This window comes from Triplophysa rosa, linkage group LG1 (assembly GCF_024868665.1).
Source record: "Triplophysa rosa linkage group LG1, Trosa_1v2, whole genome shotgun sequence".
In the NCBI taxonomy this organism is placed as follows: Eukaryota; Metazoa; Chordata; class Actinopteri; order Cypriniformes; family Nemacheilidae; genus Triplophysa; species Triplophysa rosa.
Window position 1 is genome coordinate 5,070,420 of NC_079890.1, and position 113,012 is coordinate 5,183,431.

A 113,012-nucleotide genomic window follows, 5' to 3' on the forward strand; every position below is an offset into this window, starting at 1 on the left:
TCTTCTGCCTTCGTCTGCCAGCTGTCCAGCTCTGGAGGTGTTGACAGCTGGAAATCCCTCAGCTCACCCTCAGCATGTCAGTGCCGTTGGGTCGGTTGAGCCTCTGGATCTCCAGCTGTCAACTACACCTGAAGATCCCATGTCTCCTCCCCTGGCCTCCCAGACTCCACCTCGGTCCTCCGACCCAATGGATACACCTCGGCTCATACCTCCCTTGTCGTCACCGTGGCCTGTCCTCCCTTTAGCTCCACCAGGCTCCCTCGTCCCTCCTGTTCCGCCTTGGTCAGTCGTCGACCATCCGCCGCCTCGGGGCTCCTCTCCTCCGACTACGCTCTATCCATCCGCCCCCTTCGTCAGGCTCCTCCTTCCCTCCTGGTCCACCTACATCCTCACTCGCTCTGGCTCCGCTGCGGTCTGCCTTGGCCACGCCTTCTCCTCGGTCGCCTGAGCCATCGGTGTAGCCTCAGCCCTCCGGACCGTCGGTGTCGCCCGGGCTCTTCATCTGCGTGGCTCCACCCTGGACTCCTCCCTCATCGTCTCCATCGCTCGTCCCCAGGGTTACATCTGTCTGCTCTCCACCATGGTTCCTCCCTCCTTTGACTCCTCCCTGGGACCTCCTCCTCCTGGCTGGTCTCTGGGTCATCACCCTGCTCCTCCTGCACTGGACTCCCCCCTTGCACCTGCACCTCATCAACCGGGCACTATATGTTCTCCCTTCACCCAGTGTTTTGTGTCTGGTCTAGTTGTATTTTGTGATACTAGTTCCGTACCCCTTGTTCCGTGTAAGTTTATTACCCATTGGATTATTGTATTGTTCCCGTGGATGTTTGTGGATTGTACTGCTTTTCCCTGGGATGTTTCCCTATTTTTGTTCATGAGTTCACCTTTTTGAAACTTTTCACTTTACCCCTGTGGCATCGTCTATCATCTGTGAACGGTTGTGGAAACTCCACAAGAACAGCATCTGTTAACAAAGTAAAAGAGGTAAGGTCAGAGGGCATGTTCATACAACTTTTTGTTTTCCACTACATCAGACAGTAAACATCATGTATTAAACCCAAACTACTTAATTAAAGTACATCATGAATAGCAGTAGAGGAAATGTATCAGTATGTCATTTCAATATTGCTTCCAGTGTATTCATCAAGTATAGAGTATACAAGAGAGGTAACATCACAATATAAATCAAATGATACAACACCATTCAAGTTGTATAGTAAGTATAGTATAGTAAGTTGGAAAGTATAGTATTTATATTACAGATCAGGCTAAATTGTGAAAGAAACATGTACATTTTTTATAAAGCTGCTTTGAAACGGTGTGTATTGTGAAAAACACTATACAACATAATTTGAATATTTTATTTTATGAATAGTAAAAAAAAGAGAGGTTAGAAAGTCTATTGGAAACACAGTCCCTGAAGTAAAAGAAATGACAGAAAATACATCTGCAAGAAGTACAAAAGGGGTCTCCATGGGGATGACATTTATAGATGGATGTCTTTGGATACTCCAAATACTGGCTGACATGATAACTACCAGTCTGCCGACAGATGGGGTTTGACTTGAGAACCTATCATCTTCTGACTATTTAGAAAAGGCCAATGAAATTGGCGAATGAAATTTGCATGCCAGACTCCACCCCGGATATCCGGGTATAAAAGGAAGACGGCGTGCTGCATTCATTCACCTTTTGTTCTTCGGAGCCTTCGATCTGATGATCGCTACATTGATCTGCATTGATCTTCAATTCTGCTGGATTCTGTATGACGTGGTGCAGCGGACTGTCCCTTCTTGCAGCGACTTCCCCTGGGCGTCTCGGCAGTTCCGGAGGTGTTCGACTTAATTTCTTTTTTTCTTCTAAAAGAGCAAATTTCTCCAGCGTGGCATGGCCCGCTGTTCTTGTGGGTGCAACACACTCATCGAGGAGGGGGACGGACACTCAACTCAACTCAACTTTATTTATATAGCGCTTTTTACAATTTTCATTGTTACATAGCAGCTGTACATAAGACATATTGACTATAAGCAAACCAATTAAAGTTGTACCTGCAAAAACAAGAAAAAGGTGAAAACAAAGAAGACAGACATACCCACATACAAAACACTCCACACACACAATATGCACACGTACTAACACACATACACACACACACACACACACAGACGCGCACGCGCACACACACACGTACACAGACAAGTACACGCACACACAAAGACACGCACACGCACACACACGCACACACACACACACACACACAACACACACACACACGTACGCTACACGACACACACACAAACACGCACAGTGAGAGCACACATTTAAGATAAAGGAGAGAGAAGCACAGGTCAAATATAACAACTATAAATTTCTATATGCAATATTAATTAAGTAAAACTTTAAAATTCTAAAGCAGCCCCCCGGCCAGGCAGATGCAAAACAGTATGCAAACGGTGGCGAGGAACCCAAAACTCTAATCGAGAAAAAAAACCTCAGGAGAACCCAGGCCCAACCAGGGGATTCCAGTTCCCCTCTGGCAAAAGCTGCTGCCTCTGCACAAGCTCCAGAGAGCTTGCACAAGGCTAAATAAAATAAATAAATTTACTAATAAGGTAAATTATAGTTTAAGATTATCATTAATAATCTAATAGCATTTGAAATTTTGTGGTGAGGACGTGTCAGGTGACGCGTCCTTCTTTATCCAGCTCTATCACTCAGCTCTTGTCAGGTCGCCGCTTCCCATTCTCCGCTCTACCATCAGGTCAGGCCATGAAGACGTGTCAGGTGACCGCTCCTTCTTTATCCAGTCTATCATCTCAGCTTTTGTCAGGTCGCCGCTTCCCATTCTCCGCTCTACCATCAGGTAGGCCATGAACTGCATCCTGCTCCTGTGGTAACCTTGGAACAATGAGACAAGACTGGCTGAGAGTAGAGTACTGTTCTGACTCTTTGATGCAACAAGTACATCAGTGGTTCCGGTTGATCTAACTAATGCAGCCTAAACCCTCAGAAGATTTATATTATGGAAGTAGTGTATGCAAGATTAAAAAGATGCGTCTTTAGTCTAGATTTAAACTGACAGAGTGTGTCTGCCTCCCGGACAGTGCAGGGAAGACTATTCCAAAGTTTAGGCGCTAGATAGGAAAAGGATCTACCACCTGCACTTGATTTTGAAATTCTAGGTATTACCAACTGACAGGACGCCTGAGAGCGTAATGCACGTGAAGGACTGTAATACAAAAGGAGTTCATTCAAGTACTGAGGAGCTAAACCATGTAAGGCTTTATAGGTAATAAGCAAGATTTTAAAGTTAACGCGATGCTTTATAGGTAACCAGTGCAAGGTTGACAGAACCGGGCTAATATGTTCATACTTTTTTGTACGTGTAAGAACTCGAGCTGCCGCGTTTTGGACCAATTGGAGTTTTTGTAATAAGCCTGCAGGGCAACCACCTAACAGTGCATTACAGTATTCTAGTCTTGATGTCATGAATGCATGAATTAACTTCTCTGCATCTGACATTGACACCATATGACGTAGTTTAGATATATTCTTAAGATGGAAAAACGCCATTTTACAGGTGTTGGCGACGTGGCTCTCAAATGACAGATTACTATCGAATAGAACGCCAAGATTCTTTGCTGACAATTAGGGTTTTATGGAACACCCGTCAATAGTTAAGCAGTATTCTTGGTTGTTACTTATAGCAGTTTTCAGTGCAATAAGTAACACTTCTGTTTTGGCCGAGTTCAGTTATAAAAAGTTGTTACTCATCCAGTTTTTTATATCGACTATGCATTCCATTATTCGATGGAACTGCTGTGTTTCATGAGGCTTCGAGGAAATATAAAGTTGAGTATCATCAGCATAACAGTAAAAGCTAACTCTGTGTCGCTTTATTATATCTCCTATAGGTAGCATGTATAATGCGAAGAGCAGAGGCCCTAAGACTGAGCCCTGTGGTACACCGTACTGGACTTGCGATTTGCTTGACATCTCATTGTTTATTGCTACAAATTGAAAACGGTCGGATAAATAAGATTTAAACCATTTCAAAGCTATTCCTTTAATGCCGACGTAATTTTCGAGTCTATTTAGGAGTGTGCTGTGGTCAATGGTATCGAATGTAGCACTAAGGTCTAGCAGCACCAATAACGAGATACAACCTCGGTCAGACGCCAATAGCAGATCATTTGTAACTCTGATCAAAGCAGTCTCTGTACTGTGTGCTGTACATGCTCTAAATCCAGACTGGAATTCTTCATTGATGTCATTCCTTTGGAGGAAGGAGCATAATTGAGTTGAAACTACTTTTTCCAGAACTTTAGATAGGAAAGGTAGATTCGATATAGGCCTGTAGTTCCCTAGTTCTCTAGGGTCGAGTTGGGGTTTTTTGACAAGGGGCCTTATAACTGCCACCTTATATGCTTTAGGCACATGTCCTAATGTCAGAGATGAGTTAATAATACCAAGAATAGGATCTATAATTTCTGGGAACATCTCTTTCAGTAGACACGATGTCTGCCTCAGGTGTTTGGGTCTCCGGCACGCTGAGGCAGCCTTTGTGGATATGTCCTGCCCGCACTGCGGGTGGATGGCGATCCAGACGTTGCGGTCACGGGTAGCTGTGTTCTTCATGGACACAGCCGCCACCTCGTCAACTACCCGTTCCAGGACCGCAGTGGCTACGGCCCTGCTGTCCGCTACGGCGAGCAGGGGGGGTGATATGGGGATTACCGTGAGCGTTAATCCGTCAGCCACAGGCTCGCGGATCGTTCACGCCCCGTCTCGCTCGTCTGACCATCCCCCAGGAGACGGTCCTACCCCATCTTGTTCCTCGGCCACGTACTCGGGAGTGCGTGACAAAGATGAGATGTTGCTTGCAGCATCGGAGGGCGACCTACTGGCATCCGACAATGACGATTCCTCGGAGCTCCCTCCCTCGGGGGGTCGAGCCCAGGAAGAGGCAAATATCGAGATGTCAACCATGCTTTCCCGGGCCGCCGCGGATACGTGGTACCTCGGGTCCGAGCGCGACTCCAAGCCGCGCCTGGCCCCGGTCCCGTTTTTTCCGGAAGTGCATGAGGAGCTTAGTAAGATGTGGAACGCCCCCTTTCGGCTCGTTTCCGTCAGACCAGCTCTGTCGCCCTTACTTTCCTCGATGGTGGGGCACCCAGGGGCTATGTCGATGTTCCCCAGGTGGAGCGTGCTGTCGCGGTACACCTGTGCCCGCAGACGGCGGCCACCTGGAGAGCTCGACCTGGACTCCCGTCCAAGGTGTGTACATTTTCAGCATCCCTGGTGTCAAAGGCTTACGCTGCTGCGGGCCAGGCTGCCTCCTCCCTCCACGCCATGGCCATCCTGCAGGTCCATCAGGCCAAGGCATTGAAGGAGCTCCACGAGGGTAAGACCGAGCCAGGGTTAATGCAGGAACTCCGCACCGCCACCGACCTCGCCCTACGGGCGACCAAGGTGACGGCGCGGGCCCTGGGTCAGACGATGTCCACTTTGGTGGTCCAGGAGAGACACCTCTGGCTTAACCTTGCGCAGATGCGTGACGCTGAGAAAGTTCGCTTTCTCGACGCACCCATCTCGCAAGGTGGGCTGTTTGGTGACACCATCGAGGACTTCTCCCAGCAGTTCTCGGCGGTGAAGAAGCAGTTGGATGGCATCAAACACATCCTGCCCCGCCACGACTCGGCCGCCTTTCCGGCCGTCGAGATCCCGTGCGGCGTCTGCTTCCCAGCAGCCCAAAAGAGTTTACTCACCAAAAGAGTTTCCTCTCTCTCTGGGTTGTCATCACAGCCGCTCCCACCCTCTGCACGACGGTGGCCGGCAACCCGACGTTGCGTCACAGAGAGACGCAACGTTGAGTATACTCACCAGCCCTCAGCACTCTCAGTCAGACGGTGCGTTGAGCTGTGTAATCGCCAGGCAGGTAAGTCAGCAAAGCCGATCTCCTCCCCGGGGGCCTCTCCACGGCGAGGGATCCGTACTGCTAGCCATCGAACCACCCCCCAGGGGGACGATGAAGCAGATCGAACCCCTAGTCCCCCTGTCTCGGTTCCTGGGAGCCTGGCTACGGCTTCCCAGGCCGTCACGGTGGCTAGGGAAGACGATCCGTCTCGGCTACGCGATCCAGTTTGCCAGATGCCCGCCCAAGTTTCGGGGCATCCTCTCAACTTCAGTCAGAGGCAGGGATGCGCCCGTGCTTCGGGCCGAGGTCGCCACCCATCTGGCGAAGGAAGCGATCGAGCCCGTCCCTGCAGCCGAGATGTTCAGCGGGTTCTACAGCCCGTACTTCATTGTCCCAAAGAAAGCCGGGGGGTTGCACCCCATCCTAGATCTGCATGCCTACAAGCACCTACACAAGCTGCCTTTCAAGATGATCACGCAGAGGCGCATCCTGACGTCTGTCAGATGTCAGGATTGGTTCATGGCAATTGACCTGAAGGACGCGTACTTTCATGTCTCGATCCTCTCTCGACATCGACCGTTCCTACGGTTTGCTTTCGAGGGGCGGGCATGTCAGTACAGGGTCCTCCCCTTCGGTCTTTCCCTGTCTCCACGAGTCTTCACGAAGATCATGGAAGCCGCCCTCCTTCCCCTCAGGGAAAGAGGTGTGCGGGTACTAAACTATCTCAACGACTGGCTCATCTTGGCACACTTGCGAGATCTGTTGTGTACACACAGGGACCTGGTGCTCCGGCATCTAGATCGTTTGGGGCTACAGGTCAACTGGGAAAAGAGTAAGCTCTCTCCCGTGCAGAGCATCCTCTTTCTCGGTATGGAACTCGACTCTGTCTCCATGACAGCACGGTTAACTACCGAGCGTGCACAGTCAGTGCTGAACTGCCTGAATCTCTTCAACTATTTCAGAGGCTCCTGGGGCACATGGCATCCTTGGAGGGGGTGGTCCCCCTCGGGTTGATGCACATGTGACCGCTCCAACACTGGCTACAGAGTCGGGTTCCCTGGAGAGCGTGGCACACCGGCAGCAGGCGTATGGACATCACGCCTCTCTGCCAACGCACCCTAACCTCGTGGTCTTCAATGACCTTTTTGCGGACAGGGGTCCCCCTAGGGCAGGTCTCAAGGCATGTCGTGGTGACGATGGATGCCTCCCTGCAGGGTTGGGGTTCCGTATGCAACGGGCACGCAGTGTCGGGGCGGTGGACGGGCCCCGGCCTTAGTTGGCATATCAACTGCCTAGAGTTGTTGGCTGTGCTACTTGCACTGAAGAGGCTGCAACCATTTCGTGCAGGGCAAGCACGTGCTGGTCCAGTCGGACAGCACAACTGCCATGGTGTATATCAATAGACAGGGTGGCATTCGGTCACGGCAGTTAACACGAATCGCCCGACGCAGCAGGTGATCAGCTCCCTGCGAGCCACACACATCCCGGGCGACCTGAACCAGACAGCCGACACGCTCGCTCGTCAGTCGACGCCTCGCGGAGAGTGGTGACTCCACCCCCGCGCAGTCTGGCTCATATGGGAGCGGTTCGGCCAGGCGCAGGTGGACCTGTTTGTCTCCCCGGACTCCACCCATTGCCCGCTTTGGTACTCCCTGACCGAGGGACCCCTTGGCACGGATGCCCTAGCGCACAGCTGGCCGCGGGACAAGCGGAAGTACGCCTTCCCCCCAGTGAGCCTCATTGCACAGGTCTTGTGCAAGGTCAGGGAAGAGGAGCATCAAGTGTTACTAGTTGTGCCCTATTGGCCCAACCGGACTTGGTTCTCGGAGCAAATGCTCTTGACGACAACTCCCCCCTGGCCGATTCCCCTGACAAAGGACCTTCTTTCGCAGGGGAAGGGCACGTTGTGGCATCCCAGGCCAGACCTCTGGAACCTCCATGTCTGGCCCCTGGATGGGACGAGGAGATCCTGAGTGGCCTACCCCCGGCAGTGTTGGAGACCATCACCCAGGCTAGGTCCCCCGCCACTAGGCGGCTGTACACCTATAAGTGGCGCCTCTTCTCGTCCTGGTGTTCTTCTCGAGGAGAAGACCCACAGAGATGCTCGATTGGGAACGTGCTGTCCTTCCTACAAGAGAGACTTGAGAGTAGGGCTGAAACGATTCCTCGAGTAACTCGAGTTATTCGAATACAAAAAATCATCGAGGCAATTTTTGTTGCCTCGAAGCCTCGTTTAATCCATTTAACTACAGTGGGCCTACACACGGAGCACTGCGTTTCCCCACGGACCGTTATTAGTGATGCACAGCCTGCTAAACTCTATTCATGTTACAGGGCTCTCAAGTCTCATGCGTTCACCGTGAGACACACGCATTTTAGTCTGTTCACACGCTCACACTTATTTCTCATGCTGATAAATAACTGATAGCTTATAGGGCTGTGACGGTTGCCGTAACAACTAACAACCGCACCACCGCGATGGTAAAGTGCCGTTCGCCACCGTCACGTCACTCTGACAAATATAGGTGTAATAAATATGAGAGTTGCGATAACGATTGCTAGTTGTAGCCTTTCAGTTGTGGGTGGTTTTATTTAAAAGATTTTACATTAACAGAAATTATTGGCATACGTTTCCGTTGGTGCGTTCGAGCGCAGGCCTGCACGGCAAAACCCAGGTTATTCTGCGGGTTCTGCAATGGATCTTGTTGTGAAATGAACAGATACGTAAAATCAAAACTGGCTATGACCCGCTTGCTTAGTGTCGGAGCGCGCGCAGGTTTTGCCGCGGTTGCGGAGAGACATCTCTTCATTTGCGCTCCTGTGCACATCTTCTGAACGCGCATTTAGTGCAGCTGTACACATTTTAATCTGGACAATGTCAACAAGTAAGTTTCACATCAACGAGTCGGAAAAAGTAAAGTTTTTATGGCAATCTGAATAGGAAAGCCAATGTAGGTTTAAACAGTTTGTTTCAAATGGAATTGTTAAGGACTGTAAGGGTTAATACGCCACTGACTGAAGTTACTGCAACAAGAGCTTTTTTATTTAGTATTTAGCTTTCTTATATCATTTAAGTTTTCATTATTTACTGATGTTTATTTAAATGTTTTATGTGCTGTAGTGTGCCGTTTCACTGATGGATTTGCGCGTTAAACATTGACGGATGTTTCATCCTCATTTATTTCAGATATCATATTTCAATTATTTAACAATTTCAAGTATTTAAATAAGGTCTATATTTCTCTTCCACTCGTCATGTGGTTGCTACACGCAAATATAATAATATAAATATTATTTATATAAATAATATATATTTCTCAACCACCGCACCACCGCGGTCGATTTGTCTATTACCACCGCGGTGGTAAAAAACTGCCACCGTCACAGCCCTAATAGCTTATTGAAATGGTGAACTGATATTTTACTTAGTTTTAGTCTATTTTACGAGTGAAACTTGTTTTCCGGCTGCATTGAGTCCATCAAACTAGATGCGGACTAGTGGACGCCGAATCCTGTTATTTACACATTTCATCTGTCTGGTCTGCGTGAATGAACTGCACAGTTTAACGTGCTACACGCGTGATGCTCATGAATTTGTCTGCGTCTGCGCTGAATGAGGACATGAACTTCACCTCCAGAGTTGCGCTGAGAGTTTATTTCACAAACATGTTATTGTTTGAGTGAAGAAACAGACATACTAAAAAATAAGCGTCTTCTGACAACCTGCCAAAATAAAAGTCATAGGCTATTGTTTGAAATTATTAGTTCCATTTTTATTCATGTTTCTTATTTATATATTTGTATTATATTGCATTTTGAATTTAATATGGCAATGGAATGTACTAAATGGGTTTAGTTTTCACAGATATTAATGTATGCTATTTCAGCAATAAAAACTAATTGTTCTAAAAAGGAAACAAATTAGTTGTTTTACTCATTTTAAGAGACCTGTCTTATTTTCTCTTGTATATTTAGTATTGCTTTTTAATAAAGAAAAAGTACTTATTATCCGAATACCCGATTAATCGATGGAAAATCAGTAGAATACTCGATTAGTAAAAGAATCGATAGCTGCAGCCCTACTTGAGAGAAACCTCTCCCCTTCCACACTGAAAGTGTATGAAGCCGCCATCGCCGCACATCACGAACCAGTTTCTGGCAAGTCTCTAGGACAGCACGACCTGGTCATTAGGTTCCTTAGGGGCGCGAGAAGGCTGAATCCGTCTCGTCCAGAACATATTACACCGATCCTCATCCAACTTCACTGGCTCCCAATATCCCAAAGAATTCAATATAAACTCCTTCTCCTATCCTTTAAGGCACTTCGTAACCTTGCTCCCACATATCTGTCTGATTTACTCCACCCTTTCACTCCCTCCCGTGTCCTCCGTTCCTCCTCTTCTGGTCTTCTGTTCATTCCTTCTGTTAAAATGGTCACAATGGGGGCCAGGGCCTTTAGTCACGCTGCCCCTAAACTTTGGAACTCACTACCCATCCATATCCGTCAGCTGGACTCCATCAACATTTTTAAATCACAACTCAAAACCTACCTCTTTAAATCTGCTTATTCATTGTAATCCTTTGTGTTTTTATTTTTAAGTATTGGTGTTTTATTTGCTTGTGTTTCTGTTGTAAGGTGTCCTTGGGTGTCCTGAAAGGCGCCATTAAATAAAATGTATTATTATTATTATTATTATTGTCCCTCTTGGGACCTTGAAGTGGTCCTGACGGGCCTCCAGAGGCCCCCCTTCGAGCCCCTTGGAGAGGCCGCTCTTTCTCATCTTACGATGAAGACGGCCCTCCTGGTGGCACTCGCCTCCATCAAGAGGGTAGGGGACCTACAAGCATTCTCTGTGTCCACGGATTGCCTAGAATTCGAGCCTGGAGACTCTCACGTGATCCTGAGACCACGGCCTGGCTACGTGCCCAAGGTTCCCACCACTCCCTTCCGGGACCAGGTGGTGAACTTGCAGGCGCTCCCCACTGGGGAGGAAGACCCAACCCCATCCGTGTTGTGTCAAGTATGCGCGCTGCGCCTCTACTTGGACCGCACGCAGAGCTTCAGAAGCTCTGAGCAGCTCTTTGTCTGTTTTGGAGGTCAGCAGAAGGGGAGGGCTGTCTCCAAACAGAGACTGGCACACTGGATCGTGGACGCTGTCGCTACGGCATACCGATCTCAAGATCGCCCCTGCCCATTAGGAGTGAGGGCACACTCCACTCGGGGTGTAGCCTCCTCGTGGGCACTGGCTCAGGGCGCCTCTCTGGCAGACATCTGCAGAGCTGCGGGTTGGGCTATGCCCAACACCTTCGCGAGGTTCAACAACCTCCGTGTAGAACCGGTGTCAGCCCGTGTCTTGCATGGTAACAGGTAGGACCGGCGACCGGTAGGGCGTACGCCTGCAAAACGCCTTAGGCCGGGGACCAGCTGAGTTATCTACCGCATAGCTCTAACCGGACCTAGTGCGCCGGATGTGGTAACCCCCCCCCCCACTGGGTGGTTCCGTCTGATGTTTTCGTCATGGTTGGTTCCCCACCTCGGGAACACATGACCTCCCCTAGGTGGACTTCCACCTTGCGGTACTCCCAGTCCGCACATTTTCCCATGAGTTCTCCCCTGCCGGCGGGTGTCTCCACTAATTCCTCCCCATGGTAGGTAGTGGTCTCTGTAGCATTTTTCCCCCAGGGGGGAATAATGCTTACCCAGTGGCCCTTACGGTGTCTAAGAAACTAAGTCTTTTTTTCTTAATTTCCAGTAAAAATGTCGAAACATTCTTGAATCAAGAAGCATTTTCTTGATGAGCAAACTGACCCAAGAAAATAAGTCTTGTTTTTAGTAAAATAAATATGAAATTTCAGTGAATTTGTGCTTAAAACAAGCAAAAAAACCTGCCAATGGGGTAAGAAAAATAATCTTGAATTGAGTGACTAAGAAAAAGGTCAACCTTAATTCAAGATTATTTTTCTTACCCCGTTGGCAGATTTTTTTGCTTGTTTTAAGCACAAATTCACTGAAATTTCATATTTTCTTATTTTCTTAGGTCATTTTGCTCATCAAGAAAATGCATCTTGATTCAAGAATTTGTAGACATTTTTACTGGAAAACAAGAAAAAAAGACTAAGTAAGAAAGTCATTTTTTGCAGTGAAGAATTAATGATGCTCAAATTTAAATTCCACTCTAAAACAGCTGCAGGCCTTAATGCTAAGAAAAAATCACTGGTCACTGGCCAAAATCAAAGTAATGACATAAAGCAAAAAAGCCAAGGGAGCACAAACCCCATCAGGTGACAGAAATGTCATTGGCCTGAAACAAAAAAAATATTAATGATGTGTGAAAATCAATAGAGAAACAATTTGTGTACAGGAGAGTACATAGATAACAGCTAAGAAAAAAATATGACTCACCATTTCAGGACTCCCTATGTTTGTAGCATCATCAGAACTGGTGTTTCGGAGTGGGCTCGCTATATTTGTGACCTCATCAGAACTGATATGATGATCGGAAGTGAATGCCAGGGGTCTGGGAACCTTCTTATTCTTTGCTTGCTTTACCTGGAAAAACATAAAGAAATTTTTAAGGAAAAAATAAAGAAAAACATTTTAAAAAATTGTTTAACAGGATGCTAGGTTCACAAGTGGTGGTTGGGGAGAGACTCCTGATGATTGTAAAGCACTTTGGGTGTAATTTAGTACATCTTAAACTGCTATGCTATATAAATGCTTATTCTGATTGAATTATTTTTTTTAGTGCGGTCCAGTTTATAAAACATTCAAGCCAAAAAAAATTAGCCAAATACTCAATAAAACAGTATGCATACATTATGAAGACATTGTGGAACTTCATCCTCAGAGCTGGTGCTTTGATCTTGTGTGTCTACGGCCCTGCTCTGAGAAAGGGAACTCTTCAGTTTTTGTAACACCTGGTCTCTGGCTGTCTCTTTAATCTTGGTTTGCTTTGCCTGAAAAAAATGTAGGGGGTAATAAATAAAAAAAATGTTAACACCTTCACAATGTCACATTCATGCTGATATACTGAAATTTGATGCAGGTTTTTTTCTGATTAGAAAATATTTTGACAGCAGTCACAATGAATCTTTGCTTTGCATCTAAAGCTTTATTTGACCAATTTTTGTTATATCTGAGATTACTGCTTTGCTGGAGATGGCAGCATGACACACTTTATTTATAAGCTTAATGTGATTAGAACAGTGTGCTGCATGTCTTTTAAGAAACTAATAACTTCATATTCTTTGGCTTTTTATGAAATGGCCTTCCAGTGAAAAAGTACTGTATTTTTAATGCTGTAATTTTTTTCCCTTTAGTTGTAGAAGTCTTACTTGTGGACTTCCTGCATGAAAGAGGTCTCTATAGCTCCGACTATGAATTAAACATATATAGTGTTTATTTATGAAGGTATTTCAGTAGCAAAACTTGAGAGCATGTAGATTTTAATTTGTGAACTTGTAAAGTAAGTATTTGTACATGTACACTAAAATGTACACTCACAACCCCAATGTGAAAACTTGTAAAATAAAAAACTGAAGTTGAATGTTGAGATTTGCACTCGTGGACAAAACTCACAAATCTGTCTTCTGCATTTGAAGTTGCAGAAAAGTAGTCACAAATGTGTAAACTGGCATTTACAAAATACATTGGCAGATACAAATGCATAGCACATATTTACACGTTTTCCTAGATTCAGATTTGAATTGCAACCACAAATAGGCATCTACAACCTCTCAAACCTTTCCCTGCAGTTTCAAATGTTCCCACCTTGACTTTTGCTACTACTTTCGCGATAAACCCGTTGAAAAACTAACTTGTGCACTTGAAAGCTCAGAGGCGAGAGAAAGAACGACATTTGATGACGTCACGCGGCTGAGCCCCACTGCCCCCTAATGGCAGGACAAAAAGTTTTTTTACAGTATTTAATTTAAGGTGAAACTCTAAATCAATAAATACATTTTCCTTTTCAAAAATACTACTTACTGCAACTTTTTTAGTTGCAGTAAGTTTGCTCCATATTTAGTTTGTTAGCTCCATATAGTTTGCTCCATATTTATTGCTCCATAATGCGTACAATTCCCCAATTTAAGTACAAACAGAGAAAAACTAAGTACTACTCTTCTGGAAAGAATTAAAAAAATTAACATGATCATTCATCCGTTTTTTCCAAGTGCGCACAGTCGTGAACTACCTGAGGTAACGTTAGTTAGAGACTCTGATGACAAGAGTATAGGAGATTTTTCCTCAATAGATGTTTAGATCACTAAACATCACTATTACTATCAAATTGTCAATATTACATACTTATCCATATCCACTCACCAGCCTGGCTTTTTTAGCCTCCATCTTGTTGTTGGTGTCCAACATTTTCTTTTTGACATGAACACCCCTGCTTTCATCCTTTTTCCATATGTCCTTTCCCCAAATAAGTAAGTTTTCCTTCACGACGAGGTCTTTGAACGGATCTGTTATAATAGGTGCAAATAAAGTTTAGCTTACACCTGCTAACGTTACCAAAAAAAGCGACACAATAGCGCAATAAAACACTTGAAAGTGTATAGAAGAAATAAAAAACAGACAGACCTCCAAACAGCATGACTTTTGCAGGCACAGTCTTCTCTGGTTCTTTACGTGTAGGCCACTTTATTTCTAGCCAATTGTCATCTCTATCAAGGTCAGGTTTTGACGTAACTTGACTAAGCTGATCTATATTAGCTAGAAGGATCGATGTACTCTCCACTTTTAATGACTTATCATGTAAGTAATAAATTGCAAACTGGAACGGCATTGTGTCATAGTAACGTATCCTGCTGCAAAAGACGTCGCGTAGTGCGGGAGCATCCAGCGAAGTGAGTACCATCTGCTGCTCTGATTGGCTGAAGGCAACACTAAGACACTTGATTGGTCACATACTCAAAATAAAAGCTGTAGAATCCAGTAGAGAATACCCTGAAATCATCATGGCATCAAAACGACAGTATAAGACACTTTTAAAATCCGATGGGACCCAACCAGATACGCCAAGAACCTCAAAATACAGAAAACTTCAACAGAAAAATGTAAACGAAAAACATATTTTTTTCTCCTTTATTCATATGTTATGTTATGCTTACTGTATGTTTTAATCATTTACATTTATGCATTTGGCAAACGCTAAAAGTGACTTATATTGCATTATGCTATACATTTGTAAGTTAGTACAATCCTAGAATCGAACCAATGACCTTGGTGTTGCTAGCGCCATGCTCTAGCCACTGAGCTACAGGAAAGCTATGATCATCTATCACAATGTTGTATAACAGTAATCATTATCCATGTTGTGAAAGCTAATGGAATGAATTAATATACTATAATTTATGCAATATGTGGGCAAAATGGCTATAAATGGGCAGACCCATTCAATACAATGTATCTATAAACTGTATCTAATTTGCATATTATTGTGTTCTTGGGTCAACAGTAATGAAAAATGTAGTGTAATAATAGGAGTAATAATTTACAATGTTTTCATAGTAATATGTAATATTTCATAGGAATATTGATATATAATTACTTTCCCTATTCACTTGTGTCCTCCCAAACTGCCTGGTAAACATGATTTACTTCCTGCATAAACTGCTAAGACTAGTAAGACTAGTTAGTTATCACATTTTTTTCTAAGTATGTTCATTCATTGGTCTAAATAAATACTATGAGATTAAACTGATTGCCCTTTGATTAACCGCTAATTGGTCATACTATTGTCAGGGTTCTGGTAGACGGAGAGCACACCACTGAGGTAGATAAGGAAAAACAGGCAAGTATCCAAAAACAGGCAAGTATCCAAAAACAGGCAAGTATCCAAAAACAGGCAAGTATCCAAAAACAGGCAAGTATCCAAAAACAGGAAAATACTTATCGGGGTTGAGAATTGCTTTGAAGACAACACGACTGAACCGTGAAGAACAAAAAGGTGCAAACTTAAATAGAGTCCTGATGATGTGATGCAGGTGTGGACTAATCAAAAATGGTGGATGTGTGGTGCATGCTGGGAAATTGAGTTCAAAACTCCGGGGAGAGGGAACGGGTGAAGCGAGCTGGCGGTGATGACATGGGGGGCGTGGCCGGTGGTGCTGAAACCGTTACAGTACGCCCCCTCCCGAAAAGGCGTGACCTCACGCCGTAACATATCCAACAGAGGAGGACAGGTGGGGGTTCAGGAGGAGGACGGAGTTTGGTAGAAGACAGATGAGGACGGGCAGACAACCAGAAGAACCAAGAGGGTGTAGATGGGAGAAGGAGCCAGGGCAGAGATAGAAGGGGACCGGAGCAGGAGGAACCAGCGAGAATCCTGACCACTACCCTGATGGTGACCGCCGAAGGAGCCGATGGAGGACGGCGCCGTGGAGGAGGAGGAGAGGCTGACGACGTCAAGGAACCGACTGATAGAGGCGACCCAGGTGGAGGTGGAGTCCGAGTCGGAGACAGAAAGCCGATAAGCCAGGGTGACACCGAGGATCCAGCGGAATCAAAGTCGCACTCGACCGAGGCGGAGGCAGAGACCTGGGAGTCCGCGGCGAGACCGGAGCGACTGATGACCAAGGAGTAGTCGACGGGAGGGAGAAGGCCAACAGAGCTGACGGGACGGAGCGACGAGGCGTAGCAGGAGGAGCAGAGTCCTTAGGCGAAGGCGGCTCGCCGACCGACCCAGACGGATCCGGAGAGAGGAGGGAGCCAGGCCGAGCCAGTGGACGACCGGACAATGATGCAGACGAGGGAGGATGAGGCTGAGGGGACGTCACAGGGTCGATGGGCCGAGGTGGAGTCTGGGGTTCAGTCTACTGTCAGGGTTCTGGTAGACGGAGGGCACACCACTGAGGTAGATAAGGAAAAGGAGTTTATTTCAAAAACAGGTAAGTATCCAAAAACAGGTAAGTATCCAAAAACAGGTAAGTATCCAAAAACAGGTAAGAATGCAAAAACAGGAATATCCAAAAAACAGGTAAGTATTCAAAAAACAGGTAAGTATTCAAAAAACAGGTAAGTATTCAAAAAATAGGTAAGTATTCAAAAAACAGGTAAGTATTCAAAAAACAGGTAAGTATTCAAAAAAACAGGTAAGTATTCAAAAACAGGTAAGTATTCAAAAACAGGAAACTACTTATCGGGGTTGAGAATTGCTTTGAAGACAACACGACTGAACCGTGAAGAACAAAAAAGGTGCAAACTTAAATAGAGTCCTGATGATGTGATGCAGGTGTGGACTAATCAAAAATGGTGGATGTGTGGTGCATGCTGGGAAATTGAGTTCAAAACTCCGGGGAGAGGGAACGGGTGAAGCGAGCTGGCGGTGACGACATGGGGGGCGTGGCCGGTGGTGCTGAAACCGTTACAACTATCACTTAAGACACTGTCTTAAGTTAACATAACGGCTTTGTTTATGCAACTGGCCCCTGATGTCCTCTACGGTGGCCCTGTTTTGTAACAGAAAGTCATATTTGTTATATTTCTGCAAAAGTGCTTCATTTAATCTTTATATTAATTCAGTCATTTTTAAAGACTAAGAAGTTTTTGTCATGGTAAAAACTTCAAACATTTGGTCTCTTTGAAAGTAATGTGCTCTTGACAGGGAATCTACTTATCCTGTACAACTGTTACATGTGTGGTGTCAGAGAAATTCACTCAGATATAATGTCTACTACAGTGGTCAAAGTCTATTCCTGGGTCCCAGGAGGATATTATTATTTCATATTTTTTTATTTTTTGTGTACAAAAATACACTTTTGCCTAAACAAAAGTTGCATGGACTTAAAATGTTTACTCTATAGAGTGCCTAATTTGTTCTCAACAGCTTTACAACAACACACCCTCAATGCTGAGACATTTTAGAGCTAAACATGAGAGCACATCTACTGCAAATGGACCATGTACTATCAACCAAGGTATAACGCTTCTGATCAGTCATTAATTTGTTTGTGAATTTCTGTCTTTACAATGAGATATCTTAAGTAGTGCATAGTTATGTATTACTTGATTTACTGTATTTTAAATACTTTTCTGTTTTTCAGGGATCAGAAAACAAATGATTGATGGGGCCTTGGTCAATATGATAGTTAAATATTACCAGCCATTTTCAATTGTTGGAAGATTCTGGTTTTAAGGAATTTGCATTTCATTAAAGAAAATGGTGGATGAAAAATACAAGGAGGCCAAAGAGAAGGCAAAAGAAGAGGTGAAAAAGGCCAGAGCTGTAAGCCTCACATCCGATATGTGGACATCTCTTCATACGGATGCCTATTTGGCAGTGACATGCCATTTTATAAATGAAAATGATCAGATGTCCACAGTTTTACTGGGGGTGGGAAAGTTTTCAAATGCTCGCACTTCTGCAAATATAGCTGAAGTGAAAGCTTTGATTGAGGAGTGGGGCATTCAAAACAAAGTTAGATGTCTGGTAACTGATGCTGCTGCCAACATGACAGCATGTGCCAGCATCCTGAATCTGCGCTGCACAAACTGCATAGCACATGCTCTAAACCTGGTTGTGAAGAAGGCAATAGAACAAACACCAGGATTAGTGGATATTACACTAAAGGCAAGAAAAATTGTTGCTCATTTCAGGTCCAGCACAACAGCAAGAGAAAGATTATTGGTGTTACAAAATCAGATGGGCAAACCAAATCATAAGTTGATCCAGGAGGTGGATACGCGTTGGAACAGCACATATGCCATGTTAGAGCGTGTCTTTGCTCAGAGGGAGCCAGTAGGTGCTGCTTTGGTAACTTTGAAGACAAACCTCACACCTTTGACTTCAGAAGAGTACCAGATAGTAAATGAATGTCTTGGTGTAATGTGTCACTTCAATGACGCTTCCGGTGTAATGTGTCACTTCAATGAGGCTTCCACTGAATTGTCAGAGGAGAAGAGAGTGTCAGGGTCAAAGGTTATTCCACTAACACGAATGCTGAGGCATGCAATTACCTCAAAGACCTCACAGGTTCAAGATGAGACAGCTTTGCAATTGTGCAACAACCTCATAAGACTTCTTTCTGAGCGGATGTCTACATATGAGACTATGAGTGTCATGATTCTGCCAATTTTGCTTGATCCACGCTTTAAATCTTTAGGTTTCTGCAGCCAGTCAACTGCACAGACTGCTGTCGTTAGTGTGCGCAGTGTTAAAAAGCTTCGAGTAACGAACATTTTAATGATACACTTGAGGGAAAAGGTTTGGTGCTTCGGAAAGCTTAATTTCACCATCACTACTATTTTCTTGTCCAAATAGTGTACAGCAGGGATGACCGACGAAGGTAGGAGTAATGTCCAATATACTTTTTAATAGACACACACGGCGGTAGGATACACTAGTAACAATTATCATTACATTTATGACGAGACAAGGAAACATTACACAGGCAGAGTATATAGTGTCCTTGTGATGGGGCTGATGACTGTCAGGTGCAGGGATTGCAGAGGAGACACAGGTGCGGGAGCGTGAAGGATCATGGGAAGTGAAGTTCTTGGGGAAAACACGGGGAGAAACAGAGGGAAACCGTGACAAATAGAAGGTTATCTTGGTTTATATGTCTTACCCACGTTAACTCACCTATGGCCAGACATACAGTCCACCAATAATATTAAAGCAACAGTTGTAGCAACACCAACAAGCAACTTCACACACAGATGTATGGCATAAAGTGATAAAGTCTACCAAATACCTTTTGGTAACATAAAAATAACTTGATAACCGAAACATTTAATGTTAAATGGTCAAACGTGTAGGGTCACTTGAATGACAGGTTTGCAATGCATTGACTTAAAAAAGCTTATGTTTTAAAATGAGTTTTGTAAACAACAAAATTGTGCCAACTTATTTTCTTCTCTTCTTATTACAAAACAACAATATTATTTCAAAAAAGGTTGTGACATATTTGACTTCTAAATGAAAAATGGAACCAGTAAGAGGCCAACAGATTGGAACCTTTTCAGTACTGTTTAAAAAGCATCTCAGCCTATAACAGGTTGATAAAATAGCTACTTCAAGGTTGGCTAAGATGCTCAAATATATTAAAATATTTGTTGTTGTGGATTATTTGGAGCAATTTTCATGCCTTTTTTTTGCTCTTATTCTGTTGTCCTGGGTGTACTATTATTCTGAAATGTAGAAATAAATTATTATAATAAAAAATGAGTAAATGACCTTAAACTTTTGAGGATCCTTAATGTATGTTGTGTTCACATAACTTCCTTCATTTTTTCCTGTAGTATATTTCAAAGTCGCTGTTGTAAAGTTTGCCTTGGCTTTACTGTGATTATAAACCACCAGGGCCAATTATTCTGAAAAGCCAGTCATCATCATCAGATTGTATACTTTTTCAATCACAAATCCTGAAATTTTACAAACCGTTGTTTAGTTTAAGGCAGATATCCTCTTTCGAAAGTCTAAAAAGGCAGTCTTACGGTACGATCACACAGAACGCGCTTTTCATGTTCGAAAACGCGAGGCGCGCCGCGCTGCTCTTTTGGTGACTCTTTGAAAAGAGCAGCACGCAGCGTTTTTTGTATGTTGCTAGGTAACCCGAAACAGCCACAACAAGTTTCTCCTCCATGTCTCCATGCGTTCCGAGCATTGCCACAAGGGAAGCCCCGCCTCTCCACTCATTCGATTGGACAATGGAAAAAAGCGCACATGACGTCAAGCGCTTTTCTGCTCAGATTTGAGTTTTTTCAACTTCGGGCGCTCAGAGCGCTCCGCCAAAAACGCGAGGCGCAGCAGGCGGCAGAAACGCGAGGCGCCCGGCGCATAAGCAGCGCGCAAAACGCTCCCTGCCAACTGAAAACAATTCAAATGAGGCGCGTCTCACAGCAAAAGACGCGTTCTGTCTGATCAGGCCCTTAGTCCTTATCCAGTGACGTATGTGTAGGATGTTTTTTGTTAGTCATGGTCTTTCTCCCATTGTCTGGACATTAGTCTCCTAACTCCACAATAGTTTATGCTGTTTCTAGATGTGCTATCATGAGCCATCTTTCACAAAAGTACAAGTTGTCCTTTTAAACCACGTTAGAGCATTGTTCAGTCTAACCTACATACATTCAGTAACTTATACAAATGTATGTAACACACTGATAGAACGCAAAGCAGAAGCTGGTTCAACGCTGTCAATGTACGTAAAATTTTCCCACCAATAGCCCACAGCAAGGTCATGCCGTGTTCTCACTTTCCATTTTTAAGTGGGACAACTTTAATACTCATGTTCGCATTAGCACTGATGGTGGAATCTGGGTCCTTGTCTTTCAAATTCTCTTTTTCATCCGTCTCTTTCTCTCGATCTCGACTGTTCTGATTGCTCCGCCTGATCTTCAATGTTGACTCCAACCCCGTGCCCTCAAACAGCCGTGCCATGAAGGCAAGACCCTCACGTCGGATATATGACTTTCCAGCAAAGGTGTAAAGAACAGGGTTTATGCAGCTACTGACAAATGCCACAGTAGAGGTTAGGGCCCGGAATGATGTCCAAATTTTATCCAGTCTGTCAGAGGATAAAGAAAAATAATTTTCTTAATAAGACAAGAACAACATGTTCACATAGTCACAGTTTAATATGTCCAAATAATAAGTCAGAATAAACACATCTCTGGTGAAAATTTAGGAGACCAATCCAAAAGCACACCCCAGGAAGGCTATACACATTATGTTGTCTAAAAATGAATAAGATTTTTTTGTGCAAATCCTCTTTTTTTTCAGTTTTCATTTTCCGTCAATAAAAGTATTTTATTTATAAGTGGTCTTGAGTTTTTTTTTTTTTAGAATGAAGCCATACATAAACTAGTAATGAAACACATTTAACAAGTCCAAGAAGTGCATCAAAACGGTAATGTGATTTTGCCTCAAGATATTGAGCCCTGTATCATTAAGGGTAATACAATTTTGCTGGAAACATTAATATTGATTTTAAATGCTTTCCCCACTCGTTTATAATTTGGGTGAGTATTTTCATATTAAAAGTGATAGTTCACCCACAAATGAAAATTCTGCCATAATTTCTCACCTTCTTGTCATTTACACCTGTCAGGTTTTCCTAAAGTAAAAATTAGCCCTGAAAAGGTGTTTTTGCGACTGGCCCTACTGCATATGCATTTGTAGGAATGTACTTTTCAGACGCAAACTTTATGGGAGGAGAGTATTTAAATAAATTATGCAAAGCCATTTACTAACATTGCCTCTCGTCTGTTTAGTGGTATTTGCACCGTAATTTAACACCTAAATAAAGCATATCTTAAACCCTGCGCTTATTTTTTGTGTTCTTGGTAGATTTCGTTGGTCATTTTGTTGTATGTGTCTGAGAGTGTGTTTGTTTACCTCACTTTTGTCAGCGAATCTTTTGGATATAAAGCAGCAGTGACCTGCGCAAATAAAACATTATTCCCTTGAATGGGATTACAGCGATATCTTGATGAATAGTATAAAATATACATTCATGTCTGATAATTAAGAAAATTGTATCAGTTTTGTGGTCACGTAATGTGGCCAATCATATCAATCATAGTGTGGCATAACCCATAGTGTAAAGGTCCCTTATACTCTTTAACCCCTGTTTGTTATATTCGGTTTATTTCTTAATAGATGATGACACACACACACCTGCACCATATTTATGACGTGGTAAGGTAGCCAGAAAAGACCGAAGGAGACGACAATGACTAGAATGAGTTTCTCACTGCGGATGCGTCTACGAAACCTGGTCTTGCGAATTCTTCGCAGGATACACACATAACTACTTATGATCACCCCGTATGGCAACAAGAAGCCGAGCACAGTTTCCGAACAGTACTGCAACACCGCCTGAAATAAATGACACAGATGATAAAATACATAAGACATACTGCATGATGTAGCCTATTAATACACAAGGGATGTTGTAAATTATATGTGATGCATTATAAATGCATATTACACTTAAATGTTATTGTTGTAGTGACGGTTGTTATTATTTTCAATGAGTAATTTGTCTTTAAACTCACATATTGTGGTTTTGAGTGTTTACAGTCGCACACTTTCTGACTTTCTGAACCACTTTCAATCCTGAAAAACAAAGTGGGCACAGAGAGTCCCAGAGCAAGAATCCACAATACAATTAGCAACCTAAGGACTGTCCTGCGGTTGCTTAAGGCACCAACACGCTTTGGCCACACTATAGCAACCAGCCTGTGCAGACTCATTAGCATTATCAAAAATATTGAAGCGTACATGTTGGCGCAACAGAGGTAGAACAGAATTTTACACAGTGCAAGGCCAAAAATCCAGCTGCGTTTAATTAAGTAAACAAGGAAAAATGGCGTCAGCAGCATGAGGAATCCATCGGCTAAGGCTAGGTTTAGGATCAGGAGTGTGGTGATGGAACGCAGACGAGCTCGAGCCAGGATACTCCAGACGATGAAGATGTTTCCAGGGACACCGAGGAGACACACAAGGCCGAGGATCGCAGCGCCGGCGACTGCTCCACCGCTGTTGCTCATAATCGAGTCGATAACTCTTCCCTTTCCATTGGTGGTATTGGAGAAAAGTTGGTTTGACATGTTAAAGGACAGAGGAGGAGAGGAAACATGGAGGTCGGTGTGGTTGTAGGCCATCTGAAAGAAAAGGAAATAGAAAGGACATTGTCAGAAAGATAAAAGTAAACGTCACAGAACATCTCAAACAATACCCTAGCCCCTAGCAGCAATTATTTCCACAGAGCCACTAATTGTGCATTAGTAAATGCATTAGCATAGCAAAAAATGTCTCTCGGATAAATTACAGAATATTTTTTTTCACTAAAGCAATATTGGAAGTCTTTCTAACGTGACTGTTATCTCATCATACTACCTTGTCAACCAGACCTTCCTATCAGGTCAACCAAGTTAAACCCATAAAGTACTTGTACGTGGCCTGAAAATAAACTCCTTAAAACTCTGTGGGAAAGGAACCAGAGTGACAGAGAGATACTGTATATGCAGAAAAGGAGGCAAAAGTCAAAGAAAAGAACATACTAGAGAACGTAAAAAGCAGAAGCTTAGGGTTGTATGCAACCCGGACAACTGTGGTGCCGCATAGTTTTGTGTTTACAGTGAATGTGCGATTAATACACCCCGTTGTTTCTGTTTTTGTGTTAATTTTATGTAAACACTGTGAAATTGTGTTTTTTAGGGGGAGGGGGCGACTACTTTTTTGGCTTTTTGCAGAGGGCTGTTGTCTAACAACAACACTTCATGGGGACAAACAAGAAATGTGCGTCAACGATTCGAGCCTCTGGCTGGGCAAAAACACAGCATTTGGCCGACATACCCAAGGAATTACAAAGATCGCAATCTAAACCATGGAGGTATCGATGGCAAGACGGCCAGCCCGAAAATGTGGACAGGCTGCAGAGACAACACCAAAGAGGCAGACGATGGGGGTAAGACAGAGGTAATGAAGAAGAGGAAACAGACCACCTCTGCCATCGTTGTTCTGTAATGTGCGCACCCTGAGGAATAAGATGGATTAACTCAAATTTATACCAGAATTTGTACCTTGAGTCATTTGCCATGGTTTTACTTAATATTTTAATTATTTTTAGCATAAAAGAAAAATCTATCATTTTGACCCATACAATGTTTGGCTGTTGCTACAAATATACCCATGTATATACCTACACTGTAAAAAAATTCCCTGTTAAATTACAGTAAACAACTGGCAGCTATATTTGCCAGCACATAGCTATAATTTTACAGCATACCTACTGTAATCTGCAACAACAGTTTATTACTGTAAAAGACATTATAATTTTCACAGTATAATACTGTTATTTTAGTGTTCCTGCTGTGATTTCCATTAATTGTTTATTACCAGAGGTGGGACCAAGTCATTGTTTTCAAGTCCCAATCAAGTCCCAAGTCAAGAGAGGCGAGTCCAAGTCAGGTTGCAAGTCCTGAATGTTAATGGAACTGAATCAATATCACTTTTGTGCCCACAAAAATCACCATTATTGTGATCAGTGTTTGCTTTAGTTGGGCTCCTGATCCTTGTCTTCAGCGAAGTTACTTATTCAGTGTTGTAATAGTGTTTCAGAAAGAACGTTTGTGCACTAAGACAGAAATGCTAAAAAACAAGTTACATGACATTTAAACATATGACATTTAACATAAAAAAGTAATAATACTGATTAATTGATGACTAGTACGAGTGCTCTGAATTGTAAATGCACATGAACTTCGACAAAATAAACCGGAACATATTACTGACACACTTAGACATCAACACTCATCACACAAACCTCAACAATGGTGACCATTATCAAAGTAATTCAGATAAACAGATCAACTGCAATGCATGCTGGGAGTCATGAATGAGTTTTGTACTATGATGTTACCCAGCATGCATTGCAGCATGAAGTTTTCTTTTGTTGATTGTCACCATTGTTGAGATTCATACACTGATTCTTCATGTGTCTGTGTGTCTGTGTAGTTAAGCTGTTTAAACAGGTTGTGATTATATTTGTTATTTCCTAAATAAATTCACAGTGTTTTATAAGCTCATACTCCAGTAGCAAAGAACTGATATTGACAGTGAACAAGAGAAGACAAACTTTAAAATGAATTCATCATTAAACAGAAGTGAGTCTCTGTCTAAGCTTGCTTTGACCCAATGATTGTATTTTAATACAGCTACAACAGCCAAAGAAAACTAATTTAACATTAAAAGAAAAAAGTCAAAAGCCCAACTTAAGCAAACACTGATCACAATAATGGTGATTTTTGTGGGCACAAAAGTGATATTGATTCAGTTCCATTAACATTCAGGACTTGCAACCTGACTTGGACTCGCCTCTCTTGACTTGGGACTTGAAAACAATGACTTGGTCCCACCTCTGGTAATAAACAATTAATGGAAATCACAGCAGGAACACTAAAATTACAGTATTATATTGTGCAAATTATAATGTCTTTTACAGTAATAAACTGTTGTTGCAGATTACAGTAGGTATGCTGTAAAATTACAGCTATGTGCTGGCAAATATAGCTGCCAGTTGTTTACTGTAATTTAACAGGGAATTTTTTTACAGTGCACTGGTTTTGTGGTCCACGGTCACATATTACTAAGGATGTCAAGGACTGTATCAGGAGGCTTGCCTTTAGGAACAAGGATCAAGTGCAACTAAGATCTGCACAGAGCCATGAAAGTGATGGGGGTGAGTTTCCCCTCCTCCAATATCTGTTTGAGAACCATGATGTCTTTTGGGTTTTTCTATGCACTACAAATGCATTTTAGGTATGACAAATACATAAGAAAAGAAAATCTAATACAACTTCAGTCATAACAAACTTGTGGTCTCATAAAAACTACAAATAGGGTAGGCCAGAGTCTGCTAGATGCTGATGTTCTAGTTCTTTTTCATTCAAGTTTTTCCATCAAGTTTTTTTTGTATCATACATACAGTGTAGATTTGTGTTGTTATAATTTATGTTGACTGTTTGCTCAAAAAGATGGTCTATACAGATTTAAATGAGAAGTATATCAACTAGAAAGAGCAAACTCCTTTACCTCTTGACCTAAGAAAAACCTTTTGGTAACCGGAAGTTTCATCTGTGAAATTACTCATCATTCAGTGATGAGGTATAGATAGCCAGGGCTGGAGGAGAGACAGGATGATGATTATCACACATTACTAAACTAAAAGACAATGTTCTGTCAACATTTACACACCCTCGTCTCATTCAAAACCAGAATGGATGTCATTTCTGTGCAACACAAAAAAATGTTTTGATGAAAGGTTATGCTTTACACCCAACCGGCTAAAGAAAGTTGACTGTTTAATTAGCTGCTGCATTATTCATATTTTTTCTTGTGTTTGTTTTAAAGTGATCATTTTTTCTGTAATGAAATAATGTGTACACTGTAAAAAAATTCCCTGTTAAATTACAGTAAACAACTGGCAGCTATATTTGCCAGCACATAGCTGTAATTTTAATCTGCAACAACAGTTTATTACTGTAAAAGACATTATAATTTGCACAATATAATACTGTTATTTAACATTTACGCATTTAGCAGACGCTTTTATCCAAAGCGACTTACATTGCATTATCCTGTTCATTTAAACATAGGTATGTGCAATCCCCTGGGATCGAACCCACAACCTTGCGTCGCTAATGCAATGCTCTTACCACTGAGCGAGTCCAAGTCAGGTTGCAAGTCCTGAATGTTACTGGAACTGAATCAATATCACTTTTGTGCCCACAAAAATCACCATTATTGTGATCAGTGTTTGCTTTAGTTGGGCTTTTGACTCTTTTATTTTAATGTTAAATTAGTTTTCTTTGGCTGTTGTAGCTGCATTAAAATACAATCATTGGGTCAAAGCAAGCTTAGACAGAGGCTCACTTCTGTTTAATGATGAATTCATTTTAAAGTTTGTCTTCTCTTGTTCACTGTCAATCTCAGTTCTTTGCTACTGGAGTATGAGCTTATAAAACACTGTGAATTTATTTAGGAATGAACAAATATAATCACAAACTGTTAAAACGGCTTAACTACTCAGACACACAAACACATGAAGAATCAGTGTAAAATTCATGCTGCAATGCATGCTGGGTAACATCACATTACAAAACTCATTCATGACTCCCAGCATGCATTGCAGTTGATCTGTTTATCTGAATTACTTTGATAATGGTCACCATTGTTGAGGTTTGTGTGATGAGTGTTGATGTCTAAGTGTGTCAGTAATATGTTCAGGTTTATTTTGTCGAAGTTCATGTGCATTTACAATTCAGAGCACTCAAACTAGTTATCAATTAATCAGTATTATTACTTTTTTTTATGATAAACGTCATATATTTAAATGTCATGTAACTTGTTTTTTAGCATTTCTGTCTTAGTCTACAAGCGGTCTTTCTGAAACACTATTACACCACTGAATAAGTAACTTTACTGAAGCCGAGCATCAGGAGCCCAACTAAAGCAAACACTGATCACAATAATGGTGATTTTTGTGGGCACAAAAGTGATATTGATTCAGTTCCATTAACATTCAGGACTTGCAACCTGACTTGGACTCGCCTCTCTTGACTTGGGACTTGATTGGGACTTGAAAACAATGACTTGGTCCCACCTCTGGTAATAAACAATTAATGGAAATCACAGCAGGAACACTAAAATAACAGTATTATATTGTGCAAATTATAATGTCTTTTACAGTAATAAACTGTTGTTGCAGATTACAGTAGGTATGCTGTAAAATTACAGCTATGTGCTGGCAAATATAGCTGCCAGTTGTTTACTGTAATTTAACAGGGAATTTTTTTACAGTGTAGCCTGATCAGTGCCATTAAAGGCATTCTGTAGATACTGCTATATGGTAGAGCATGGCTTGGGGGCGTCTTGGGAAAGAAAGACAGAATGAGTGCAATAAGACATTTTTCAACTGTAGCAAGTTTTTCCACCTAGAACTCCCTCCCTCATTGCGAGATCAGACATGAACTGCTTCAACAGAGTTAAATCTTTCACAGTCCTTCCCTTATCCAAACAAACCATTACAAATATAGGCTAAGAAACTGTGAATGGCTGGACTGTCATCAGATTTACTTTTTAAATGTTCAACATGCTTGGATTGACATTCCGACATTCCAACATGGCCAGTGTTTGGACTGCATTAAGCCTTTGTCTGGTGCAAGTCTGACATAAGCTGACACAAATGCCTCAGACACACACAAAAACCGGTTCACACCCACCAACAAATGCAAACATGCCCTGGGTGACAACACAACAGAGAAATACATTCATCATCACACCCCAGTCCCCAGACTTTGAATTCAAACAGAGATTTACAATTTGAATGAAAATGATTTGTGCTATCAAAGCAGTCGCACATTTCATTCAGTGTTTGAAAACCGCAGACACCCAAGCTAAAATTCAACAAATGTAACTATAGTGTATTAAACATTGTTTTCTTCCCACCTAATCTACCATTTGAGTCAAATTTACGTGCTTTTTTTCAGCAGACTGTTGTATCACACAGGCTTGAGACAGCAGCGTGTTTTAGCATGCTTTACACAGATGATAATATTCAAGTGATGTGCACAGACATAAGGAAATGTGGAGATAACATGAACATAAGTCAAACATGCATTCGATTTTTTCACCTTCATTTGATTTTTTTCACTTTTTTTCATATCACTTTTTAGAGCTATTTTGTTATTTATTATTTGTAAAAGTGTTATAAAACATAAACTAGACTTGAGTACAGAATACTATTTTAAGCTAATCCTCACATAAACCTGCTGACATAAGATGTAAAAAGTGATGAGCTTTATTTGACTAGTAAGGATCACCTGGAATGTACTGTATACATAAGTTAGCTTTTAACATGTTGGTAAAGATATTATAGTGACACAGTCATAAGAGACTTAAATGGTCTTCTCTGTTTTATTTTTGCTTTATCAAATGACAATGAAATACCCACAGACAAGATTTACATCCTTATTACCCTCCGTGTTCAATAGTCAAACATATAATAACTGTTAATAATTAATCATAAACGTCACATTACACGCTACTTTGAACCATGCACTCTCATATGACTGGAATGTACAGTATACTAGAGGAAACAATTCTTACCTTCTGAGATTTTCAAGCTCCCACTTTCAACCTAGGAACGTTCTCTTTAATTTCTTACAGTTGCTTTAGTTCCTCCGCTGACCGCAGGTGATTCCTTCCTGGTGGCGTAAATGTAATTGTCGCTGTCTTTTCATTTTAGGTTCTGCCTTCTTTCGAAAGAGCTGTCGTGTCTTCTGTCCAGCCTCATGTCACAGCGTGTTATCAATTGCTCTGACTTTCTCTAAAGGCTCACCTTAAGAGGTGGAGTTTCTCTTTCCTGTCCTTGCCTTTCTTGTACTTTATCATTCATTCTTAAGGGTAGTTTCGAAATAGCTGTCGATGACACATGTCAAATAACTTTTCTGCGCACTCCAACACAGCCGTATGTATGTACAATTCCTGTAAGGCAAACAAATCTGGGTAAAACAGCTTCCAACCCTTTCCAAAATCTGAATCATCGACCTGATTTACAGTGATGCCTGAACAAACGTGTACTGTATGTACAGAGAGAGGGGGGGGGATATTATGCTCATGGGATGTTTTCTTTTTCCATTTCATCATTTTAATGATTCTGGTCAAAAAAGCAAGGCCCATATGGAAATTGTTTCAGATCACCTAGAGGTTAAATGGGATATCAGGTGCCATCCATTAACTGGGATAATGTCATTTCTAGTCAGGCATTTTTTTTTTTTAGGATTTGTTTACACCAGTGTAAAGTGGCTTATGATGTTGTGGGTATGGGGGGAAACTGTTTTGAAGTGTATTGTGGTGATATAAGTGGGCCTGAGTGCAGTAAATGGATCCTGTATTCAAATACTGTATGACCAAAATCAATGAGAAAAGGTTGTATTCGGGTTTTCTAGATCACTTCTGAGGAAATTAATATTTAATTACTCATTTTCCCAAACCAATATAACCTATAGGTAAAAATGCATACAATAAATCCAGATGCATGCACAGTAATACACAAATGGACGCAACAGATCCATATACACACATCAATTAACAAATGCATGCCGGACAGCCACATGTGCGCATGAGAATTGACAAATGCACATAGGAGATTCTCATTCACAGCAATGCATACACACTCTTCAAAAATGCCTTCCCAAATTTATTGATGATTCCATGATGAATGGGTGGATGGATGCACTTTTTGTCAAGAATGTGGAGTGGAGGAACCCAAGCGCAGGCAGCAGCGGTGGTGAAGGGGTTAACAGAGAATTTATTAAATACAAGGACAAAACAAAACACCCACGATGGGGGAAAAACAGGCACGAGAACAAAACAAGAACTCAACGAAACACTTCCCTCGATGGGGCAAAACGAAAAACAAGAACAGCAAAACTAAACTAAAAAACACGACCAAACGTCTTACAATTAAACACGGCAGGGTAAAACACAAAACTCACAGTTCATTGACAAGGCACGGGACAGGAACACGGGAACATTACAAACACACCAAACGCAATGACTGAGCAACAAGTCAATGAAACATGAGGGTATTATATAGGGCAAGACAAACGAGGGATAACGACACAGGGCAGGTGAGAAACATTAGACACGGCAGGGAAGCAATACATGAAACGAGAGGGGCGGATCCAATGACAAGACACGAGAAAACACACGAGAAGTAAAAAACATAAACAACTCATGGCTTTCTCACATAAAACCTAAGGGCTCTGTCCCGATCCTGCCACACGACTAGGAATTCATAAACAAGAAGGTAGGACCGTGACACTTTTTTGAGCCTCAATAAAACTCCACAATCCAGTGGCATACCAAAGCTGTGAAGAGAACTCTTTTTATGTTCTATGGCTTGAAGGTGAGTCAATTTTTGTTTCTTTTAGGCTACTCTGGCAATTCTTAAGGGGAAAAAACAATTTAAAGAAACGTTACCTTACGTAATTCTTTAGCTGAGACTACAGCTTCTTGTCTACAGCTATATGCATTTTTATGTATGTAGTATAAAAAATAAATCATTAACACTTGTATCTGTTAACATTTATTAATTGATAAATGCTGAAAAACTATATTGCTTTTTGTTAGTGTGCATGTAATGCATTTACTAATGTTAACAAATACAACATTATTGTAAAGTGTTGCCAGTAAGCAAAATCTAACATTTAAAATGTGTTTTTTGCCTTATTTCAAGAATCTGTAACTTAACATCACGTTACTTGTGGAACTTTAATTAGAATGAAATATTATGTGGATTTAAGTGATCAAATGTAACAGTAAAACTTGTATTCATTACTCCATCCATAAACATGATTTCTGAGTCCCATTGGATTGATTTCCATTCCAAAGAATCCACGCTCATTCATGTTCTCTAGCGGAAAATCTTCTATAACTGTTTTTGTGACTACTCATTTTATGGAACCTATCAATGTTTGATGAGGTACACTTAAAAAAAACTTAGTTAGATTCTTTTGAAAAGAATTAAACACAAACAGCATAGGTGGAAAAACATTTAACTTTAGTGTGACTAAGTGAACATATAATTGGAAAACAGTGAGAACAAATTCCATTATGTAGAAAAATAAGTGTAGAGTACAGTTCAGTTTACAGAAATGTTTGATAAATTCTATATACAGTACGTACAGTATGCATTTAATTTACTATTCAACTTAATTTGAATATCAGGTTTTATTTAGTTCTACTTCTTTTTAAAGAGTTTGTGTTGGTGTTTTTCTGCCTTTTTGACCACAGCTTTTGCATTCTCATAGTTAAGCTTGGCTGCATTCCTTATTGCATCTGAAACTGAATCACCATCTTCAGCTGCTCTGTATCCAGTGACTCCTCCTCCGATCGCTCCCGCTAGCGCCGCCGCTCCGAAAATGACACCTACAGCAACACCCGATCCTGCCGCTCCAGCACCAACCCCTGCAATACCTGCTGCAATTCCTGAGCCTGCTGCTCCAACGCCAGCTCCTGTGACGCCAGCAGCAATTCCTGAACCTGCTACTCCTGTGATGATCCCTGCCTCCGCAACTGCTGTTCCTGCTGCTAGTCCTGTGGCTCCCGCAGCCGCTGCTGCTCCCGGAATGCTTGCCGCTTTAAGTAAAGCCACGACGGACGCCACTGCCACACCAACGCCCAGGAAAGCACCAGTTAATGTCCCTGTTGTCACTCCTGCAAGTCTTACCAAAAGTTTTTTGTGAACAATCTTCTTTGCTACTTCTCGTTTTTCTTCAGGAGCCATATTTTCCTCCTTGATATTCCTCATCTCCTCTTGAATTTCTTCCTCCACGGTTTGTAAGAGCTCGTTGGTGTAGCAGCTGTTCTCATTGTCTTTCAGATTCTGCTCTATGGCTTTAAGAAGATTTTTAACCTGGACCCTGTTGCTCTTGTATCCCACATGACGTTTCGTCCAGTATTTACTGTCAATGACATGACAGTGTCCTCCACATTTATCCACCAGCTCTTGTAGTTTTGGACTTAGCTTCACAAATTCCTCGATGGTCTGACCCTCGAGTTGTTCACCGTGAGTGAATAAAACTACTGAATGTTTAAATGTGTCTTCTCCACAATATTCCACAACTTTATCCACAATCTCCATTTCATGAGCCGTGTACCTTCCGACCTTCAGAACAATGGTAAAGACATCAGGTCCTGGAGCACATTCGATCACAGATCTGATGATCTCGGACTTGATGATCTCCTCGTCGAGACCCGTGTCCATGATTCCCGGTGTGTCAATTACTGTGATCTTTTTTCCATAGACTTTCCTATCACCGCTCACACATTCAGCTGTCACAGATTCAGGTGAAGCTTTACTCACAAATACTTGTTGCTTAAGAATGGTATTCCCAGCACTGCTCTTCCCATCTCCTGTTTTCCCAAGAAGTACAATCCTTTTGTTTGGTTGAGACTCGTTGGCTATTTGAAGAATATTGTTATTAAAGAACTTTTCTTTTAAATAATAAAAAGGTTTATTATAGTCTTATAAACTACATAAAGGTTATTAAAAAATTAGCCTAAGCCAGGACTAGTCCTTAGTTAAATTAATACATTTAAGTAGTTTTTACAAACACGCCTTACAAAAAACATTACTAGTGTGCATCTAAAGAGAAAACAATGGCACTGATATATTTTGTCAATGCAGGCTGTTTTCAGTTAAGACAGCTCAAATATGCATTTTAGTCTGGGATTGAACTGTTCTGTCCGGGAAACTGCCCCATAGTCATAATAGCATAAAAACAAAAATCTATTGTTAATAATACAATAAATTTTCGTTTATTTTCTTACCTCCCATATTCTTGTTTTCTCTCGTACGAAGGCACTGTAATATACAATTTCTTTTTATACAATTACTGATAATAAGTATTTTACTACAATCACATCAAGCATGCCTCGCATTAGATTTATTAACAAAAAGTTACTGTATACTCCTCAGTTGTTATTTATGTCTGTTAGCAAAGAGCTAATGTGCTACACCCTTACAATGAATCACTTCCTACTACTGATGAGTTTTACCAGAATTACTAGAAATGCAAGTCCTCTGAACATATTTCTGCCCCTCCTACTTCAGATCATTCACACCCTCTTGTTCACAGAATGTTCCATGGGAGCCACAAGAAGAAACAATCCCTGATTTTTACCCTAAAACATTTTGATTAAAAATGGCAGTATATTGTTTATTTTGTCTTCTTGAAAATAATTAAAAATTACATGTAACATTTTGCAAATTGTAATAAAAACTGTGTGCTTGCTTCCAAGATTTAAAACAGAATTGTTGTAGACCAGTAGGATAATTTCTTTTTCAATTTATGTCAGACTTGAATGTCTATTTCTTGTCATGAATGTGGTTATAAAAGTATCTTGGCATTGAAAACACAATAATAAACATAAATATTAAATTTCATGACTTGTCTATGGGTTTTATGTATTGTATTACTGTTTTATGTACATTCCATAATCTAACCAACCAGCTTGCAGGGTTTTGCAAACATTTTCTTTCCTGATTATCGCACCCATTTTACAGCCTATAAACTAAAATAAATTACTTAGTTACCAAGACAGTTAATATAAAAAAAAAGAAAATTTGTTGCATTAAAATCAGATACATAAAGTAACAAAAACATATACAAGTATAAAAGAATATAAGAATATGACATTGAAATAAGAGTTTCGTATCTGAATATTTACATCATAAGGTAAATCATTTTGCCCAGTTGTTCATTTTCCATGCATCATGGAAGTTAAATAAAAATAGAAAGAAAGAAAAAAACAGTGACACCACACCGAACTAGAATTTGGTTTAACATCTTAAACTGATAATCAAACTGGACTGGCAAATCTGTTGCTTCCTACAGTATACTGATTTATGCTAAGTTATACTTTACCAGATCTACCACTAGATGTCAGTGTAATATAACTTGCAGTGTAATCTTGAGGAATTGGTGGACGTTTGTTCAGTAATGATTATCCTTAAAGTTGGCATGAAATAAAAAATGACAATTCTAATTGTTTTACACAGTGTTGCAGTATTTATTATAAATTATTTATCCGTGCACATCATTATTTTTTCATTCATTTGCACTTTTAATCTTTAATCAAAAAAGTTAACCACCTTCCCCCCTCGATACGACCTCTCTTCACTTCCGGTCACAATAATGTCGGGGCTCCAATGACTGACTGATTGCAAGCTGGCATTCAAATCTGCCTCCATTTTTTTGGAAACGGCAACGCCCATCTTCCAATGATCCAATCAGTTCTTAATAGACTAAATCAAGTCCCGCTCTACTTTTCCTCTCAATTCAGAGGCGTTTCACTCCCCATATATGCCACCATACGGAAAAAAATATACTTTGGCTCCATCCAAATATCGTCTCGGCCACTTGAAAGCGCGTGCACGCGACAGGAAGTAAGAGTGCAAGTCTGTCCCATGTCTTAAAAATGCCAAAGTGCAGTACCTTTAAAGGAACACTCCACTTTTTTTTGGAAATAGGCTCATTCTCCAACTCCCCCAGAGTTAATAAGTTGAGCTTTACCGTTTTGGAATCTATTCAGCCGATCTCCGGGGCTGGCAATAGCACTTTTAGCATAGCTTAGCATAGATCATTGAATCAAATTAGACCAGTAGCATTTTGGGTTTTGACTGCCTGGTGACTTGTGACCAGGCCAAGAGGAAATTCAAATTCAAGGTATTGCATTTTGCACATATGAATACCCATGGCACTTCATTGTAGTAGACACACTCTGTCAGTTTAAATCTAGACTAAAGATGCATCTTTTTAATCTTGCATACACTAGACTTCCATAATATAAATCTTCTGAGGGTTTAGGCTGCATTAGTTAGATCAACCGGAACCAAAAACACAACTGATGTACTTGTTGCATCAAAGAGTGCAGAACAGTACTCTACTCTCAGCCAGTCTTGTCTCATTGTTCCAAGGTTACCACAGTGAGCAGGATGCAGTTCATGGCCTGACCTGATGGTAGAGCGGAGAATGGGAAGCAGTGACCTGACAAGAGCTGAGATGATAGAGCTTGATAAAGAAGGACGCGGTCACCTGACACGTCTTCACCACAAAATTTCAAATGCTATTAGATTATTAATGATAATCTTAAAACTATAATTTACCTTATTAGTAAGTTTATTTATTTTTATTTAGCCTTGTTGTGCAAGCTCAGTGGAGCTTGTGCAGAGGCAGCAGCTTTTGCCAGAGCGGAACTGGAATCCCCTGGTTGGGCCTGGGTTCTCCTGAGGGTTTTTTTTCTCGATTAGAGTTTTGGGTTCCTCGCCACTGTTTGCCACTTGTTCTTTGGCACTATTTGCTTGGCCGGGAGGGCTGCTTTAGAATTAGAATTTTAAAGTTTTACTTAATTAATATTGCATATAGGAATTTATAGTCTGTTATATTTGACCCGTGCTTCTCTCTCCATTATCTTAAATGTGTGCTCTCACTGTGTGTGTGTGTGTGTCTGTGTGTGTGCGAGTACTTGTCTGTGTACATGTGTGTGTGTGTGCGTGTGCGTGCGCGTCCGTGCGTATGTGGGTATGTCTGTCTTCTGTATTTTCACCTTTTTCTTGTTTTTACAGGTACAACTTTAATTGTTTTGCTTATAGTCAATATGTCTTATGTACAGCTGCTTTGTAACAATGAAAATTGTAAAAAGCGCTATATAAATAAAGTTGAGTTGAAATTTCATATTTTTTTACTAAAAACAACACTTATTTTCTTAGGTCATTTTGCGCATCAAGAAAATGCAACTTGATTTAAGAATTTGTAGACATTTTTACTGGAAAACAAGAAAAAAAGTAGAAAGTCATTTTTTGCAGTGTACAACATGTGCTGGTCGTTTTATCGGGCCAGTATATTAAAAAATAGTCATTTTATTCAGTTGAGTAAGTGATATCTATACACTTTAGAATTATTATGCATGCTTCTTAATTGTTGTCCTTAAATTGTAACTTGGTATATCTCTTAATTGTTTGAAAGGAGGTGTTCACTGTAAACTTTATGTGAATTGTGAATCATGAGCTGCAACAGAATATGACAAGTGTTACATGGATTTAACAGCATTTCAATCTTTATTTGTGTTCTTTGTGTTCAATGCTAATATACAAAGAAAACCTTACCAGTTTTTGGATGAAAAACCTTTTGAAATATTTTCTATTATTTTTTTACTATGAGGTCATGTGTCAACAGTAAAGCATGTGACAAATTTGAAGCTTCAAGTTACATAATACAGAAAGAAATGTACAGTAGTTTAACACAAGTCATAAGGCTTCATGATAAGAAATGACACATAAGTTTATGACATAAATCACATTAAATTCTCATTAACTTTGGCTTTCAAAATATGTCAATCTCAGTGAAAAGATGACAATGGTTGTTCTTCAGACATCTGTCTCTCATGCGGTGACAAACACCAGTCGGGCAGAATATGCCAGATCCGCCAGGTAGATCAGGAAGTTGAGAGCCGTGAGAACAGCCACGGCGACCCATTTATCCCAGTAGCACAGCCCCGGTCCGCCACGGCAAAAGTCTGGTCGGCTAGAACTTCCAGAATGACTGTTGTCAAACTTAAACACTGGCCAGATAATAGTGGCAGTGAGATACATGGCAACAGCCAATAGAGCATAGGCAGAAAGAAAACGTGCAAACGGAAAAGGGAGGCACCCTGTGCATTCCCCAACACACAATACCACAATGGCAGCTGATATCACGAAACAAATGCAGTACACAGCCATGCACCACTTCAGAGCAGCGTGACTGTTATATGAAACGGGGTCACTGATAAACACAAATATGACACTGGCCACAAAGGTTTCACACACTTTCAGCAGGCCTGGTACTGTTGCCATGTACCCAGCCACCTCGCCTGGTCGTGCCCGTGCCAGGCTCACCTCCACCAGGTAAGCCAAGGTGGCTAGACAAGAAAACACAGTCGAGGCGATTCTGTGGTCCCGCATCTCTTGATTCCGACTGCCTTTGACGAAGTAGAGGGGGAAGATGATGGAGGCAGACAGGCAAAGGAGTGCCGCATAGCAAGCAAAGGTAATAGGGAAATTGGTCCAGGATACAGGGGCACGAGACTGTAGACCCAAAAGCTCCACAAGCAACACGAGAACGGTGCCAGCGAAACTGAAAGCCCAGCAGAATACACACCAGTCGCCCATGCCGTCAGGGAGACTGCCTCCGTGGGAGGCCACGCTAAACGCCACGCATGTGAACACTAAAGCCGCCAGACGTGTCCACATGAGACGGGAAGGCTGCAAGACCACCAGCGGCATGATGCGAATGTATACGATCGTTGTTCTTCAGCTTCAGGTGAATCTGCCAAGACAAAAGATTGTAAATATAAAGATATAAATCTAAATCAACAAAGCTAAACCGAAGAGCAAAACGATTTGGGAAGCATACCATTGGCTAACAGATTTGACATTCTCCAGTCATGTTGAAAACACCATGCTCTAAGAAAGTACTTAAGCACTTATTTGTGAACAGGGTTCATGGCAGAAGGAGAACTCTTCTGTGTGGAGCTTGAACTTTTCAACTCCTTGCAAGGCAGTTGTGATGGTCAGTTCTTCTTTTTCTCAAATGCATTATTTTAATACTGTCATTTGTATTGCGTTTACCAGCATTTGGACAGATTTACAGTACCTATAAAGTGTACATGCAGGCTGCTCTACCAAACAGAAATGCTCTCACTGCTTATAGCAAAAATAACATGCTTAGGCAAACAACACAAGATATATACACATTTTAAATAAAAAAATTGTCATCATTAACACACCCTTATATTCCAAACTTGTATGACTTTATTCTGTGCAACCTAAAGTGAAATATTTTGCAGAAGAAAAACAAAATCCAGAGGAACTGACAGATGTTTACCAATTCAATATGCTAAATAATCTCCATATGTGTTCTAGGTGTTACAAAATCTGGTATTGTGACAGCCCTATTGTGTTTCACAAAGGAAAGAAAATATTTTTTATGGCTCAGTGTTTAACACGCATATCAAATTATACCACAAGTTAAACTACTGGAGAGGTTTAACTGAAAATAAAGATATTACACATATCTAACACAAACCATACGCCTGGTCACTTTAAACTATCAAAACAAAACATGAAGACGTGAAGAAAATCTCTTTGAACGGGTTTTAAAGCGTTGGGGTTTGCAGTTTTTCTGCGTAATGCTAGTAGACATCTTCGATTGCCGTCAAGTAAGTTGGCTTGGCTAACGGATGCGGTGAGGGTGTGGTTGTTGTTGGGGTTCAGGGTTTGATGGTTCAGAATGAAGTTATGGTCGCAGTGATGATTGTATGATAATCGTCTTTTGCGAGGCGATGTTTGATCTTAAAACGCATAACCAGACTTATTTCAGTACATATAATGCATCAACGCTGTAAATTGAGATATTGTTACAAAACAACTAACGGTATGACGCGCATTCCACAGGCTAAAGTGTCTTTGAAAATAACTCCTCTTTAATTATATTACATATACAGATCATATACAGATCAGTAGCCTACGACCCAACATGAAATAAGAAAACATCCGATGCAGACATACCTTATACAGAATTTCACTTTATTCTAGGTTTTCTTTTCAACAAAAGACGAAAACGTGCTTTTTTCCTCTGACGCTGTCCAGATGTTCTCTTCCTTAACGGGACCCACTTCAATCCTCCACGCCCATTTACGTCCAAATAAGGTATATCCTTCTCTTACAATTTGTCCTCACGGTCTACATGTTTGAGTAGCCCCAGAGTGCAGGCTTGACGATGGGGCGGGACAACACATTTCGAAGGAGTGATCTGAAGGAGCTTATTGGCATAGAGAAGAGCACTGTCATGTAGGGTTGCACAGTGTACCGGTGCTACGGTAGCATCGCGATGCTAAAACTTCAAAATACCCGCGATGCCTCTCTGTTTTTGAAACGGTAGTATCGTAGTACCGTAGTTAATGTTGCATATGAGCATTAATATTCATTTGAACACTTACATCTGCCTTTTTGCGGTGTTTATCTCCTAAATGAATGTGTGTTTTGAATGTCTCGGACGAATGATTCTAATTAGCGTTTTGAACGAGTTGGTTAAATGATTCACTAACTCAGTGGAAAATTGACGCCACCTACTGGCTGTCTTAGTTCTGCATTTAAAGTAAGCCTAATATTTCCCTTTATAAAGACTGCTGTATCAATTAAATTTGTCCAACATTTGAATTAGTTCCCACGTGAAAAATGATCTAGTGTACTTTAGTATTTACTACAGTAAACTACTATAACTCATAGATACTAGTGTTTTTGAGTCTTACCATAGTAAACATAAGTAAACTACAGTATTTGCTACAATTTAACCAATTAGTACAATTAATACAACAAAATATTATAGTGCAAAGTATAATACAGTTTACTATAGTAAATACAAAATGTTTCATCTAAATCTGTGTTTTTTGTATAGATTTGAATTATATGGCACAGCATCGTGATACTACTTGGTATCGAGATACTTCAGCTGGTATAGTATCGTAAGACATGTTTATGGTACCGTGACAACCCTATTGTCATGTAGTCCCTGGTGGTCTAGTGGTTAGGATTCGGCGCTCTCACCGCCGCGGCCCGGGTTCGATTCCCGGTCAGGGAACTAAGTCTTTTCGTAAATGAAATCAATGCTTGCACAGAACACGTACTCGCGTTAAATTGTATTATACAAACATGTATGTTTAATGGTCAACAGAATAATACAGACACTCACACGCCTTTCTTCTCTAACTACTGGACAAATGGCACCAAAGGGAGAATGTCTCAGAATCCAACCGATAGAGGGCGATCGAGAGTCTGTTTGCCTTTCTAGTTCCCAAACATTAAACCAAGGATGATGGTTTTATTCCTGAATGGCGAAAGCTTGAACATCAGCTTGGAATATCACTACCAGTCAAAGACCAGCAGATCATCTAACTTTTGGAAGCAATAGGGCAACATCAACTTTAAAGGTCCATATAGCAGGAATCCAAAAAGACGCATCCAAAAGACGGGACAGGCCGGGATTCAAGCCGTTGCGGACCTATTCAAGGATCAAATGAATCTCGCTAGCCACCGAATTAGCGCGTGAAACCGCAAAAAATCGACTTGTAATTGAGTCCCAAAACAAAGGCATCCCGTTGGAGTTTGATTGCGTCTTAGGAGCGTCAGGATCTTGTGAATTGTTCGGCGCTCCGGCGTTGTTTCGCACGCGCGTGAAGGTGAAAGCCCGCAGCCGCCGGAGTCAAGCTAGCGTGCGGCGCCAGTCCGTACGCGGCGGCGGTGATGTGCGCCCTGCGGCCTCTCGTACACAGGAAACATCGCGTTTCTAATGTTAATTTTCGGCCAGCAGTGTGTCATTGGTGATTGTCGCTAAAACACTGAAATCTATGTTGCAGGTGTTTAGTTGTGGACATGTGTAAGCAGCTGCATTATCTGACTGTCACCACTGTGATTTGCTGTTAATTGATGTGGTTTATTGGAGATAATGCACTTTATTTCCTCTAACACTGTGTTAGTTTGTGTGTGTGCCTGCTTGTATGCATCCTGCTATTCAGCCTATGGTTTGATTTTTAATAATTTCACTGCAGCGCAAGCAGACTTTATTTGCCCCCAAAGACTAGACACACCGTGTTAGCAAGAACTGTATGACCAACTGTGACTCATACACGCAGTATCTAATTGACACACTGTAGTGGTCATGTAAGCCACACAATAATGGGAGAAAAGCTTTTAAAAATCCATCATTATTTTGTGTTGAAGAATTATTTTGAAGCAAATTGTTGACACCTCTGCAGGCTGGTTAGATGTGTTGGTCTGAAGTGCAGGAAGATTGTTAAATTCTCCATAATCGTTGTTCAGTAAACTTGAAGCACCAGGGTAATACAGAAAGGTTTACTGCAAGAGAATGCTTAGTTGACACTAGGACAATACAAGCAACTGAGAAGACTTACAGTGGTTAACTGACCTTATGTGGACATTACATGTTTGTTGATCAAACGGGACGATGATGAGGATGACCACTTTGTTCCACCGAATGAGACTTTAACCACTGCAGTGGTGAAATGATAAAACCCAACTAAAGGAGTCCAAAAAGATACAACTGACCTTCCATTACTGACATGATCTCAAACTGACACTGTACTACAAAAGTCAATTGGACAAACCTCTGACGGTTTGCAGCCATGAGTCTTCGACATCCAACCTCTACTCTGGACAGGTGAGTTTATTTTCTTTTATAGTAAGTGTATACTAATTGTTTTAATGCTAAAGTGCCCAGTAACAAATTCCATAGGTATTTTCTTATGAGTTTATAAATACGGTATTCTATTGTTTCAGTGACAACTTTCGTTTGTTTACACTTTAATAGTGATAGAATGTATACTTTTTGCTAGAGGTCGACCGATACGGGTTTTCTCTGGCCAGTGGCCAATGCCGATTTTTATAAATCAGGCCAGCCGATGGCCTGATTTATAAAAAGACAGCCATCTTCATCTCATTTAATCTAATTAAGTAATAAGAAGTGATACAGAATATTGCTTAAATTAAACATTTATTGAAGACATGTCTCTTCAAATCAGTGCACTTGATTGAGAAAGATTGAGTAAGTGTTTATTGCAGGGCACAAGATAGCAGTCTAATTCATAGTAATAATACATTGCTCAAAACTTTTAAGCACATTCTCAAACTGTTCTGAAGCATGCTTTTTGTTTATGTTTGTTGGCAGACACTGCTATTAGTCAAATGGTCATAATCTAAGTTAAAAAAAAATACTCATATAACACAGCTCATAACCTGCTGCTCATAACTGCGTTTTAGTTATATTTAGCTTTTAGCCTTTTTCTAGCCTGACAGGAAAGTAGACGCTGTTGTGCTCGAACGCGTTTAAACGGCCGCAAAAGACCGCATTCGGACATAATCCGTAAACGAGGGGAAACAACAAGTCAGGATTTCAATTTTGGCTGAAGACTTAAACGTTTGGATTAATGACGAAAAACCAAGCAAGCAGAATGTTTTCTCGCCATTTCAGATTTCAAACACACACTTACAGTGTTCAGCGTGTCTTGTGGCTGTCAGAGCAGAAAAAAACTGCTTTTCTCTGTATGTTTATCTGCCACGGTTGCGTTCACATGTAAATTGTGTGCACTTCTTTCGTGCATTTGAAAGATCGACCAAAACGCATCTTAATACCAAGTATAAACAGAGTCCGACCCACAGACAATTTAGCCGCTGGGCTCGTCACCAGGTTGTGGTACCCGTGCATTCATGTAGCCTAAACTATGTGGTTGAAGGCTCGCTAACAATAGAGTTCCAAAAAGTTACTTGCATTCTCAAGTAGCATCATATTTAATCAATGAAATATATACAGCTAGATTAAGAACGAAGGATAAAAACAATTTAAGTCTTGCCGTTTTCTTGTGAAGTTAGTTATCAGGTAGTTAAAAAGTTAGCAGGCAGAGGGGGACATCACAGTGTTATGCCGCAAGAGGCAGCGTCGCATGTTCCACAGTAACTCTTAGCTGCTCACAGATGCACCTGCCTGTTAATCGGCCTAGTTTGCGCCTATTAATAAAAAACCCCAAAATCCGATCAATCGGTCGACTTCTAGTTTTTGCACACTCAAAAGTACACTCGACTCTAAGATCAGTTAGATCTTGTGTAACAACACAGATTTTCTGTACGTGAAATGTGCTTTTAAGTTTCCTTGTTTCCATTTTAATCTATCCACTATTAAAGCAGTGTTTGTGGTTGCTTGAGGAATTATGGCACATTTACAGACCAAGGAGCCTTGATTTTTAATTCTGTCTATCATAGGATGTTTCACTCCACTTTTTTTATGACGCAGAGTCTAATGGTAGGTCCGACTTGGAAGTAAAAAAAAGCCTTAAGAGACACTGCCAAATGTGCTTGTTTTACTTAGTTTCATAAGTCCTACTTAGTTTAGTGGCAGAGTGATACAAACAGTGAAGCGGTTTCCGTGGTGATAATGGTGGAATATCACATGGCTCTCAGCCAATCAGGTTCGAGAACCAGAAAGAACTGTTGTATAAAAATGTATAGTAATAGCGTCAGTAACAGTCTTTCACTATAGATTGTCTGTTTCTATGATGTCGTCCCCATGTTAAATGTTTTCCTCAATTTTCATTCTTTGTCTTTAGTTTTCTCTCTTTCTCATAGTTATTCCTTGCTTCTCTTTTTCATGCTTCCTCTTAGTCCTTTTGCTGCTTGGTGAGTTTTCATTATGTTTTTTTTTGTCTGTTCTTGTGTAATTGGTGATTAACTAAGATGTATTGGCAAGTCTGGTAAATTTACAAATAATTGCCATGATTTGATAACCATACCCACTTGACCATTGTCAATCTTAAATAATGTTCAATATAAGATAATGGTACATATGCACCTTGAATATTTTGTTAGACTGCCTTTAGCTTTGTCCGAAATTACATTAATTTTGGGCCAAGATCTTGTATAGTTGACTGGAGAGTCATACCAAGTCCACCAGGTCCTCTCCAGTACATTCCCAAGGTGTTTCAGGAGAGTAAAGCCCATTGCACCTTGAGTCTGAAATTTGCGTCCGAAATTTCCGTACGTTAAAAAATAAATATGACCTGACATTGCACTGCCTCCGATATCTTCGTCCGTCATAAAAAAATTCGGACCGGGTTCGATTTTCTGCGTTTTTCGCATCCGTCAAGCATTTTGAGTGGCCTTTTTTAACAATTCAGAGACACCGTACAAACGAGAGCCAAATACGAAAAAACGCATACGGATTGCGTATATGCGCAATTTCGGACTGTATGTGCAAAGACCTTTAGACCTCTGAAAAATGTCCACATTAAATCAAAATTGACCCATTAATTAAACAAAAGTGAATTCATCCAAGATGTCTTAGTAATCAAAATCTGAAAATGTCCCCCTGGAATTGTTGGCTCTTTGATGACATCAGTTTGATACAGTGCCCTCCACTATTATTGGCTCCCTTGGTAAATATGAGCAAAGAAGGCTGTAAAAATAAATCTGCATTGTTTCTCGTTTTGATCTTTTATTTCAAAAATCTACAAAATTCCAACAATTCATTGAAGGAAAACAATTTGAAGTAGGGAGAATATCACATTGTAAAAAAAATGTTTTTCTTCCATACATGTTGGCAACACTTATTGGCACCCTTGTATTTAATACACTCCGCAACCTTCAATTTTTCAGTCTGTTGAGGTTTGAAATTACATTGAGAGTCATCCGAGTCCATTCCTCCGTAAAGAATTTCTCCAGATCCTTCAAATGTTGGTGCTCCCTCTTCTTCAGTTCATCCCACTCATTTTCTATAGGGTTCAGGTCAGGGAACTGGGATGGCTATGGCCCATTTTTTGTTGATTTGGATGTTTGTTTTCAACCAATGTGCTGATGGAAGATCTAACCACGACCCTTCGAATATTTCTATAAGAGCAAGTCAGGTTTTGATTTTTATATCTGCTGGTATTTGATTTAATACATGATGCCATGTATCTGTTCAAGATGTCCACAACCTCTGGTGTAAAAGTAGGTCCACAACAATGAAGATCTGGTGGTATATTTGAAGATCTGGTGGTATATTTAACTGTGGACATGGGGAATTTTTTATCCAAACCTATCTTGTGTTATTGCTGTCAAAAATTAATTTCATATGGCCTTAGACCCCAGTCCTGTTTGAAGTTCCAGTATGGCAGATTAAAATGGTGGAGTTTATTTTTGCATGAGAGCAGAAGATTTGTTTCTTGAACAGTGTCCCAAGCAACTTGTGGTGATGGAGGTGCAGTTTTCCTTTATTATTTTTTTTTTTTTCTGACACTAAAATTGAACAAATTTCTGCAATTCTCCATCTGTGCTCTTTGAAAAGTCTTTGGCCACTCAACATATTCTCTTTGCTGTGCATTAAGACAATATAGACACTCTTTCAGGCAGATTTGCAACATCTCCAGTCCATTAAAGGGAACCAAGGGTATAGAGAGATGTATGGCTTATAGGGGTGTAACGATACAACAATGCCACGGTTCGGTTCATACGACGGTTTTGGGACCACGGTTCGGTTCGATGTGAGGGCAGGGTTCATGCCATGGCACAAGCAATGCTACAGAACACAAGAATCGTTTTAACTTAATAATCATAACAACAACAATTTAACTTGTTTATTGAACTTTATTGACTTTAGTTTATATATTTTTTAGAGCAGTAAGCCTCAGTAAACAAAAATTAAATAAATAACACTAATGTAAACTTAAACTTGTCAGAACAGGGCTCTGGACTAACACTTGAGAGAGGTGGCACCAGCCATTAATTTAATAGCACCAGAGTCGTGAGGTGAGGTATAAAAAAGAATCACTAAAACTTCATTGAAATGTATTTAATACATTAATAAATCAATTAGATATTAATACAAATCATTGTTTATGATAGAATTATTTTATTGTATATGTAAACTCTCTATCAACACTTTACCATATTTAAAGCACATCTTTCTTAAAGCTACTTTCGTTTCCGTTATTTGTTGTGAAAAACTCCTATTAGAGAACACAATTCCTTTAATATCAGTGAGTGTTTTTGGGCCCGTCCTTTGTTGTTTGATGAACATTATAAACAGAGATCTTTATTATGCTGCTGGCCCTTTAAGAGCTCGTGCAATATACTGGAACACACGTTTTGTTTCCCAACTGTTTGGTCACGAAATACAAGGTTTCTTTTTAATATGGGAATTTTTACGTTATTTTGTGTTTATATGTCCGTTCCAGAGTAAAAAGGTGTAAAAGAGAACTCTGTTTAGTATTTTGTGCTCTGACTCTCTGGGCGCGTATCTCAAACAACCCGCGAGACCTGAAGGCTTTTAGTGATTATTCTTCATGAAAGCTGCATTGATACACGTTTGGCTTCTATCAATAGCGACTTACAAATAAATAGTATTAAGCATGATGTATAACGTTTTGTATGCTTTGCAGTATTGTTAGAGATCTTTATACAATAGTTCAGTGCTTAAAGTTTAAACACATGTTTCCTGCATTAGTTTCACATGCATACAATACTCGCAAACACATTTAATATGTTTGCTGTTTTGTACCTTAGCCGGGGAAATTCTTGTATTCTGCATATTTATTTCAGTTGCAAGATGCTCTTTCGGTCCTTCGCCTCTTACCTGCGAATTACGTTTTTGGGGGCGGGGGCACTGATGGATAAATGAAGGAGACCGCAGCGTATTTTTGGAAAGTCGCGTGACTGTTTAAAACACAGATATCACTTAGACGCTTTTAGGGAGAATTAGTTACTGAATATGTCTTTGTTGTTTCTGTCAATCTATCTGCATTCTGGGCATTAACAATGCACTGTCATCACATTATTGAGCGTGATCAAAAGTTGCTGCACTGCTGCTTCAGCTTGCGAAGTGATATGCTCTAACCTGCGCTAGGAAAAGTCACAGCTGACGCATGTGATCGATGCGGCCGGGGGTTCGTGGTACACCATGGGAGTTTCGCGGTTCGTATCGAGGGAGGTGTATCGCGGATCATTCGGTTCGGTTCGAAAATCGTTACACCCCTAATGGCTTAATACGTTGTAATAGCCTTACACTACTAGCATTTGTCGTTAGAAATGCTTGATGATGTAAAATGGTTGCACGCACAGGCAGCCAAACTGAACACAGACACGCTAATCAGTTCTTCAGTAAATATAAGGTGCTGTAGGATAAAAAAATATATAAAAATAATAAAGAAAATAAAGACGCTATTTTGTGTATTTTCATACATTTTAATGTTGTTGATCAGAAACAATACAAACATGCATATTAATAACCAAAATCATTGCGAATTTAATATATACACAATGTTTTTAGCCAATATAAAATGCATTTTATCCAGATTTTGACCTTTGATGTTGATTTATCAACATCAGTAGCTAGGGATGCACCGATACCATTTTTTTAAAGACAGAGTACGAGTACCGATAAAAAATTTTCTGGTACTCGCCGATACCTGTACCCATGCTTGTACCTTTTCACAACACAGTGAGACTAACAAAAATAGAATAGCTCCATAATTACAAACAACTCCACCTTAAACACATTATGAAAAATAAAATAAAATGTACGAGTACATGTGCATAGTATCAGGCCCGATACCGATACTGGTATCTGTGCATCCCTATTAGTAGCCTATTGTCTTCTCTCTCTCGGTCATTAGCTGACGGGGGCTAATATTCACGTGTGCTCTCATACAGAATAAATAACTAACCCGCAAGCATCTTATAATTGTGTTTATCAGTATATTGTCATAATGTATAAAGTATACAATAATGGTGGATGATGATCAAGGCCGGACTTACCATTGGGCTTGACTGGGCCCCAGCCCAGGGGCCCCACCCTTCAGGGGGCCCGCCTGCTCTCGTTCATTTGATTAGTTTAGTTATATGCCAGTCATTTTATTTTTCATTTAAACTTTGTTCATTGGCCTACCAAGGTTCAATAGCACTGCCTTATGTAAGGAATGATGTTGTTTAATTGGCTAAACGTTCCGTCAGTCATGTTGGCGTTTCCTGATTGGTTATTTGTGGATTCTATCCATCACATTTACCACAGTTGAAACCTGTCTGCTCATTAAGATGCTTGTTCTAATGGCTGACAAGCGCAAAACGTGTAAACTAATGAACAAGTGTCATTGTTAGTCATTGGAGAAAAAAACATTTACTAATGCTAACTAACACATGATTTTAAATAGTACGGGGGCCCTGAAAACAACTCAAGCCCAAGGGCCCCAATCCTCCTAAGTCCGGCCCTGATGATGATGTCTTAAATAGTCTTAACTTTCTTAAAGACGGTAGTTTAAAGCTAAGATTTAATGCACGTTCACCTTGAACAGATGCTTACTGTACGCATTCTTCTTTTATGGCAGGCAGGCTGGCTTGTGTCAATAGAACATACCGCCATCTACTGTCCCTGTGTATTTATATATCTGATCTTATTTTTGACGTCTCATATTTTATTGTTATATATGGAAAACGTGTGTGCTTCGTAGTAGAGCTGAAGATCTTTGCCCGAACCCGACGGACCCGATGTGACCCAACAGGTTCGGTCGGGTTCGGGCTTAATTTCTATCATTTTACACGGGCTCGGGCCGGGCTCGGGCTTGCGCGGTAAATGAGCGGTCATGTGATGCGTTCCGATTAGCGCGAGAAAGATGCGAAAATGGATGCTGAGGAGGTGAAACGGAGGCTTGCCTCTGGCCATTACGTTTTGGTTGCACCAGCAACTAAAGCAAAGTCTGAGGTGAGGAAAAGTTTTGACCATGTGCATAATGAGAATAATGAGCCAGTGGGATATGTGAGATGTTACGATGTTACAGAGGACTTATTTTATTTCTTTGTTCCAACTTCCAAGTGGCCTATAGCCTACGTTAGTCATTAATAAATTACGTTAAAACATGTATAAATGACTCATTCTTGACAAAAGCTGTGTGCGTGCGTACATTTGAATAGCCTAATGTCGGGCTGTAAACGGGTTCGGGCTTTTAAAAAGCTGTCAATCAAAATGTACTTGTCGGGCTCGGGCCGAATTCTGTCGGGCCTAACTTTTAAAGCCCGATTACAGCTCTACTTCGTAGGGCTGGGCGATGTGACGATGTTATCGTATATAGCCGATGTCTTGCAAATATCCCGATGTCGATTACGTCAGAGCAGACGATAATCGATAATAATGGAAAATACGTGTTATAACATTATCATGCGATGTAGGCTTTAGCGTGAACGTTCATGTTCATATGCCCAGGCAGTCAGTAACAGTGACATAATTTTGGAAACGCTGATTTATTTTTACAGCCTTCTTACCAAGGGTGCCAATATTAGTGAAGGGCACTGTAATGGGCAATGTGCTGCAAGCTTGACTTTTGAATAAAAAAAAATCTCACTCAATATTATGTTTTTAACCAGGATATACTTCAAAATACTGAAGTCTCTTGCAATTTTTGACTCACAGTGCAAGGTTCTGGGATGGCCAGCTCACGTGTGAAAACATACAATGTTGTTAGAAGTTGTCTTTGCCTGTTGCTGGCCATTCATTTTGCTTATTTAAATCCAAATGGCGATTTTGTTCCTTGAGCCAGGCTGTGTAGTTTCAGTGTTCGAATATGTAACTCCTATACTAAAGGTATCCGAACTGTGTCCCAAAAATATTTAAGCTATAGCCTATATGTTGATTTAGTGTGTTAGCAGAATAGAGATCAATCAAGATATGCTCTTTGTCAACCTCTCGCTACGTTTGCTTGGGCTCTGTCAGTCACTTCAGAGACTAAATAAATCCTGTCTGGCTCACTGTCAAATAATTGATTTTCGAGGTATTTTGTATATTTTCAGGTTGAAGATTAATGCAGGAAACTCCCAGAACATCTGGTAGAGATGGGATGACTTTTCTTTTTTGCTACATTACTACAGTACTTTTCTTAGATAGCAGTATCAAAAATGTCCTAAGCAATGATAATGACCGGTCCTGATGTGAAACTCTACAGTGCACTGGCAGTTTGAAACTCCAAATTCTATTTCTTTTTTTTTTTTGCGTTTTTGCTTGGTGGTGTTTTCCCATGAGTCCCACGATTTTAATATTGCATTTTACTTCCCTATCCATTGCCCAATTTACTTGTATTTTTTCTAACTCGTATATCACTCTGTTTCTGTCTTCTCCCATTTGTTTTGACATCATTGTTCATTTCTTGTCAAGGTTGAGCAGTTTGACATTGGGGGATTCCGAACGCCGGTCCTCCCTTGGCCAGCAGAGAGAGGCACTGTCAGATTTTTCCACGGATAACACAGGTAAAACAAATATATATCATTTATTATGTGTCTTCTTATGGAATTGTATTACAGAATAATATGCTTTAATGCCAGGGACAGGTCTAGTCCAAAGATGTGTGGTTGTTCAACGGGACAATCTGGGGTTTGGCTTCACTGTGTGTGGGGAGAGGATCAAACTAGTGCAGAATGTTCGACCCGGTAACTGCACTCACACATGCACTTTAAAGCATTAAGTAATTCATTACCATCTAAATTCTATTTACTAAGTAGGCAATTTTAACTTACTTTAAAGGTGGAGCAGCGGTCAAGGCTGGGGTCCAGGAAGGGGACAGAATTATAAAGGTTTTGACATTTTCCACTTTAAAGTTCTTGGTTGAATGTTTCAACTGATTCAGTTCACTCTCCGAAGGTCACCTTTTCACATTATAATTTACAATTCATGTTTGAATGCCAGCAGGATTTATTGAACAGATTGGTAAACCAGTTTACTATGATTGAACAAAAGGCAAAACTTAAAAAATTGAAAAAAAAAACTTTGTTCCAGAAGTGTAGCCATCTCTTCCTTATTTTGTTTTTGCCTCTCAGGTCAATGGCTCGTTGGTTTCATCCATGTCTCATCAGGAAGTAGTAAAAATTATCAAATGTGAGTATCATAGTTAGACACCTTCTTGTAAATTTGCGACGACAGAGTGGATCAGTACATCTAATAGATAAATCTTCTCCTTTCATGATAGCTGGGACGTATGTGGCGTTGACTCTGCAGGGCCCCCCACCTTCAGCTACGTCTGTCCCCCTTCAACCCCTTTCTACTGACCTGTTGCCCAATCACAAGACAGCATTGGTGGGTGAAGCCGTGTCCTCCCCACTTCCCCCAACGCCACCTACAGGAAGCAGCACCCCAACCCAAAGAATCACAGGACCCAAACCATTACAGGTAGGCCTACCCACCATTGTTTTAAGATGGAGCGGGTCCAAATATTCCATTGTGTTGAACCGCAAACATCTTCAAAAACATCCAACACTGTTGTCATTTGAATCATTATTGTATTTCATTTATAGGATCCTGAGGTGCAAAAGCATGCAACAGAAATCCTCAGAAAGATGTTAGAGCAAGAGGAGGCAGAACTTCAGGTATCAGCTTAACTATTCTGTGTTCTGAGTCGGAAAAACGTCTCTCTTCTTGTGGCTTATGTAGACAATAGATAAGGAAGTTTCTCAATAAAGTTTGAAACGGGGCCAATTCCACCCATGACTTCTGCAGAACCTGTTGGAGGAGCAGTCTCGTAACCCCTCCCCTTCCCTAGAGGAGCGAATAGAAAGTGCCAAACGAAGAGCGAATCAAGTCAGAGTGAAGATTCAGCGAGATGTGGTATCATATTTCTTACATTTCAGTGCATACTTTTGCATTGAGAATTTCCTGTTTGTAGCGTTATAAATGACTGTCTTTGTTTCAGGATGGAACGCGATCGGAGGTTATTGCCAGTTATCTTATGGCTGGCGAAGGTCAGTGGGTGATTAGTAGTTTAATAAAAAACATTAAGATCAGGCCTTGACAAAGCATATTTTACTGCTCTGATAAAAGTGATTCATTACCATTAATCTCATTTTATTGATTTGGTTGCGCTCATTGTTCCTGGACAGGCCGGTTATCAATGGACTCCAGTGAAGGAGATGTTGAGGTGAGTTTAAACTGTTTTAAAGGCCTAACAACGTTTAACCCACTTTTCTTTCCTTTGTATAAATGTATAAAAGCTTGTTGCAAGTCTTTAGGAAAATAAAACAAGCCCATGTGCCCAATTGTTGCCCTTCATCTTCCTCCCCGATTAGGCATGTGAGAGTCCCTTCTCCTCCCCTTCCACCTTTCTCCGGCATCCCCTGCACCAAAGACAGTCTGACACAAACACCACTGACTCGGTGAGACGGACATTTCTATCATGACTTGCTTTATCAATAAATGGAGTCCAGATTGTAATCGTCTTCTATATTACAGGGAGGAAAGACCCAGATCATTGGACCAGAGGAAGAAGATGAGGATGAAGATGAATACATGATAAATGAGGTAGAGCAGTACCTGTGTTTAGAAAGGAATACTGAGAAATAACATTTAGGTTCATGTCTATACTAAAATGTATCTTTATTTCTCTCCTTCTTTAAAAGATCGATGGACCTTTCCAGGACATAGAGCTGCTGAAAAGTCGTCCGGCACACATGACTGTATTTATGAGATATGTTTTTAGTCAACTTCTGGATCCCAACCCACTGGTAAATGCTAGTAGCTTAACCCTTTTTTGTTATGTCTATGTATTTTAGAAAGATTTTGTGTGAGATTCATGTTGAACATGAAAAAGTGGATACATTGACTTGATGTGTCACAATAAAGCTTAAAAGGTGGATTTATATTTCTGTGTCAAACCAGCTACAACTGTCATTATTGGGTTCAATTCATAACCAGACACCAAAGCCGCTTCTGGGAAGTGAAAGTGAGACTCAACCTGCAGATTTGTTCTTTCATTTGTGCAGTTTCCGGCTAGCTAAACCTGTCTTAATTTATTCTAATGCTGATTTCTGGTAATAAAAAAAATCCACACAGGTTTATTCTAAACTAGCCTGAAATTACATTGATGTAGCCATTTGTATTTAAAACACACTGGTTATTAAATATGATAAGAAATTATTCCTGATTCTCTCTCTCATTAGTCAAAATGTGCTAATAGTTGAAGTGAAATTTAAAGGGATATTTCAGAGGCAAAACAAAATTTCCCCATGTTTTACTCACCCTCAAGGCACCCTGACTTTGTCCCTGACCAAGACTTTGTTCTTGAAGAATAATGCAGTCGAAGTTATAATACCACGTATCATTTTACTTCCAAGCGCTAGAATGGGAGTGAATAGGCGTTGACTTTTTGAAGCTCCAAAAAGTGCATCCATCGATGAAAGAACTGCTCGACACGGCTCTGTGGTCTTACCAAAGGTCTTCTGAAGCGAATCGATGCGTTTGTTTAAGAGAAATACCTATATTGACAGCGAAGTCGACATATTTGCCAGAAATAATGGGGAAACGGGGAAAAATTTGGTTTTGCCTCTGAAATATCCCTTTAAGTTACTGTGTTTGAATAAATGGGAAAATAAACATGTTTCTATGTTTATGATCCTGCTAGCTGTTTTACTTGTCTGTGGAGGCATATCTGGGTTCGAGCCCAAAAGACGCCCGCTCCCTCGCTCCTCAGATTTGCTCCCATTTCCTGGACCATGATGCTGTGAGTATCTCCTCTCCATAACCTCCATAACCATGTTTCTGCCAGATCCCACAGATGCAAATCCCAAAAATAAAATTATATTAAAATTCTTTGCAGACTTCTTTTGTGGATGTCTTTAAATTTTCCTAACCTGTTTATTTGTTAAAACAATTTATATTGTATTGGGTCAAAATGAAAGTGTTTTATTAAAGAGCTAGATTTGTCATCCACCTCTCTGAGAATGTTACTGAACTAACGGACATCTTTTTGATTTCCTTCAGCCTCTGAAGATTAAAGTCAGAGAGGAGTTCCTTACAGATATAGGTGAGATTCTGCAATGTTGCAAAAGTGTGCACTGTGTTGTTCAAAATTGGGCTTTTCACATTTTATGTAGTTAACCCTGGGTCATTCTAAACCCCGGGTAAACAGAATCCTTTATTTCTCTGTTTTCTGTCCTCATTTGACATTTACATTTTTTTTACACAATGTGCCATCATATAAAGCTGATGACTGGGGGGGGTCAATAAGCATAAACCAAGGTTTCATATACTGTAGTGTTGAAAGCCCTGTACAATCTGCATATAGTGTTTACTGTACAATCTCCTGACCGGAAGTGAGGTTATGAAGTTTTATTAAAAAAACAAACTTTTTTGTCCAGAGAGTCGTCTTCATGCACAGGAGGACATTCGAGGGCCTCTTTCTGAACTACAACAGCAGGTGTTTCCAGATATTCAAGACCAGCTTCAAGACTACAGGTACATCATGTTGTCCATTTTAATTCAGATTCTTTTTTAAAGTGTTACTCCATTCTGTCATGAATTACTCATCTTCAAGTTGTTCCAAACCTGTATACATTTCTTTGTTCTGTTTTGATGGATGTTAGCAACTGAGATTTCTTAGGCACCACTGACTACCATGGTAGAAAAAAAATAGTTTTTTGTTCTGTTAATCACAAAAAAGTTTGTTTGGGTCATTCCGTGTCAAATGAACCAAATTTTGAATATTTCCCCGCTTCAAATTTTATTTGTTCTATTTTCACAGAAGCAAGACCAACATCTGGAGTGATGTTAAAAAAAAATATGAAAAGTCACTGATGAATAGTAATTAATTAATCCATTAATTTGTAAATGGAGTTAAAACGACCATTTTCTCCTGAAATTTGGAGCCATATTAGAGGGGGTAGTAAAAATGACATGGGAAATATGCCAACATCATAATTTTATTTTACCACAGAGATTGGCATATCTGTTAGTAAAATCTGTTCATTTTAGCAATCCTTGATGCATTTTATGCCAATGGGGACAACTCAAAAATGTAGAAAGGGCATTTTTTGGTGTACTTTTTACAAAATCCGCATGCCTGTAACTCCAGAACCGTTTGAGAAACCTTAATGTCGTTTTAGATTCTTGTACTTGACCAACTTGTCTTTTAGGAACTACATTATTAAAGCCCTATATTGTTCAGTCCTAGAGATATGAGGATCTAAATGTGGCTTCATGAGAAAAATGCACACATTTTCCATCATCAAAAACCAAATACGGGTCATTATTAAAAAATCTGGTACTTCATTTCTTTTAAAGAGGAGTGTCTGAAGGACAAATAATGTTGAATCTTTTTTCCTTGTATCAGAACAACTGCACAAAACATAACTAATTTAGCGTCCTTTTGGCACTGAGTTACTGTTAAAAATTATTGGGCTGAGGCACATTATAAATTGAAGGGTACAATAAAATAATGCAACATTGTCAGCGTCTGATCCACAATTGCCAGCACATCTAACCTGAGAGCAACAGGATATTTTACTTTTTATTTTTTTTGTAGCACGCATTAGTGCCATCTATAGGGTGAAATGTATATTCAATTATAAATATTGTAGATATATTTTACAAAGTTCATATTGTAAATGAAATATATATGTAACACGTGTTTTGCAGGAATAAGCAGATGATGGGTTTGGGATCTCTGTTTGGAGAGACCGACCTGCAGCAGTTAGATGGAGACCCTGTGAAAGAGAGACAGGTGGTGGAGAAACAGGTTGTTGGGCTGTGGGAAATCTTGTGAGTTTCTAAGTTTCTTTAATCAACAGTTTCTTAAATCATTTTTTTGTATATGTATTTTTATTGGATAAAGTCAGCATGAAATACAAACACTTTCTATTAGTCATTATATTACACATTCCTGGTCTTGTTTTGAACAGTTTATGTCCATGTTTTTTTTTAAGTAATGTAATAACTTGCTATTTTCATTTGATTTATTTTCGGCTGATGTCTAGCCATTTTATTTTTTAACCCCTTCCTCCCCTGTTCTCATATACGTTTTTTTCTCCAATTTATGAAATAATGTCCCGCCCTGCATTTTTTTCTTGTTGAATGTCTTGTTTTACTCGGATAACATCATTACTCAGATATTATTACCACATTACAGCATCAGCATCAGTAAATATTGTCATCGTTAATAGTTCATTTACAAACAGCAACGATTATAAACACGCTCACACCTTAACAATAGTGCGTAATCTGTGAGCAATTTGCAACTGTTCAATAAGGAAATACAATACAAAAATGGTCTATAAAGAGTTACAAAGGTCCGGTCTTGAGTGACACACCCCAGCGGGTCGACCTGCTCACATGACCTAGACTGTCGCAGTGCAATATGTCACATGACAGCTGTACACACAGCATGAGGTGTCCCTCAAAGACGTGTTACAGGACCCTCACAACATTTAACAACAATTAACCGTAAGATGCATAAATGTTGTTTTTGACATTGTGACTAACTTTAGATGTGTGTGTATTGTTAATTTACTTTTTGTTTTATATCTTTACAGGTCAAAACATGAAGAAGAGAGAAGGTAGTGAGCTCTCAGCTTTGTCTTTATTAAAGGGACAGTTTACCCAAAAATTCTGTCATCATTTACTCGCCCTCAGGCTGTTCCAAATCTATATACATTTCTTTGTTCTGATAAATATAAATGAGAGGAAGATATTTGGAAGAGTGTCAGTAAGAAAACAGATCTCATCCCCCATTGACTGCCATAGTAGGGAAAATAAATACTATGGGAGTCAATGTGGGTGGGATCTGTTTGGTTACTGACATTCTTCCAAATATCTTCCTCTGTGTTGAGCAGAACAAAGAAATTCATACAGGTTTGGAACAATCTGAGAATGAGTAAATGATGATAGAATTTTCATTTTTGGGTGAACTGTCCCTTTAACAAATAGTGTATTGCTTTATATAAGAATATTTAAATGGTTTATTTATATTCACAATTTTTTAAGTTGAGTTTCTCAATCTCTCTCTCTCTCTCTCTCAGTTCTCCGTTAGCATCTGCTGTTCACTTGTATCTAAGACACTCGGGCATTAAGCTAAGAGACTCTAAAGTGTTTCCCGGCTTGATCTCGGAGAAGGAGAAGTGGCTTCCATTCTTTCCCAAAACTAAAAAGGTCAGAAAAGATCATATTGTTGATCTGGTTAGCTCCCTTCAAGGTCATAATAAATAAAATTGTAATACTGAGTGCACCTGATAATCATCTGCAATATTATAATCAAATCTGATTATTTCCCTTATGTTGAATGGCTGTCATTAAATTTGTATAGCCTTTATTGTATTTATTGGATGTAGTTCTTAATCTGTTCACTTGAAGAGATTCAATGAATTTGAACTTTTTGCCAAGTATTGAAAGTTATTTTCTATACTTTGAAGATTTTCTTTGCACAAATATAGCACTTTGAGGTACATTATGTGTGCTTATATAGGTCTTCAGTATATTCTGGAATATTTTCCAGTCTACAGTGACAGTAGTGTTTTTCTGTTTCTTTGACACAATCTCATTTTTTACCTCCTCACAGCTGAGCAGCGCAAAAAGGGAGAAGGATGGAGAAGATAAGAAACGAAATCCTATATTGAAGTACATAGGGAAGCCCAGGATTACATCTCAGTCGAGTAAATACACAGTTGTTTTTAGACCTCACTGTTGGGCCAAATGTTGTTTTACCTCTTGCTTAAACCCATAGCATTCATTTTTATCATATTACTTTTTGACATTTTAGTTTAAAATATTGTTTATTTTCTCTGAAATATGATTGTTTTTATCTCATATTTTTGTTCATATTATTTCTCCAGCATTCCATGTTCCGTTGTCCCCCTCCGAAGGTACACGTCCCTGTCATTTCCACCTTTTTAATTAAGTGTGTGGTTGTTTTTAAGACCCCATGAAATCCAAATTAGATTGTAGTAGCTATGTGTCAATGTCTTTGAGTTTCGAGGTGACAGGAAAGACATATCCAATGTGTGTAAAGTCATTTTATGGGCTCTTTAAAGCAGCGTGTATTATGTTAGCTTTGGAAAGTTTGGTTTACAACTTCCCTCTCTTGTAGTTCGTCCAGGCAATGTGCAAAACATCATCCAGCAGTTTGAGAGTCATTCAGACTCTGTTGAAGACGGCGAAAGTGACGGACAGAGGTTGTCTTCCAGCAGCTTTGGGGAGGACAGCATGGAAAGGTATGCACTTTTTGCTTTTTTTATTGAATCAATTTGAACCTAGACGTGTATATTTTAGGTCAGGGTTCCTCAATTAGCTTTCACGGAGAGCCAAATTCTGTCAACAGTATGAAGCCAAGGGCTGCAGTGTTATGTCACACTGTATGTTCTGCTACTTTTACTATTATTGGTTGCGCGTGGTATTTTCCTGTACAAATGTTGTGTTCTGAGTAATAGCAAATAAAAGCTTACAAGGTTCCACCGATTGTTTTACCTCATCTTTGTTTGGAGCTCTTTGCAGTTGTGCATGCCTATAGACTGAACAAGTAATATGCATGACATCAGCGTTTTCGCAGAGTTGTGCTTTTGACGTTTACACTACAAAATACGACAAGAATGTCGTTTTCACGAACTTGAACTTAGAGACCCATTTTTATGAAGTTTGCGTTTTCAGTCCCCCATAACGTTTTGCAAACAAACAGCCAAAATGTATTTTAAAATGTCGTTGTGTAAATGGCTTCTAAGTTCTAACAGATCCCCACAGTCTGCATGCAGAAACATCTTGGCTTTTCATTGTGGTAGTCAGTGTTGGGTGTAACTAGTTACTAAGTAATTAGTTACTGTAATTTAATTACTTTTCCCTTGAAAAGTAAAGTAAGGGATTACTCTTGTTTTTTCTGTAATTTAATTACAGTTACTTCTGATGTAATTAAACTAAATACTTTGTGTAATATTTGTGTGTGCAATAGTGGAATTAACATCAAAATTCAGAGTCTAACTATAGAATCCGTGCTTTAATGTATAATTCTCAGATTTGTAATACTTTGGTCAGTTAATAAGAGTACTTAATGTAGTTTATATGATTTATTTGAATGAATTAAATAAGCCATTTCATGTCTATCCTTGAATCACTTAACTAATCAAGGTTGATATAGAAAGTAATTAGTAATAAGTAACTAAATACTTTTTGGAGAGTGTAATTTGTACAGTAATCTAATTACACTATTGAATATGTAATTAGTAACTAGTAATTAATTACTTTTTCAGAGTAACATACCCAACACTGGTGGTAGTAAGGCAAAAGTTTTATTCCACTTTTTCTACTTTTCCACACTGTTTTCAAGACTAAGTTGGCAGTGATGCTGGTTTGGAATATTTAGCGTTTTCACTAAAAATAAATACTATGACGACATTACTTGGACAACAGCATGGGCATTCTCGCATTTTCATGTCTCTTGCAGCTGTCTATTGAGGAAGCCTGTTTTAGGTTGTGTAACTGGTTGGCATTTCTTTTTGTCTTTCTTAACATTAAAGGGATACTTCACCCAAAACTGAAAATTCTGTCATCATTTACTCACCTTCGAGTCTTTCCAAATCTGTATAAATGTCTTTGTTCTGATGAACACAGAGAAAGATATTTGGAAGAATACTTCTCTTGCCCCCCATTGACTCCCATAGTAGGAAAAATTAATTTATCATTTTTTTGGTTCTGTTGAACACACAAGAAGACATTTTGAAGAATGTAGGACAGCAAACAGTTCTGGGGCATTTTAACTACCATTGTATTTTTTTTATGGGGGCAAGATCTGTCAGGTTATAAGCATTCTTCCAAATATCTTTCTCCGTGTTCATCAGAACAAAGAACTTGAAGGTGAGTAAATGATGACAGAATTTTCGGTTTTGGGTGTATCCCTTTAAGCACTTTTTTAATTTACAGGTTTGAGTCTGTCTATAACCCGCACATAAATAAGCATACATTTATATGTGTTTTTTATTCTCAGTTTAACCACATCGGTGCGTTTGGCTCGTAGCGAGTCATTAAAAGCTCAGGGGGAGGGGCGTCGACGAGGAGGTGGAGCGGGGGCAGAATCTGTTCCTCGCTCCCGTAGTGATGTTGATATGGAGGACTGCGAGGAGAGGGAAGGGCCGGGTCTGAGGCCGTTACATCACAGCGCCTCGTCTTCAGTGTCCAGCAGCTCCGCTCGGTACGAAACACGCAGACATGTATACATTGAAGGATTTGTAGATGGTGCGCACAACAGAAACAAGGACGTTATAAACTTGGGCTTGCCATTATAGCTAAATGTCGTGATGCTTACATACGTGCTTTGAAATGGCAAAGGGTGATTGACAGGCAGGTGTGTTTAAGTGATAAATGCCAGAAGAAAAATGCAGTTGAAATGTGGGGACAATCGCAGAATATTTTCTACACTGTTACACGCATCTTTTTTGCACAAGAAGGAATATTCGCTAATTTATATTTATAGTCACAAATCATTTTTACATCATTACAGTACTTGTATTTAATCGTTTTACTTAAAATCATACTGAAAATATGAATGATACATCACCCAACCCATCTTTTTCAGATCCCTGGAGAATCCAACACCACCTTACACCCCTCGCTCCCGCCGCAGGTGACTTAATGCAGCATTTGCTTGGCCACAACATGTTCTGATTCCATTTCTCACCCTTATTGTCAAACATCTCTGTGTCTGTAGGAGCGTAGACTCTCCTGTGGCTCTGCTACCCGATGCCCCTGCTCTGGAAGAGGACGTGATCGACTCTCATAACTGGCAGGAGACCGTGGAGCCACACGTGATGGCATCTCTAACTTCACGTGAAATAGACAGACAAGCTGTCATCTACGGTACAAAACTGTTGTGCTCTTGTTTACGGCTATACACACAAAATATCCAATCAGTGCATGTGCATTTTGCAGCACACTCGGCATCACCATGAAAACTGTTACTGAAGCTGAACTGGTTGAGCGTTGTATTAGCAGCAAAGATTAAAGGGTATCATAGGGTTTGATTCCCAGGGAACAAGCTGGACTGTTATAGATGTGACAATTCCGTTATGGAGGTGACGATTTACTTCATGCTTTAAAAACAACAACAACAAAGAGATTTCACATTGGTACATAAACCATGTACATAAACGTTAGGTTGACATTTGCATGGAATTTACCCTGACCATTTATTAGTGATGCTTTGAAAAAGCATAACTATTGTTATTCGAACATACATACTTATAATTATTCTTGTTCCGCCAAAAGTTTGGCACGCTACTTGTCCCGCAGCTTTTGACGTAGACCCATGAATGAATACATCACATCGACGGGCCTATTCGGGAATGGTGTGCTATGACTTTTATAAGCGATCGGGTGGGGGGGGGCGAAAAACCACCCGAAAAATCCCTTTGACTTAACATTGCGCCCAACTTTGAGGGATCGTAGCTCCGAGCGAGGATATCGTAGAAACATGAAAATAATACACGATTTGAAGGGGTTATCAGGCTCTATAAGAACATCACTCACAATGGGGTGTAAGTTGCACCCCTGGGGTGTGAGAGCCTCCCAAAATTTCCGTATACCTATAATGGCGCCCATAGACTCCCATTCAAAACCTAGATACCTATATATTCACGCGATATTTTTTCGCTTTGGACCCATGAATGACTACATCAAATCGAGCGGCCCATTGAGGAATGGTGTGTGATGACTTTTGGAAGCGATCGGGTGGAGGGGTGCGATAGGGGGGCGAATAAAAACCCGAAAAATCCCATTGACTTAACATTGCGCCCAACTTTGACGGAGTAGCTCCGAGTGAGGATATCGTAGAAACATGAAAATAATACACGATTTGAAGAGGCTATCAGGCTCTGTAAGAACATCACTCACAATGGGGTGTAAGTTGTACCCCTGGGGTGTAAGAGCCTTCCAAAATTTCCCAATCACAGGAAGCATGCCCATATAAGGCGTAAAACGTCCCGTGTTGAATATCTTAGCAGTACAACCACTTAGAGACAAGGGGGTGGGCTCATTTTACTCAGGCTACCAATCAGTGTGACATGATCATTATGAAGTTATTAAGCCACGCCCATAGCAACCATTTACAGCAACCTAGCAACCGATCCCATAGACTCCCATTATAAAAAGTCCATGTGGATATCTTTGCAACACAGTGTGGTAGAGACAAAGGGGTGGGCTCATTTTACTCAGGCAACCAATCAGTGTCCCAGGATCATCATGAAGCTTCGAAGCCACGCCCATAGCAACAAAACATGTCAGCCTAGCAACCGTTTAGCAATACCTACTGTATATCTCTGCATCGGAACATCGTAGAGAGACGGGGGTTGGTTCTTTACACTCATAGCTTAGAGCATCATCAATTGGCAGATGCTAAGCCACGCCCATAGCAACCAAACAGGTTAGCCTAGCAACCATTTAGCAAAACCTATATCTCTGCATAGGAACTTCGTAGAGACACGGGGGGTGGTTCGATTCACTCATAGGTTAGAGTATTATCAATTGCAGATGCCAAGCCACGCCCATAGCAACCAAACAGGTTAGCCTAGCAACCATTTAGCAACATGTATATCTCTGCATCAGAACATCGTAGAGACATGGGGATTGGTTAGATTCATTCGTGGCTTAATGTGTTATCACTCTAGTGCCCAGTTCCGCGGTTTGCCACAAAGCATCACTCACATTTTCTTCAGAAAATGTACCTATCTAGTTTGAATTGTTTTCTTTTCTGTGTCATAGAGCTGTTCACCACTGAGGTGTCTCATCTGCGGACTCTTAGGGTTTTAGATCAGGTGTTCTTCCAGAAGATGCAGAGTGTTCTCAGTCAAGAGGAGCTCTCCTGCATCTTCCTGAACCTGCATCAGGTCTATCAACTACATGGTGAGCGCGGGACTCATTTTAGAATTCATGCTGTTCAGTGATCATTTCAGACACGTTGACTTACGGTGTCATTTCTCCATCTTAGCAAGCTTATGCGAGTCCATGAAGAATCGCAGGGAATCTGTCATCGTTCAGGGCATCGGAGACCTCATGCTGGCCAGAGTAAGTTTCTGTTGTGAAATCAAGAACCAGCATCTGTTTGTCCTCACTCAGATGGGTTTGACTTTTAGATCGCTTTTATAATTAGACGAGAAATGTGAGGTCTGAGATCGTGCTGTTAATTGTTCATATTGTGTTTGTTTGTGTGCTAGTTTGAGGGGGAGGCAGGGGACCAGTTTCAGGAGCAGGTGTCTCATCTGTGCAGTCAACAGAGTCAAGCGCTGGAATTGATCAAAAACAAACAGCGCAAAGACCCCCGGTTCGCCCACCTAATACAGGTAATACATTTCATTGTATTGATGAGACCTTGTTCAACAGATATTCAAGTGCAATAGAATTGGGAATCTTTAGGCACCATGCTGGTTAGAGCCACCTTAAAGGGGTCATATGACACGAATATTATCGATTGTTTTAGATGTAATGCAATGTGTATACACGATTTAAGGTTCAAAAACGCTGTATTTTAAACATACCGTGCATGTTTGCATCTCCTCTTTGCCCCGCCTCTCTGAAACGCGCAGATTTTTTACGAAGCTCATCGCTCTGAAAAGCGAGGTGTGCTATGATTGGCCAGTTAACCAGTGCGTAGTGATTGGTCGAATACTGCAAGCGTGTGACGGAAATGTAACGCCTCTTACCATATTTGGAACATCAGGTTCCAAAGCAATTGTACTGACAGGTACGCCCACCTTACTTGCGTATACATTTGGGCGGTCTTAGTCAAATCATACCACGAACTGACGTAGTTTTGTGGGGGTGTGGTTACACGAGGCGTTTCAGGCAGGTCTGGGTGAGCATTCGCTTTTAGATAGAAGGCATGTTTTGTTCCGACACTTCAATTTTTGCAATTTACGTGTCTAATATATGCATGGGCAACTTATAACACACAGAAAAACACGTATTCGCGCCATATGACCCCTTTAAACATTCATACAAAAATTGATATTTAGAGGTAGATTTCTACAAGAAATGTATAGCGATGTTAAACGTGTTCAAATAATCACTTATACACACACAAATATGTTACGGTCACAGGAATGCGAGGCCAGTCCACACTGCCGTAGGTTACAGCTGAAAGATCTCCTGGTTTCTGAAATGCAGAGATTGACTAAATATCCACTGCTGCTGGATAACATTATCAAGCACACAGAGGGTAAGTGCACTGCACACATAACTAAAGTCATACACACACTACCTACCAACCTATTGACATTAGTATCATTGTTATCATCGTTTCAAGTAAAGCTGCTTTTTTATGTTTTCCACTTTAAATATTAGCAAAATTTTAAATCCGAAAACAGTATAATCTAGAAGCAATATTCTATCCTGGTTTTGACTTTTTGAAAGTCACTGTTGTGATACAGTAGGTGTATGTAAATGCCCACTGCCATGTATGGCAAACAGTTTTGCATATTAAAGTGTTTTTTTAGTTACTTTGAAAACAATAAGTAAACATATTATAGGGCAAACATAACATAGTAACATATTGGTAAATGTATAAATAACCACTACAATAATGGTGGGGTATAATATGTTAAACGTCATGACAATCGGATTCAGTATAGTCGACAGTCTCTATGAAAAGTCTGTGTCTAACTGTGTTGTGTTTAAAAACAAATCAACAGTGACTGATTTAATGACACATCTGACACAAACTTTGATAAAAAGAAAAGTTCATCCACACTCCTGTTGTTAGGATCACAAGGAAGGCAATGTAAACACACTGCACAATTCTATATCTTTCGAGATTTAATAAATGCTATCAGTTAAATTCATCTTTCATTTTGATTGTTTTGTTTTCTCTTTTATTTTTCAAGTTTTTTGTTAAAGGTGTCCTGATCTGGCCATTTTTATTGTTTTATACTGTTGTATGTACATTATACTTATGACGTTTGTGTGGTTAAAAACATCAAAATCAATAAGTAATAGGCTATTTTCTACCCGAGTTTTGAGGCCGGCTCGACAAATGCTCGGTTTTAATGGGCGTGCCGCATTGAAGACTTGGAAGTAAACGCCCACTGCTATGATTGGATAGCAGTTTGCGTAGTAAACTTATTTGGAGCCTTCTGTGAATTTGGTTAGACACGTAACGTTAGGTTACACATTATCAGGACATATCACGCGATCTCTAACAAAGCAATAGTGACGCATAGTAAAAATATGTTTTACTCACATTCACTACTCCTATAGTGTGCACTATAGTGCCTTATTATATGTACATTTTATTTATACATGAATATAACACTACCTCTACTTACTACATTATCCATTTGCACAAGTGTACATACAATCTGTTAATATGTATATTCTACTATATACTACCCTGTACAATGTCTCTTATATGTTATTATCCCCAATTTTCTGTACAATAGTCTTTATTTTATATATGCATATTTTAGAATCTTTTAGACTGTAAATCTTATTATATTGCATTGTCATTGTGTTGAATGTCTGTACTAGAAGCTTCCAACACCAAAGAAAATTCCTGGTGTGTGCAAGCACACTTGGCAATAAAGCTCTTCTCATTCTGATTCTGATAAGATTGCTGCGCCATTCCTGTCGGATCCAATATTGACGGCACAGCACTGCTTTTTAATTTTAGTCTCCGCAAATCCAGTGTCGACCTGGGCCTTGTTCACAAAGGAATCCGCGGTTAAATGTCGCGAACAAACGCTCAACGTTTTACCCACGTGAGCTGGAACGTCTTTAAAAATAAACTTCAACCACGCATTACTAATGTTCTTCCACAACCAGGCACTGACTGCACAATATTTTGCGATCTTTAACGGCATGTTTATTGCTTGCTCGCTCTATCTGGTTCCGCGCAACTTGTGTTACTTCAGTACTGTCATGCGCCAACCAGTGGGCGGGACTAGAGAAGTAGTCATTGATTTTCTTCTGTGGAGGCGGTGTTCAACCTATATGACATAGATATGTGCATTCCAGGACCTGGCGTTCCCTGGGCCTGGTGTCAATAAAAGTTGTAATTTCAGTAGCAAGGGCGTTTTCAGTTCTGACGCTTGAATACGATTACCTCTTATATAACAAAAGCTCGGGTTCAAATTGAGGTCTTAATTCATGACACCTTTAAAGCTGGTATTTCGCAATATCCTTAATACTGAAACAGAATCTGACATGACCAGTTTTGGCAACTTGGTTTCAATAAAAGCGGTTTATAGTATCTCATGGCATCTTTTATAGCACAATGCCCACTTAGATTTCAAAGTTTTGCTCTTCCTAGTGTCGATTCAAACCCATAGAACTTCCTTTCTTGAATTGATTTTTTGATAAATCTGTATCTGCAGCGAGTTCTCCTGACCTGCAGCTGCTGCAGAGAGCCCAGGCGTGCTGCCGTGGGATACTACAGGCCGTCAACGAGGTCGTCAGGGAGACCGAGCACAGGCACCGGCTCAGCCAATACCAGCGCAGGCTTGATCTCACACCCCTAGAAAGACAGGCTAATCCTGTTGCAACACAATTTAAGGTATACGCTTTGTCTACACAAATCACCCATACTTAAAATTGTATGTCTTTTCATTAAAGATGGTCACATTGTTCTTATTGCCTCTCTTCAATGTCTCCAACCCTTTTCATGTTTTCCCTTTTCTCTTCATCTTAACCCTCTGTAGAATCTGGACCTCACCACTAAGAGAATGATCCATGAGGGTCCTCTCACATGGAAAGTCAGCAAAGACAAAACAATTGGTAAAAACCAAGTGCAGTCAGTGATGAACTTAACATATTAGGGCATAAAAAATGCATGCAATGTTTAAATGATCTATGACCATTTTTAATATAATTGTAAGACTTTATTACTACAGATAACATAACAGAATACATACAGTGCCCTCCACTATTATTGGCACCCTTGGTAAATATGAGCAAATAAGGCTGTAAAAATAAATCTGCATTGTTTCTCCTTTTGATCTTTTATGTAAAAAAAAGAAAACATTCAACTGATTACTGCAAACTCCATCTGTGCTGTTAGAAGAGTCTTTGTCCACTTAAATTCTTCTCCTCGCTGTGCATTGAGACAATATAGACACACATCCTGTTTCAAGCAGATTTTCAACATATCCAGTGCATTAAAACTTCTTGATCATTGCCCTGATGTTGGAACTTAGATTTTTTTATTGTTTTAACTATTTCCTTAAAGCCAATTTATATTTTGTGTAGCTCAACAGAACTATATTCTTTGGTTTTATTCATTGTGATGAATGATTAAGGGGGCTTGGGCTTTGTGTTATTAATATTTATTCTCCTGTGCAACAAGAAGTCTTATATTAGTTATATTTTTCTTAAATATATGCATGTATGTGTTTATAAATCCAAAATGAATAGTGCACAGATATGTATTATGTAAACACAAACTTTTGTTCTGGATGCGATTAATCGCTATTAATCGTTAGTAGGGATGTAACGATTCACCGTGAGCCGGTTGAAAATCGGTTATAATGAGCGACGATTCAAATCGGTTGAGGCTTGAACTGAATCGCAATACATTTTTTGAACAGCAGGGGCCGCTATTTTCACTGCAAACCTAAACGTGGATGCTGATATTTCTTAAATGCAAAAAAATCCAAGAAAAGCACAGACAGTATTAGTTTGTTTATATTAAAGAGACTTTTTCTATTATTAATTTGTTATAAAATTGCAGTTTAGTTTTGTTATTTGAAATAAAACATTATTTTATCATACAAAGAAACGTGAAGCATTTAAGAAATAATGCAAGGGACGTTGTTCATTTCTAATTTGTTTCAACTCATTTTTTCAAAATAAATCGCGAGTAAATCGTGAATAAATCGCATCGTGAGATCAGAATCGTGAATCGCATCGCATCGTGAGCTGAGTGAATCGTTACATCCCTAATCGTTAGACAGCCCTGTAGTATATGCACGCATATACTACAAGCCCTAATATCTATATATATCTGCTATCTACGTCTGCTTGTTTGTGTGTGTGTATTAATGTCACAGAGATCCAGGCATTGTTACTGTCAGATCTCTTGGTGCTGCTTCAGAGGGGTCCAGATGACCGGCTCATCCTGCGCTGTCCATCACGATCGGTGGGTGGGGTTGGTGCTACAGACCCCAAAACTCCATTCTGCCCTGTCGTCCGTCTTGACTCCTCCCTTGTCAGACCAGTCGCGACAGGTGAGATTTAAGAAGTCACACGTTAATAAGTCATTTCATGTGATCAGTTGAAAATGCAGTCATATGATTCTCTTTGTATCGTTGAGGGCTTGTTATTGGGCTTTAGGTATTTTGTGCGTTTGTTTGAAGTTTCAGATTCTAGCTTTAACTTTTTGTCACCTACAACTGATCCAGCTGTAAATGTGTTCAAACGTCGATGTGTAAATTTAGCACGACACGCTGAAATTTCTTTCACTTGTTTGTTGCCACTATGGCTTTTTATATTAAATGCTGGTTCCAGACACACACACACAAAATATGGCACTTCGTATGACATATTTACTGTCTTAGCTGTTGAACGATTTACAATAAATATAAATATCAAAAAAGTGAATGTATCTCCGTTAAAAAAAGTCATAAAGTATCAACACAAAAGAAACACTTTACATAAAAAACAAATAAAAAATATATTTAGTCATTTACTGGTCCTCATGTCATTTCAAACCTGTATGACTTTTTCTTTTGCAGAACACAAAAGAAGGTATTTTTTTATACTTGGGCTTTGTATGGACACAAAACCACTCAGTAATTTTTCAAAATATCTTCTTTTTGTTTTCCACAAAAGAGTCATGTATAGGTTTTGAATTACATGAGGGTACATAAATGATGACAGAATTTTATGTATACCATCCCTTAGAAATACGTACATTAGATCCGGACAAACTTGCACATACATAGTTTATTAACTTTTTGTTGTCCACAGACAATAAGGCTCTGTATGTAATTAGCACGTCAGAGAGCCAGATCTACGAGCTGGTGGCCGGTACGTCTTCCGAGAAAAACATGTAAGTCAAACAGATTCTATTATTTCAGTGGTAGCAAGTGCCGCATATTACAGCCTTTGAAAGGCAGACTATTTTATTAACAACAGAACATTTGTTTTATTTGTAAATACATTTGCATGAATTAATTGTGGATTAAAAGGAATTATTTGATCATGTCAGAATTTCCTGTGTATTACTTTGTGTCACAGCTGGAAAAACTTGCTTGAAAAGACAATCGCTTCAGCCACTCAAGGAGCGAACGCGACCAAACAGCCATCTCCAGCACTGTAAGTCAGCACTGCTATGATCGATTCATACCTGTCAAAACACACCATCGGATGACATTTGTCTCCTTCTACTCCATTTTAGGTCCTCGGGTGTGCCTTCATCTGCCAGTCCATTAGGTAAGAGCAACTTTGATATGATTTGGGTGTTATCTGAAATCACAATAAACACAGTTTGCTTCTTTGATTCATCAGTGTCATGATGAATAAAAAATAAAAAATGAAGAATTTAAATCAAAACGTTCTGTAACACTTGTAACATGGACTGGAAAAAGTAAAATGATACAATGATGTCAGCCTAGCATGTACCAACTCAAACAAATTTGTTAGTATTTGATATAGCTACAATAGCCAGGTGTGTTCGGTAGAATGGGATATACTTTTTTCCATTTGGTGTTTATTACATTAGAAGATAAATGTGTTTTGAATGTTATTACGTTGCTTTAATGATTGAAAAAGTAACATTTTTCTTGAACTCCTGTTAGACATTTCACTATCCGAGGGGTCTGTGTCTCTGGAACCGGACTCGGTTAGTGATGATGAATGTTCTGTCACACCAATCGACAAGTCTGAGGCATGTCATCACGAGGATGGGGAGAGTTATCTCGACACAAAAGCTGGTGTTGCAGAAGCTGCTCTTCAAGATGGTAAGGGATTACTGTGTAGAATTTGTTGATGATCTCACTCACAAGTCCACTTTTAGTAGCTTTCTTTGGCAACGAGTCACCCACCGCATAAATGATTTTGATAATACCCTAAACATGTTAGGCTAATGACAATGTTAACATTTTTTTTTCTTTATCAAGAGTCAGGCGACAGAAACAGCAGAAATAGAAACTTGATATAATGCAATCGTCTTGGATTTCTCGGTTAATGGCTCTTGCTTGGTTTTCCTTCATTCCTCATTTTCTTTAGTGGAAACCCTGCGACAGCTCATCTTCAGGGATCTTGAGGATGGGTGGAGTCAGGATTCAGATGACACACCCACTAATGAAACGGCCACAAATATAAGTCCTTTTGCAGATAGGCTAAGGCCAGATATTTCTGACTCGGACCTTAAGGAGAGCCCTAGCAAATGGCTGGAGGATCATATAGATGCTCCCCTGTTACCTACTGTTCAGGTTGTAAGAAAAGGTAAATACGTTTAAGGATGTAACACAAAAGGAGAACATTAATCTTTACATTTTGAATGTTGATCAGTAGAGATGAATGATATATTGGTGATCGTATCAGTATCGACAATCCCAATCGATTTAGCTCAATGTTAATGACAGAAATTACATTTTCTAAATTGTGCTTTAAATTGCATTTGAATTTGATAAAGAAATGAATATTTGATCTTTTCCCCTCTTTCTGTCTCTTTGCATGTGCTCAGAACTTGCTGTGATTAAGCTTGTGTGATTTTTAACACACTTTTCTCATTTTTCTTTGCTTTACTTTTTCACACCACACGTGCAAACAATCCTCTCTCATACACGGACACTTAATTTATCTGCTGATAAATACATGCACGACTACAAATACTCTACGTGCATTTGTTTGCAAAAACATTTCTACTCACGGTCTCATTGCACAAGACCTACTTTCACTTCGACACACATCTTTTCCCTTTCTTTCATAAACAGTTGTGGGTGTGGGCTCTTCTATTCCTGATGACATCTCTGATGATGTCACCTCCAACCAATCCTCTGAAGAAAGAGGTGGGGCTTATATACAGTATTATATATTACTCTGGGACATTCATTCTGGGCCAGTTTTCTGCAACCAATTGTAACTTGTCTCAAACTTCGTAGGTTTGTTTTCGGTCTCCTTTGACTGAAACTAAATCTCGTCCCGGATTATATTACGCCGTTTTGAAAACCGGCCCTGAATGATATGAATACCGTCACTCTTTCTTTTTCTGTTTGCATGTTTTTTGTAAAAGGAGAATGTGCTGAAATGGTACATTTTTGAAAGGTGTGACTGTACTTTTAAGACATGAAATCATTTGCATATGAAAATAATTATAAAAAAATATTAAAACAGTGTGTTTTAAGTAGTGAGGAATTCAAAAACATAAACAAGAATTCAAGAATATTTTATTTATATATACATTACATAGTACAGGTTCACAATTAAAATGCAAAAATACAACTGATGATATTGCCTGTGTAATTCTTAAAAAATATTTTACAATTTAATTACCAAAATATAATATGCATATGCTGAACCATCTCCACACGTTCACCAGTCTCCGAGGTGTTATTGATTTTTAGTACAGGCATGCTAATACTGTGTGTTAATGCTGCGATTTATGGGATTACGTATCTGAACTTCTCATTCCAGGGAACATGTTTTATCTGGTAATGCCCAAAGACCAAGCCGGTGCTCTCACAGATGAAAGCAGCACAGATGAGATCAAAGACTCTGACATATCTGAGAACCATGAGATTCAGAACTTGTCCTCAACATCCTTTTTGGACGAAGAAGAGCAAGAGACTCATTGCCTCTCTCCAACAGACCAATCACTGCCTGACAACCTTGGTCACGGAGAAGGGCTTAGCCAATCACAAGTTAGCACCCAGCGCCACGTGATCAAGAACGTGGATGAGATCTTCCACACGATTGAAGAGCTCATGAGAAAATTAAACCATCTTAGGGTAAAACACACTAAAACATGGACACATCATAAAGCAAGTACATAAATACTCATGTTTTTCCTGATTTGGTGCTTTTGATTTGTAGAACATTGAAGCAGACCATTACAAACTCCTGAAGAAATTAAGCCAGCCAGTTCCTGATGATAAAGCGTCAGGTGACCTTGTCCACACGTCTCCCGCAGCAGTCAGAAAATCATCACTAGACCATGGAGCCGGCAACGGTGAGGTCATTTCTGTCTCTAAAACAGTATCTTTGCTACTTTGCATCACACCTAGCATGGTGCCATGCTTTAAGTAATTTGTCTCTCCTTGGTGAAAATAAAAGTGCTGCACATAAAAGTGTAGCAGGATTTTGACCAGGGGATATGAATACCCCGCACAATGTAACAGCAATAGAAATGCAAACTTCTGTCTGGGCGTATCCATGTGATGTATTTCAGCATATATGATTTGCTTGTGCTTCATTTGTTCATAAATTCAGGTAAAGAGGGCATCTCCGCAGAATCGGCTCAGCCTGAAATCCAGTCTACTGGGTTCTGACGTTTTATCGTTGGATCATTTGAGGATCTTCATCTTACATGCACAGACACGTGTGCCCTGCACTCCATCCTGTAGTCCCCTTCCCAGCATGCCTTGCACCTTGATGCACAACCAGGTTGAATTGTGTGTTTATCAGAAATTCAGGACTTAAGACAGATGACCTCTGGCCTGCATTCAGAAAGAGAGGGTCAAGACTGGAGGAAAGTGAGGGTTCTGTGAATGCACTGAAGCAAGAAAATGGAATTGAAGTAGTTGCAAATGGATGGTTGAGGAACAGAAAGTGAAATGAAGGTGGGACATAATATAAAGCAGGGCTGAAGACAGGAGTGTGAAGACATTGAAGGAACCCACAGCACTTTACCTGCTGAATCGATTTCTCCTCTGTTTAGACAAAAACCTCAAATTCAGACAAGCACCAGATTTGGCTCATTACGAGCCATTTCATTTTTCATCAAAATAGCAACACTGGCTGTTGGTCATTGTGTGTGGATAGATGCTTTGACATTCATTGTTATTTTGCACCGGGACCCCTTTGTAAATGATAAGGTGCAAATAAGGATGTCGCCTGTAATTCATAGAGTAACAATACGAAAGAAGGAATAAACAGAAAAGATGAAGGCTTTGTTGTGTGGAAGAAATAAAAAAGTGAAATATTTGTCTGTTTCTACACACATTTTTTCAGGAGGTTAACCGTTATCACACAGCCCATGACTGGAACAGGACTTGACTCCTGTTATCAGCAAATATTTATGAAATCTAAAATATGACCTGCAAGCTGACACGTATCCTGTGTACTACTGCGATTTTTTTCCACGCACTTTCCATAGTAGTAGTAGCTCAATGGGTGCTTGGAACAAATGAAGGGATCGGGGACTTTAAACTACGTTCGGAAACGAACATATTTGTAAGTATTTAACATGTAAACCTAACCTGTTAAAGTTTTGTTTTTATTGTTTCTTGGTTTTATCGTTTGTTTGTTTGTTTTTCGTGACTGGAGAGACCTTCTAACATGGATTGAATTCGAGGATGGTTGCTTGTGTGGCTAACTATTCTGTAACTCAGGTGGAGAAATAGACATTTTATACTCCCTTCCCTACTGTTTTCATGCTTTTTATTTCTTGTAATATTCACGTTCCATGTTTATTCATACTTTGTAACGTTTTGTGAAAGTATGCTGCACAATGAAACGAATCACTCGTGCAAACTACTGTATGTACATTCACTCATGTAATATAGCGTTCGCAGCCTGTTTATTTGCTGTAAAGCTCTAGTCGTTTCTTGAATTTTTATTTTTGTAGATAAGACGAACGACAAAAGATGTGTAAATTATTTTCTCTTTCTTTTTAAAATGACGAGGTTGTTAGATGCACAGAAGGACAACAAAAACGCATGTTAAAAGACTCGGTTGTTTTGTGATATTAAAGATGTTTAAAAAATGTGTGTGCTTTGGAGTGTGCTTTTGGTGGCTTTCTCTTGTACAAAATTGAAAATTATATCTCCTTCAATTGATGTTCTACGTAATGCATTGACATTCTGAAATGTTAAGTCCATTTCTTGGCTCTAGTGTAGTTAGGGGTTGGTGGGGGGTGAGATTGGAGATATATCCTGCGGGCCTATTACTATTGTGAGATTCAGGAGAGGCGGAGCAGGAACGTGGGGGAGGTCGGGTCGACTCGGGCGGCCATTCGGGGCGTGTATCAGCTCAGGTTTGAATGGAAACGGAAATATGCGAGTTTCTGTGAAGAAAAAAAACAGACGAGAATTAGAGCCCGCAGGACAGAAAACATCACATATTCATCCATCCGGAGCTCTCAAAACAAGAGGAGAAGGATTTTGCTCGTCTGCATACTGTAAGTTTATAATGAAACGAGGGATTCTTTAACCTTTATTGCACCGAATGGATTATTGTTCTGAATGGAATGCCGAAGTGGAGGGCATCGTGGAGATGCAGCAAGTATCAAAAACGTAATTTGGTTCACGTTTTTCTTCAATATCCAATTCGGATGTGTTTGTAAATGATATAATCGGTCTGGAGTCGAATTACAAATTTAAAGTTCAGGAGAGTGGGTTATGGACATGCAATGTGTCTTTTGGGAAATTCTCCTCTAGGATTTGCTTGACTTTTATAACTGTAAACCGAGCAGCTGATGAAGGTTTGATGAACCTGGTTTGTTTCAGAGCTTCCCACGAACTCTCCTTTGTGTCCAGCCTCAAAACACCCAGTTGAAAGAAATGGTACGCCTCGTCGTCCCCCAGACGGCTTTTAATCTCTTATTTGTTCATTGCCATACATATTTGTGGATGCTTCACATGCGTTTCGTTTTTAGTGTTTGACTATGTTTCTGTTCGGTGATATATTCACCTTAGGAAGTCAGATTCATTTTAGTGAATCGATTCGACACTGTTCATTTCAAGGAATCGTTCGAGTCATCGTTTTAATGTGGAGCCTAGCGGCTCTCACTAAATCCTGAGTCGCGCGCGACATTTTCAGTTTTGTAGTAAAATAGAATCCGGTTAATACGGTTTAATAAAGTCATTCGTTCGTGATATTTATACACCAGCTGTTTAATAATGGATGATTATTGGACAACGCCAGAGGTGCAGGTAGATAATGTGAAAATGATATGGCAATTGCTTCATTCCACACCTAAAAGCATTGTTTATTTGTAACTTTCTGAACGTTTATTGGGGTTTACAAAAAAATTGGTCCTAGTATAGATCCACAATTTCTACCTTTTAATGTGGTTTGTATTTCGTTGTGTAAACCGCAGCACAATCTTGTAGGAACTCTCGCTCTCCTTGTTGCTTTAATGCAAACTGCGGGTGTAGTTCTTGCTCTATTAAAGCAACTTTTTCTTAGTCAGTAAGTACATTTATTCTTAAACGTGCAACACGGACACGTTGACTTAAACATGTTTTATCTTGTGTATACGATGTATTTGGGTTACTTTGTAACTGTTACTGTAACATTGGGTGTCGTCGTACTGAGGCCCAAAAGCCTGGAACTGCCGTAGGTGAGGTGGCGGAAGTGTTGCGCGTGTCAGCCGGGGGTGATTGACGCTGCCAGTCCGAGGCTCCGAGGCCCAGCTGGGTTAGCTCAGATGTCCCCCGTGCCGTCTCCTAGGAGACCGTAACCCGAGTGTGGGTTGGAAATACGCAATGGACGCGTATTTTACAAATCCTTTCAACTTTTATAATGTATTTTTTTCTCAAACGGAATAATCTTTTAATTTTTACTTTGCGTGCAATGTGTCATTATGGTCTGAGAGACTGAGCATGTGTGTTTAGTCAACTGTGTTGTTGTTTAAATAGGTCAGATGAGAATTAAATAAAGGGTAACTGTATATTCTAGACAGAATACACACCTGGGACTGGTGTCTTAGTTCATAAATCACAGATGCCACGCCTAGACTTTACACCCAGCTTTACAGCTGACGCATATCTGTAGTTTTAAAGAGAAAAAAATAGCCAAACTTTTCCTAGGTTTATTTGAATGGCGATACTTGCTTTGAAATAGCAGACAATGAAATCGGATATAACGTAAAAAGTGACATAATTGCCAAAATGTATGTTTGTTATTCTTTATTGTTGGGAGTACATCACACCTGTACTTGACGCGTTTATGAGCAGTTTCCTCGTAAATAGGACACAGCTGGAGATACTTGTAAGCATCTCTTGATATTTGCAATCTTTAAATGATGACGAATTGATTCTACAGATTGAAACAGTAAGAAATTAAATAATTCAGATTTGCTTTGGTTTACATTTATAATTCTTGAAGTGATTTTGATAAAGAATCTAAACCAAAATACTATTCCTCACAAGTTTATATCGAGTTTGAATTGAAGGACTGTGGCAGAAGGAACATCTAGCGTTCATCATCGGACTGATGGGTGACACGTGTTCCAAATCTTTCCTGGACAAATGGTGTCACTGATGGTCTTATCAGCTCTGTAAACAACTCCCGACAGCCCACACACACACTGAGACAGCGTGTGTGTGTGTTTGTTTGTTTGTCCTTAAACACTGTCTGTCTCTCTGCGTCTCACATGATTCTTGTTAAGACAGGAGTCTGAGAGAGCGATGGGCAAAAATAGAGTGGTGGCGCTTCATTGGGATGATCAAATTGAGCAGTTATTTAGGAATGAGCAAAAACAAAATAGTCTAGAATTAGAGGCATAATGTAAATTATCAATAAGTTAACATCAGCTTTCATAGGTGGTTTGACGTGTAAAGGTTAGGTTTAGTCTTGGAAACGGAGAACCCCCCCAATGACCCTTCATACATACCCCTGTATTCATTCCCATAGTAACAGCCAAGCTCAGTTGCCGTGGAGATGACAGGAGGTGGCTGGAGAATGTGTGTGTGTGTGTGTGTGTTATTGAGTAATGAGTGTTTTATGGAGATTGAGAAGGATATGAAAGCTAGTGTAGCGTGCTTGGCAGAGCTTTGCTACTAAAGCTTTTTTGTAAAGTGAGCTTGTCACTAAAACATGATTTAAAAGGTTAAAAGTATGGCAAAAACGTTTGTTTTATATTTAACACAATAAGCCTTGTTCATAAAACTAGAGATGTCCCGATCAAGTTGTCTGTGTCCCGATCTGAGATGTTGAGTATCTGCTGATGCTTGGAACACACTTCAAGTACATAAAGGTGAAGAGTTTTAGTTTTTATATAAATGTTAATACATTGACCCCATAGACATATATTGCAAGTGTGTGTTCCATAAAAACATTTTTTACAAAGTGGGAATTCACAACCAACCCAATTTTCCATTCACCCGCGTGATTTTTTCCACAAACCAGTTAAGCACAAACCACACCCCCGCCGCCATGACTCCATGTATCTAGCAGTTTCATTGGTCAACTCTGTTAATACTGTAGTTAGTATGTTGTATAAATGAAAGCATAGAAAAGCTTCAAGGGCTTCTAATATTATTTTCAAATTTAAATAGATAAGTAATCTGCTCCATATTTATTTGTGTTTTTTGTTGTGTTTCCTGTTTTGATAACCGTTTTTTGAATGTATTGTTTCCATTATTAATTCTGTGTACTGATGTCAGTTATGTCCAATGTTGTATTTCTCAAATTTTTATATATGTTCTTATGCAATGAAGGCCGTTTGGTGGATACAACACTAAATCACGAATGCCGTTTATTCGTATCCGATTGTGGCGCAGTGGGTTATACGTGTAACGTTTTTGGGTGCCTGAGATTTGGGTTCGAAACTCCCTTGGGCCAAATACTTTCTCCATCACATATCGGATCATAAAGGCGTTTATTTTCAAAAAAAATAATAAAAAAATATTTGAAAAGTGGCTAACAAGTGTTTAATTATAAAATGTAGGGTAAGGTTAGGGGTAGGTAAGGGTTTGTTATTATTATAAAAACTTGTTTTTTTGCTGAGTTTCACTTAGTGTAGCATGTAGTGCAGCCTTATTTTAATAACTGTTGTGTGTTCAAAAGTTGGACCATCTCAGTTAAAACGTTGACAAACTAGGGACAAACTTTCTGTCAGCGTTAAGTAGCAGCAGGATGATTTATTTGTACTTTTACAGAACTGGTTATCTCCCAGGTGTTATTTCGGCACATATTGTTTATGCAAGGCAAATGAAACCTGGACCGCACAAGTGGCCAATCAGCGCTGTAATGTAGCTGACCAATGAAATCGAAGCAGAGACGTTGCGGGGTGGAGTTTGCGCTTAACTGGTTTGCGGGGGAAATCATGCCATTCACCCTCTACACATATTTCAGTTTCCTGTAATAATCAAGCATTTGTTGCATTGTTGGCTTTTGTTTTTCCTGCAGATCAATACTCTCCGGTCATTCAGCCTCCAAGATAGATTCTCTCAGGAGTAAGGTTGAACTGCTGAAGCTGCCGTTGACCCTGTCATCTAAATCCATCTCAGAGCGCAAAGCTCAGCTGGGTGCAACCACAGAACGCTCCAGGGGTGGAGCTGGGGTCCACAAACCCCGCCCAACAGCCCCAGATATGGACAACGAGTCGCAATACTCTGGCTATTCTTACAAGTCTTCCCATTCCCGCAGTTCTCGCAAGCACAGGTACACATACACATGTGGTCTTAAACCCAATATGTTCTTTGATAATTTATCAGTACATTTGTTTGATTGCATTAACATGGGTTACAGTTTCTCTGGTGTGTGGAGTTATGTAAAATAAAGACATTTTTATCATCTCATGAGATGAAGACTTGTATTAGTGGCCGAAAAAGATATGTGTCATTCTGAAGAGAATTTCATTCTGAGTGTGCTTTATGGTCATCAGTTGAATTCTACTTAATCGTGTTATCAGACACTTAACACTTCATGGCTGACTGCAGTTAGGGTTTTACCGAAAAAAAGTGATTGGCTAAACCTTTTAAGGTGTCTCTGCTCCAGCTTGTAATTCTGTGTGCTGGTGCCATATTTCATAAAGGTTTTACTACAAAATAAGGCTGTCCTACATCACTTTCAGAGGCAGCTGTAGTTCTGCAGAATTATACTTGCATTACTATCAGAGCACATCAAAGTGTTTAATGTCATCATTATTCAGCTTTTGAGCATTTAAAGGAACAGTTCACCTTAGAATTAAATTGTTATGATTATTTACTCACCTTCATGTCTTCCAAGACGTCCATGTCTTTATTTCTTCTGTAGAAACTAATCCAAGGTTGTTGGACCTTAAATCAGGTTGCCCCCCATTAAATCCATTATATGGAGGAAGATCCAGAATTTTTTTCCTCAACAACCTTGGATTCGTTTCTACAGAAGAAAAAACTGCCACCGGCGGTAGTGCACATCACTGTGAGAAATATAAGTGTAATAAAAATGACAGTTGCGATAAGGATTGATATTTGTAACCTTTCAGTTGTGGATGGTTTTATTTAAAAGATTTTACATGAACACAGAAATTATTGGCATACGTTTCCATTGGTGCGTTCGAGCACGGGCCTGCACGGCAAAACCCAGGTTATTTTGCGGGTTCTGCAATGGATCTTGTTGTGAAATGAAAGGTTACATAAAATCAAAACCGGCTATGACTCGCTTGCTTGGTGTCAGGTTGCCGTGGTTGCGGAGAGACATCTATTAATTTGCGCTCTGAGCACATCTTCTGAACGCACATTTAGTACAGCTGTACACATCTTAATCTGGACAATGTCAACATGTTAGTTTCCCATCAACAAGTAGGAAAAAGTAGAATTTTTTTATGGCAGTCTGAAGGAAAGCCAAGGTAGGTTTAAACAGTTTGTTTCAAATGGAATTGTTAAGGACTGTAAGGGTAAATACGCGACTGACTGAAGTTGTCACTGCCACGAGAGCTTTTTTATTTAATGTTTAACTTATATTATTTAAGTTTTCGTTATTTACCTATCTTTATGTAAATGTTACTGGTGTGTGCCGTTTCACTGATCATAACTGCAAACTAGTCGCTTTACGGCGAAATTTGCCGTTTTGAATAAAAAATGGGTCATTTATTTGAATCGTGTAAATCCGAAGAGGTTTTTTTCTGTGGGGGTCTTAGCGTCTACTCTCAAGTTGGGTTGCACGGTAAACCGGTTCTGGAAATTTACCGGTACAAGTTAGATTTCAATCGGTTCAATTAGGGCTGTCACGATTATTAAATAATCGTCTCATCGCGATTGTTTGACCTCATCGCGATGGTTTCAGATCATCGCAATTATCGCACATCTCTATAGAAGACACTAGGGGGAGCTGTAGTGCATCTGCATATTGCATATTTTAGTGTATATATTGTAACTAAAGCATGGTAATACTTGTAAAATGTACCACCACAACACAATCACTTTAAAAAAAACTAAAGCATATACCATAAAAATAACCTGCAGTACAATTTAATATTATTTCAGTGTGAAAACCAGTCTACCAAAATCTCATTAACATAGAAGTAAACTTTAATTGTAACTTTTATTGAAAAAAACAGACTAGAAGCTTTTCTATGACTGATAGCATTTTAATGGTGGCTTCAATTCACTCCTGATCAATTTACTTAATTTACAAGTATTTGGAGGTTGTATTATTGACAGGTAAAAGCTAGGGTTGTTCCGATACTAGTATCGGGAAAATTCCGCCGATACCAATTTCTTAAACAGGACGTAGGTATGCCCGCTAGCTTTGCTTAATGCTGCAAATGGCAATGCTTCTTCACTGCTCATATTGCAAACACAGAAAGTTGTGCTATGAAGAAGAAATGAAAATGTGCTAGGGACATGCACGAATATTCGATCCGCAATAATTATTAGAAAATTAAAAATGCTATTTGAATATTTTTATTTTTCATAAAAAAACTGCATCACCACAGGTTTAGAATTGTCTTGTCTTATTTAACGCTTCTTCACTTCATCTATAATTACTTTATAATGTACAGAAAATATAAAAAATAGTTTGCATGTGTCCAAATCTTTCTACAGTCAGATCGCAAGCTAGTTTAAATATTTTAAGTTCACACAGGGCGGCCTGACGGATCGCGTGTTATGCTCAGCTCACATCACCAAACATGTTTTAAAAACTGGTGAGCCACAGAATTCGTTAACATTACATTACTTATATATAAGTTGGTATAAAAATACCAACGTAATATTAAATGATTCGATGATTCATTTATTTATTACCATGACTTGTTCGGAGCGGTTGTTTGTTCGTTAGAAATATGTTGGGCTAACTAATGCTGATTTCAATAACTTTAAACATTAAAATGTACATTTCACTGCAACTAATGTTAATAAATTTGGCCTTAGCATAAGACTGGTACCTTTCTCCATACCTAAAGCCTGCATTTTCTTCCAAAGAACTTCAGGGTCGTCGCCTTCAAGTTATAGCCTGTAAATAAATTTGCACGGGTGTTTGTTTTAAAACGCGTTGAAATTCTTTAGGTAGGCTTAGTTGAATTTACTTGTTTAGCTTTGCATTGCATTTACATCAATAAGACAGACACCGACCATGAAACGACAAAGAAAACAATATTTGCGATGGTGATCAGCAGAATTATTCATTCTTCCTCAAATGCCGGTCACGTAATAAACAACAAGCAGTAAAATGGCTCCGTCTTTTTTTTTAGGATCAATTAACAGTCGGTATGGAGGTATTAAGAAGCCTGTTTACTTTATTTATTATCAACATTATAAACAATAAAGCCAGATATTCTTGTCAGATATGGGTTTTGTTACCGGGAGTTAGAGAAGAGCCACGCAACGCATTATTCACATTTTCCGCTGTCGGTTTGTAAACCGTCGGCTTGTTGAACAGACTTTCAACAGAGTAAAATAGACCTACTGTATTATGCTTCTTTTTCTTATCAAGAACATGTTAAACAAAATAAAGAAGATAACCATATATCACAGACTTTCAATATGTGTTTTGTTTTTTACGTTTGGTTTTTGTATGATTTCGCTTTGCGCAGGTTTAAATGCAGTTTTTATGTTTTTTTTTTCCAACGTTGCTAATCTTTTCAACATTAAAAACCCTATATGCAGGATCTAATATTAGTTCATTATGAATATTTAATGATAGTTATAAGCTTGATGTGAAATTGTGACTAAATAAAAACGAAACAAATTACGTATTTTTTCACTTAATTTAAATAAACGAATATTCATTTTTATGAGCTCAAATATTCTAATATGAAATTATTGAAAAATGCCCATCCCCTGTGCTAGCGCTGTTTGGCAGTATTTCAGAGTGGACCAACCAGCCAGTAAAACTGCGACTTAAGAAAAATAAATAATATTACTGTCAAATGTCTGTCAGATAATAAAAATACTCTCTAATTTACTGTATGTATTTGTTCATGTTTTATTAAGGGATAAGTCTAAAGCACACCATAAAATAATTATATCAATTCTCACAGGGCTAGTATATACAGCTGTATACAGATACACACCCTGGTATCGGATCAGTACTCGGTATCGGCTGATACCCTGAGCCCAGGTATCGGAATCGGTATCGGGAAGGAAAAAAGGGTATCGGAACATCCCTAGTAAAAGCCTAAACCTTAAATATATGATGACCCAATTTTTTATGATGTATTTCCAAGGAAAAGAACATAGTCTTATATTCAGAACAATATGGTCGTTTCAAAGCTGAATAAAAAATGTATGGGAATTAAAAGTCAAAGCTCTTAAACAGACAATTAATCGTCATAATCGCAATGATTTATTAGACAATTAATCGTCAGCCAAATTTCATAATCGTGACAGCCCTAGGTTCAATACCAGAATTTTGCTTGTTTCGGTACTTGAAACACTCCTGTTCCAAAGTTATTCGGTATTAGATTCTGGTACCGTACCGAAGCCAAAATTTTGGTATCGAGCCAACACTACCCTCGAGCGTCTGAAACGTCTTTGGTCCAGCACCTGGATTAGTTTGGCCAACCAGAATCAAGATAACAGCTAACAGCGTCGTCTTTTTTTTGGTCCTTGGGCCAACCAGAATCAATATAACGGCATTGTCTTTTTTTGGTCCTTGGGCCAACCACAATCAGGCATTTTAAATGTCATGTTTGCGCCCGTGAAAAGCATTTCTGAAAGGGACGAACGCAAAGTGTCATCTCGGATGAAGAGAAAATCGAATTGTTATTTATTATTCAGTTCGCACGTGTGATCGAAACGGCTATGTTATGAGAGACAGTTGCCAATCTTTCGAATTTCTACTTCTAGAGCTCTGCCCTTCTAAGTGAGTTCGGCACTTGGGTGCGATTGATATTGGTCCGAAGTTTCAGTCGCAGAAGCTGTAGTTTACAGATGATATTTAATAATTATTTTAGAGACCGATCTATTCGCTTCATAATACATTAATATGTCGTCAGGAGCCGCGTGGATTACTTTTGTATTACTTGTATCTGCTTTTTGAACTTTCTTTTTTATGAAAGCTCTTAATAACTCTTTTTCTTCTTTTTGAGCTCTTATAACTCGCATCAATCAGGTCCTGCACTTTATCTCTCTTAATAACTCTTTTAACATCAGTCCCGCAGTTTATTTTCTCAATCCTGCATGTTTTAAAACCGAAACCAAAACATCAGACACGCATCCTTTGTATTAGGAAAGACTTAGGAAGGTGCACCTCTCAGAAAACAGAAAAATAAAGATCATTTTTAGATGTTTAATTACGACTTGGAGCATTGGGATCGCGAGACGAGGGCAATGTATATTTTTTTATGAAAATCTCAAATTAGACCAAAATCCATATTTGCGTGCACTTGAAAAACTTGTGCAGGCCAAAATACTGAAGAAAATGACAATTCCAATTTAATTCTAAAGTGAACGGTTCCTTTAATGCTAAATTTGTGTTTTATTGAATATGATGCCTTTGTTATGTATAATTTGTATATATTGCCTACTGCATTATGTAACCTGACCTCTCATTGGCTGTTGTTGTTTAGGGACAGGAGAGACCGGCATCGCTCTAAGAGCAGAGACGGCAGTAGCAGAGGAGACAAATCAGTTACTATCCATGCACCCGGAGAACCACTGCTAGATGCAGAGTCTACCCGTGGAGATGACAGGGTTGGTACTGCTAGATATCTGTGTGAGAAACTGAACAAATTTGCAGCATTGTCACCGATAATCTATATCCTCAACCAAAAATAGGTTTGGGATGATAGAGAATGTCTCTGACCGAGAGAAATGCATTTAGATACATGGATGCAATCATTACCTTTGATGTCAGACACTGCCAACTGCGTTTCCACCAAAACACCCATTTTGCACCATCAATTATTTGACTAAACAAAATGATGTTCAAAAATATTTAATAATTTCCCCTCTTGCTGTTGCACTTATACTCGCTATCCTTTCGTTTCTCCTCAGGATGACAACTGGGGTGAGACTACCACCGTTGTTACTGGTACATCTGAGCACAGTGTCTCCAATGAGGACCTCACTCGGGCATCCAAAGAACTTGAGGACTCTTCACCATTGGAATGTCGCCGTTTTGCTGGTCCCATCCTGAGTGGCATTTTGGGTTTATTTGCCCTCCTGACGCCTCTCGCCTTCCTCCTGCTGCCTCAGCTGCTGTGGCGTGACTCTCTGGAGCCCTGTGGGACCCCCTGCGAAGGACTTTACGTCTCTCTCGCCTTCAAACTCCTTGTCCTACTCATCTCTTCCTGGGCTCTGTTTTTCCGGCCTTCCCGCGCCACGCTACCACGGTTTTTTGTTTTCCGCTGCCTCCTAATGGCTTTGGTGTTCCTCTTCGTGGCCTCCTATTGGCTGTTCTATGGTGTGAGGGTACTGGAGCCGAGAGAACGGGATTACAGGGGCATAGTGGGTTACGCAGTCTCGTTGGTGGATGCGCTGTTGTTTATCCAGTATTTGGCTCTGGTGCTCTTGGAAGTGAGGCACCTTAGGCCGGCTTTCTGCCTCAAAGTGGTGCGTACAACTGACGGAGCCAGCCGCTTCTACAATGTGGGCCATCTTAGGTGAGTATGTTTGTGAAAATGACACATTTTGCCATACTAAACAGCTCTGTTGCTCAGTTAGTGGAGCGTTGCTTTTTATTTCTCTGTTGAATGAAATACATTTATTTAGAAGAGATGTAATTATTTCTCTCTCATTTTTCATCTAATAATTTCATTGATAAAGGCATACCTGTCAGCATTCCTTGTTTTTCTATAAACACTATAGCGGGGTAAAGCTGTAAATAATGTCACAACATTATAACATGTTTACTCTGAATTTGTGTTTTGTTTTTTATTCTCAGCATCCAGCGAGCAGCAGTGTGGGTTCTGGATCACTACTACACTGATTTTACTGTTTACAACCCCGCTTTACTTAATCTACCCAAGTCCATCCTCTCTAAAAAGATGTCTGGATTTAAGGTGTACTCCCTTGGAGAAGGTGCAAAACTCCTTTCTTGCATTCATTTTTCATGCTTGCTTTTTAGTTTTTGTCCCCAAAATCTGCAAATCCCTATTTAATGAATATTAATGTTTATTTTTCTTCTACAGAGAATAGTACCAATAACTCGACTGGTCAGTCTCGTGCTATGATCGCAGCTGCCGCCCGCAGAAGAGACAACTCTCATAATGAATACTATTACGAGGAGGCGGAAATGGAGCGCAGGATCCGAAAGCGCAAAGCCAGGTCAGAGTCCATTACTTATTATACAAGAACTATTTGAGCTTGCCATTGCAAAGAACATTTGCTAACATTAGGCGTTTGTCCTTTCAGACTTGTGGTGGCAGTAGAGGAGGCGTTCACTCATATCAAAAGGCTTCAGGAAGATGAGGCCGCATCATCGCCCAAGCATCCCCGTGAGGTGATGGACCCTCGGGAGGCAGCCCAAGCCATCTTTGCCCCCATGGCACGAGCCATGCAAAAATACCTGCGAACCACACGACAGCAGCCCTACCACAGCATGGAGAGCATCATTGCTCATCTGCAGTTCTGCATTACCCACAACATGACACCGAAGGTGAATAAATGGGGCATCTGAACGCCCTTTGGATGTGTTTGGAATAGAAAACAACCATGCTACTCATGTATACTGTTCAAGATTGAAACTATCAAGGCATTTTTACATCCAGAATTGGATTAGCAAAATAACTAGATGCAGATTGCTTACGGTTTTAAATGTTCATTGCATACTTTGTAAAACAAAACAATTAGTACATTACTTACACTTTGCAGTAGGATTCCATTCTGAACATTGATTTTATAAAGCATACACTTTAGTGATTTAAACATTCATTTAGCCAATTGCATTTTTCTTCTTGATTTGAATTTGAACTTGATTCTCTTCATCTTTTTATCAGGCTTTTCTTGAGCGTTACCTCAGCCCTGGCCCTACAATGCAGTATCAGCGAGAAAATGGTAGAGGGCGCCAGTGGACTTTGGTTAGCGAGGAGCCCGTGACATCCGCATTGCGTCAGGGGCAGGTGTTCTCCCTTCGTCGTCTCGATTTTGCTCTGGTTGTCACTGTGACACCCCTCCCCTTCCTCAACCTGGGAGAGGAGTTCATTGATCCCAAGAGCCACAAGTTTGTCATGCGGCTTCAGTCTGAAACCTCTGTTTGAGAAGAAAACGAAAGCAAGAGGACTAACACTAATGGGGGACTGAGGCCGATCCATACGAAGGGCAGCACAAAAAAAGATAGCAGGACTGAGGGAGAGAACCACTTTTACTTTTAAATATCACTTTTACATCTTTTAAATGACTTTGTATTTTTTTTTAAACTCTGAACTGCCTTTAAACTGTCTCTGGACTGACTAACACATATGCATTTCTGCTGTGAATTATGTTTGTCGTATATGATGTCATATATCAGTTCCCATTGGTGCTGAGGGGTTACTGCACAATACCAGCGATTTATAAGAAATTCTAGGTGCCATACCATGGCTGCCTATAACACTACAAACAATAGAAACACCTTTCAAACCCCTTAATTGTCACTCGAAGGTGATACAAACACTGTAAATGTAGCGATAAAGGTTGTAGCTAATGTAGAACACTCAAGTGCTTTACTGTTTTATTACTGTGTACAACTGGGGGTCCAGGTCACAATGGCATGTATGTTTGTAACTCTACTCGGCATAGAGCTTTGTATCTGTTGGGAATGTAATTTTAAGACTTTGTGTGTATCTTGTTTGCAGTACTTGTCTTCATTCTTATAAATCAAGAGGCCTTTATATCATTCACTTACCTTTCTGTTGAAAAGTGGTTGTGTATACCAGCAAACAAACTGTCCCTACAGTGTGACTTTTTCAAAAGGTGGGGACAGTGACTTTTTATTCCAGTTGTGTTTGGTTTGTTATGTAGTGTAAGTCTGTCGCACATGACCAATCAAATGTTACCTTACAGAAAATGCAAAAACAGCTGTGTATGTTATGGATGTGTGCCAAACTGTTATATTTCTGCCTTCATTCGAGCTGTAACTATGCACACGAGTGGCTGGTCGGTTTTAAGTCGACCTCAGATTTAAGGGCAGTTGAACTGGAAAGTCCCATGTGCTTAACTGGTTCCTCCGCTTGTGACAGCTTTGTGTCATTGTAGTTTTTCACCTTACATTTTGTACATAAATACTTCTCATTTTATACGAAAGAACCTGGAATTGTGTAGGTTGCTTTAAGGTTATCAAAACTGGTGTTTATTAATAGGCCTGATGCATGCATGTAGGCAAAGCAGTCTTGTAGTTTTTGTAACGTTTCTTTTTTATCATTTTGTATGACAGCTAAGCTAATCTTTTAACGGTTTTCCCTAAAAAAATGGTTTGTAAACAGATTTGTAGATTTTTGGTTATTGCGTGGAAAACCTTTTGGCAATTGATCATTTTAAAACTAAAATGTTGCAGCATTTTTTAAATAAATCAATTCAACTTTAAATCACTTCTGGTTCATGATGTGATGTACTGACAGGGAGACCGAGAGCTCTTTTTTTTTATGGATAAACGGCTTACCTTTAGTAAGGACTAGGTATACTTTTTCTTATGAGCAATTCAGTTCTCAAGCCGTTCAGAGCACTTCATTGATGTAATCTCAAATGCATGTGTTGAATCCTGGTGGACCTTTGTGTCATGCTAGATGCTAGTAGCATTACTAGCATTAAGGGCTCGGCATACTACATTCGAACTCAAAAAACGACCATCTGTGACCTGATTACAAAGAAGCTCTACAGAAACCTTTTTGCATCAACAAAGTAACTGTAAAAAGCACTCCAGAAATAAAATGGAGAAGTCATTGTTGTAAACTTACAATGTTCCCTGTCTTCTTCCATAGTACCCTTAATGACTCATATGATAGCTTTGTGTGGGGAACAAACACTACAAGTATGTATATGAGTCAAAGTAACGTTCTGAGTAGGGTGACCCGTCCCGATTTGCGTTGTACTGCACAGCATTTTCACCCCTTGCCCCGCACGACGCTTATTGAGAAAATGTACCGCATTTGCATCAGTCTGTTTAATTTTCACGTTCTTTAACCCGAAACGCACATGAGACGCTTGTTTGCGCCATTGTTTATTTAACAGCGCTGTGTCAAAAGCAGCAACCTGGTGCACACCACACTCATATCCCAGCTAACAATTTCTGGTAACCAGAACGTTATTTTCTAAGGTTCGTTTTTGGTTCTCCAGGAAAGTTTTCTTTACGGAAATAGAACGTTAGCTTCTGGTTCTCATAACGTTATAGAAACCATGAAACTGAAGTTTAATTTCCGTAAAAATAACCAAAAACAAACCTTAAAAGAACTTTCTGGGAACCAGAAACTAACGTTAGGGGAACGTTCCCAGAACGTTAGCCTAAAATATTTTTCTCGGGTCCGTTTGGCCTCACTACAGGTCAGTAATGAATACATCCATGCTGTGTTTTTATCCATCGCTTGTGTCATCTAAATAAGTAAAATACATCATCCCGCACAATATGGAGGATGAAATCAATGCATTAGATTATTATTTTAGCCTAATAATTCCTTTTTCATTACTGAAGTAGCCTAATTTTCGATTTAAATAGCACATCATTTCTAATAAAACCACACTGTCTATAGGCCTACCTCAACATCAGACATTATAGATATTGAAATAAAATACCCAATGACGTCAACACAATATTTAAAGCAGATTTTTATTGACAGAAGAATAAACATTTAACTAGATTTTCTAAAGAAACTGACTGATGCTTTTGTGGCAAACCACGAAACTCGGCACTAGGGTGATGACACTTTAAGTACTAATGAATCTAACCAACCCCCATGACTCTAAGATGTTCTGATACAGAGATATAGGTCTTGCTAAACGGTTGCTAGGCTAATGTGTTTGGTTGCTATGGGCGTGGCTTAGCATGTGCTAATTGATGATGCTCTAAGCTATGAGTGAAACGAACCAACCCCCGTGTCTCTACGATGTCCTGATGCAGAGATATTGGTGTTGCTAAATGGTTGCTAGGCTAACCTGTTTGGTTGCTATGGGCGTGGCTTAGCATCTGCCAATTGATGATGCTCTAAGCTATGAGTGTAAAGAACCAACCCCCGTCTCTCTACGATGTTCCGATGCAGAGATATAGGTATTGCTAAACGGTTGCTAGGCTGACATGTTTTGTTGCTATGGACGTGGCTTCGAAGCTTCATGATGATCCTGGGACACTGATTGGTTGCCTGAGTAAAACGAGCCCACCCCCTTGTCTCTATGACACTGTGTTGCAAAGATATCCACCTGAACCTTTTATAATGGGAGTCTATGGGATCGGTTGCTGTAAATGGTTGCTATGGGCGTGGCTTAATAGCTTCAAGATGATCCTGTGACACTGATTGGTTGTGTGAGTCAAATGAGCCCACCCCCTTGTCTCTACGACACTGTGTTGCAAAGATATCCACATGGACTTTTTATAGTGGGAGTCTATGATATCGGTTGCTAGGTTGCTGTAAATGGTTGCTATGGGCGTGGCTTAATAACTTCATAATGATCATGTCACACTGATTGGTAGCCTGAGTAAAATGAGCCCACCCTCTTATCTCTAAGTGGTTGTACTGCTAAGATATTCAACACGGGACGTTTCACGCCTTATATGGGCATGCTTCCTGTGATTGGGAAATTTTGGGAGGCTCTTACACCCCAGGGGTACAACTTACACCCCATTGTGAGTGATGTTCTTACAGAGCCTGATAGCCTCTTCAAATCGTGTATTATTTTCATGTTTCTACGATATCCTCACTCGGAGCTACTCCGTCAAAGTTGGGCGCAATGTTAAGTCAATGGGATTTTTCGGGTTTTTATTCGCCCCCCTATCGCACCCCTCCACCCGATCGCTTCCAAAAGTCATCACACACCATTCCTCAATGGGCCGCTCGATTTGATGTAGTCATTCATGGGTCCAAAGCAAAAAAAAATCGCGTGAATATATAGGTATCTAGGTTTTGAATGGGAGTCTATGGGCGCAATTATAAGTATACAGAAATTTGGGGAGGCTCTCACACCCCAGGGGTGCAACTTACACCCCATTGTGAGTGATGTTCTTACAGAGCCTGATAGCCTCTTCAAATCGTGTATTATTTTCATGTTTCTACGATATCCTCGCTCGGAGCTACGATCCCTCAAAGTTGGGCGCAATGTTAAGTCAATGGGATTTTTCAGGTGGTTTTTCGCCGCCCTATCGCACACCCCATACCCCCCCACCCCCCCCCCCCCCACCCGATCGCTTATAAAAGTCATAGCACACCATTCCCAAATAGGCCCGTCGATGTGATGTATTCATTCACGGGTCTACGTCAAAAGCTGTGGGACAAGTAGCGTGCCAAACTTTTGGCGGAACAAGAATAATTATAAGAAGTATGTATGTTCGAATAACAATAGTTATGCTTTTTCAAAGCACCACTAATTATCTTCAGGCTAACAACCCAGATAGCACATGTACATCTGTAAGATGTCTGCTAAAGATCTGGAAAATATCTGCTGTGTAAAAACATTTGCTAAACATCTTAGAAAGAGCTGTTGTACATCCATTCTAAATCATACAAATCTTACAGACATCTTCTAGAGGTCTATATCTGACAGCAGACGTCTCGGGGATGTAGGGCAGATGAGCAAACAGCATCTGCCAGATGTCATGCAGATGAAAATGCAGACATCAAATAGATGTCTGCTAGATGTACGTGTGCTATCAGGGAATATTCTGGTCTCACCACAGAAGTACAGCGCGGCTCCATCTTTAGATATAACAATCAAAAGCCCTGAGTTTCAGTCCTTACATCATGGTCTGTTGATTTACATGTGTCAAATCAATCTAAAATCACGAAAGTTTACTCTCAAATCTGTACGTTTTTAAATAAAAAATTAAAATAAATAAACCGCTAAACTAATGTAGTGGGTGAGGTAAAACGAAATGACCGTTAATTTTTAAATGAAGGGAGTGCGCGACAGAGCGGAGAATGCACGTGCTCGAGCGCACACACATACAGTAACAGACAACCACACTAAAGAAATAGACATGGATATATATGATTGTATTTTCATTAAGCTGAACTAGTTTATTATTTTCAGCCATTAAAGGGCACATTTATTAATTTAATTTGGTCAGTATAACATGTGTTAATGTGATCTTATAATTTCTGTATTGCACATGTCACTGACGTTTACCAGTTTTGACTATTTTTACCATTAAAAAATAACCATCAGAGAACGTTATTTTCTGGTTTCAAAAAATAACCAAAAATAACCATCAGGGAATGTTACTTTCTGGTTATTTTCTGGTTGCAAAAACACCAAAAAATAACCATCAGGGAACGTTACTTCCTGGTTATTTTATGGTTGCAAAAAAAACAATAAATAACCATCAGGGAACGTTATTTTCTGGTTATTTTTAAAAAACAGCCTGCAATGTTCTGGGAACGTTATTTTCTGGTTGCGAAATAATAAAACCTGAAAAGAACGTTCTTAGAACCTTATATTTTGGTTCCCAAAAAAATAACCAAAAGGGGAACTTTTTTAAAAAAGCCTGACTTTTATCCAATGTATGAGATGACGGCAGTGATTTCAGTCATCAAGAGGCTGCAACGTTTGTCAGTAGATTGGGTGGCGATCCTCCCATATCAACTTGCCGAATAAAAACTCACTTTTAGGGCCTGATCAGACAGAACGCGTCTTTTGCTGTGAGACGCGCCTCTTTTGAATTGTTTTCAGTTGGCAGGGAGCGTTTTACGCGCTGCTTATGCGCGCCGGGCGTCTCACGTTTAAGGCCCGATTCACATTTCGCGTCTAAAACCGCGCAGAAAACGCGAGCTGCACTGCGTTCTCCTTTTTTCCAAAGCGCCTGGACTTTTTTCCTGGCGTCTGTCGTCGCTAAGCAAACATGGGCCACGATAGCCGTTGAGACGAGGAGGTATTAACAAAGGATATATGGATTATATGCACTGAAAATTTTTTGCAATAACTGCTACTAGATTTAGTTATGCTGTGATCATCTGTGTCTCCATCTTCATTGAGCTTGTCTATATTGGCTGGTTGGTTCTTGTCACATGACCTGCGGTGCGCTTGCGGCTTCCTGAAAAGTTGAGATTTTTTCATCTCGATGTAATGAACCAACTAGCGAAATGAACCAACCTTACTGCATATCTCTGGCGGATCACATGACGGCGCTAACAGGAGCCACAACTGACTGAACTAAATATGTGATAACTCTGCTTTGACACTAAATATAAACTACATACTGTACCAGACAGAGTGTTTGATGTGGCAAACACCCTCATTCAGACATATTTAATGATGTTTCATGATGTGAATACACAAGAATAAACACAAGCACAGGTTTCAGGTTTAGTACGACAGATGTCTCGTCTTACCTCTCGGTGGTGACTAGTAGCGTGCCTTCCATAAACCTCTCCATCAAACCTGAATAGATAGTTCTAAATGTTGACAAAGAGTCACCTTAACTTATCTATTTTCAGGCGTCGACGCGCCTGAAAAAAAGAGCACGTCGCACCGCATGCTTGTCGCGACCGCGTCGCCCCCCATTTCCACGCGCTTGTCTACATTTAAAATAACGAATATGCGTGCCGAAACAACTCGAAATGTGAATCGGGCCTTATACTGTGTTCACACCAAACGCGAGCAATCGCGTTCCACGCTCTTTATTACCGCGGGAAAAATTTTCAACTTGCGCGGAAGAACGCCTCAAATGCGTCGCCCGATTCGCGTCTGACAGCTGTTTTGGTGTTTACAACATAAAAAAATGCTGCGCGCTTCTGTTTTGGTTGACTCTTTGAAAAGAGAAGCGTGCAGCGTTTTTTAAAATGTTTTTTAACGCCTTGCGTTTTCGAACATAAAAAGCGCGTTCTATGTGATTGCCCCGAACATCATAAACTGTGTGGCTTTGAAACTACCCTATTCTGTGTTTAGCCTATTTGTGGTAGGTGTATTAAAATAAACATTGTTTGCAAATCATTAAATGCATTATTTAACAATTATACATTTTAAAAGAGCATTATTTGTTTGTTCTTTATTCCTTTAGTTTTCTCTTTTTGAGAAGATATTCAAAGTTTACTAAATGATAACTCCGCATCTGATCTGTGTAAAGAGACAGTGAACCTTAAATTGAAATCGCCATTAAAATTGTTTTATGTTCTATAACATTTTATCTATGTCTTAATTATGTTGTCGTTGGAATGGACTAAATAAACAAATATTTTTATAAGAAATTATTTAAAAATGTTTTCATTCCGTTATATCACAGTTTCATGCTACCTTTCAATGGTGTCCCACACAAACAGATTACCTGTCCCACATTTGGTTTGTTTGGGTGGTGCACCCTAGTTCTGAGGTTAGCTCAAAAATATGTTTTTCAGTGAGAAAATGTAAAGTGCTTACATTTGAAGCTGAAAGTGTCAATTTCTGCAATGATCTGACTGCTCAAGTTAGTCAATCAAATCAAAGAAGGTGGCGTTAGCAAGAATGCCTAGCAAGAATGCTAGTGAGTCGCTTCAACTTGGTTAAAGAGTGGGTGGATTTTTAACTACTGTATGTCTTCATGACAAAAAAATCTTGGAATCAATGATTTGTGAATGTCTTTGAAAGGTTTGCATTTAAAGGAATAGTTAACTCAAAAATTAATATTGTCTTATTATCTTATCCTCATAATATCCAGAATAGTGTAGAATATAACATTATTGTCATTGTTGTTGAACAATGAAATACAGTTTAGCAGCTCTTCACGATTGTACAGTTATAGAAATAAAATATATACAGTTGAATGTCAGAACAGCCAAGACCTACATACATAAACAAAGGTATATACACACACAATAATATAAAAAATATAAATCCTCTGAGGTAGTGCAGTGACAGTGCAAGTAAAGCAATAGTGCAGCAGAGTAATATAGTTATAGGGAGGGTTATTGCACCTTTATAGTAGTTTTTATTGTACATTTTTGTTTGGTTGGGAGTGTGTAAGTGATTATGTATTTAAGCATCTAACTGCTTGGGGATAGAAACTGTTTTTCAGTCTGTTGGTTTCGGTTTTTATCAGTCTGTACCTTCTCCCAGAAGGTAAGGGGGACAACAAATGATGTTCAGGGTGAGCAGGGTCTTTTGAAATGCACTTGGCCTTCTTCTGAAGTCGGCCAGTGTAGATGTCATGGAGTATGGGCAGTGACATACCAGTCACACGCTCAGCTGCCCTCACTACCCTCCGCAGGTCTTTCCTGTTCTCTTCTGTACAGCTGGAGTACCATACCGTGCAGCAGTAAATTAGCAGGCTCTCTATGGTGGAACGATAGAAATTGGTCAGCAGGTTTTGAGGTAGGCGAGCGTGTTTCAACTTCCTGATGAAGTAAAGTCTTTGTTGGGCTTTCCCCACATGCTGGGAGATGTGTGTGGACCAGGTGAGGTCGGCCGAGATGTGCAGGCCGAGGAATTTAAAGCTCTCTTCCCTCTCTACCTCCTCTCCATGTATGCAGAGGGCAGAGTGCTCTGTACGTTTTGATTTCCTGAAGTCCAAAATAATTTCCTTGATTTTGTTGATGTTTAGGTCCAGATTATTGTAAGAGCACCATTCTGTGAAATGCTGAATCTCCTCCCTGTAGGCTGTCTCACTGTTGTCTGATATCAGCCCTACTATGGAGGTATCATCAGCAAACTTGACAATGGTGCTTGTGGGATGAATGGGGGAGCAGTCACTGGTGAAGACTGAGTAGAGGAGGGGACTGAGAACACACTCCTGCGGTGTTCCAGTTTTCAGGATGAGAGTGGATGATGTGAGGTTTCCCATCCTGACTTCCTGGGGTCTGTTACTCAGAAAGTCCAGTATCCATGTGCACAGAGAGCTGCCTAAGCCTAGGCTGTCTAGCTTTTGAGCCAGTTTATGGGGAGCAACTGTATTAAAGGCTGAACTGAAATCCACAAATAGAATTCTCACATAGGTGTTTCTCCTTTCCAGGTGAGTGAGCGCTGTGTGGAGAGCTGTGATGACGGCATCCTCTGTTGATCTGTTTGTTTGATATGCAAATCGGTGTTTATCAACGTCAGCAGGGATGGCAGATTTAATGTGAGAGAATAAGTCTCTTAAAACATTTAGTGATGATGGGGGTTAAGGCGACTGGTCGATAATCATTAAGGCAGTTCACTGTGCTTTTTTACGGAACCGTAATAATTATTTCAGGCTTCAGGTAGGTAGGGACGTTGGATTGTACGAGCAAGAGATTGAAAATGGTGGTGAATATCCCTGCTAGCTGGTCCTATCCTCAATTTCACAGCGAAGTTTAAATATTGCGATATTCATTGTGGCATCTTGCAGCAATCTCATTGGTTTCTAAGTTTTCTGCATGTCTCAGTTACAGTGGTGCCAACTTGTCACCTTTAGGCCAAGCCCAAAACCCGCCCAATCTGGCAACACTTGAGCCACTGCCCATTTGCCCTCACAGGCTGAGGCGCCCTTTGGTAGGCGAAATTGAATGAGAGCTGAAGTGGAATAGAGAGGGTTCACCGCTAAAACCTTTTTCTTATTACATCGCTAAAGGTCCTTGTATTCCACTCCTCATTTTCCATTTAATGCTCGTTCCTCATAGTCTGTGTTCGCTCACTAGAAAAAATAAGCTGTTGTTGTTACACTTTCTATGCCTTTACAAAAGAAAGTGTTATGAAAAGAGTGTAGTGTTCTGCAGACATCTCTGAATAAAAACTGGTAATGTAGAGTTTATTATTTCCCATACTGTGACTGTCACGGTCCTACCTTCTTGTTTATGAATTTCTAGTCATGTGGCAGGATCGGGACAGAGCCCTTATGTTCTATGTGAGAAAGCCATGGGATGTTTATGTTTTTGACATCTCATGTGTTTTCTCGTGTCTTGTCATTGGCCCCGCCCCTCTCATTTCATGTATTGCTTCCCTGCCGTGTCTAATGTTTCCCACCTGCCCTGTGTAATTATCCCTCGTTTGTCTTTCCTATATATACCCTCATGTTTCTTTGTCCTGTGCTCGTGTATTACGTTGTGTATGAGTGTTTTTGGTGAATGTCCCCCGTAAGTGCTACTTTGTGAGTTCTCGTCTTGTTCCTGACTTGTCTTTGGGATTATTATGTAACGTTTTGGACTTCCCTGCCTTTTACTTTGACGTTTGGTCATGTTTTGTTTTGTTATTTCATTCTGCTGTTTTTGGCCCCCTCGTGGGAAGTTTTTGTTCTAGTTTTGTATTTTAGTTTCGTTCTTGGTTTGACACCCCCTCGTGGGTTTTTCCTTTGTTTTGTTCATTTAATTAAAATTGTTGAGTTAACCCCTTCACTGCCTGCCTGCATCTGGGTTCTTCTCTTCCTCTCCCACGAGGTCGTGACAGAATACACGAGCCTATTCGAACCCAGCAGGCGGCTCCCAAGGACGGCAAGGCGTCGTCCCCCCGATCCGGCCTAGCCCACTTGCTTCTGGGGTTCCATCAGGGGAGTTATGGGGACCGGAAGTTTGCCAGAGCATTCTCGGCGGTGGCAGAAGCGAACGGGTTCAATGACGCGGAGTTGAAGACAATCTTCAACTGCTGCCTCACCCGGCGCCTCACACCGTCGGAGAAGAGGCTGCTGGCTCCTCTCGGGTTCGCGGATATGGTCAGGTACGTGGCCAACCGGGATGATCCCGGGAGTGGGATTCCATTTGGAACTTCCGCTCCACGGTCGAGCATCCCGGGGGGTCTCGTTCTGGCTGCCGCTGCCCGGGGGGACTCAGTACCCTCTGGCTGGAGCTCCACGTTCCCAGTTCTCCTGGTGGCGACCGTGGCAAGTGGGGGAGGAAGGACTCAGGGACGACGTCTGGGGGTTCCCTCGACGCAGAACTACCTCCGGTCCCCACGGGTCCGCCAAAGACGGCTGCAGACCTGGCGGTGCGGAAAGGGAGGAAGGAGAGTCACGGGGGAACGTGCCGTCCAATGCAGCCGGCTACCACTCCGGTGCAGCCGGTGTCCAGTCCGGTGCAACCGGAGATCCTGACGGCATCCCGGCGTCCCAACCGGTGATCCAGCCGGCGTCCAGTCCAATGTCCAGTCCGGTGCAGCCGGTATCCAGTCCGGTGCAGCCGATGTCCAGTCCGGTGTCCAGTCCGGTGCAGCAGCCGGCCTTCCAGCCGGCGTCAAGCCCTGTCCAGCCGGCCTTCCAGACGGCGGCCAACCTTGTCTCCCCCAGGACCCCCCCTAAGTTCCCCAGGACTCCGCACCCTCGAGCGCAGCCGGGGACTAGAACTGTTCCCCCCTTGAACTTTGTTGTTTCCCCACCCCCCCTCCCATGTTTGTTACTCTTGTTGTCCCACCCCAACCCTGTTGTTATTATTGCTTGTCTGCCCCTTGTCTTGTTTACCATGTCTGTTTGGGTCTTGTCCTTGTTGCAGTCTGTCATGTCCTGTTAGTCAACCCCTTGGTGAACACCTGGAGGTGTTCATTAAGGGGGGGGCTCTGTCACGGTCCTACCTTCTTGTTTATGAATTTCTAGTCATGTGGCAGGATCAGGACAGAGCTCTTAGGTTCTATGTGAGAAAGCCATGGGATGTTTATGTTTTTGACATCTCATGTGTTTTCTCGTGTCTTGTCATTGGCCCCGCCCCTCTCATTTCATGTATTGCTTCCCTGCCGTGTCTAATGTTTCCCACCTGCCCTGTGTAATTATCCCTCGTTTGTCTTTCCTATATATATACCCTCATGTTTCATTGTCCTGTGCTCGTGTATTACGTTGTGTATGTGTGTTTTGGTGAATGTCCCCCGTAAGTGCTACTTTGTGAGTTCTCGTCTCGTTCCTGCCTTGTCTTTGGGATTATTATTTAACGTTTTGGACTTCCCTGCCTTTTACTTTGACGTTTGGTCATTGTAACAAAGTTCAATGTAGGGAAGGAAGGAGGCGGGAACCGGCGAACATTTAACAAACTTTAATGAAAAATAAACAAACAATAATCCAAGAACAAAAGACCGGCAGCCACCTCACGGTCAACTGCCGGCCACACAAACATAAACAAACTTAACAGTTTCCGGGCCCGGTCCTCTCTCGTCGGCAGTCCCGTCGCTCGTCCTCTTATGCTCCCTAGCTCCCCGTGAGGCATGCGGGACCGGTGCGCGTACAGCTGATATTCATTATCACTCACGCCACCGGCCCCGCCTTCCTGCCCCACGGCTCTCGTCCCGCCTTCCTCGCTACATACCCCCATCGCCCCTCACAGGCCGGGGGGTACCACCGCGCCTGTGCTTACTCCCCCCCCGGGGGGGCCCCCCTTGAGAGCCCCAGCGCCTGGGGGTACGCACCGACGAGACGAGAGAACGGAGCCGGGAGCACCCCGAGCGACAGGGACGAGAGAGGGGAGAGAGGAAAAAAAAATAGTCCGGTTCCCCGACACGCCATCGCTCGGTCCTCAGCCAGCCGAGAGGCTCTTCCTCGCGGTGCTACGTTGTGGTGCTGGACGTTCGGTGGATGGCCCGATCCTCCTCCGCCTCCTGGCGGCCGGCGATGGCTTCTGGCTGAGGGCAGCCGGCACTCCCGCGCTCCCTCCATGGCCGCCATCCCACCTCGTCCCAGGAGCACGGCCGTGGGCTCTCCGTCCCCACTGAATCCCATCGTTCCAGCACCACGATCTCGGGCAGCCGCTGGTGGACGCCCTCGTCCGCGCTGCCCAAACTCCTCAGCACCGCGAGGCCGCTCGGTGGCGAGGGCTCTTTGACAGCATGTCCCTCCTTCCTCCCGGGTTTCGGCACCAATGTAACAAAGTTCAATGTAGGGAAGGAAGGAGGCGGGAACCGGCGAACATTGAAACAATAAACTTTAATCAAAAATAAACAAACAATAACACGGAAGTAAAAGGCCTTCCTGCCCTACGGCTCTCGTCCCGCCTTCCTCGCTACAGTCATGTTTTGTTTTGTTATTTTATTCTGCTGTTTTTGGCCCCCTCGTGGGAAGTTTTTGGTCTAGTTTTGTATTTTAGTTTCATTCTTGGTTTGACACCCCCTCGTGGGTTTTTCCTTTGTTTTGTTCATTTAATTAAAGTCTTGTTGAGTTAACCCCTTCACTGCCTGCCTGCATCTGGGTTCTTCTCTTCCTCTCCCACGAGGTCGTGACAGTCACTGTTAGGTTTTTGTTCCCAACACGAATAAATATAGCCTATGGCATGCAAGGCCATGGAGAGAAGGGGGACGACATTCTTTGTCTGTGTAGCGGTTTTAGCTAACGTTATTATATTGATGAGCAAAGCTCACCAAATATGGTTCTCCACCAGATCTTTCAAGATCACATCCATGAAATGAGTTATTTAAAACATCAATTTCAGTCAAGGAATTAGTTTAGCTCAAAGGAAAATACGTATAATAATCGTGATCAAATATACATATTTTATGGTCTCTGATTAGTAATATAAAGCATAACAATACTTGTATGCATTCGTCCAGCGAATGCCTCAATGATATTATATACTTTACATTATCTCATGGCCATAAGTAACGTGACTTTACCAAACAGGATTTAGAGCAAAGGTAGCGAATCGAAACACAGTAAAAGGGACCAAGCTTGTGAGCGTGAATACAGAAAACCCATCACAAATGAATATACTGTATATGGTTGTTTATTAAACTCTACTCTACATGGTAAAAAAACAATGACGATCGCATAAAACAAACAAATACATGAAACACAAATGCGCTAGGAAGCGCGCAGAGAGAAAGAGAGAGAGAGAGAGAGAGAGAGAGAGAGAGAGAGAGAGAGGGCATGGCAGCGATTTCTGAACACCAATAAAAATCATCTTTAACAAAGAGGCACAGACTTAACGCAGCTATTCTATAAATAGAAATGGATACTTGCAAGCTCTGTGCTGGACCGATATCCGTATGCGCGTGTAGAGATGGAATTGTTGAAAAGGTTTCAGAAGGCAAGTCCTGCAGAAAGTTGTTGGCCTCGTGGCTTAACCACGTGGCAGCAGAAGTCTATTGTTCCTTCTTTTCCCCCAGTGGGGGGAAAAGGGCAGTCTCCGAAGAGACGCCACGAACCAAGTTTTGGAGGCAGGTATAGCAGAAGAGAAGAGAGGAAGAGAGGTCTTTTCAGAGCAGGCTCGATATTTAACTTCATGAGAGGGCATGCCCACCTGAGTTTGAATCGACCAATCAGAGTTGAGCAGGGAAGAGGTTCTTTGTCCACTCAACAGCTAATTTGCATCTTTATGACCTCCTGGCAACTTTACAAAATACCATTCAAAATTATAACATAATGAAAAGAAAGTGTTCTATGGTCACATAATGTATATAAACAAGGAGGAATTGTAAAGACAAACATTTATATATCAAATATGCTAAGGTTTGAAGTGCATCAAGACATGATTCATTCAGAGGTACGAATACAAACAAAGCCTGAATTAACTTGCCTATTTAACAATTACAGATTATTTAAAAATGGCAAGAGGGGAGACTTCCGGTTTGGAGCAATCGAGTAAACACGCGTTGAGTCGTGCTCCCGCATTTTTCACTTTAAATCTACCTCAAAACCCAACAACTTTTTAAAATTCTACTACTAGTTGGAAATTATTTTGTTTGTGTACACATAGCTGCACTGTAGTATGGCAGCTAAATCAGCAAAACAAAGTAAATAGGACCAGAAGATTGAGACGTGCGGAGACGACGGTAAAGATGTTAGCATGGCAGCTATCGCTAACCTGCTGGAGGATCACCGGGTTGCTCTCTCTGCAGACTTTAAATCTACCGTTTCGACACTTGAGAGAAAGCTGGACCAAATTCAAGCCACCGTGACGGAACACGCCGCTAAGATTGCTTCGCTCGAGACAAACGCAAATTCGCAGGACGAGCGCGCACGCGCTTTAGAATCTACATGTGCTATGTTAACAGAGAGTAATGCTAAACTGTTAGCTAAAGTGGTTGATCTTGAGTCCCGTAGCCGGCGTAATAATATACGAATTATTGGCCTACCTGAATCCATTGAAGGTCCTCATCCTTCTGCCTTTTTCTCTGAGCTACTCGCAGAAGTGTTTGGAAATGGTGTTCTGGAATTTTTGCTGGAATGTGATAGAGCGCACCGGTCACTGGCTGACAAACCGAGGCCGGGGCAGAGGCCTAGGCCTGTTATCATCTGGCTTCACAAGTTTCAGCAGAAGGAAAAAACTATCCACGAGGCCAGGTTGAAGAGGGGGAAGCTTTACTATCGCGGCACTCCTATTGCTGTTTACGACGATTACACTCCAGAGGTGCTGGAACAACGTTCAAAGTACAAAGAGGTTGTAGCGGGTTCGCTATAATAAGGAAGGAAGAGGACGAGGTTGGCGGGACTGACACAAGCTTTTATTCCTTTTGCCACACAAGAAAACAAAAAGTCCATTCATACAACAAATAAATCCACGGCTTTTCCTTCAGCCTGGCTTGAGAAGATACTAATCCAGCAAAGTCCTTTGCTCTTTCCTGAGAGGTTCTGTGGTCGTGGCAGCCCGTGTGCAGTCCATCTCTCTCTCTCTGTTCTCTCTCTTTGGAAGCTCTCAAAGCTTTTGTTCGGGGTCAGATAATTTCCTTCATTTCGTATCTGCGTAGGGCTGAAAGAGCTAAAAGGCAAGACATTTTGGACAAACTTTTTAATTAGATGAAACATATGCCATCTCCCCTTCCCCCACACTTTACAAATACCGACTTGTAATACAATCTGAATACGACTGCCTGATGACGCATGAAGTAGAGAGACAATTACGACAAACAAAACAGCGTTTTTTTTAACACGGTGATAAGGCAGGAATACTCTTTGCCCAACAGGCTCGTGCAGGCAGCGCCTCCAGGCTAATTTCAAAAATTATTTCTCCCAGTGGCAGATTTACCACAGATCCGGTCGAAATTAATAACATTTTTTTTTATTTTTACACTAACCTTTATACCTCTGAGCACTCCTCAGGTTCAGCAAAGACTCCTAACCCCTTAGACTCACTAAATTACCCTAGAATTGATGAAGATATAGCAAGAGAACTAGGTAGACCCATTTCCCCCGAGGAGGTTCAAGAGGCTATTAAATCGATGCAGAATGGGAAATCCCCAGGTCCTGATGGGTATACAGTTGAGTGCGACAAGACTTATTCGGACTCACTAGTCCCAATCCTGGTTAGGATGTACAATGACTCTTTTCAAAAAGGTCAATTACCGGCAACTCTGTACATGGCATCCATATCCTTGCTTTTGAAGAAGGACAAAGACCCTACCTCATGTGGTAGCTATCGACCGATTTTGTCATGGCTCTGCTTCATTTAGTCATGTTTTTCTTGGTCCTGTAGCAGAGTCATGACAAAGTCTTTGGTTATGTGTGGAGAGAAACATATTATTGTCCTTTTGACAATAATATTCGTTCTCTCCAGTGTCTCGTCATTGGCCCCGCTCCTCTCGTTTCCTTGTGATCTTTCCCTGAGTGTTTGATTAACCACACCTGCCCTGTGTCGTTATCCGTCCGTTGAGTTCCCTATATATACCCTCTTGTTTCTTTGTCCTGTGCTCGTGTATTACGTTGTGTATACGTTGTGTATACGTTGTGTGTGTGTGTGTGTGTGTGTGTGTGTGTGTGTGTGTGTGTGTGCGTGTGCGTGTGCGTGTGCGTGTGCGTGTGCGTGTGCGTGTGCGTGTGCGTGTGTTGTGGATTTCGTGTTTGGTTTACCCTGATTCCCTTTGTGAGTTTTGTGTTCTACCCTGTCATGTCATGTTTGTTTTAAGACGTTTGGTCGTGTCCTTTAGTTTAGTTTATTGTTCTTGTTTTCATTTTGCCCCCTCGTGGGAAGTCTTTTGTTTTATATATATTTCTTAGTTCTGTTTTCCCCCATTGTGGGTGTTTTTGTTCTGTTTTTGTTGTTTAAATAAATCCCTGTTATCCCCTTACTGCCTGCCTGCGCTTGGGTTCTTCCGCCGATCTTGACAGATTTCTCTTCTAAATGTAGATTGCAAGATACTAGCCAAAGTCCTCTCCCTTCGACTCCAAGATGTCATATCTTCCATAATTTCTTTAGATCAAACAGGCTTCACATTGGGGAGGGCACTCTTTTTTTAATACTAGAAGATTATTTAATCTTATTTTTTCTCCTGCACCCGATAACCCTGAAGTGATTGTTTCACTGGATGCGGAGAAAGCGTTTGATAGGGTGGAGTGGGAATATCTGTTCTTCGCTCTGGGTAAATTTGGGTTCGACTCCAAATTCATTTCCTGGATTCGACTTCTGTATGCCTTCCCTTCGACATCGGTACATACCAACGGTATTAGGTCACCACCCTTTTTGCTCCAGAGGGGAACACGTCAAGGATGTCCACTCTCACCCTTGTTATTCAATATTGCAATTGAACCTTTAGCCATCTGGCTTCACAGTAACGATGCATTTAAAGTCATAATTCGCCATGAGCAAGTTCACAAACTTTTCCTTTATGTGGATGACCTGTTATTATATGTCTCCTAAATTCCTGTATTTTTTTCAACATGTCCCTGTCTGCATTAATAAATCCTTTTTTATTAAGTTAGATCAGCAATTTAATGGGTTCATCTGGAATAACAAACCAGCTCGTATTAGGAGATCAGTTCTTCAACTTCCCAGATCTGAAGGGGGCCTAGCACTTCCAAATTTTCGAGGGTATTACTGGGCATCTAATATTAACAAAATAATCTACTGGGCCAGCCTCAAATGTTCTGCTTCCAGTCTGCCCTGGCTACATATTGAGAGATCCTCTGCCTGTTCCTTACATTATTATATTTACTCTCAACTCCCTATCAATGTACATCAAATTTCAAACAATCTAGTGGTCAGCAATACTGTTAAGATCTGGCTTCAGTTTAGAAAACAACTGAACTTCGCTAAGCCCCGCCCTCCTTAGTTACTGTTGCTACGCCTGTCAAGCTTTCATGCCTGGCAAGTGTATTACAGTATGTATGCACCGGTGTCAGACATTCCCAAGGAGATAATTAGTAATTTTTGGCGAACATGTGAAATATCTGAGAGAGCAAGACAAAAGGGACTGCAGTGTGCATTCGAGGGATATATCCACGACATAATATGCAACCGATTAGAAAATAATTCAATCAAAATTTAAGCTAAAGCCTAGGAATGATAACATTCTCCCGCTTATATTTTAAGTAGTGCGCCAGGCTACTGCTCACACGTCGTGGGTCTAATCTACGCCTTGGGCCTGGCAAGAGCCAGAGATGCTGAGCTGAGCCATTCATCATCAACAACACAAACAAATTTCCGTCTTGCCTTTAATCATCTTAATTTACATTCAAATATATGCATTATGAACAAAGAATCGTCATTATTTCCAAGCAATGATGTGCTATGTTAGCTAGCTAGCTAACATTAGCGTGCTCTTACCTTGGAGCAAACATAGGTGTTTTTGTTAATACTGTCGACCTTTAGTGGGACATTCTAAAACACTTAACGTACCTAAACAGCTATAAAGGAAAACCAAGTTTCTGTCAAATTTTACTTCTAATAAACACATGCTGCTGTCAAAAGAACGAGCTCTTGGTCCGCGGATAAAGTGAATATCACGTTAAGCGTTCTCACCATAGAAGTCCATTATAAGAGAAAACAGCTTAACGTGGCTTAGACAAATTTCTGTCATTTTAGTTGTAATTAATACTTCAAAAGCCACCGTGCATTGTGTTAAAAAGTGCAGTAGGGGCCTTTTTATGCCCTGTCTGAAACCAATATTAAGAAATGAGGCTGAAAGGCAATAAAGTTGCTAACTCCTGGCTTCAGTGTTGTTACATCGAGCTGAATAGCCTGTGGAGCAAACTAGAACAAAACAGCACAAATGTTTCTAAAAGCTCCAATAAAAAGGGACAGAAATATAAATGAGATGATACAGTGCGTTCTTGTGGCACGAATGCTCGCGTGGCTAATTGCGTCAGTAGGCTAACTGGCGTTGCCGTTTATCCGCGGAACAAGAGCTCGTTCTTTTGACAGCAGCAAGTGTTTAGTACAAGGAAGGTTTGACATAAATTTGGTTTTCCTTGATTGCTGTTTAGGTACGTTACGCCACATTAAGCTGTTTCCTTATAATGGACTTCTATGGGGGAGAAAACGCTTAACGTGATATTCACTTTATCCGCGGACCAAGAGCTCGTTCTTTTGACAGCAGCAAGTGTTNAAGCGAGTTATTTTTCATTAATCAAATGGCTAAATCCCTTCCTTTCTTTCCAGTCCCCTTTAAACTAGCACAGGATGGGTTCAAATACCTGGGCATATATATTACCAATTCATTTACAGATTTTGCTAGGTGGAGCTCCCTTTCTATATCTTTAATAGGTCACGTTAATCTCATTAAAATGATCGTCCTGCCAAAATTCCTGTATCTTTTTCAACATGTCCCTGTCTGCATTAATAAATCCTTCTTTATTAAGTTAGATCAGCAATTGAATGGGTTCATCTGGAATAACAAACCAGCTCATATTAGGAGATCAGTTCTTCAACTTCCCAGATCTGAAGGGGGCCTAGCACTTCCAAATTTTCGAGGGTATTACCGGGCATCTAATATTAACAAAATAATCTACTGGGCCAGCCTGAAATGTTCTGCTTCCAGTCCGCCCTGGCTACATATTGAGAGATCCTCTGCCTGTTCCTTACATTCGTATATTTACTCTCAACTCCCTATCAATGTACATAAAATTTCAAGCAATCCAGTAGTCAGCAATACTGTTAAGATCTGGCTTCAGTTTAGAAAACAATTAGGTTTGCACAGAGCTTCAATTTACATGCCAATTTTTAACAATCATTTATTCCTCCCGTCTCTTTCAGATAGTGCCTTCGACATCTGGGCTAGTAAAGGTCTCTCTACTTTGAATGACTTGTATGAAAACAAAGTTTTCTCCTCCTTCTCTTCTCTATCAGATAAATTTGATCTTCCTAACAGTCATCTTTTTCTTTTCTTTCAAGTGAGGCACTTTACACAAAAGCTATTTCCGCATTTTCCTAACTGCCCCCCTGAATCAGAGCTTGATTCCATTCTCACCCTCAACCCTGTTCAAAAACACTTGATAGCTATCATTTATGAAAATATTCTTTCTCTAACCCCATCTCCAATAGACTCTGTTAAGCAAACTTGGGAGCAAGATTTGTGCATTGACATACCTGAGGACCAATGGGAGAATATTTTTAGTCTAATTCATTCTTCGTCTATTTGTGCTAGACACGCTCTAATCCATTGTAAAGTGCTACATAGAGCTCATTTCACTAATTCTAAATTGGCAAAAATATTCCCTGATAGAAGTGATGCCTGCAACAGATGCAAACAATCTCCAGCTGATCATCTTCATATGTTTTGGTCTTGCCCAATGTTACATGATTACTGGTCTGAAATTTTTAGAACACTCTCGCAGGCCCTTAGCACCACCATTCCCCCTAACGCATTGACTGTTTTGTTTGGCCTTTCCCCAGATTCAGTTGTATCATCTACAGCACGCTGCGTCATTGCCTTCACCACTGTTAGCTAGGCGTGCTATTCTCTTGAAATGGAAACATGTCTCTCCCCCATCCCATGAAGATTGGATACGAGAAGTGTTGCAATGCATCCACCTTGAGAAAATTAGATACTCCTCCAAAGGATCGCTGAGATCCTTTTATCAAACATGGAGGCCTATACTGGCAGTCATTGAAAATCTTACTGTGACATCTGGAACTCCTGATTAAATTTGTATGAAAGGGCTATTCAATTAACCTTTTTTTTCTTTTTTCTTTCATTTGTTATTTTAATTTATACATGTGTATGTTTATTTATTTACTTTTATTATTATTATTTACATATTTCTTTTCATTCTGATGGTGGCCTTTTGGGGAGGGGGACATATAACCTAGATATTTAGATATATTTATAGAAAAGGACAGTTGAATCATTTGTCAACTGTCAATCATTTGAAGTTCCTATTTGTCAGAGAAGTTTCTCTGGTTAGGCTCAGATGTTAAGTTAGAGATGAGACAGAAAGACTTCTCACCTCTGCTTTGAAGCTTAGGAGTCGTACAATATCCAACAGAGAAACAAAAGGTTATCAAAACTCTCAGTGAGTCAAAACCTAAACTCAGACCCCTGGAGCTAGGTTTTGACTCTGGTCTTTTGATGATGGTATCAAGAAACCAGGAGAAAGGGGAGTGAAGGGGATTGATGGCTCTTCTTTCAATGACTCCGACCATTTGGCTTATGCTAAATTCTCTACATCTGTTAGGTTATAAACGGACCCTAGACATACCTGCTTGCAGATACCTTGTCATACCTTATTTGGTCATAAGAAGAAACCTAAAAGAGTATCCTGGATAGGTGAGGTCTGAGTCCCAACATCTCGATACAGGGGTGCCTCAGGGCTCAGTGCTTGGACCGTTGCTCTTTTCTGTATACATGAAATCCCTAGGCTCTGTCATTTGGAAACATGGCTTTTCCTATCCCTGCTATGAAAGTGAAAGTGTGAAAGTGACCTATTGGTCAGATATGGTGACCCATATCCGAAATGTGACCTCTGCATTTAACCCATCCAGAGAGTAGTGAACACACGCACAGCAAGTGGTGAACACACGTACACCTGGAGCAGTGGGCAGCTATCACTGCAGCGCCCGGGGAGCAAGTAGGGGTAAGGTGCCTTGCTCAAGGGCACCTCAGTCGTTACCCGCAGGCCCTGGGAATCGAACCGGCAACCTTCTGGTCACGAGAAGCATTAGGCCACTGCTCCATGACTGCCCCACGACTATGAGGATGATACACAACTCCACCGACTGTTTCTGCACGCATTTCAGCATGCCTAGGCGATATTTCGCTCTGGATGAAGGACCATCACCTGCAGCTGAACCTTGCAAAGACAGAACTGCTTGGAATCCCGAGATTGAGTGGTCTTCAATGAACCCGAAGAGAGCACACATTACTCCTCTCTTTATTAAGTTACATTGGCTCCCTATAGTCGCTCGCATCAAATTCAAGACTCTGCTCCTGGCCTACAAGACCGCCACTGATTTTACACCCCCTTATCTTCACTCGCTAATTCATAGTTATGTACCCGCCAGATCGCTACACTCTGCAAACGAACAACGTCTTGTGGTGCCATCCCAAAAAGGTACAAAATCTCTCTCACGTACCTTCTCTGGATCTGTTCCACATTTGTGGAATGATCTGCCCGCTGCTACAAGATCAGCAGATTCTGTAGCCATCTTAAAGAATCGGCTGAAAACACATCTCTTCCATCAGCACCTGACCGATTATGTTAGATATAAAGTAATTAAAAGATTTATAACAGAGGGGTGTCACCCAGGGGCGGTTCTAGGGAGACTGGAGTTCCGATGCTTAGCCCATAGACATCCATAAATATGTCAGAATACACATTTAACATCTAAAAACGTGGAAAACGTGAGCCTAGCGCTTTCTCGTATTTTTTTCAAAGCAGTCAGGACCTTGCGCTGTTGTGGTGTCTGCCGTTTCTAAGCAACCATGAGTTGCGCTCGTCATGAAGGTTCCAGCAAAGGATAGATTTTCAGCAGTGATGCGCTAGGAATAAAGAGGGTGCCGCAACACTTGCGCACCGTGACCGTGGCGTGTTGCTCTCTATTTGAGCACTTGCAGTGCGTTTACATTTAAAATAACTAACTTCTGCATGCAAAAGACGCAAAATGTAAACGGCCTCTAAGTTATTCATACAAAACATTTGAGGCTTTACTGAAAACTTTCGGGCTTCAGCCTCCTAGCGCCGCCTCTGGGTAGTGCTGTAGTACTCGAGTCCGGACTCAGACTCGAGACGTTTTTTTATGATCTCGGACTTGTCTTGGACTCGTTGGTATTTGCACTCGGACTTGTCTCGGACTTGGTTATTGGTCTCGACCGAGTACAGATATATATATATATATATACAGGGGTGCACATACGTTTTTCTATCTGGTTCTCAAAAGAGCACCTGGAGATTCGGTTTGGTGCTCACATTGCACATAGTGTGACAAATGATATTTACCTATTAAAAATGTAGTTACTTTTTAATGAACAATAAACAAAATAATAAAGTGGGATAATACTATATTTATATTACTTTAAAGTACACTTAAAATACAATGATAATGTATTTCTTCTTGTTTTTCTTTTTACATTAGTAAATATTAATTCTCAACACCAATTTTGAAACCTAAAACGACAACCTTTTTGGTTTTTGGCAGGTTGCTGGGAAGTGCACTTGCGAACGCACATGGAGACTTGCGGTGCGGAGCTAGGGTCGAGTATAGCATAGAGAAACACAAGCTGCGTGCAAGTGTCAAGTTTAAACAGCTTGTCCTTTTAGAAAGTTTAAGAGAAGCGGTGTTTTGCTAGACGTGCAGCGCAGTGCAGTTCCAGACATTCACAGAGGCTGTGTGTGCCGCGTGCTTCTCTAGTAACGAAAGCAGAACCAAAAAAGGCGGAGCTACTAATACTCCGTTTTTCACCATTTACACCAGGGGTGTCCAATGTCGGTCCTGGAGGGCCACTGTCCTACAGAGTTTAGCTCCAACTTGGCTCAACACACCTGTTTGGAAGTTTCTAGTCTGCTTTGTGAGACCTTGATTAGCTGTTCAGGTGTGTTTGATTAGGGTTGAAGCTAAACTTTGCAGGACACTGGCCCTCCAGGACTGACTTTGGACACCCCTGATTTACACCCAGGTCCCGTTTATCACCGGGAACAAACGAGATATCAGTAGATTTGGCAGCATTCAGTACAAAGGTAAATCTTATCCAGTATTACATTTAGTCGGTCTAAAACAGTCATTGTGCATCAAAAGGTTTCAACCATGTCAGTACGCAAATGAGCGTTCTAAACTTATTTACAGAGCGCATTTTTAATTCTGGTCGCGCATGCGCACCTGCTCACCACTTATGTGCATCCCTGTATATATATATATTCTCTCCTTCAAAACAAAACATTGACAGAGCATGCTTCTTGTGATCCGAAAACTGTTGCCGACTCAAGAACGAGAGCCGCGCGTGTTCATAAATTCTCTTTTCACACAGCAGGTCAGTTCAGTGTGTGCTGTTGTTGTAATTAAATAACTCCGGTATATTGGTTCAAGTCCTCGGGACTGTCATGCACGCCAGAAAGTAAAGAACTGAATTAATTTGTGGGTAATATTAAGTGTTTACGGGAGACGCTAAACGCGAACAATTCAGGTGAACTGGTTCGACCGGTTCACTTAAAAGAATGAACCGGTTCAAATGAGCGATTCGTCCGCGGCGCGAACTGAACAGCATCATTCATTCATCAGGCACGATGTCAGCGAGCAGCGGCATAATAACATTTTCGACAAACGCAGAATTTATCGACAGTGCGCTTAAAAGGAAACTTTTTGCAACAAAACTTTCTCCGAAACCTGTGGGACAACATCCAATTTTGTAAGAAACCTGCAAAGGCATCACAAAGAGAGGTAAGTTAATGCCATGTTTCAGAGTTAGCATTGCATTTGAATATTTTTAGAAAGTAGTTATGAGTTTAGAAAGTAGGGCTTCAAGATAAGATTGATCGTATTTTTATTGTCATTTCGATATGAACATGTTATTTAAGTATGGGCACCGAAACGTGCTTTTAAACGAGCCGTAGGGCCTCTGCTCTTTCTGGCATCTCCTCTATCAAACGCGCACGAGCACGGGCAGGCGCACACTCACGCACGCACACAAAGGTGTTAAAAAGTTCCTTAAAAAAGTGGGTGGGGGGGTTTGGTTACTTTGGGGGACACTAAGTCATGAGTTCAAGAATGGTATTCAAGTAATATTCATAATATTCAAGTGTTTGCTGGTTATTTGTTACATTTTCTATTGGCAGAATAGGATTGTTACACTTGAATAAAAAAAATGTGAAGTTACACTTCGGCTTTGTGACTTTAGTGCTATACCTAAAGTAAATAAAATTACCTTATTTTAAGGTAAAATAAAATTGTCTTTTTGATCATTACCAATAATGAAAATAGAATATATGCTGTCTCTTGCATCACAAAAATTCTCAATAGTTAAGTGTGGTCTTGTAGTCATGATTTTTTTCTGTCTCTGTCTTGACTGTCTCAATTGGACTCGGTCTTGACTTGGACTCGAACCTCTTTGGACTTGGACTTGACTTGGACTCGACAACGTACCCAAATGTTAACAGGTATGGGGTAAGTGTGTTAAAGGGGTGCTGCAATGGTGTGTCATGCATTCTGACTTCTTTACAATGTTAAACGTGCTGTCCTCATGCTTAACATGGTCAACTTATCAAAAAACGAGTTGGGCGTATTACGTAGTTTTTCTGTCCTCGATACACTCCTCCAGCGATCGTACAGGTTTCGGAAAGTTTTTTTCGAACATATAAAACTGTTTCGTAACAATTTTTCTTAGTCCCTTATTGGACAATTCTCCCGGAAAAGCACGCGGCACGCCCACGCGACTGCAAGGAGAGCAGGAGAAGGAGCATGCGCAGATGTCACTTTCACTTGTGTGCAAGAGAGAGAGAGAGAGTGAGCATACGTTCGTGAAGTTCAGGTGTTTGTTTGCTCACAGCATTTGGGTGATGAATGTTATATAAACGGTGTATGTAATGCTGGATTTGGAGATCGTTTGAAACTGATATATGGAGCCGTCCCAGCGTTAAAAGATGCCGGACATGAACCGCATGCGGTGAGTGAAACTGATGTCTGTGTTTTGTTGGCAATGGGTGCACACGTGCTTTAGTTCAGCCTTCCCCTCCCCCCGCACGCGCCGTATGCTTTCGGTAAAAATCGTACAGCTGTATCTATCTTTTATAAATGTGATCAAACTAAATACACTTCGAAGATACAAAGTATGCAATATTACTCTATAGGTACTCAAGATTAATATGAGATTGGCTGAAACCGTGTGTGTTAGGGATTTCTTGTGTAGCATATACTGGACGCATGTGAGTGTTGCGTTTGGTTTTTAGTACAACACTGCATATAGATTTACACCTAATGTTGTTGTCGTTACCATGCAACCTCTTGTGTAAAAATAAACTATATACTTTCTTGATAAATGTGCAGTCTTTAAATTTAAATCTGTCATATGGTAACGGGCATCCTGTGCAAAACAGGAGTTATGTTTAGAGCTGTGACTGTAAGCTGTTGTGTGAACAGAGCACATTGAAGTAAATCTGAAGAGTTAATTTGCAAAAATATAACCCCGTTGTTATATGTTGTGCATTCCAATTAATATCATTTAAACAATTGGGTTGTTTAAATGAGTTATCTGGTTTTGCAAATAAGCTCTTCATATGGTTGTCTATCCTTGACACTTTTAGCAGACCATGGACTATTCTGATTATGTGCCCTGAATAATATGAAATACAAATTGTAGTAATTATTGTAATAGTTATATA

The 113,012-nt window shown here is 40.6% G+C and overlaps 5 protein-coding genes and 1 non-coding gene across 15 annotated transcripts; 3 read left to right on the top strand and 3 right to left on the bottom strand.

Annotated features, from left to right (window-relative positions):
- Positions 1–19,226: 19,226 nt before the first annotated feature.
- Positions 19,227–29,814, bottom strand: ltb4r2a (leukotriene B4 receptor 2a). Its single transcript, XM_057343365.1, has 5 exons — positions 29,539–29,814; positions 22,923–23,531; positions 22,543–22,743; positions 22,261–22,304; positions 19,227–21,430 (listed from the first exon to the last, which is right to left on the bottom strand). The coding sequence occupies exons 2-5, from the start codon at positions 23,529–23,531 to the stop codon at positions 21,115–21,117; spliced, it is 1,170 nt and encodes a 389-aa protein (XP_057199348.1). The 5' UTR covers positions 29,539–29,814; the 3' UTR covers positions 19,227–21,114.
- A 794-nt stretch (positions 29,815–30,608) lies between these two features.
- On the bottom strand, positions 30,609–33,972 carry LOC130559943 (GTPase IMAP family member 7-like). The gene is made up of 2 exons (XM_057343343.1): positions 33,769–33,972; positions 30,609–33,399 (listed from the first exon to the last, which is right to left on the bottom strand). The coding sequence occupies exons 1-2, from the start codon at positions 33,773–33,775 to the stop codon at positions 32,177–32,179; spliced, it is 1,230 nt and encodes a 409-aa protein (XP_057199326.1). The 5' UTR covers positions 33,776–33,972; the 3' UTR covers positions 30,609–32,176.
- Positions 33,973–36,926: 2,954 nt separating this feature from the next.
- Positions 36,927–39,773, bottom strand: myadma (myeloid associated differentiation marker a). Its single transcript, XM_057343534.1, has 2 exons — positions 39,548–39,773; positions 36,927–38,306 (listed from the first exon to the last, which is right to left on the bottom strand). Exon 2 carries the CDS (start codon positions 38,261–38,263, stop codon positions 37,382–37,384), a length of 882 nt encoding a protein of 293 aa, XP_057199517.1. The 5' UTR covers positions 38,264–38,306; positions 39,548–39,773; the 3' UTR covers positions 36,927–37,381.
- A 774-nt stretch (positions 39,774–40,547) lies between these two features.
- Positions 40,548–40,619, top strand: trnae-cuc (transfer RNA glutamic acid (anticodon CUC)). The gene has a single exon. It is a non-coding gene; the product is annotated as a tRNA-Glu (tRNA).
- Positions 40,620–40,803: 184 nt separating this feature from the next.
- On the top strand, positions 40,804–74,216 carry arhgef11 (Rho guanine nucleotide exchange factor (GEF) 11). Of its 8 annotated transcripts, none has more exons than XM_057343101.1 (42): positions 40,804–42,215; positions 44,210–44,224; positions 50,721–50,812; positions 50,888–50,992; positions 51,087–51,136; positions 51,380–51,437; positions 51,529–51,728; positions 51,854–51,925; positions 52,056–52,163; positions 52,249–52,297; positions 52,436–52,473; positions 52,622–52,708; positions 52,785–52,853; positions 52,952–53,056; positions 53,953–54,051; positions 54,312–54,354; positions 54,689–54,785; positions 55,965–56,087; positions 56,858–56,881; positions 57,344–57,473; positions 57,880–57,973; positions 58,154–58,183; positions 58,408–58,531; positions 60,292–60,495; positions 60,880–60,927; positions 61,012–61,160; positions 63,060–63,200; positions 63,286–63,362; positions 63,512–63,637; positions 64,395–64,512; positions 66,665–66,843; positions 66,989–67,064; positions 68,336–68,512; positions 69,255–69,336; positions 69,525–69,602; positions 69,685–69,719; positions 70,085–70,246; positions 70,515–70,733; positions 71,225–71,299; positions 71,925–72,238; positions 72,324–72,459; positions 72,720–74,216. In XM_057343101.1, the coding sequence occupies exons 1-42, from the start codon at positions 42,181–42,183 to the stop codon at positions 72,776–72,778; spliced, it is 4,302 nt and encodes a 1,433-aa protein (XP_057199084.1). In that variant the 5' UTR covers positions 40,804–42,180; the 3' UTR covers positions 72,779–74,216. The 8 variants fall into 8 exon arrangements, with proteins under 8 accessions (XP_057199084.1, XP_057199091.1, XP_057199122.1 ...); XM_057343108.1 differs by having other exon boundaries at positions 50,894–50,992; XM_057343139.1 differs by lacking the exon at positions 71,225–71,299.
- Positions 74,217–74,459: 243 nt separating this feature from the next.
- vangl2 (VANGL planar cell polarity protein 2) lies at positions 74,460–88,110 on the top strand. Of its 3 annotated transcripts, XM_057343259.1 has the most exons (9): positions 75,183–75,382; positions 77,347–77,430; positions 78,585–78,839; positions 84,172–84,295; positions 84,599–85,206; positions 85,488–85,624; positions 85,735–85,870; positions 85,958–86,201; positions 86,542–88,110. In XM_057343259.1, exons 3-9 carry the CDS (start codon positions 78,769–78,771, stop codon positions 86,800–86,802), a joined length of 1,581 nt encoding a protein of 526 aa, XP_057199242.1. In that variant the 5' UTR covers positions 75,183–75,382; positions 77,347–77,430; positions 78,585–78,768; the 3' UTR covers positions 86,803–88,110. The 3 variants fall into 3 exon arrangements, with proteins under 3 accessions (XP_057199252.1, XP_057199233.1, XP_057199242.1); XM_057343269.1 differs by lacking the exons at positions 75,183–75,382; positions 77,347–77,430 and adding an exon at positions 74,460–74,628; XM_057343250.1 differs by lacking the exon at positions 77,347–77,430 and having other exon boundaries at positions 75,180–75,382.
- Positions 88,111–113,012: the final 24,902 nt, after the last annotated feature.

Bases quoted from the DNA above. Each gene is read 5' to 3' on its own strand.
- ltb4r2a (XM_057343365.1), bottom strand. From the start codon at position 23,531: ATGGCCTACAACCACACCGACCTCCATGTTTCCTCTCCTCCTCTGTCC. The intron at 22,305-22,542 runs GTGTGTGTGTGT...TTATTTGCGCAG, and splicing joins ACGTCATAAATATGGTGCAG to GTCACTGCTGCTTTATATCC. The intron at 21,431-22,260 runs GTAAACAAACAC...ATCCTCTGACAG, and splicing joins GATTCGCTGACAAAAGTGAG to ACTGGATAAAATTTGGACAT.
- myadma (XM_057343534.1), bottom strand. From the start codon at position 38,263: ATGCCGCTGGTGGTCTTGCAGCCTTCCCGTCTCATGTGGACACGTCTG.
- arhgef11 (XM_057343101.1), top strand. From the start codon at position 42,181: ATGAGTCTTCGACATCCAACCTCTACTCTGGACAG. The intron at 56,088-56,857 runs GTGAGTTTCTAA...ATATCTTTACAG, and splicing joins GTTGGGCTGTGGGAAATCTT to GTCAAAACATGAAGAAGAGA. The intron at 60,496-60,879 runs GTACGAAACACG...CATCTTTTTCAG, and splicing joins GTGTCCAGCAGCTCCGCTCG to ATCCCTGGAGAATCCAACAC.
- vangl2 (XM_057343250.1), top strand. From the start codon at position 75,354: ATGATTATTGGACAACGCCAGAGGTGCAG. The intron at 85,871-85,957 runs GTCAGAGTCCAT...TTGTCCTTTCAG, and splicing joins ATCCGAAAGCGCAAAGCCAG to ACTTGTGGTGGCAGTAGAGG. The intron at 86,202-86,541 runs GTGAATAAATGG...TCTTTTTATCAG, and splicing joins CCCACAACATGACACCGAAG to GCTTTTCTTGAGCGTTACCT.